Raw genomic sequence first — 144,179 nt, 5'->3', positions numbered from 1 at the left:
GTATTTAAGGTGATGGCTTGCACCATTTGGGGGAGTTACTTAGTTTTTCTGGGTATCTCCCATGTATACATAAAATATACATGTTGATAAACTTGTTTGTTTTCTCTTGTTAAACTGTGTTTTATTATAGGAGTCTAAGCCAAAAACTCAGAAGGGTAGAGGGAAAATTATTTTTCCTCCCCTACATTGCTCACAAGCTAATGAAGATTGAGGAAACTAAGATTATATTTAAGGTACAATAATATGCTTACGCATTAAAGGTGAAAGCCAGTAGAGTGGAAGAGCTTAAAGATACAGAAAAGAAAGGTTAAGATGATAGGTAAAGGTCCCTGAGGAGGCAAAGTTGGAAACAGTTGGAAAAATTACACTAGGACTAAAGACTGGTTGTTCCTTTCTATTAGAAGACATAGTAGTATGAATGGGTGGCAGAAATTATTGGGCCCTATACAAAACGGTAGAAGAGAGATGAGAAGAAAGTGTTAAATGGCAAAAGAACAGAGTTGTTAACTGGATGCACAAAGTGATTTAAATGTATATCTGTTGATTCCACAAAGCAGTGAGAAATACGGAGAGTAAATGCAGATAGATGAGTGTGGATAGTCAGCTTTCTTAAAGATAAAATCAGACAGTTGAACACCCTTACATGCTATTGGAAAAATATTCAGAAGATGCAGAGAAAAAGACATTGAGTAATGAAGCCAGACCCTGAGAACTTGAGAAAAAATAGACTCATGGGTTCCAGGAAGAAAGTCAAGACTTGGGTAGAGGGTGGCCTCAATTCTCTTGTAACAGGTTAAAAAAAAAAAAGATTATTATACAAGGGAAAGAAGAGAGTCTAAATTAAGGGAAGAGTAGAGGGAATTGGGAGAATAGACAGATTTTTGGAGCTATTTAGAAGTTCCATTGATAGGATATGGTGATTGATAGGATGTGGCATGTGAGGGAGAGGCAAGAGTTAATAAGTAAATGAAAATTTCTGTTTTGTGTCATTAGGTAGATGGGGATGCCATTAAGCACAAGAACATAGATGAAGGAGAAGGATTTTGGCAGTGAAAGTAATGGACTCACTTTGGATTGTGTAAAGCTAGAGATGTTTGTGAGTATCAATATGGAATTCTCTGTGAATATAGTTGTTTAAAACTCAGGAGACAGGTGTGGGTTGGGAACAGGATCTTTCTTATAAAGGGAAACTTCAAGGTCATGATCTTTCAGGGAGAACTTTGGTGAAAAGAAGAGTCATACAAAAATCTAGGGAAAGGGTTCCAAACCTTTTTGTACCTAAGGATCTCTTCTTAGAATAATGTTTTGAATGTATAAAATAACATACAGGAGATTGCAAAAGAAATAAATTATTTTGACATTCTGCTATCAAAATATTAAAGATAAAATTTAGAAACAGTAATATATGCAGGTTTTAATTAGCACATTAAATAACAAGATCTAGTAATGGGCCTAACAGCTCCTGAAATTTGAAATAGTGATGAGCATCTATCATATGGCAAGACATCTGCCACAACTGAATATGATTTTCAAGTATTTGTAATGCCTATTGGTGATACTGTTACAGATATTGCAAATTACTATTTTGGTTTATTGCTTACATTTGTAATTGAAGTAAATCCCAAATTTCAGTTATAAGTTAGTTAAAATAAAGATGCAGGGAGGGAGTGGCTAAGATGGTGAAGTAGAAAGGCCCTGAGTTCACCTCCTCTCATAGGAACATCAAAATTACAACTATTTACAGAACAACCATCAATGAGGACAACCTGAAGACTAGTAGTAAAGATCTTTTACAACTAAAGATATAAAGAAAGAACCAAAATGAGACAGGTTGGAGGGGTAGAGACACAATATAGTCAAGACCCATCCCCCTGGGTAGGTAACCCACAAATGAGAGAATATTACAATTGCAAGGGTTCTTCCCAAGGAATGAGTGGTCCAAGCCCCACGCTGGGCTCCCCGCCCAGGGGGCTTGCACCAAGAAGACAAGCCCCCAGAATGTTTGGCTTTGAAGGCCAGTGGGGCTTACTTTTGGGGAAGTTGAGGGCTGTAGGAAAAAGAGACTCCACTCTTGGCACACACAAAGCCTCACAAGCTCTGAGACCCAGGACAGAAGCAGTAATTTGAAAGGAGCCTGGATCATAACCACTTGCTATCTTAGCCTCCTGGAGAGGCAGGAGAAAACTGGGATCCACCCTGGGGACATACATGCTAGCAGCAGCCATTTTGGGGAGCTCATTCTACCATGAGGACACTGGCACTGGCAAGTGCCAATTTTAGCACCAGAGGGCACAGGACCCGGCCCTGCCCACCAACAGGCCAGCATTAGCCTCAGGAACCCCTGGACTGTGCCACCAGACATGACGGGACACAGCCCTGCCCACCAGCAGCCAGCAATCTTCACACTAGGCAGGGCCCAGCAACCAACCAGACTGGGGGCCAGCCTTACCTACAAGCATGCCTATAGTAGTCAGCCCACCACAAAAGAAGGGCCCATGCAGCTCACATAGATGACACCACTAGAGCATGTAGCTCTGGTGACCAGACGGGAGTGCACTGCTGAAAGGCATAGGAAGTCTCCTACATAAGGCCACTTCTCCAAGGTCAGGAAATGTAACCCACCTACCAGAAACATAGAAATAAAAACAGCAAATTAGGCAAAATGAGGCAGCAGAGAAATATGTGCCTAAAGGAGGAACAAGATAAAGCCCCAGAAGAACTAAATGGAGATAAACAATCTATCTGATAAAGAGTTCAAGGTAATGATCATGAAGGTGCTCAAATAACTCAGGAGAAGAATGGATAAACACAGTGAGACGTTAGAAGTTTTTAAACAAAGAGTTAGAAAATATAAATAAGAACCAAGCAAAGCTGAATAATACAATAACTGAAATAAAAAATAAACCAGAAGGAATCAACAGTAGATTAGATGATACAAAGGAACAGATCAGGGAACTGGAAAGCAGAGCAGTGGAAATCACTCAGGCTGAACAGAAAAAAAATTTTTTTTAAATATCAGGACAGTTTAAGAGACCTCTGGGACAACATCAAGCCTATGAACACTTGCATTATAGGGATCCCAGAAAGAGAAGAGAGAGAAAAAGGTGCAGGGAACTTATTTGAAGTCATAATAGCTGAAAACTTCTCTAACCTGGGAAAGGAAACAGACATCCAGGTCCAGGAATCACAGAGAGTCCCAAACAGGATAAACTCAAAGAGGAACAGGCCAAGACACATCGTAATTAAAATGGCAAAAATTAAAGATAAAAAGAGAATCTTAAAAGCACCAAAGGAAAAGCAACAAGTTATGTACAAGGGAACTCCCATGAGGCTATCAGTTGACTTTTCAGCAGAAACTCTGCAGGTCAAAAAGAGTGGCATGATACATTAAAAGTGATGAAAGGAAAAAACCTACTACCAAGAATACTCTACCTAACAGGGTTGTCATTCAGAATTAAAGGAGAGATCAAGAGTTTTGCAGACGAGCAAAAGCTAAAAGAATTCAGAACCATGAAATCAGTTTCAGAAGAAATATTAAAGGTACTACTCTAATTGGAAAAAAAGACCACAACTCTACAACCAGAAAAATGAAAATTACAAAAGGAGAAAATCTCATTGCTAAAGACAAATATATAGTAAAGGTAGTAGATCAATCACTTATGAAATTAGTAAGAAGCTTAAAAGACAAAAGTAGTAAAATCATCTATATCCACAGTAAGTAGTTAAGGGATACACAAAACAAAAAATTTGTAAAATATGATGTCCAAAACATTAAAAGTAGGAGGGGCATAAAAATTCAGGTTTGTTAAAATACATTTGAACTTAAGAGATAGCAACTTAAAATAATCATATATTTATATAGATATGTATAAAGCTCATTGTAACCACAAACAAAATCTATAATAGAAATACACACAAAAAGAGAAAGAAGTCCAAACATAACACTAAAGATAGTTATCGAATCAAAAGGGAAGAGAACAAAAGAAGTATAAATGAATAAAATAGAACTACAAAACAACCCCAAAACAATGAACAAAATGGCAATAAGTACATACCTATCAATAATTACTTAAATGTAAATGAATTAATGTTCCAATCAAAAGACATAGAGTGGCTGAACAGATACAAAAATAAGCCCCATCACTATGCTGCCTACAAGAGACTCACTTGAGATCTAAAGACAAGAGAATGAAACTGAGGGGATGGAAGAAGTTATTCCAGGCAAATAGAAATGAAAAGAAAGCCAGCACAGAAATACTTATACCACAAAAAAATAAACTTTAAAATGAAAACTGTTACAAGAGACAAAGAAGGACATTACATAAGGATCAAGGGATCAATCCAAAAGAAGATATAACAATTGTAAATATATATGCACCTGACATAGGAGCACCTAAATGTGTAAAGTGAATATTAACAGATAAAGGGAGGAATTGACAGGAACACAATAATAGTAGGGGATTTTAACACTCCACTTACATCAATGGACAGATCATCCAGACCAAAAATCAATAAGGAAACACTGGCCTTAAATGATACATTATACTGGATGGACCTAATAGATTTATATAGAACATTCCATCCAAAGCAGCAGAATACACATTCTTTTCAAGTGCACATGGAACATTCTCCAGGGTAGATCCCATGCTAAGCTACAAAACAAATCTTAGTAAATTGAAGAAGATTGAAATCATATTAAACATCACATTGAGATCATAAATCAACTGCAAGATAAAAACTGCAAAAATCATAAACACATGGAGGCTAAACAATATGCTGCTAAGTAACCAATAAGTCTCTGAAGAAATCAAAGAGGAGATCAAAAAATACCTGGAGACAAATGAAAATGAAAGCACAATGATCCAAAATCTATGTGATGCAGCAAAAGCAGTTCTAGAAGGGAAGTTTATAGTGATACAAGCCTGCCTCAGGAAACCAGAAAATCTCAAATATACAACCAAACCTTACACTAAATGAACTAGAAATAGAACAAAACCCCAAGTTAGTAGAAGGAAAGAAAGCATAAATATCAGAGTAGAAATAAATAAAATAGAGACTAAAAAAAAATAGAAAAGATAATAAAACTAAGAGCTTGTTCTTTAAAAAGATAAGCAAAATTGATGAACCTTTAGCCAGACTCATGAAGAAAAAAATGAGAGAGGGTTCAAAACTATAAATTCAGAAATGAAAAATGGGAAGTTAAGTCAACATCACAGAACTACAAAGGATCATAAAATATTACTATGAACAAGTCTATACCAATAAAATGGACAACTTAGAAGAAATGGACAAATTCCTAGAAACGTACCTCTCAAGACTGAATCAGGAAGAAATAGAAAATATGAACAGACCAATTTGAGTAATAAACTTGAGTCAGTAATAAAACAAAATTCCAGGAACAGATGGTGACAAAGGGGAATTCTACCAAATATTTAGAAAAGAGTTAATGTCTATCCTTCTCAGACTATTCCAAAAACTTGAAGAGGAAGGAATGTTTCCAAATTCATTCCAAAAGTCCAGCATCGTCCTGCTGCCAAAACCAGAAAAGGTATCACAATAAAAGAAAATTACAGACAAATAGAACTGATGAACATAGATACAAAAACATCCTTAACAAAATATTAGCAAGCTGAATTCAACAATACATTAAAAGAATAATAGACCATGCTGAAATGGGGTTTATCCCAGGGATGCAAGGATGGTTCAGTATTCAAACATCAAGCATGTCATATACCACATTAACAAATTGAAGAATAAAAATCATATGATCCTCTCAGTAGATACAGAAAAAGCTTTTGACAAAATTCAACATTGATTTATGATAAAAACTCTCCAGGAAGTGAGTATAGAGGGAACATAAGTCAACATAAAAGGCCATATATGACAAGCCCACAGCTAACAACATACTCAGTGGTTAAAAGCTAAAAGCACTTCCTCTAAGATCAGAAACAAAGAGAATGATGCCCCACTCTCACCACTTTTATTCAGCATAGTATTGGAATTCCTAGCCACAGCAATCAGGCAAGAAAAAAAATAAAAGGAATACAAATTGGAATGGAAAAGGTAAAACTGTCACTGTTTGCAGATGACATGATATGATATATAGATGCATAAAGATTTCTACAAAAACTACTAAAACTCATCAATGAATTTGGTAAAGTTGTGGGATACAAAATTAATATGCATAAATCTGTTGCATTTCTATACACTAACAGCAAACTATCAGAAAGAGAAATTAAGGAAACAATTCCATTTATAATAGCATCAAAAAGAATAAAATACCTAACATTAAGTCTAACTAAGGAGATAAAAGACCTGTATTGGAAAACTATAAGACACTGATGAAAGAAATTGAAGATGAAACAAACAGATGGAAAGATATACCGTGTTCATGAACTGGAAGAATTAATATTGTTAAAATGACCATACTACCCAAGGCAATCTACAGATTCAATGCAATCCCTATCAAAATACCAAAAGGCATTTCCTACAGAACTAGAACAAAAAATTTCCCAATTTGTATGGAAACACAAAAGACCCTGAATAGCCAAAACTATCTTGAGAAAAAAGAACAAAGCTGGTGGTATCATGCTCCCTGATTTCTAACTACACTACAAATCTACAGTAATCAAAATAGTATGGTACTGGCTCAAAAAACATACACTTAGGTCAACGGAAGAGAATAGAGAACCTAGGAATGAATTCACAGTTATATGGTCAATTTATCTATGATAGAGGAGTCAAGAATATACAATGGAGAAAAGACAGCCTCTTCAATAAATGGTGTCAGTAAAACTGGACAGCTACATGTGCAAGAATCAAACTGGACTACTTTCACACCTCGTATGAAAATAAACTCAAAATAGATTGAAGACTTAAATGTAAGACCTGAAACCATAAAGCTCCTAGAAGAAAATGTAGGCAGTGTGCTCCTTAACATTGGTCTTAGCAATATTTTTTTTGAATAAGTCTCCTCAGGCAAGGCCAACAAGGCAAAAATAAACAAATGGAACTACATCAAACTAAAAAGCTTTTGCAGAACAAAGGAAATTATCAACAAAGTGAAAAGGCTGCCTACTGAATGGGAGAAGATAAATGATGTAACTAATAAGGGGTTATCTGCAAAATATACAAAGAACTCACACAACTCACATAAAAAGTAAATAGCCCATTAAAATAATTGGCAGAGGACCTAAGCAGACATTTTTCCAAAGAAGATATACAGATGGCCAACAGGCACATGAAAAGTTCCTCAATATCACTAATCACTGGGGAAATGCAAGCCGAAACCACAATGAGATGCCACCTCACTCCTGTCAGAATGGCTGTTATCAAAATGACAACAAATAATCATTGTTGGTGAGGTTGTGAAGAAAAGGGAACAATTGTGTACTGTTGGTGGGAATGTAAATTGGTGCAGCCACTATGGAAAACAGTATGGAGATTTCTCAAGAAATTTAAAAATAGAACTACTGTACAATCCAGCAATTCTACCCCTGGGTATTTATTCAAAGAAAACAAAAACACTAATTTGAAAAGATATATGCCCTCCCGGTTCATGGCAGTGTTATTTATAATAGCCAAGATATGGAAGCAACCCAACTGCCCATCAATAAATGAAAGGATAAAGAAGATGTGGTGTATATATATATATATATATATATATATATATATATATATATATATATATATATACACACACACACACACATAATGGAACATTACTCAGCCATAAAAAGAATGAAATCTTGTCATTTATGACAACATGGATGGACATAGAGGGTATTTTGCTAAGTGAAATGTCAGAGAAAGACAAAATAATGTATGATTTCACTTATATGTGGAATCTAAAAAACAAAATGAACAAACATAGCAAAACAGAAACAGAGTCATAGATACAGAGACCAAACAGGTTGTTTCCAGAGGGGAGGGGGGTAGGGAAGGAGAGGATTGGTGAGGGAGATTAAGAGGTACAAACTTCCAGTTACAAAATAAATGAGTCATGAGTATAAAATGTACAGTGTGGTGTATATAGTCAATAATTAAGTAATATCTTTGTATGGTGACATACTGTAACTAGATTTCTCATGGTGACCAATTTGAAATGTATAGAAATATTGAATCACTATGTTGTGTACCAGGAACCAACATAGTGTTGTAGGTCAATTACACTTCAAAAACAAATAAACAAACTCATAGAAAAAGAGATCAGATTTGTGGTTACCAGAGGCGGGAGGTGGGAGGAGGGGGAATTGGATGAAGACAGTCAAAAGGTACAAACTTCCACTTATAAGACAAATAAGTACTAGGGGCACAATGTACAGCATGATAAATATAATTAACTCTGCTGTATGTTATATATGAAAGTTATTAAGAGAGTAAAGAGTTCACATCAAAAGGAAAAAAACTTTTATTTTTTAAATTTTATATCTATATGAGATGATGGATATCCACTAAACTTATTTTGGTAATCTTTTCATGGTGCATGTAAGTCAAACCATTATGCTGTACACCTTAAATTTATACAGTGCTGTACGTCAATTATATCTCAATAAAACTAGAAGAAAAAGTGCAAATTTTTTTGACCATCAAAATGTACAAACTCCCAGCTATAGTCATGATGCAGTAGCTGGTATCAGAGTCAGATTTAACTTCCTGCCACAAAAAACTATAAGAACTCGTAAGTAAATACTATCATTTTCTAATAATGGTGGAATAGTTTATAGAAGACTAGGTCTCCTGCTGACAACAATCAAAAGCCTGAACAAAATTTAAAACACCCAACATGCGAAGATACTTGAGAGTGAACAAAAAGCAGGTAGAAACTACAAGGGACTGCGCAATCAGAAAGAGGACAAGCTACAGGCAGGAGGGGGCTTAAAATTTCTATACAAACTTCCCTCACATTCTTGTTTGACACCTGAGTCCTTTATTTGTGACTCTCCAAGGAACTCATGGAGCAAGCAACATTTGAGAGGTTGAAAATATTTAATAGAGATCTCAACAGTTTTCTACTGAAAAGGAAACAGAGTTGGGAGTTTGCATCACCCCAAATTAGGAAAGCTTAGTAAACACCCTGGCCTTTTCATTTATACTCAGAAGGAGCATGCCTTAGGAAAAAAGCCAATTTCTTGAGAATAAAGGATTTGACCTAGGAATAAAAGCAAACCTGGAACCCACCATAAAAAAGCAAAAACAAGGCCTCCATAAGAGTATGTGTATAAAATTACTAAATATACAAAGAAACAGAAAAATGTGACCCATAATAAAGAAAAAAAATAACAATAGAAATAGATCCACACATGACCCAGATCTTGAAATTAACAGACAAGAGCTTTAACTATGATAAATATATTAAATCATCTACTAGAAAATGTAAACATATGGTTGTAGAGGTGGGAATTTCAGGATAGATGTGGAAACTAAAGAAAAGAGGAAAGCCTCTAAAACTGAAAAAATTCATTATTTAAAATTAAGAAAAATCATTGGATGGGATCAATAGAAGTAATGATCAATGAACTTGAAGAAAGTCAATACATATCACTCAAATTTAAGCAAAATGATGAAACAAACTTTTTTAAATTGGACTTATTTTTTTCAGCCATGACAGAGTCCTTGGCATCAGACTTGCCATCCTTCCAAACACAATGATAAAACTGGACAGAATATGTGAGACAACTCTTTTCAGGCATTTGGCAGTATTTAGTATAGAATTTTGCTTTTTAAGATAAGGGAAACACATGAGATAAGTCCTTTATTCATTCTACCCCTCTCTAACTGGAGACAATTTCTTGATTGTGACACAGGGAAATGGAGCCCAAAAAGGGATGGGCTCTCTTGCTGAAATAAGCAGGCAGAGATCAGAGTTCAGGGCTGCCAAAGCACCTGGGACTTTCTGGGAAAGATATAAGAGAAGAGGGAACCATGCAGAGGAGGAGACCAAGAAGTATTTGTGAGCATACCCTCCAGGAATTTGATTGAGGGCTCGGGTGCACATCTGCAAATGAGACTCCATAAGGCCTAGCAGAGAGTGGTAGCTATGGGGACAAGAGCATAACAAATATATAGAAGTTACACAGTCCTAGAAGTTAGAGTCTGGCCCAGCCAGAAGGGAGACACCACATTAACACATCACTAACATCTTGAGGATTCAGCTGAAACGAAGGAACAGCCATGCCTAGCAGTAAGGATCATGGCCTTAAAAGATGCACCATAATAAAGACTAAAACTGAACCTCAGCAGGATCAAGAACAGACAATAAATTAATAGCATGCCACCCCCAAATTGAACACTCTTTAAAAGAAACAACACATTCCAGACTCTTTGCAATGTATCATTTACAGTGCCCTGCATAAAATTACAAAAATATAGATAGGCTAAGAAATAAGAAATTAAGATATTAATTACACAAAAGAGCAGTCAATGAAAAAAGATTCCCTGTACCACTTAATATTGGAATGATCAGATAAGGAATTTATAGCAACTGTTATTAAGATGTTCAAGGACTTAAAGGCAAATGTGGTCCTAATGGGTTAAGGGATGCTAACTCTCAGCAGAGAAATGTAAATTGTAAAATGAATAGGATGGAAGTTTTGGAATTACAAGGTTAAATATTTGAATGAAAAATAAACTGCATAAGTTTAACAGACAAGTGGAGATGGCAGAAGAAAGGAACCATGAACTTGAAGATATTTATACAAATTAATCAGAAGAACAAAAAGAAAAAAAATTTAAAAATAGAGTTTCAGTGACCTGTGGGACAATATAAAGCACTCTGACACACACGTAAACTGGAGTCTAAGAAGAGGATAAATAATGGGGCAGGCAAATATTTGAAGAAATAGTGGTAAAAACTTCTCAAATTTGGTGAAAGGCATTAACCTACAGATCTATGAAGTTCAACAAATCTCTAGTAGAATAAACCCAAAGGAAACAAAACATAAGAATATTATAATCAAAGTACTTATAACCAATATAAATAAGAAATCTAAAAAGTAGCCAGAGAAAAATGACACATTTCATAGAGAAGATTAATATAGAAATATCCAAGAACTTTCACATCAGATTCCATAGAGAACGGAAGATAATAAAACTTTCTTTTAAGAGAATAAATATAAACAATACAAACTCACAGCTGTCAAACCAGAATTTTATGTTCAGTGAACAGATCCTTCAAAAATAAGGGTAAAATTAAGGCATTTTTCAGATAAACTAAAGCTGGAAGAATTTGTTGCTAATAGATCTTCATTAAAAGAAATGCTAAAGGAAGGTCTTTAGAGGTTGATGGAAATGATACCAGGTGGAATTTTAGATCTACTAAAGGAAAGAGGAGCATGTGAAATGGTAAATATATAAGTAAATGTGAAAGACTAACTTTTGTTTTATCCTAATTTCTTAGAATGTATAAATGAGGTTTTGAAGCAAAAATAATTTAAATTTAAGGTTATGTCAGTAATATATGTAGAAGTAGCATACATGAAAACAACAACAAAAAGAAAAGGCTTGGTAAATGAAATTATACTATTTTAAATTTCTTACATTTCTGAAGTCTGAAGTGGGAAAGTGGTATATTATTGAATTTAAGGATGGTTATGAGCTAAGAAAGCATGTGGTAATTCCTAGATTAACCTAGATCAACTAAATATAATTTAAAAGAGGTGTGGTTAAAAAAACAATAAAGGAACTGAAATGTAATGTTAATAATATTTGGTAAACAGAAGAGAAAGCAAGAAAAGAAGGACAGAGGAACAAAAATCAAATGAAATAAATAGAAAGCAAAGAAAAAGATGTCAGACTTAAATCCAGTCATATCAATAATTATATAAAATGTAATTGGACCAAATACTCCAGTTAGAAGGCAGCACTTTTTATAGTAGGATAAAAAAGCAAGACAATCACTGTCTAAAAGAGATGAACTTTAAATATGAAGACACATACAGTCATATCTTGCTAAATTTACTTACTTATATTAGTAGTTTTCTTTTTAGTATAATATATTCCTTAAGAGTTTCCACATAGACAATTGTTATCTTCAAGTTAAAATGTTTTAACTTTTCCCCCAATCTTTTTCTTTTTTTTATAAATTTATTTATTTATTAACCTAAACGACTATGTTACCCCTTGCTCTTTAATGTATGGTCTGTGGCCGGTGGCATTGGCATCACCTGGGAATATTTTATTTAATTTTATTTATTTTTGGTTGTGTTGGGTCTTTGTTGCTGCACGTGGGCTTTTTCTAGTTGTGGCGAGCGTGGGCTACTCTTCGTTGTGGTGCGTGGGCTTCTCACTGTGGTGGCTTCTCTTGTTGCAGAGCACAGGCTCTAGGAGTGCGGGCTTCAGCAGTTGTGGCACGTGGGCTCAGTAGTTGTGGCTCACAGGCCCTAGAGCACAGGCTCACTAGTTGTGGTGCACGGGCTTTGTTGCTCCGCAGCACGTGGGATCTTCCCGGACCAGGCTCAAACCTATGTCCCCTGCATTGGCAGGTGGATTTTTAACCACTGCACCACCATTCTCCCAATCTTTGTTATCTCTATTATTTATATTTGCCTTATTCACTGGCTATGAACTAAAGTGAGTCAAAATGGAAAGAAATAGAAAATTGAAATTTCTCTTCATCTATTAAAGTAATTGAACTAATATTTAAAAACTTCTCCAAATCCAAATGGCTTCATTGATTAATTCTTTCAAACATTTAAGAGAGAAACGTCAAATTTACACAAATGGAAAAGTAAGAAATACCCCCTCACTAATGTTATGAGGCCAGCATAACCCTGATATGAAAACCTGATGACTTTATCTGATAGGACTTTTATAGAACAATATCATTTATATACATAGATACAGAATTCCTCAATAACACCTGTAAATCTGTATATAAACTCGACCTCAATTGTTGACTGATCTTTAAACTACGCAGGCACAGAAGAAATATAGGAGGAATACACTAAAAAAGTAGGAGCTGGAAGCCAAGAAAACTGAGCAGAGGCATTAGATGCTGCATAATGTGAGGGACACAAGTTTTATAGTTTGAGTACAGAAAGGTAACTGCCTACTATAAGGCAAAAACAATAATCTTCACAAGAGAAAACAAACTCCAGAATATCACAAAGTATAAAAATGTCCAGTTTTAAATCAAAAGTTATTAGTTATCCAAAGGAACAGAAAGGTGGGAACCACAATCAGTGAAAAGAGAAGTCAATATAAGTAAACTATATTTATTGGTCGCAGATATTGGATTTAGAAGGGGAGGGTGGGATGAATTGGGAGATTAGGATTGACACATATACACTACTATGTATAAAATAGATAACTAATGAGAACCTCCTGTATAGCACAGGGAACTCTACTCAGTGCTCTGTGGTGACCTAAATGGGAAGGAAATCCAAAAAAGAGGGGAAAAAAAAGAAATCAGTTGCATTTCTATACACAAACAACAAAACATCTGAAAAAGGAATAAAGAAAACTATCCCATTCACAATAACTTCAAAAACTATAAAATACTTAGGAATAAATTTAATCAAGTAAGTGAAAGATCTGTTCAATATAAACTATAAGACCTTGATGAAAGAAATTTAAAAGGACACAAACAAATGGAAAGTTACCCCATGTTCATGGATTGGAAGAATTAATATTGCTAAAATGTCCATACTACTAAACCCATTTATAGATTCAATGCAATCCCTATAAAATTCCATTGGCATTTCTCACATAAATAGAAAAAGCAATCCTAAAATTTGTATGGATCCACAAAAGGCCCTAAATAGCCAAAGAATCATGAGAAAGAAGAACAGAACTGGAGACATCACACTTCAAAATATACTGCAAAGTAATTTAAATGGTATGGTACTGGCATAAAAATAGACACATAGACCAATGGAACAGAATAGAAAGCCCCCAAATTAACTCCTACATATATGGTCAACTAATATTTGATGTGGCGCCAAGAACACTCAATGGGGAAAGGATAGTCTCTTCAACAAATAGTGTTGGAAAAATTGCATAACCACATGCAAAAAAATAAAATTGCACCCCTATCTTACATCAATCAAAAAGTTAACTAGCAGTGAATTAAAGATTTAAACATAAGACCTGATGCCATAAAACTCCTAGAAGAAAAGGAGGAAGAAGCTCCTTGACATAGGACTGGGCAATAATTTTTTTGGTATGATACCAAAAGCACAAACAACAAAAGCTAAGATCAACAACTAGGATTACATCAAACTAAAAAAAGATTCTTCACAGCAAAAAATAAATCAAAAAATGAAAAGGCAACCTATGAAATGGGAGAGAATATTTGCAAACAATATATCAGATAAGGGGTTAATATTCAAAATATATAAAGAACTCATACAACTGAATTTTATAAAAACAAACAACACAATAAAAAATGGCCACAGGAACCAAGTAGACTTTTTTTTTCAAAAAAAGACATATAAATAGCCATTAGGTACATAAAAAGATGCTCAGCATTACTAATCATCAGGAAAATGTAAATCAAAACCACAATAAGAAGGACTTCCCTGGTGGCGCAGTGGATAACACTCCGTGCTCCCAATGCAGGGGGCCCGGGTTCAATCCCCGGTCAGGGAACTAGATCCCACATGCATGCTGCAACTAAGACTTCTCATGCCACAACCAGGGAGCTGGTGAGTCACAACTAAGGAGCCCTGGAGCCACAACTAAGGAGTCCACCTGCCACAACTAAGACCAGGTGCAACCTAATAAATAAATATATATTAAAAAAAACACAAAATAAGATATCACCTCGCACTTGTTAGAATGGCTATCATCAAGAAGACAATAGATAATGTGTTGGAGAGGATGTGGTGATAAGAGAACACTTGCACATTGTTGGAAGAAATGTAAATTGTTGCAGCCACTATGGAAAACAATATGGAAGTTGTTCAAATAATTCAAAATAGAACTGTCATGTGATCCAGCAATTCCCCTTCTGGGTATATATATCCAAGGGAAATGAAAACAGGATTTTAAAGAGATATATTCACTACAGTGTTTATTTTTGTATTATTCACAATAGCCAAGAAATGAGAACAACTTGTGTGTCCATCAATGGATGATATATATGATATAATGGAGTGTTATTAAGCCACGAGAAAGAAGGAAATCCTGCCATTTGCAACAACATGGATGGACCTTGAAGGCTTTAAGCTAAGTGAGGTAAGTAAGACAGAGAAAGACAAATATTATATCATTTCACTTATATGTGGGATCTAAGAAAGCCAAACCTGTAAAAACAGAGAGCAGAATGGTGGTTACCAGAGGCTGGTGGGTGAGGGAATTGGGGATATGTTTTTTAAAGGTACAGACTTGGAGCTAGTAGATACATATGTCCTGGAGAGCTAACACACAGCATTGTGATTATAGTCAACAATACTGTATTATAAACTTCAAAGTAGCTAAGAGACTAGATCTTAATTGTTCTTAACACAAAAAAAGTAATGGCTATTATATGATGTGATAGAGGTGTTAGCTAACACTACAGTGACAATCATATTGCAATATATAAATGTATCAAACCAACATGCTGTGCACCTTAAACAATTTTATACATCAATAATATTTCAATTTTAAAAAATGGATATTTTTTCAAATGCTATTTATACATATATTGAGATGATCATGTGGTTTTTGTTTTTTATTCTATTGATGTTAAACCAACCTTTCCTATCTGGGATAAATTCCACTTGATCATGGTATGTAATTTTTTTAAATGTTGCCACATTCAGTGTGCTATTATTTTGGTATTCAATTAAATTTCTATACACTAGCAATGAACAATCCAATAAATGAAATTAAGAAAACAATGCAACCAAGGGGGGAAAGCGGGCGGGGGGTGGTTGGTGGGATGAACTGGGAGACTGGGCTTGACATATATACACTAATGTGTATAAAATAGATAACTAATAAGAACCTGCTGTATAAAAAAAAATAAAATAAAATTCAAAAAAAAACCCAATGCAATTTACAATAGCACTGAAAAGAATAAAGTACTTAGGAATAAATTTAACAAAAGAAATCTAAAACTTTTAAATTGAAGAGTACAAAACTGTTGAATGAAAGTAAATAATTTAAATGAATGGAAAAAAGCTTATGTCTATGGATTAGAAGATTTAAAATTGTTGAGATGGCAATACTCTCCAAAGTGATCTAAAGAGTCAACGCAATTCCTTTCAGCATCCCAGCTGACTTCTTTGTATGTAGAAATTGACAAGCCAATTCTAAAATTCACATGGAATTGCAAAGGACCCAGAATAGCCAAAATAATCTTGAAATAGAACATAGTATGAGAACTCACACTTTCTGATTTTAAAACTTACTACAAAATAATGATAATCAAGACCATGAGGTACAGACGTAAAAATAGACATATAGATCACTGGAATAGAATTGAGAGTGCACAAGTAGACCTATGTATCTATAATCAGCTAATTTTCAACAAAGGTGCCAGGACCATTGCTATGGTCTGAATGATTGTGTCCCTCTCAAAATTCATATGTTGACATCCTAACCCCCAAGGTGCTATTAGGAGGTGGGGCTTTTGGGAAGTGATTAAGTCACTAAAGCAGAGTGCTCATGAATGATATTAGTGCCCTATAAAAGAGGCTAGAGAAAGCTCCCTTGCCTTTCTGCCATGTGAGGTTATAGTGAAAAGATGGCCATCTAGGAAGTGGGACTTCACCAGACACCCAATCTGTCAGTGCCATGATCTTGGACTTCCCAGCCTCCAGAACTGTGAGAAATAAATATTTTTTTGTTTATAAGCCACTTAGTTTATGGTATTTTGTTACAATAGCCTGTAAAAACTAAGACAACCATTCGATGGGGGAAAGAATAGTCTTTTTAAATGGTGCTGGGATAACTGATGTCAACATGCAAAAGGAGGAAGTTGGATCCTTACCTTTCACCATTTACAAAAATTAACTCAAAATGAATCAAAGACCTAAATGTAAGAGGTAAAAATTATACAACTTTTAGAAGAAAACATAGGGATACACCCTTATAATTCTAGCATTAAGAATGTTTTACTAAATGTGACACTAAGAGCACAAGCAACAAGAGAACAATAGATAAATTGAACTTCATCAAAATTAAAAACTTTTGTACTGCAAATGATGCCATCAAGAAAGTGAAAGGACAACTCACACAATGGTAGAAATACTTAGAAGTCATATGTCTTCTGTGTGTCTTTCATCCAGAACATATGAAAATGCTTACAATTCAATAGTAACAGATAGATAACCCAATTAAATTGGGCAAATGATATGAATATGTATCTTTCCGAAGAAGATATACAAATGACCAATATGTACATGAAAATATGCTCATCATCATTAGCTATTAAGGAAATGCAAATCAAAATCACAATGAGATACCACTTTATACATACTAGGACAGGTATAATCATATATATAAACAGCAAAAAATGTAGGTAACAATGTGAAGAAGTTGGAATCCTCCAATAAGGTTGATGGGAATTTAAAATGGTGCATCAGCTTTGGAAATAATTCAGCAGTTACAATATGATCAAGGAATTCCTTAGTTATATATGCAAGAGAATTGAAAACAGGTGTTCAAAGAAAAATTGCTCCATGAATGTTCACAGCAGCATTATTCATGATTAAAAAAGACTGGAAATAACCCATAATGCCCATCAGCGGAAGAGTGAAAAAATAAGTGGTGGTATACACATACAACAGAATCTTATTCACACTTAAAAGATTACTGAGTGAAAAAGCCAATCACATAAGACCACATATTATATGATCAGAACTACATGATATCCCATCTATTGCCAGAGTAGGCACACCTATAGAGACAGGTAATTGATTAGTTCTTGCCTAGGCATGGGGGATGGGTAGGTAGGGGTGGTGATACTTACAAGGTTTTTTTTTTTGTGGTGACAAAAATGTTTTAAAACTAACAGAGGTGATGGTTGCACACATCTATGAAATATTAAAAACCATTGAATTGTATACTTTAACTAGGTGAGTTATATCTGAATTATTTCTCAATCAACTGCTAAAAACTAACAAAGAAAGGAAAAAGGTAAATGAAGTACTAATGTATGCTACAACAAGGAAGAATTGAAAAACATGATATTTGAAAGAAGGCAGATAGAGAAGGTCACATATTGTATGACTCTATTCATAGAAAATGTCCAGAGTAGGCCACTCCATAGAAGTAAAAAGTAAATTAGTGATGTCTAAGGTCTGGGGAGAGAGGATTGGGGAATGACTCTTTTAAATACTTTTTTTTTTGGTGTCATGAAGATGCTCTATAATTAAATGATGGTGATGGTTGTACAACCTTGTGAATACACTAAAAACTATTGAGTTGTACACTTAAAATGGTAAATTTTAGGTATATTAACTATATCATGATAAGAAAAAAGTAAACAGGAAAGGTGGAATGGAGCAACAATAAAGATAAAAGATGAATAGAAAACAAATGTCAAAAACAATATCAATAATCACATTAAATGTAAATTGACTAAACCCTCTAATCAAAAGTTAAAGGTAATCAGATTGAATAAAAAGTTTTAAAAAGAAAACAGAGACTAAATTCTTTGCTGCTAACATGAGATATATTTTGATTATGAACATACATATAGGTTGAAAGTAAAGAATTGAAATATATACTACATGAAATGATATGCATAAAACACTATAGTACATATTAATTTCAGATAACATATACTTAATAGTATGATTAGTATTAGAGGCAAAGAGGGAGATTGCATAACTAAAAATGGGTTAATATAGCAGGATGATATAATAATTTTAAAATATATATGCACCTAATAACACAGTTCCAAAATACATGAAGCAAAATCAACAGAATTGAAAGGAGAAGTAGATAAATTAAGATTTTTATTTGGAGATTCAATATCAAACTCTCAAAAATTAATAGGATGAATAGACAGAAAAGTAGAAGGATATAGTAGACCTGAAAAGCACTATGAACCAATTCAACATAATTAAGATTTATACAACTTTCACACAACAGCAAGATACAAATTCTATTCAAGCGCCTATAGACTATAAACCAGGACACACTGGAACATATCCAGAGACATAAAACAAGACGCAAAAATTTCATGGTCTAAAGGTATTGAAATCATACAGAGTCTGTTCTCTTATTACTGTGGAATTTTGTTAGAAATCACTATCAAAAGGTATTTGGAAATAACCCACATATTTTCAAGTGCAATGTGACATTTACCAAGAGAGATCTTTGACTTAACTATTGAAAGCCTCAATAAAATTAAAAGACTGAAAAAAACACAGAGGGTGATTGCAGAGAAGAAAGCATTTAAATGAGAAATTAATATCAAAAGATACTTAAAAACCCCCATATATTTGGAAATTAAATGTCCACTTTTATATGATGGGTGTATCTAAGAAGCCATAACAAGGAAAATTAGAAAATATTTGGAACCGAATAAAAATGAAAAGAGAATTTATCAGAATTTGTTGGATGCAGCTGAAGCTGCTCAATGCAACTAAATATAATGTGGAATCCTGAATAAGGTATGAAAACAAATAATGGACACTAGCAGAAAATGTTGTGAAATTTGAACAAAATCTGTACTTTAGTTAATAATACTGTATGACATGTTGATTTCCTGTTTTTGGTCATTGTACTATGGGTATACAAAATGTTAATATTCAGTGAAGTAGGATGAGGGATGTAAGGGGACTCTCTGTGCTATTCTGCAGCTTTTCTGTAAGTCTACAATTAGCTAAAAAAATAATAAAAACTGGCATTACCAAGTGGCAATGAAATCATGGATCAACTAGAACTCACGTATGTTGCTGGTGGGAATACAGAATAGTACTGCCACTTTGAAAACTGGTTTGGTAGTTTGTTTGTTTATTTCTTTTAAATAAAGATAAACCTACAACTTTGTTTTGACCCAGCAATTCCATTCCTAAGTATTTACCCAAGAGAAATAAAAACAGAGAACCTAAAATAGACTTTGAAAAATAATTCTCATACCAATTTTATTCTTAATAGTCCCAAACTGAAAAGAATGTAAATATCCATCTGGAGATAATTGAATAAACAACTGGTAGTATATTCATGTGATGATAGTTACTTAGCAATAAAAAAGAGCAAGTTAATGATAAGTGCAACAAAATGGATGTATCTCAAAATCACTATATTGAAAAAAGATGATAGACACATAAAAGAATGCAATGTTTATTTTCATTTATTTGAATATCTGGGAAAGTTAAAACTAAATATTAGTAATAAAGATAAGAACAATGGTTGTCCCATGGGTGTATTGCCTGGAAAGTGAATGGGGACAATTATTGAGTGGTAGAATTACTTTAAATCTTGTTTTTTTCTGATGGTTACATAGAAATTATCATTTTTTCTTACTCATCAATCACTATACATAAAAATCTGTATATTTTATTGTATGTAAATTATATCTTGGCAACAAAAAGGAAAAAAACAAGGCTGCACCAAATACATTGTACAATTGTTTCTATTTACTGGATAAGCTAAAGTGAAAAGCTACAATCTTTAAGAGACAGAAAGCCCATGTTTGAGCTCCCATTCACACGAGCTTCCTCCTGATGAGCAATTTTGAAACTATGTTTTAAGGAAATAGAGCCCAGTCAAAGTGTAGCACTTTTGCTGGGAAGTTGAGACATAAATAACATTTCAGAGCTGAATGGAGACAAATTTGGGTGTTATGCCAGGAGAGAATGGACAGACACACAGGGGATTCTCTAAAACTTGCATAAAATTTCTTCTCATGATTTTGGCCAACTCCTGAGATGCAAATGACCTAGGTAAGCCTCTTGGGGTCCTAGCATATAACAGACACTGGAAGGCTGGAAAGCAAATCTGAGATTTTAGAGATCGTATACGCATAGTGGACCATCTTTGTAAAATACTCAGGGCCTTTAGTTGAGACTGAAGTAAGGCTATGCGCTAGGAATCTAATACAGTATACAGGTGATATGCTGATAATTTAACTTTCAGTTAGAATAAAATTTAACACTTACGAGAGAAAGATGACAAAATCAAGGACTTTTATAACATAATACCCACAATACTGGGCATACAATTAAAAGTACTAGATATGCAAAGAACATAGAAGCAGCAACTGCTGATCAGAAAATGAAAGAGTTAATAAAAGAGACCCTGAGGTGACTGAGTAATCAAATAAAATCCAAAGGCAAAGAGAATCTTGAAAGCAGCAAAAGAGAAGCAACGCATCACAGATGAGGAATCCCTAAGTTTTACTGATTTCCCACCAGAAACCATGGAGGCCAGGAGGCATTGGGATGACATATTCAAAGTCATGGAATAAAAATATTATTAACCAATAATATTATGTCCAGCAAAGCTACTCTTTAAAAATGAAAGAGAAGTTAAATGTTTCCAGTAAACAAAAGCTAAGAATTTGTTGCTAGCAAATGTGCCCTACAAGGAATATTATAACAGCACTTCCCTGGTGGTGCAGTGGTTAAGAATCCACCTGCCAATGCAGGGGACATGGGTTCGAACCCTGGTCAGGGAAGATCCCACATGCCACGGAGCAACTAAGCCCATGCGCCACAACAAGTGAGCCTGCGCTCTAGAGCCCGTGAGCCACAACTACTGAGCACACATGCCACAACTACTGAAGCTCCTGTGCCTAGAGCCTGTGCTCTGCAACAAGAGAAGCCACCGCAATAAGAAGCCCACACACCGCAGCGAAGAGTACCCCCGCTTGCCGCAACTAGAGAAAGCCCACACGCAGCAATGAAGACCCAACACAGCCAAAAATAAATAAATAAATAAACTTATAAAAGGAAAAAGAAATACTATAGGGAGTCTTCCAGGATGAAATAAAAAACAACAAAAGTTGATTTTGGGGGGAAAATTTCCAACATTTATAAAACTTTAACTAGACTTACCAGAATAAATAGCGACGATGCAAATTACTAAAAACATGAATAGAAGAGGATACATGACAGAAATAAAATGGATTATAGGGAAATACTATGAATAACTGCATGCCAACTAATCAGAAAATCTACATGAATTTTTAAAGTAATTTTTATTGGAGTATATTTGATTTACAATGTTGTGTTAGTTTCAGGTGTACAGCAAAGTGAATCAGTTATACATATACATATAGCCACTCTTTTTTAGATTCTTTTCCCATATAGATCATTACAGAGTACTGAGTAGAATTCCCTGTGCTGTACAGTAAGTCCTTATTTGTTACTTATTTTATATATATTGGTGTGTATATATCAATCCCAATCTCCCAATTTATCCCTCCCCCCCTTCCCCCCTGGTAACCATAAGTTTGTTTTCTACATCTGTGACTCTATTTCTGTTTTGTAAATAAGTACATTTGTACCATTTTTTTTAGAATCCACATATAAGTGATATCATATGATATTTGTCTTTCTCTGTCTGACTTACTTCACTCAGTAAGATAATCTCTAGGTCCAGCCATGTTGCTGCAAATGGCATTATTTCATTCTTTTTTATGGCTGAGTAATTTTCCATTGTATATATGTACCACATCTTCTTTATCCACTCCTCTGCCAATGGACATTTAGGTTGCTTCCATGTCTTGGCTATTGTAAATAGTGCTGTGATGAACATTGGGGTGCATGTATCCTTTTGAATTATAGTTTTCTCTGGATATATGCCCAAGAGTGGGATTGCTGGATCATATTGTAGCTCTATTTTTTGTATTTTAGGGAACCTCCATACTGTTCTCCATAATGGTTGTACCAATTTACATTCCCACCAACAGTGTAGGAAGGTTCCCTTTTCTCAACACCCTCTCCAGCATTTATTGTTTTTAGATTTTTTTATGATGGCCAGTCTGACTGGTGTAACATGATACCTCATTGTAGTTTTGATTTGCATTTCTCTAATAATTAGTGATGTTGAGCATCTTTTCATGTACTTTTTGGCCACCTGTATGTCTTTATTGGAGAAATGTCTATTTAGATCTTCCACCCATTTTTGGACTGGGTTGTTCGTGTTTTTGATATTGAGCTGCATGAGCTATTTGTATACTTTGGACATTAATCCCTTGTCGGTCGCTTCATTTGCAAATATCCTCTCCCATTCTATGGGTTGTGTTTTTGTTTTGTTTACAGTTTCCTTTTCTGTGCAAAAGCTTTTAAGTTTAATTAAGTCTCATTTATTTACTTTTGATTTTATTTTCTTTAGGAGATGGATCAAAAAAGATATTGCTGCAATTTATGTCAGAGAGTGTTCTGCCTATGCTAAGAGTTTTATAGTATCTGGCCTTACAGTTAGGCTTTTAATCCATTTTGAGTTTATTTTTGTGTATGGTGTTAGAGAATGTTCTAATTTCATTCTTTTACATGTAGCTCTCCAGTTTTCCCAGCACCACTTATTGAAGAGACTGTCTTTTCTCCATTGTATATTCTTACCTTCTTTGTCATAGATTAGTTGACCATAGGTGTGTGGGTTTATTTCTGGACTCTATTCTGTTCCATTGATCTGTATGTCTGTTTTTCTGCCAATACCATGCTGTTTTGATTACTGTAGATTTGTAGTATAGTCTGAAGTCAGGGAGCCTGATTCCTCCAGCTCCATTTTTCTTTCTCAAGATTGCTTTGGCTATTTGGGGTCGATGCAGAGATATACCACGTTCTTGGATTGGAAGAATCAAAATTGTCAAAATGACTATACTACCCAAAGCAATCTACAGATTCAATGCAATACCTATCAAATTACCAATGGCATTTTTCACAGAATTAGAACAAAAAATTTACAATTTGTATGGAAATACATGAATTTTAAAAAATACACAAGCTGTGAAGACTAATTCACAAAGAAAAAGAAAATCTGAATAGACCTGTTACAAGTAAAGAGATTCCATTTGACATTAAAAAACTCCACTAAGTACTGCTCAGGCCCAAATGGCTTCACTGGTGAATTCTATCAAATATCTAAAGAATTAACACCAATCATTCAAAAACTCTTCCAAAAAATAGAAAAAGAAAGAATATTTCCCATCTCATTTTATGAGGCTAGTATTACTCCTGATACCAAAAAATAGACAAAGACGTCATATAAAAAGAAAAACCACAGACCAGTACTTTTTCTTAATATAAGTACAAAAATCCTCAACAACATACTAGCCAACCAAATCCAGCAACATATAAAAATGAGTATACATCAAGACCCAGGGGAATTTATCCAAAGAATGCAAGGTTGTATCAGCATGTGAAAATCGATCAATGTAACGTGATATTAATAGAATAAAGGACAAAATCCAACGTGTTTTTATAACAAAATAGTGACCATACAAAAAGTAGAAGGGAACTTCCTCAACCTCATAGAGGACATCTGTAAAACACCTACAGCTAACATCTTACTTCATTATGAAAGACTGAAAGAGTTCCTCCTAAGATCAGAACAAACAAGTTTGCTTTTACCACTTCTATCCAACTTTGTACTGGAGGTTTTAAGCAGAGAATTTAGGCAAGAAAAAGAAATTAAAAGATATCTAGATTTTAAAGAAAGAAGTAAAACCATCTTTATTTGAAGATTACATGATCTTGTACTAGGAAGCAAGTTTAGCAAGTCTTCAGGCTACAAGAGTAATATAAAAGAATCAATTGTAGTAGTATATAATAGCAATGGACAATCTATAAATGAAATAAAACAATTCAAATTTCAATAGCATCAAAAAATAATAAAACATTTAGAAATAACTTTGACAAAAGAAGTGCAAGACTTGTACAATGAAAACTGCAAAAAATTTTTGAAAGAAATTTAAAAATATCTAAATACATGTAAAGATATCTCATGTTTATGGATTGGAAGACTTAACATTGTTAAGATGACAATACTGTATTAACTGATCTACAAATTCAATGCTTACTTATCAAAATCCTAGAAGTCTTATTTTTCAAAACTGAGAAACTGCTTAAAAATTTCATAGGGAGTTGCAAGGAACCCAGTAGCCAAAACAATATTGAGCAAGGAGAACAAATTTGGAGCACTCACACTTCCACATTTCAAAATATACTACAAAACTACAGTAATTAGGATTGTGTAGTACTGAAATAAGGAAAGTCTTGTAGATTAACAGAATAGAATTGAATATAATTTATATGCCAACAAATTAGATAACCTAGATTCATACAACCTACCAAGATAAATCATGAAAAAATAGAAAATCTGAACAGACCAATAATGAGTAAGGTGATTGAAGCAGTAATAAAAAAACTTCTCAAAAAAGAAAAGTCCAGTACCAGATGGTTTCATTGGTTAATTCTACCAAACATTTTACAAAGTAAGGCCAATCCTTCTCAAACTGTTCCAAAAAAATTGAAGAGGAAAGAACACTTCCAAACTCATGTTATGGGGTCGGCATTACCCTGATATCAAAGCCATATAAGGACACTACATAAAAGAAAACTACAGGCCAATAATACTACAGGCCCTAATGAATATAGATGCAGAAATCCTTAACTAAATAAAGTTGACTCTTGAACAACATGAGTTTGAACTGTGTGGGTCCACTTATATGTGGATTTTTTCAATAAATACAGTATAAAGATGGAGGAGTAAGAAGTCCCTGAGCTCACCTCCTCTCACAGGCACACCAAAATTACAACTGTTTACAGAGCAACTATTGATGGGAAATACTGAAATCCACCAGAAAAGATCTTCTACAACTAAAGGTATAAATAAGGAACCACAATGGGAGGAGGGGTGGAGTCATGGTATAGTCAAGACCTATAAATAGGAGAATAATTACAATTGCAGAGGTTTTCCCAAAGGAATGAGGGGTCTGATCACCACATTGTGCTCCCCAGCCCAGGGGTCCTGCACCAGGAAAATGAGTCCCCAGATCATTTGGCTTTGAAGGCCAGCAGGGCTTACTTTTGGGAGATCCAGAAGGCTGTGGGAAACAAAGACTCCACTCCTAAAGGGCGCACACAAAATCTCACACTCTTTTGGACCCAGGGAAGAAGCAGTAATTTGAAACTAGTCTGGGTCAGACCCACATGCTGATCTTGAGGAGTCTCTTGAAGAGGCAGGAGGCAACAGGAGCTCACCCTGGTGAAATAGGTACTGGCGGCAGCCATTTTTGAGAGCTCTATCACGTTCTACCATGTGGACACTGATGCTGGCAAGAACCATTTTGGAACCCTCCATGTAGCTTATTTGTCTTGGGACCCAGCAGGCCCATGCCCACCAGTACTGGGATGCCTCAGGCCAAGCAACTAGCTGAGTGGGGATACAGCCCCACCCACCAATAGGCAGGCTGCCTTAAGACCCCCTGAGCCCACAGCCACCCTTGGACATGGCCTTGTCCACCAGAGGTCCCAGGACCTGGCCTAACACACCAGTACACAGGCACTAGATCTGGGACCCCCAGGACCCTCTAGCCAGAGAATCCAGGACCCAGCTCTGCTCACTAGTGAACAAGCATAAGCCCCAGGACACCCTGGGTCCCAGCTCAGCCCACAAGCAAGCTGGCTCTAGTCTTGGGACCAGCCTGACCCACCAGTGGGCTGTCAGCTGCCCCAGGATTCTGGGTCCCAGACACCAGCCCCAGGACCACTATAATCCTGAAGCCTGGTGTGGCAGAACCCAGCCCACCCACCAGCAGGCTGGTACCAGCTCTAAGACACCATGAGCTCCATATCCAGCTGCCCTGGGATCAGGCCCCACTCACCAGTGAGCCGACACAAGCTTCAGGACACCCTGGACCCTTTGGCCAGCTGTGTCAGAAAATGGGCCCACCCACCAGTAGTCTGACAATAGCTCTAGGACCCGTGGGTGCTGTAGCCAGAGACCCCAGGACATATCTCTAATTGCCAGTGGGCTGGCACTAGTCCCAGGATATGGCTTCACCCACCAGTGGACAGGCACCTTCCCTAGGACCCCCCAGTCCCTGGTCCTAAACAGCAATAGGCCATCTCTAGCTGTGGGACACCTTGGGTTCCTCAGCCAGCAGCCCCTGGATCCATCCCCACCTGCAGCTGGCTGACACTAGCTTTGGGGTACCTTGGGTCCTCCATCCAGGGAGCCCAGGGCCCAGTTCCACACACCAGTGAGTCAGCACTAGCACTTGGACACTCTAGGCCCTGGCCTTGCCCACCAGCAGACTGATACCAACCTTGGAACCCCCTGGGACAAATCCCCATCCACCAGTAGGCCAACACCAGCTCTGAGATATCTTGGACCCCTCAGCCAAAATCTTTAGATGATATCAGTAAAGACATCTTGATCTTGTAAAGTTTATCAGAATCTTTTACAGAAACATAACTTTGAAGAGGGATTATTTAATGAGACACTAAATGTAAGTTCCAACTGGAGGAGAAAAAAAAGGAAAAAGTGGATTGTAAAATTCCTTATATTCCAACTGGTTAAATTTTGTGACTTGAATATTAGTATTGTTGAGCATGAGTATTTTAAATAAAAGCAGTAAGATGATCATTTCTCTCCCTTTAACCTCCCCCAAATCTTTAAAGAAACCAATAGATGTTTTTGTTTCTGTATAACCAGAATTCAAGGAGATATTTAAAAACGAAGGGGAAATAGTATATTTTAGGTTGATTAACAGCATAAATTTTGACATGTTTACTTTGTGAAGATTCGTATTGCACTATAAATTTTTCCACTGAAGATATAGAATTAGAATAAAAATATTAAGATTAATATTCTGGGATAGATTGATCTCTTCTAAGATTTAAAAGCTGCATTTTAAAAATTTAGATTTTACCATATATCTTTGTCATCTTCAAATAGTTTTAATTATCTCAAAGGTTATGTGTCTGTGTTGCAGAATTCATTGGCATTTTTGACACATAAAATAATTTAGCAGGATAAATGGAAACTTTACATTTGCATATTTATATAGTTTACATTTCTTACATTATTGTTAACCTAAATATCAGATAAATAGGTTAAGAATAATTATTAAATAGAAGAATCCCGATTAAACGCAAATGTTACCAGTCGACGTCTGTACGTTGTTCACAGTACATAATCCGAAAGTATTGAGCATAGCCGCTGCAATTCTACTGGCCAAGAAAGTTAATTACCTAAAGAAATTGCCCAAACAATAGCAATCTTCATGATGGCCTTAGTCCGTGAATTGAAACGGCTATGCTCAATAGGATTACGTATTGCTACATACCGATCCAGCGAAATAGCGCAGAGGTGCATGATGGACGCTGTAGAAAATAAAACATCTAAAGAAATCCAGACGGGGCACAAATATCTAGGTAATGGCCAGACATAATCTGAAAGAGAACAGAGAGAAGACAAGAACATATTATGTAAATTATACCAACTGTAGTTTTAAATTTAGTCTACTTAGTTTTTCTTCTCATAATCTAAGCTTATAAAAGAAAGTGAAATTTGGTAAACATTGTTTTCCATAGTAATGATATGACAATGATGATGATAATGCATTCAGTGTTACATACATTATTTTTTATTGAGGTAAAATTTACATATTATAAAATTAATCACTTTAAAGTGTACAATCTAGAGGCATTTAATCCATTCACAACATTATGCAACCATCACCTCTTTCTAGTTCCAAAACATTTCATCATTGCAAAAGGAAACCACTACCCATTAGGCAGTCATTCTCCATTTTCGCCGCCCCCCCCCCCCCCAGCCCCTGACAATTTCTTATCTGCTTTTTGTCTCTTGAATTTAGCTAATCTGGTTATTTTATATAAATGGAATCATACAATAGGCGATCTTTTGTGTCTGGCTTCTTTCTTTTTGAGGTTCATCCATTTTGTAGCTTCTATCAGTACTTCATTCTTTTCTATGGCTGATGCTCTTATCAGTTGAAATTTTTTTGCATGCTCTCATAAATGAAATTTTCTTAATTTCCTTTATGGATTGCTCATTGCTCTTGTTTAGAACTGTACCCAATTTTCATGTATTAATCTTGAATCCTTCAACTCTGCTGAATTCATTTATTAAATCTATATTTTTGTGTGTGGGTTCTTTAGGATATTCCATATGTAAGATCACGTCATCTGCAAAGAGAGGTAATTTTATTTTTTCTTTTCCAATTTTCCTCTGCCTTTTATTTTCCTTCACTTGATTTCTCTAGATAGAATTTCCAGTGCAATGTTGAGTATAAGTAGTGAAAGCAGGTATCTTGTCTTTCTCCTGATCTTAAAGAATAATCTTTCATTATTTCATTATTGAGTAAGATATGCAAGCTGTGGGTTTTTCATAAATGCTTTTTATCATGTTGAGGAAGTTTCCTTTTATTCCTAGTATGTTGTGTGTTTTTAATGATGAAAGAGAGAGAGATTTTGTTAAATGCTTTTCTACATCAATTGAGATGATTGCGTGGTTTTCTTACCTTCATTCTGTTAATGTGATGCATTACATTAATTGATTTTTTATATGCTGAACCACCTTTCATTCTTGGGATAAGTCACACTTGGTTACAGTGTATAATATGATGCTGAATTTAGTTTGCTAGTATTTTGTTGAGGATTTTTGCATCTATATTCATAAGTGATATTGGTCTATAATTGTATTTTCCTGTGATGTCATTATCTGGCTTTGGTATCTGGATAATGCTTGTCTCATAGAATGAGTTACAAATGTTCCCTAATCTTTTATTTTGTAGGAGTTTGAAAAGTATTGGTATTAGTTCTTCTTTAAATAATTGATAAAATTTGACCAGTGAAGCCATCTGGTCCAGGACTTGTCTTGTTGGAAGGTTTTTTGATTACTGATGCAATGCCTTTACTTGTTATAAAGTCTAATCAGAGTCTTTATTTCTTCTTGAGTCACTTTTTTAAAAAAATTAATTTATTTATTTAATTTATTTATTTTGGCTGTGTTGGGTCTTCATTGCTGCTCACAGGCTTTCTCTAGTTGCAGCGAGTGGGGGCTACTCTTCGTTGTGGAGCATGGGCTCTAGGCACGTGAACTTCAGTAGTTGTGGAACACAGGCTCAGTAGTTGTGGCTCATGGGCTCTAGAGCACAGGCTCAGTAGTTGTGGCGCATGGGTTTAGCTGCTCCGCGGCATGTGGGATCTTCCTGGACCAGGGCTCGAACCCAAGTCCCCTGTATTGGCAGGTGGATTCTTAACCACTGCACCACCAGGGAAGTACCTGGAGTCACTTTTAGTAGCTTGCATGTTTTTAGGAATTTGTCCATATTATTTAGGTTATGTGGTTTGTTGGAGTACAATTGTTCATTTATTCTTTTATAATCCTTTTAATTTCTGTAAGGTCAGTAATAATGCCCTTCCCCACTTTCATTTATAATTTTAGAAATTTGTGTCTTCTCTCTCTTTTTTTCTTAGTATTTCTAGCTAAAGGTTTATCAACTTTATTGACTTTATTGTGCCTTAAATCTCAATTTCTCCATTTTTTGAAGGATAGTTTAGAGTTTTGCCATATACAGAATTCTTGGTTGACAGAATTGTTGTTGTTGCTGTTGCTGTTGAGCACTTTAAATATGTCATCCCACGGCCTTCTGGCCTCCGTGGTTTCTAAAGAGAATTCATTATTAATTTTGTTAAAGATCCTTTGTAATTTTGACCATAATGTCTTGGTGTGGATCTCTTGGAGTAATATATGCTTAGTATTCATTGAGCTTAGTAAACTTGAGAGTGCCTTGTGTCTCTCAGGTGCTGTTCATTTTTCTTCATTTTTTTCTCTTTCTTCTTCTCAAACTGGATAATCTAAATTGACCTATCTCCAAGTTCCTTAATTCTTCCTTCTTTCTGCTCAATTCTGCAGTTGAATTGGTCTAGTAAATTTTTAATTGAATTTTTGTACTTTTCATCCCCCAAATTTCTATTTGATTTCTTTTTATAATTTATATCCCTTTATTGCTATTCTTGATTTGTTGAGACAAAATTCTCCTGGTTTCCTTTAGTTCTTTGTCCATGGTTTCCTTTGGCTATCTGAGCATTTTTGAGAGAGTTGATTTAAAGTCTTTGTCTAGTAAGTCTAATGCCTAGGCTTCCTCAGGATCATTTTCTATTAATTTTTTTTTTTCCTGTGAATGGGCCATACTTTCTAGTTTCTTTGCATTCCTCTTACCTTTGATGAAACTTGAATATTTTGAATTTTATAATTTGGCAACTCAGGAAATTTGATTTTGCCCCAGACATGTATGGTTCAGAGGTCAGCTAGAGATTTAAGCTGAGTTTATGGTTCCTCAGAGAGGAATCTATGGTTCCCTCTATCTCTACCCTTTCCTATATGCTTCCTCGACTTTCAGCTTTGAGATTTCCTCAAACTCTGTCCTCAGTTTCTTTGGGCTACAATAACTGCAGATTTTTTGGAGGTTTAGGCACTTGACCTGACATAGACTGCATCTTCCTCTTCGACTGTAAGTCATGAAATTTGGAAACTCAAGCAGTGCTGTTCTCTTCTTCCAAGTCTTGAGACCCTCCAGAATCTTTCTGTTTTAGGTTTTTCTCCAGTACCTTTAGACAGTTGTTTTTGTATTATGTTTAGAGTTGATAGTTTTTATCTGCAGGAAGGTTGGTTCAATACTTGGTCATACCAGAGGTGTAACTAACAACTATTGGAATTCAAGGAGCACAACAGAGAAATCAAAGACATTACTAAAAATTCTTCTAAACAAAAATGTTTATGAATGTTCATTTCTGTTCATCATTATCTTGTAACCTCCTCAGATTGTATCCACCCAGAAGTTGATTGTGTTGAGGGTTTGGGTATTCTCGAACTGTTTGACGTGCAAAAGTTATTTTTCAAATTGTGTTTCAAATACACAAGTATTACCTGACTGCCATTATGTGGAAAATTTTGCTGCCGTAACCACTGGAATATAAGATGCATTGGGTCAGTATTGTTATCTGTTTTATTTTTCTACTGTTTTATTCATAATGTTTATGTCAATGCATGGCACAAAGCAGGCACTAAATAAATATTTGTTAAATTTATAAAAGAATATACCCCCCTCAACAGATCATAACCTCACTCTAAACCCAACTTCACCATATGCCAATATATAGCCTCATGAGGATACATATCCACTCTGCAAAGTCAATACACTATCTGGTCAGTTCTCAGCAGTTACATATTTAATAATGGCAAAAATGGCAATAGCTATTGTACAGTACCTGTCATATACCAAACACAGTGTTAGTTAGGTACTTCATTTTTAGTTATATTCCATACAACACAAAAAATTCTGCAGTGTCAGTTCTGTTATCCTACAGTGTGAGGAAAATGTGTCTCAAAGTTTCAGACTTGTTCAAGTCTACAGTGTGAGTAAAGAATTTTGCTCCAAATCTGACACTTTTTCCTGAACACTAAGGTACCTCCTATCACCATACACTATTTCTTATTGAATAATAAATTCAATTGCTTTTATAATAGAGGACAATATTCCTTGTACAGGGTTTTCAAGAAGTCTACTTCCAAACATACAAGATGTACAATTATGGCTGATCACAATTATCCCCTAAGATTCTTATTAAATATATCCCTTCCTGGATTTCACTACAGACCTGTTAATTCAAAATATTTAGAATTTCAGTGAAAATTTAGTTTTCATATTTGTCTTTTTAAGAAGACAAATGGATTTTTCAAGTTGTATCAATGGAATTAAAGTGTATTTTCTTTAGATAAATTTATGTGATCAGGCATATTCCAGACAAGAAATATGTGAAAAGTTTTGTGGAGGTTGCATAGCAAAAAGGCCATATAGCATAATTTCCATGGGGGAGGTCAATTAGTTGAATGAGATTAAATCTTGTTTCCAGAGGTAAAAATTGTGTAGTGTTTCATAAGACATTTTCCTACATTCAGTCATTCATTTATTCATTCAAAGATTACGTCAGCCTTAGTAACTCCAAAAATCACAGGCATCCCCACCAATATTGACAATAATGGCAAAGACTGAAAAATAGACACTGTAAAATTTCAGTTCATTTGTGCAAATGAAAAAATACAAGGGCTTTATTTCTATGAAATAATGGAGACAAGCTTTGACTTGCACAAAGTAGGCACTCAATAAATATTTGTTAAGTGTATAAAGGAATATCACCACCCTGCAGATTATAATCCCATCACAGAAAAAATAATAATTTTCCAATATTCTGATAATATAATTAAGGAATGTGGAAATGTTGGGCTGTAAAGCAATCCCAAAGCTAGAATGGAAATAAAGAAGTTATAATTGATGCCTTTAAGTTAACATATATGAAAAGATGAATAACCACAAAAAAGTTTTAAAAATTCTCTAATTCATTTCATAAAATAATACAGTGTCAATATCAAAACTTACAAAATACTGAAAACATAAGACTAGAGACAAATAACATTCATTGATATAGATCCAAAATTACGAACAAAATGTTCACAAATAGAATCCAGCAAAGAGTAAAATGAATGAAAAATACATTACAGTAAAACAAAACTTATTCCAGGAATGCAATGGTAATTTAATATCATAAAAATCTGCCAATATAATCCCTTATATTAAAATCTGTAAAGAACTTTTATGATCTTTTAATAGATTTTTAAGAATCACTTGATAAAATACAGGAGCCATTCCTAACTAAAACTTTAATTATATAGAGATAAAGGGAATCCCCTTAAATTTGATAACTTACAAAAACCAACAGCAATTATTGTAAACAGTAATGCATTAAATACATTTCAATTACATTAAATTTAAAAATTGGACAGGACAGTCTTTACAACGCCCTTGAAGCAGCTACTATAACCATACTCAGTGAAGGAAGGGTGGATGTTGTTGAAATTAACAGAAAGAGGACTTCTCAAATAAGAAATAGAACTTATGAAAAGAACCAAATGAGGAGTTTAGAGCTGCAGAAAAAATCTGAAAGAAAAAAATCACCAGGTGGGCTCAATAGAAGAATGGATATGGTAGATGAAGAGTCATTAAAACTGAATGCAGATCAATAGAAATTATCCAAACTGAACAAGAATGAGAAAAAATTAAAAATAAATGAACATAGTAGGGACCTATGGGACATATGTATGCGTCTAACATTTGTGCCATTGAAATCTGAGGAGAGGAGAGATTGATACAGAAAAAAACTATTTGAAGAAATAACTAAAATATTCCATATTTGATGAAAAATAAATTTACAGATTTAAGAAGTTCTGCAAAACCCAAATGGTTAAACTCAAATAAAATCATGCCTAGACACATAATAATCTGGTGAAAACAAAAGATAAAGAAAAAACTTTTGAAGCAGCTGAGAAAAATGACTCTTTCATCAGAGGCCAGAAGGCAGTATAATCACAATTCAGAATTTTATATCCAGTGAAAATATCTTCAGAGAATGAATATGAAAGAAAGAGATTTTCATAGGAGGGGAAACTAAGAGATTGGTTGCTAGGAGACTTTAAAAATTTTTAAGGCTGATCTTCAGAAAGAAAGAAAACTTGTAAAAAATATACAAACAGCTCATGCAGCTCAATATCAATAAAACAAACAGCCCAATCAAAAAATGGGCAGAAGACCTTAACAGACATTTCTCCAGGGAGACATACAGATGGCCAAGAAACTCATGAAAAGATGCTCAACATAACTAATTATTAGAGAAATGCAAATGAAAACTACACACCGGTCAGAATGGCCATCATCAAAATGTCTACACATAATAAATGCTGGAGAGGATGTGGAGAAAAGGGAACTCTCCCACACTGTTGGTGGGAATGTAAGTTGGTACAACCACCATGGAGAACACTATGGAGGTTCCTCAAAAAACTAAAAATGGAACTACCATATGTTCCAGCAATCCCAATCCGGGGCATATCCCTGGAGAAAACCATAAATCAAAAAGATACGTGCACCCCTGAAGGCAGACAGCAGAAGCAAGAACTAAAATCCTGCAGCCTGTGGAATGAAAACCACATTCACAGAAAGATAGACAAAATGAAAAGGCAGAAGACTATGTACCAGATGAAAGAACAAGATAAAACCCCAGAAAAACAACTAAATGAAATGGAGATAGGCCACCTTCCAAAAAAAGAATTCAGAATAATGATAGTGAAGATGATCCAGGACCTTGGAAAAAAGAATGCAGGCAAAGATCGAGAAATGCAAGAAATGTTTAACAAAGACCTAGAAGAATTAAAGAACAAACACCTAGAAGAATTAAAGAAAAAACAAACAGAGATGAACAATAAAATAACTGAAATGAAAAATACCCTAGAAGGAATCAATAGCAGAATAACTGAGGCAGAAGAACAGTTAAGTGACCTGGAGAACAGAATGGTGGAATTCACTTCCATGGAACAGAATAAAGAAAAAAGAAAAGAAATGAAGATAGCTTAAGAGACCTCTGGGACAACAGTAAACGTACCAACATTCACATCATAGGGGTCCCAGAAGGAGAAGAGAGAGAGAAAGGACCTGAGAAAATATGTGAAGAGTTTACAGTTGAAAACTTCCCTAACATGGGAAAGGAAATAACCACCCAAGTCAAGGAAGCACAGAGAGTCCCAGGCAGGATAAACCCAAAGAGAAACATGCCAAGACACAAAGTAATCAAACTGACAAAAATAAAGACAAAGAAAAATTATTAAAAGCAGCAAGGGAAAAAAGACAAATAACGTATAAGGGAACTCCGATAAGGTTAACGCTGATTTCTCAGCAGAAACACTGCAAGCCAGAAGGGAGTGGCACTATATATGTAAAGTTATGAAAGGGAAGAAACTACAACCAAGATTAGTCTACCCAGCAAGGATCTCATTCAGATTCAACAGAGAAATCAATAGCTTTACAGACAAGCAAAAGCTAAGAGAATTCAGCACCACCAAACCAGCTCTCCAACAAATGCTAAAGGAACTTCTCTAAGTGGGAAACACAAGAGAAGAAAAGGACCTACAAAAACAAACCCAAAACAATTAAGAAAATGGTAATAGGAATATACATATTAATAATTACCTTAAATGTGAATGGATTAAATGCTCCAATCAAAAGACACAGATTTGCTGAATGGATACAAAAACAAGGCCCTTATATATGCTGTCTACGAGAGGCCCACTTCAGACCTACGGACACATACAGACTGAAAGTGAGGGGATGGAAAAAGATATTCCATGAAAATGGAAATCAAAAGAAAGCTGGAGTAGCAATACTCATATCAGACAAAATAGACTTTAAAATAAGGAATGTTACAAGAGACAAGGAAGGACACTAAATAACAATCAAGGGATCAATCCAAGAAGAAGACATAACAATTATAAATATATATGCACCCAGTGTAGGAGCACCACAATACATAAGGCAAATGCTAACAGCTATAAAAGAGGAAATCGACAGTAACACAATAATAGTGGGCAACTTTAACACCTCACTTACACCAATGGACAGATCATCCAGACAGAAAATTAATAAGGAAACACAAGCTTTATGACACAATAGACTAGATAGATTTAATTGATATTTATAGGACATTCCATCCAAAAACAGCAGATTACACTTTCTTCTCAAGTGCACACAGAACATTCTCCAGGATAGATCACATCTTGGGTCACACATCAAGCCTCAGTAAATTTAAGAAAATTGAATTCATATCAAGCATCTTTTCTGACCACAGTGCTATGAGATTAGAAATCAATTACAGGGAAAAAATGTAAAAAAAACTCACACACGGAAGCTAAACAATACGTTACTAAATATGCAAGAGATCACTGAAAAAATCAAAGAGGAAATCAAAAATACCTAGAGACAAATGACAATGAAAACAATCCAAAACCTATGGGATGCAGCAAAAGCAGTTCTAAGAGGGAAGTTAATGGCAATAAAATCCTACCTCAAGAAACAAGAAAAATCTCAAATAAACAATCTAACCTTGCACCTAAAGGTACTAGAGAAAGGAGAACAAACAAAACCCAAAATTAGTAGAAGGAAAGAAATCATAAAGATCAGAGTAGAAATAAAGGGAATAGAAACAAAGAAAACAATAGCAAAGATCAATAAAACTAAAAGCTGGTTCTTTGAGAAGATAAACAAAATTGATAAACCTTTAGCCAGACTCATCAAGAAAAAGAGGGAGAGGACTCAAACCAGTAAAATTAGAAGTGAAAAAGGAGAAGTTACAACGAACAGCGCAGAAATACAAAGCATCATAAGAGTCTACTACAAGCAACTCTATGCCAAAAAAATGGACAACCTGGAAGAAATGGACAAATTCTTAGAAAGGTATAACCTCCAAGACTGAAACAGGAAGAAATAGAAAATATGAACAGACCAATCACAAGTAATGAAACTGAAACTGTGATTAAAATCTTCCAACAAACAAAAGTCCAGGACCAGATGGCTTCACAGGTGAATTTTATCAAACATTTAGAGAAGAGCTAACACCCATCCTTCTCAAACTCTTCCAAAAAATTGCAGATGAAGAAACATTCCCAAACTCATTCTGCAAGGCCACCATCGCCCTGACACTAAAACCAGACAAAAAAAGAAAATTACACACCAATATCACTGATGAATATAGATGCAAAAATCCTCAACATAATACTAGCAAACAGAATTCAAAAACACATTAAAAGGATCATACACCATGATCAAGTGGGATTTATCCCAGGGATGCAAGGATTCTTCAATATACGCAAATCAATCAATGTGATACACCATATTAACAAATTGAAGAATAAAAACAATATGATCATCTCAATAGATGCAGAAAAGATTTTGACAAAATTCAACACCCATTTATGATAAAAACTCTCCAGAAAGTGGGCATAGATGGAAGCTTCATCAACATAATAAAGGCCATATATGACAAACCCACAGCAAACATCATTCTCAATGGTGAAAAACTGAAAGCATTTCCTCTAAGATCAGGAAGAAGACAAGGATGTCCACTCTGGCCACTATTATTCAACATAGTTCTGGAAGTCCTAGCCACGGCAATCAGAGAAGAAAAAGAAATAAAAGGAATACAAATTGGAAAAGAAGAAGTAAAACTGTCACTGTTTACAGATGGTATGATACTATACATAGATAATCCTAAAGATGCCACCAGAAAACTACTAGAGCTAATCAATGAATTTGGTAATGTTGCAGGATACAAAATTAATGCACAGAAATCTCTTGCATCCCTATACACTAACAATGAAAGATCAGAAAGAGAAATTAAGGAAACAATCCCATTTACCATTGCAACAAAAAGAATAAAATACCTAGGAATAAACCTACCTAAGGAGGTAAAAGATCTGTACTCAGAAAACTATAAGACACTGATGAAAGAAAGCAAATATGACACAAAGAGCTGGAGAGATATACCATGTTCTTGGATTGGAAGAATCAATATTGTGAAAATGACTGTACTACCCAAAGCAATCTACAGATTTAATGCACTCCCTATCAAATAACCAATGGCATTTTTTACAGAACTAGAACAAAAAATCTTAGAATTTGTATGGAGACACAAAAGACCCCAAATAGCCAAAGCAATCTTGAGGGAAAAAAAACAGAGCTGGTGGAATCAGACTTCCTGACTTTACAGTATACTACAAGTCTACAGTAATTAAGACAATATGGTACTGGCACAAAAACAGAAATATAGATCAATGGAACAGGATAGAAAGCCCAGAGATAAACCCACGCACCTATGGTCAACTAATCTATGACAAAGGAGGCAAGGATATGCAATGGCGAAAAGACAGTCTCTTCAGTAAGTGGTGCTGGGAAAATTGGACAGCTACATGTAAAGAATGAAGTTGACACACTCCATAACACCATACACAAAAATAAACTCAAAATGGATTAAAGACCTAAATGTAAGACTGGACACTATAAAACTCTTAGAGGAAAACATAGGAAGAACACTCTTTGACATAAATCACAGCAAGATCTTTTTTGACCCACCTCCTAGAGTAATGGCAATAAAAACAAAAATAAACAAATGGGACCTAATGAAACTTAAAAGCTTTTGCACAGCAAAGGAAACTATAAACAAGATGAAAAGACAACCCTCAGATGCTGATGAGGGTGTGGAGAAAAGGGAACCCTCTTACACTGTTGGTGGGAATGTAAATTGATACAGCCACTATGGGGAACAGTATGGAGGTTCCTTAAAAAACTAAAATAGAATTACCATATGACCCCGCAATCCCACTACTGGGCATATACCCAGAGAAAACTATAATTCATAAAGACACCTGCACCCCAATGTTCACTGCAGCACTATTTACAATAGCTAGGTCATGGAAGTAACCTAAATGCCCATCGACAGATGAATGGATAAAGAAGAAGTGGTACATATATACAATGGACTACTACTCAGCCATAAAAAGGAACGAAATTGGGTCATTTGTAGAGACGTGTATGGACCTAGAGACTGTCATATAGAGTGAAGTAAGTCAGAAAGACAAAAACAAATATTGTATATTAACGCATATATGTGAAATGTAGAAAAATGGTACAGATGAACCGGTTTGCAAGGCAGAAATAGAGACACAGATTTAGAGAACAAAAGTATGGACACCAAGGGGGGAAAGCTGGGTGGAGGGTGGTGATGGAATGAATTGGGAGATTGGGATTGACATATATACACTAATATGTAAAAATAGATAAGTAATAAGAACCTGCTATATAAAAATATAATAAAATAATGTTTTTAAAAAAAGAAGAAAAAATATTTCAGACGTGGAAAACACAATATACTAGCTTCAAAATTTTTAAAAAGGCAAAATTAAAATGAATAAACATTTAATCAAAAAAAAATACATGCACCCCAATGTTCATTGCAGCACTATTTACAATAGCCAAGACATGGAAGCAACCTAAAAGTCCATCAAGAGAGGAATGGATAAAGAAGATGTGGGACGTATATACAATGGAATATTACTCAGCCATAAAAAGGAACGAAATAGTGCCATTTGCAGAGATGTGGATAGACCTAGAGACTGTCATACAGAGTGAACTAAGTCAGAAAGAGAAAAACAAATGTTGTATAATATCACTTATATGTGGAATCTAGAAAAATGGTACAGCTGAACTTATTTTCAAAGCAGAAATAGAGACACAGATGTAGAGAAGAAATTTATGGATACCAAGGGGAGAAGGGGGGATGGGATGAATTGGGAGATTGGGACTGACATATATACACTACTATGAATAAAATAGATGACTAATGAGAACCTACTGTATAGCACAGGGAACTCTACTCAGTGCTCTGTGGTGACCTTAATGGGAAGGAAATCTAAATAAGAGGGGATATATGTATACGTGTAACTGATTCACTTTGCTGTACAGTAGAAACTAACACAACATTGTAAAGCAACTATACTCCAATAAAAATTAATAAAAAATGAAGTTTCCTGTTTTAAAAAGAAAGAATAAGTGAGGAACAACAGAAATGGTAAAAAATCTGGGAAAATATAATAATTATTTTTCTTTTCTTAAATCTTTAAAATATATGTGACTGTCAAAAAGAAAAATTATAAAACCATCTGAAGGTTCTCAATGTATATAGATGTACTCCATGTTGCAATTAAAACAAAAAGGGGGAGGGCCAAGGGGACTATATGGTTGTAAGTTTTTTATATTCACTTGAAGTGAATAAAATACTAATTATAAGGAAATTTTGACAGATTAGGTATGTATATGTCAATCTAAGAGGCAATCACTAAAAAATTGTACAGAGAAATATAGTAAAAATTCAACAGATCAATAAAAATGGAATACTAAAATGAAATGCGGAACCCACCAAATTATTCAGAAATAGAAAAAAAGGAATGAAAAAGTGAAGGGATAAATAGAAAATAATAAAATAGCAGACATAATTACAAACAAATTAATAATTGCATTAAATGTAAATGGTATAAGGTGTAATTTGTATCAATTTAAAGAGATAGCCACATTGGATTAAAAAGAAGAACAATAATACTATATGCTGTCTATGAGAAACCTACAAGTTTAAATATAATGTAGATAGATATATAGTAAGAGAATGGAAAAAGATAAACTATGCAAACACTAATCAAAGAATGCTGGAGTTGCTATATTAATATTAGACAAAGTAAATTTCAGATCAAAGAATATTACTAGGGATAACAGAAACCATTTTATAGTGATAAAAGTGTCAATTCCTCAAGGGAATATAACCATAGTAAAGATTTATGCACCTAATAACAGAGATTCAAATTTCATGAAGCAAAAAAAAAAAAAAAGAAAAGAAAGAAAACAAAAGTACAATCATTATATATATATATATATACACACACACATATATATATGTACAATGGACCATTGTTTCATCTTCAAAAGAATGAAATTAGGATACATACTACAACATGGAGGAACCTTGAAGACATTATTCTTAGTGAAATAAGCCAGACACAGAATGATGACTCCACTTATATAAGGTTCGTAAAATAGTCAAATTCACAGAGACAGAAAGTAGAATGGTAGTTACCAGGGGCTGGGGGAAGGGAGCAAGAGGAGTTATTGTTTAATGGGTACAGAGTTTCAGTTTGGAATGATAAATTCCGGAAATGGATAGTGGTAATGGCTTCACAACAGTGTGAATATACTTAATGTTACTGAACTGTATGCTTAAAAATGGTTAACATGATGAATTTTATGATATGTATCTTTTACCAAAAAAAGGAAATAGCACTTTTCCAGCCACCTTAGAAGCCCTTCCATGTGCTCTGACCCAATTGTAAACCCTTCTCCCCCCAAAATTAACCACAGTCCTGACATTTACAGTAACCAGTAACTTAACATTTTTTTATAGCTCTATCAATAAAGTGTGCATTCCCTAGGGGAAAAAAAGTACAATCACAATTATACTTTGAGATTTCAACATCTTTTCCTCAGTAGTTAACATAACAAGTAGACAGAAAATTACCAATGATATGAAAGAACTGAACAGCACTAAACAAACTACAACAAATTGGCATTTACAAAACACTCTACCCAACAATAGGAGTATACACATTCTTTTCAAGAGCTCATGGAAATCGATTGGGAAACAACATATCCTGAGCCATAAATTAAATCTTGAGGAATTAAAATAATTGATATCATACAATGTATATTCTCTGACCATAACAGAATTAACCTAAAAATCAGTAACAAAAAGATATCTTGAAAAAGTCAAAGCATCTGGCAATTAACACAGGTCTACACAATCCATGTTTCAAAAAGGAAGATAAATTAACTTAGAAAATAATTTGAACTAAATGAAAATTAAAACATCAAAATTTGTGTGACGGTGTTAAAGCAGTACTCAGAGGGAAATTACTAACATTAATGGTTTATTTTGGAAAAGAAAAAATATCTCAGATCCATGATCTAAGCTTCCATATTAAATGGACAAAGAAGGGTAAAAATTAAATCCAAAGTATCAGAAGAAAGGAGGTAATAAATACAAAAGCAGAAATCAATGAAATTGAGGAAAGACAATAACAGGCAAAATTCAATGAAATGAAATGTTGGTTATTTGAAAAGATTGATAAAATTGATAAACTTCCAGACAGACTGAGAGAGAAAAATAAAACTAGAAGACACAAATTATCAATATCAGTGATGAAAGAAGGAATACCTCTATAGACTCCATAGACAGGTATAAGGGAATTATAATTATAAACAATGGTTTGCCCATAAATTTTGTGGGATTTTGGGGTCCTTAGACATGAAATCACAAATTTCCTGAACCATGCACCGAGGCCAGAATTTCAGTGGAGAGTGTGCTGCTGAGAATAAAATAAAATAAAACAAAATAAAATAAAATAAAATAATAAAATAAAAAGGATACAAGAGCTCTGAATCCCCAAAGCTGAGTCAGCCTTTTCCTTAGCCTAACATTGGCCCACTTGCACTCTTTGAAGACTGCCAAAGCCAGGGCAGTTTACTGGAAACTTAACCCAGATTTGAATGCATAGTGAATAAAGCCTTTTTAGAACTCCAAAGTCTTTTGAGATGGCCAGGTTATCGTGGACTCTAGCTTAAAGTCTGGAAAACTCAATGGCATCCTAGGCTGTCACTCAGGTTGATGCTATTGACAGAATTGATTATCAGCAGCATCTCCTATAGATCAGTAATTTCCATATACAGGTCCATAGTGAAATTTTCAGTCTACGGAGAAAATTGAGAAAGTAAGTATGACAGTGTATTTTTAATAAAGCTATATTTATTCCATTTAAATATATTTTATTTAATAAATAAATTAGTCCAATAAATATATGGACTTATTTTTATTCTGAGATTATCCTCCCTAGAGAATCCAGAAGTAGAAGAGTCTAGCCCATAAAATCCAGTAAAGCTGGATTTTGCTTTACTATTTTATTCCTTATCCCATGTTTTTGAAGGGCTCAGCCCTGTTCTTGGTGTTTCCTATCACCTTGCCTTTGATGGAGTCTCCTGGATATCATTGGATACTGCATCTTACATCAATTATTTCTTCTAAATGCTTTTGGGGAATGCCACTAACTTTCTCCCTTGGAATCACCCCCACTCCCTTGCAACTTGATTCTTCCCTGATACTAGACTGTGTTTGCACCCACTTGAACTTGATTTAGAATTACTGGATCTTCTCTGGGCCACTGCACCCAAATCTCCTGCTTCTGAAGTTGAGACATTTAAAAAAGTATTACCTTGACACTCAGACCTGAAATTCTGGGCTGCTTTTTAGGCTATAACCTTTGCTTCTCTCTGCAGTAGGAATTAAATTCTCTCTCCCTCTATCTACTCTGTCTCTGAGCACCCTAAGTAAATATGTCCAACTACTAAACTCACCTACCTTGGTGTAGTGCTGAGAGGAGGAGGTGCAATTCTGGAGGCATTACCTGTATGGCTAGTGGAGTTGCTGGGAACTCTGCAGGTCCTTCATCTGGCTACTATTGTTCAATAATTTCCTACTGGCCCTGAGTTTACAGATCCACTCATACACCCACTGTCTCTTATGAGCCAAGGTCATAGAAAACAGTACTCTATTCTCTAATGAAGATTTGTCAGAATGCCTTTCTAGTGATGTAGCTCAGCATCTGTACTTCCTTGACACGTAGATTTTATGGTTCTTCAGTGAGGCAGAGTGGTGTTTCTGGTATATGTCCTGATGATGTGGGCGGTCTGGTATGTCTCGACGATGTGGGCGGGGAGATGGGACATCCTACATATGCAACCAGCCAGCCCCTCTTAGTATAAAATAGGGATTTCCTGGCAGCACTATGCAGGATGTTCAACCTCCCCGCCCATGTGACTGTTAACTGCTGCATCATGAAGTTCCTTCCAGTTTCTGTCAAAGGACTTGTCGCTTGATGTGTCTTTGTGTGAACCATTTCTGGGTGACCTCTTCCAAGCTGGTCTTCTGTTCCCGATGAACTGGCTGTGATTATTAATGGCCTACATGATCTAGAAGCCTGGTAACTAATAACCCACCTCTTACTCAAATTTAAACCCCTTATCTCTAACAATATACTTTTCCATCAACTTAAATAAAAAGAGAAAATTCTCTTGACATGGATGCCAAGATATATCATGGATTACAAACACTCTCCAGTTCCACTTCCAATTTTGTCGACCCTTACTAAATAAATACATAAACCTCTAAATTATATAAGCCACTCTAAATAATATAAACACAGACTTCTTATATTACAGTAGAGGCAATTCTATTGCTAGAAGAACCTAGATGGGCTGCATACACTTATCCCAGTTATCCCAGGTTATCCCAGTTGAAATTAACCATCTTATATGTATCACAAGTTATTTGCCAAAAACATAGGTCTAGAAGCATCATCCTGAGACTCGCTGCTCTGTGGCTATGCAGTCTGACTACCACATCCTGAAATAAATAAGAAACTTAGCTAGAGACAGATTCTGTCGGCCTCGTTCTTTCAGCTGAATAAATTTTGCATTATGTACTTTCTTATCTCAAGCGTCTCAGCTCTGAGAACTTTTCTACCTGTAAAAATTCGTGAACCTGAAGTTCCACCAGGACCAGACACCTGAAAGGCTCAATATGATGTATAATACCTTTTTGAATAACACCCTGGATTTGCTTCCCTGAAATAGTCCCACAACCCACCCACCCTGGAGCTTTCCTTATGATTTGCAGTTGAGCTAGTTCCTTTCAAGTTGGCTTCAAGTCTTTCCCTATGGGAATATGGCAATGATTTCCATGTCTCTGTTTATATTTTCTCCAGAGAATGGAAGACTCAGCAATTTTATGGATCTTGGGTGGGAAAGGGAGAAGGACAAAGAAGAAATGAGTGTTTTCCTGGTGCTTTCTACCTAACCAAGTATACATTAATGAAAAATTCTGCTGTTTGTACTATGTGGCTCTACACTAGCACAGTAGTGCGGGAAAAAGAAAAGATACAGGTAAGAGAATAAGATATTATTGTGGCTTTAAATTTATGCCTCTAGATTTTTTGGTTTTGGTTTTGGCTTCATTTTAATACATTAGGCACACCCATAATCTGGTACTTTATATTCAAAAGAAAAAAAAAAGCCTATTTGACAGTGTCATTTATGTAAGGTGATTGCTAACTCAACAGGAGAAAATATATTTAAAAAAAAGTATCTGATTCATAATTTATCAAGTCTTGATGATACTAGCAGGATTAAATTTTGGTAATTCTCCTAAGTACTTGAATGATAAATACGATGACCACCCCATCATTCTAATGTTCACTAAAGACCAAAGTAAACCTAAAATGTTCTTTTGAATAATGCTTTTTTATAATAATCCTTTAAATCTTAATAACATATTCATAAATACTAAAATGCACATTTTCTTAAAGATTAGTATTCCAAGTAATGAATAACTTATCCCTAACTGAACAATTTATCATTTGAAATTTTTAGATCAATGTTTCTAACTTTTTTGGTGGCTACTGGTTAATTTACTATTTGGGGGGATACATTTTCTACAATATATTTAAACTAAAGATATAGGACAAAACCTGTAAAATCAATTTACTTTTATCTTAAATTTATATACTAATATTTACTAAAAATCTAGTCAAGTCTAAATTAATAGCTACTGATACTAGTGTCAACAACATGCTGCCAGGTATCAGGCAGATTTCTTAAAGCATTGAGTAGCAATCATGATTTTAGAACACTCAAAGTAGCTACGTCAAAGAGACACCATCTACAGCCTTAATTAGAGCACCCTAGTAACTGCTGTTTGTGAATTTGTAACCCATACTCATATCTGCTTTCTCTAGTTAGTGATCCTTTTGATTACTTGCAGTAAATACCCAAGGCTTAAAAATATTCAATACATCTCCAAGTGAACTCCAGGTATTAACCTTGAATGCCCCCATGACCTCCCTTCTTTTACATCATAGGTTGAAACCAATACTTATTCACTGCCTTTCATATGCCCAATTTTCAAATATCCCCACATCCTAAGTTTTAGCAAAGCTTTTTGGTTTTTATTTATTCTCTGTTCAAACAGTTTACTCTGCAGAATAATGAGAATAGATTAAAAGTTACTGTGAAATTTTAATTAACAGAAAACGGAAACTCCTTCTAAAGCTTCTTAAAGGGGAAAAGAAAGCAATATTGACATACAATTTCATAGATAAAAACAAACTATATTTTACATATATATGACATATAAAGTTGTGGTTTACAATCAAAATATTGCCATTTAAAAAATTTCCCTAAAACGTTCACAAATTTGCTTTAAAATAACACAAAACCGCGCCTCGTTGACGCCACTGCCGCCAGCACAGCCGGAGACCTGAGCTGACACTGGGGGCTGTCCGTGGGCCCCGCACTCCCTCGATGAGTCGGAGAAGTCCCGTTGTATCAGAGTAAGATGGACGGTAGGTTTGATCGTGATTGTGGTGAGCTGGAGCCAGCTGGTCACTAACAAAAGACATCTTGTTAACCAACCGCCCCCAGGGCTTCCTGTTGAAATATACAGCAACAAAGGAAGAAAAGAAGCAAAACGGAAATAGTGCTTACCAGCACCTTAGAAGGATGCCGCTCAGGCCCAGTCCAACGCTGAATGTATCTGCACTGTGAGTAGAATGTTCATAGAAGCCTGTTGTGTGCATATTTATTCACATTTCTGTTAAATGTTAAATCCTTCAGCACAGTAAATCTGAGTGCATAGTATGTCATTTCATTCCGTTTGAGTTTCTTGAGTGTTTTCTTTAAATGTCTGCGGAGTTGCTGCCCCTTTCTTCACCTATGAGTACTGCAATCTCTTTAATTCTCAGTATGAGCAGAGCTTTTTGAGCTTTAAATCTAAGGGGAACTCAACAGGCCTGGTTGGCATATGCAATGAAACCACCTTGCTGTGGAAGCAAAATTATTATTTTTTCTACCTTTTTGAAAGATCTTTCCTTTTGATGCCAGTTTTCTTCCCTATTTACACAAGTTCAACAATTTGAAAGGAAGAGGCAATAGTAAGGGTTTCAAAATGGCAGAGAAATTTGAAAGTCTCATGAAATCTGGGCTCTAGGTATATGGACTTAAAACCATTGGGTTGTGGAGGCAATGGCTTGGTTTTCTCTGCTGTAGACAATGACTGTGACAAAAGAGTAGCCACCAAGAAAACTGTCCTTACTGATCCCCAGAGTGTCAAACATGCTCTACGGGAAATCAAAATTATTGGAAGACTTGACCATGATAACATTGTGAAGGTGTTTGAAATTCTTGGTCCTAGTGGAAGCCCGTTAACAGGTGATGTGGGCTCTCTTGCCAAACTGAACAGTGTTTACATTGTTCAGGAGTACATGGAGGCAGACTTGACTAATGTCCTGGAGCAGGGCCCGTTACTGGAAGAGCATGCCAGGCTTTTCATGTATCAGCTGCTACGTGGGCTCAAATATATTCACTCAGCAAACGTACTGCACAGAGATCTCAAACCAGCTAATCTTTTCATTAATACTGAAGACTTGGTGCTGAAGATAGGTGACTTTGGTCTTGCACGGATCATGGATCGCCATTATTCCCATAAAGGTCATCTTTCTGAAGGACTGGTTCCTAAATGGTACAGATCCCCACCTCTTTTACTTTCTCCTAATAATTATACTAAAGCCATTGACATGTGGGCTGCAGGCTGCATGCTGAAATGCTGCCTGGTAAAACCCTCTTTGCAGGTACACATGAACTTGAACAGATGCAGCTGATTTTAGAGTCTATTCCTGTTGTACATGAGGAAGATTGACAGGAGCTTCTCAGCATAATTCCAGTTTACATTAGAAATGACATGACTGAGCCACACAAACCCTTAACTCAGCTGCTTCCCGGAATCAGTTGAGAAGCACTAGATTTCCTGGAACAAATTTTGACATTTAGCCCCATGGATCGGTTGACAGCAGAAGAAGTGCTTTCTCATCCTTACATGAGCATTTATTCTTTTCCAATGGATGAGCCAATTTCAGGTCATCCTTTTCATATTAAAGATGAAGTTGATGATATTTTGCTTATGGATGAAACTCATAGTCACATTTATAACTGGGAAGGGTACCATGATTGTCAGTTTTCAGAGCATGATTGGCCTATACGTAACAACTTTGATATTGATGAAGTTCAGCTTGACCCAAGAGCTCTGTCCGATGTCACTGATGAAGAAGAAGTACAAGTTGATCTCGAAAATATTTGGATGGAGATAGTGAAAAGTATTTGGAGGATCCTGCTTTTGACACCAATTACTCTACTGAGCCTTGTTGGCAATACCCAGATCATCATGAAAACAAATATTGTGATCTGGAGTGTAGCCATACTGGTAACTACAAAACGAGGTCATCATCATTCTTAGATAACTTAGCTTGGAGAGAGAGTGAAGTTAATCATTACTATGAACCCACGCTTATCAGAAAGAACAAAGCAAAGAAAAATCTGATAAGAAAGGCAAGTCAAAATGTGAAAGGAATGGATTGGTTAAAGTCCAATAGCATCACAGCAAGTAGCTGAAAAAGAAAGGGAAAAGAATCAGGGATTTGATTTTGATTCCTTTATTGCAGGAACTATTCAACTTAGTTCACAACATGAGCCTACTGCTGTTGATGACAAATTAAATGACTTGAATAGCTCAGTGTCCCAACTAGAATTGAAAAGTTTGATATCAAAGTCAGTAAGCCGAGAAAAACAGGAAAAAGGAATGGCCAATTTGGCTCAGTTAGAAGGCTTGTACCAGTCTTCTTGGGATAGCCAGTTTGTGGGTGATGGGGAGGACTGTTTTCTCATAAGTCAGTTTTGTTGTGAGGTAAGGAAGGATGAGCAAATTGAAAAGGAAAACACTTACCCCAGTTACCTGGACAAGTTCTTTAGCAAGGAAGAAGATATTGAAATGCTAGAAACTGAGCTGGTAGAGGATGGGAAGCTTGAGGAGAGAGGAAGTGAGGAAGGATTTCTGAACAACAGTGGGAAGTTCCTCTTTAACAAGCAGCTTGAACCCATAGGCATCCCACAGTTTCACAGTCCAGTCGGGTCACCACTTAAGTCAATACAGGCCACATTAACATCTCCTGCTATGAAATCTTCCCCTCAGATTTCTCATAAAACATACAGCAGCATTCTGAAGCATCTGAACTAAAACACTCAGCAGACATTTCTTTTTGTATTCTTCATGAAATGTGTTTTGTCTTTGTTATTACTAATGTTTAAGTCATTTTTTTACTTGAATCAGATGGTGTCATTTAGAAAGGATTTTTTTCTTGGTTTTTAAAATCCAGACTTTTTTCCACATGTGAGATGGTTTTCATTTTAACTGGCATGTCATTTGCACACAAAAATAAAGAATAGAGCAAAATAATGCAATGCGGGAGGAGACAAAAGAAATGCACTAAGACAAGTAAAAAACATTCTCTCATAGAACAATGATCTGCTTTACAGGAAACAAAAATCTTGCCTTGAAATTTACACAGTGAGACTGTACATAATTGCATGAAAATATCTATTTTTTTCTTAAAATATTTTTCATTCTTGAGTATTTTCAAATTTTTCATACTGTACACATTTCTTAAAAACACATGATACCAGCAGCAACTGAAAATGAATGCCGAATTTGGTACACATGTGTTATCTACCTCTATCTATCCTACCAAGGTAACAGAAGTATGTGGCAAAACATATACCACCCATAGTGCTTCACAATATGCACTTCTATTTAGCCAGTGTTTATTGCAGTAAACTATTCTTAATAAGATTCACTCACCGTTTATAACTGTTCTGGTATGCATTCTTTATAGTGAAGTGTTACTACATCACATCTTATTTATTTTAGCAAATCAATATATTTTCTGTATTTAATTCTAAAAAGTTAACTTAGTTTTTGAAATTTATTTGCAAATACACTTTTTCCATTTGGCACTATGGTTTGTTGTCTACTTAGCTGAATATATGTCAGTTTATCCTAAGGCTGTCCATGTACTTAATTTACTTAAGTATTCATTTTAAGTAAAGCGCTCACTGTGTATAGGAATTTGTATTTTGGAGGTACTTGATCTATCTACAAAGAAAAATTAGGAATTACTTTATTATAAAATGCTCCTAGAAGTCTTAATTGTGTTTATTTAAAAAGAAAACTGTAATGTTAGACGTGTGTGCATTGAAGTAATTAAGGTACATAATTATTGTAGTTTAAAAGTTGTACATGATAAGACATATTTTGTTTCTACTGTATGTTTTTACTGAATGACCTATTCCCCATCCCAAGGCAAGCATGAATAAAATTAGGTTAAATGTAAAAATAAAACAAAAAACCCCACAAAACCAGTGACAATATGTTTCAGGAGCCAAGTATTGAAGTAACTACTACATTGTATAATAGGCATGTTCTTTTCAGAGTAATACATTACTGAAATTATTAGTATGAATTGTTAATATGGTAGAAATATATTGAAATGAATTTTAGGAGAACTGGTATATTTTATTAATTTATGGATTTATTCTCTTCCCTGTTCCAAAATAAGTTTAAGGTGTTTTACTGATGTGGCATTGATTTATGTATTTAATAAATATTAAGTTCTTAATATATAGTAGGTAGATGGAGATAATGATACAGAAGGCAAACTTTATACTTGTTCTCATGATTTTATAGTATAGTGAGAAATATTATAAGATGAAAAACTAATTAAATAAATAAACTGGACAAAAGAAAAGCACACATGGAGTAGAAGGGCATTTTATTTTTTTTCACATACAGCAATTAAGAGAGAAGAAAGCCAATGGAAAAACAAAACAAAACCAAAAAACGAACAAGGAAAGACTTGGGATTTTCAAACGGCATCTTAAACCAGAGAATGGCAAACATTTTCTGTAAAGGGCTAAGTAATATATATTTTAGTCTTCGCAGCTACTCAACTCTACTTTTGTAGGTTGAAAGCAGCCATAGGCGATCCTTGAAAGAATGGGTGTGACTGTATTCCGGGAAAACTTTATTTATCAATACCAGTAGTCAGCAGGATTTGGCACATGGATGTAGTTAGCCAACACCTGACCTTGAGGGCTAGGAAGGGGGAACTGAGGTGTGGTTGAGGATTGATGGAGATGATTCAGTATTTTTTTTTTTTTTTTAGTAATACAACTTTATTCTTAAAATATCTTTTTTTTTTTGCTTCAGAGCTAAATACTTTTTTTTGAATTTTATTTTATTTTTTTATACAGCAGGTTCTTATTAGTTATGTATTTTATACATGTTAGTGTATATATGTCAACTCCAATCTCCCAATTCATCCCACCAACCCTCCCCCCCCCTCCAGCTTTCCCCCCTTGGTGTCCATACATTTGTTCTCTACATCTGTGTCTCTATTTCTGCCTTGCAGAAATAACCGGTTCATATAAACCGGTTCATCTGTACCATTTTTTTAGATTCCACATATATGCGTTAATATATGATATTTGTTTTTCTCTTTCTGACTTACTTCACTCTGTATGACAGTCTCTAGGTCCATCCACGTCTCTACAAATGACCCAATTTCATTCCTTTTTATGGCTGAGTAATAGTTCATTGTATATATGTACCATATCTTCTTTATCCATTCATCTGTCGATGGGCATTTATGTTGTTTCCATGACCTGGCTATTGTAAAGATGATTCAGTATTATATTCAATGTTGCTGCTTGGAATTATCAGGAATAGAGCTAATTCTCTATATATTAGGGTCAGGCTGGGAATTGAAAAATAATCCAGGCACTCGAAAAAGGTTTCTGCTTTGCTGCATCAGATAAGCAGAAACCTTTAGTAAGGATAGTTATTAGATTTTTGAAGGACATTAGTATTCAAAAGAGAAAGGAATTTAAACAGCATTTCACCCAAGCCACTAAGAAAATTTCATGGTGAATTTGAACATTTGAAGTTTCATTTCATTAGGTACTGAGATCCTCTATTTTCAATAGGAATCAAAGCTCTGTAATTCAAATGAACACAACAAACTCATATTCATGTATCCTTCACTTTTACACAAAGTTCTTGATCAGGCTGAGGAAGTTCCCTTCTATTTCTAGTTTGCTGTTTTTATCACAAAACGGGGTTGGATTTTGTCAAATGCTTTTTTGAGTCTATTAAGGTAATCAGGTAGTGCTTTTCCCTTTATTCTGTTAATAAGGGGCATTATATTGATTGATTTTCACAGGTTGAACCAACTTTGCTTTTTTTTTTTTTTTTTTTAGCTGCAAAAAGCTTTATTGTTTCCATTTGGTCCAAGGCTTGGGAGAGCGCTCCAGGGTGGTTAAAAAGCTGCCTAGTGGCTGCAGAGAGGGGCTTCAGGCAGAAGCCCTGACACCAGGGGGGCTCCTCAAAGGCTTCTGGGCTCTGGAGGCTCCTAGTTGTGCTTCAGGGTGAGCTTTTCAATGAGATACTGGCCGAGCCCAGCCTGGGACCAGCCAGCCTGCGGAGGTTAGTCAGGTGGTCGCCATCTTCTTGATGAGTTTCAGCTGCTCCTGCAGGAAGCGGCTCTCCAGGAAGTCACAGGGGTGCGTGTCTGCGCCGGCAGAACCCAGGGTCTGCGGGTCCGCAAGGGCCTGGCTCAGGTTCTTCTCCATGAGAATGGCGACTTCCATAGCGTCCCGAGTGTTACCCCAGTCATCTTGGGACGGCTTCTGCACGTCCTGGAAGAGGGTGCGGCTGCTGCGCTGGTTTTGCATTTTCAAGAGACGCGTGCCCTCGTGCTTCTCCTCGGCCAATTCGCAGAAAAAGTGGCCCACGCTCTCCAGAGCCACATCCTCGTGGTGGAAATAGAAGCCCAGAGAGAGGTAGGTGTAGGAGGGCCCAGATGCAGGTCAACTGGGCGGTTGATGGCAGCCTCCACCTCAGTGGAATAATTCTGAGGAATCTGGGAGCTTGTGGTTAATCGGTAATACGGAGTTAAGCTCAAAAAATGGCGTTGGCTGGTTCCGAAAGCTGCGGATGGCTGAGTGGCTGATTCCAAAAGTTGCGACTGGAAAAAAGGTTGGAGGGTGGTTGGAGGGTGGTTGGAAGCTGGAGCAAGGGGCGTCCCTGGGTCTGTTCTGCCCAAACACTGTTGAAGCAAAAGACAGACCCGGGGGACGGCTGAGCGCCCTGCCCCAACTTTGCATTTCTGGGATAATACCCATTTTATTATTTTTATTATTATTATTTTTTAAAATTTATTCATTTATTTATTTTTGGCTGTGTTGGGTCTTCGTTTCTGTGCGAGGGCTTTCTCTAGTTGCGGCGAGCGGGGGCCACTCTTCATCGCGGTGCGCGGGCCTCTCACTATCGCGGCCTCTCCCGTTGCGGAGCACAGGCTCCAGATGCGCAGGCTCAGTAATTGTGGCACACGGGCTTAGTTGCTCCGTGGCATGTGGGATCTTCCCAGACCAGGGCTCAAACCCGTGTCCCCTGCATTGGCAGGCAGATTCTCAACCACTGCGCCACCAGGGAAGCCCAATACCCATTTTATTGGTGTCCAACCTTTTTCATATATTTGCTAGTATTTCGTTGAGGATGTTTGCATCTATATTCATACAGGATATTGATTTATATAGTTTTTTCCCTTATGCTATTTTTGTCTGGGTTTGGTATCAGGATATTATCTGTCTCATAAAAAGAGTAGGGAAGAATTCCTCTTTTTTAAAAAATTTTGAAAAAAGTTTTTGAAGAATTGGTAATTCTTCCAGGGGACCACCAGACATGTCAAATAATGACAATTCTCTGGAAATGAGGCTCTGAAGGAGTGTGCTAGCTCTGTTCCCTCTGGTAGGTATTGGGCTGCTAGTTTGCACTGAGATTGCAGGCTCTTGATTTTCAAGGCTACCCCGGAGCCTGAGAGGGGTAATGAAATAGGGCAAGTTAAAATGCTACAGACTGTTGTTCTTACCAAAATTCAGTCATTTTTTTTGAATAAACACTCCCTGGATTGCTTTGAGCTTTTAAATAACTTCCAGAGTCCTGAATTAGTTGATTCTGACAATTTTTGTAAAATTTCTTGTTGCTTTTAAGGAAGAGAGAATTTTGGAAGGACTAAAGACTGATATCCACATATAATCTTTGTGTTATAAACACATCTTAAAATTTTATAATCTCACACAGTTTAGAAATTGTAGAAAATTTTGCACACTGAGATCATATTACTAATACACAGAATGGAAATGGTGATTTTGAATAGAAGTATGAATGAGAATATGGAAACATCATGTTCATATTCATTTCCCAGTATCTAAGGGATGCATTATACACTGTTCTTCTAAGTAAACCTATAGGTGTATTTTATAATATAGTATTTTAACACAATTGTTAAATATTTGAGACAAATATTTTATGTCAGTCGTTGCTTTATCTTGTAATTTTGGTTATGTTTGTTTCTTGCTGCAATTATTTTATCCCAGTCTACTTTATGTTTTTTAAAAAATTTTATTGGAGTATAGTTGATTTACAATGTTGTGTTTCAAATGTACAGCAAAGTGATTCAGTTATACATATGCATATATTTATTCTTTTTCATATTCTTTTCTCATATAGGTTATCACAGAATATTGAGTAGAGTTCCCTGTGCTATACAGTAGGGCCTTGTTGGTTATCTATCTTATATATAGTGGTGTGTGTATGTTAATCCCAAGCTCCTGATTTATCCCTCCCCACGATGTTTCTCCCTTTTGGTAACCATAAGTTTGTTTTCGATATCTGTAAGTATGTTTCTCTTTTGTAAATAAGTTCATTTGTATCATTTTTAGAATTAGATTCCACATATGAGTGATATATATTTGTCATTCTCTGTCTGACTTCACTTAATATGATAATCTCTAGGTCTATGTTGCTGCAAATGGCATTATTCTGTTCTTTTTTTATGGCTGAGGAATATTCAATTGTATATATATATATATATATATATATATATACCACATCTTTATCCGTTCCTCTGGCAAAGGACATTTAGTTTGCTACCATGTCTTGGCTATTGTAAATAGTGCTGCAGTGAACATTGGGGTGCATGTATCTTTTCGATTTATGGTTTCTCCGGATATCTGCCCAGGATTGGGATTGCTGGATCATATGGTATTTCTATTTTTAGTTTTTAAAGGAACCTCCATACTGTTCTCCCTAGTGGTTGTACCAATTTACATTCCCAGCAACAGTGCAAGAGGGTTCCCTTTTCTCCACACCCTCTCCAGCATTTATTGTTTGTAGTCTTTTTGATGATAGCCATTCTGACCAGTGTGAGGCAATACCTGATTGTAGTTTTGATTTGCATTTCTCTGATAATTAGTTATGTTCTACTTTACATTTTAAAAAAATGTTGCCATAGTCAGAAATGTTATATTTTTATGTAGCCAAATCTCTCAGTCTTCTCATTTGTGTAATCACCTATGGTTTCCTTGTCTTAGATGTTAGGTAAAAATATCCAATAGTTGGCTAAATATCCTTTTCAATTTCTTCTTGTGTTTACTTGGATAGGTTTTAAATAGTCAACTTTTTAATCTTCCTAGAATTTATTTTCTTGTGTGAAATGAGGCGAGAATCTAAATTTATCTAACATGTTTTCTTTTATCATTGATTTTGATGTCTCATCTATCATAAATAGTATGACCTATTGCTGTACTTTTAACTTTTTAAAAAATGTTTTTATATGTTTAATCCTACATCCACACATTATTATTATACTGGCTGTTGACTTAGAATATATTAAGAAATGACTTTTCTATTTCCATCTTTGAAAAATGTTTATTAGAAATATGCATTGAAGTTTATTAAATGATTTTCAGGCTCTACCAGAATTAATTATAGTTTACTGTGTTTAACCTATTGCAATGCCATATTTATATATTTCATAATATGTTTAAAAATCCTTAAATTCATTATATAAAAAGAAACTAGCATTAGTTAGGTATATTTTTTTTCCAGAAAACTTTACAGATTATATCATTTATGCATCACAATAACCTTATAAATTAGTTACAGATCAAAGCCAAAAACCCCTGAGGTTTGGTGATATTAACACTGAAAGTGATGCAGTTGATAATTTGGATTTGAATATACATATTAAAAGCCATGACTTCACCCTGTTAATTCAATTTGTATTGTGTTTCATTGAGAATTTTTCTATGTTAATAACTAGGGATTCACTGTATAATGGAGAGACAAACATGCAAACAAAAATTTCACTACAGTGAGTTAAGTGCCATGACAGAGGCAGTGCACATGATATTCTGGAAATACTGAGTATGATAAACTTAACTCTCCCCAGGTTTATAAGGTATGTCTTCTCAGAGAAGGCTGGAAAGGGAAGAAAGTGAAGTTTGGAGGAAGCAAGAGAGTTGGACAAAAAGTCAAGGAGATCTGCAATGATGTCATAGAACACAATATTTGTGAATGAAGGAGTTACAGAGCTGGAAGGAAGAACTTTATATTGAGATGTAGGAAGTTGATTACAGTAGACCCGCGCTTAATTTTTGTCAAATTATAAGAGTAGCTATAAAAATCATGTGGCTCTGTGAATTTACAGTAATGTGCTTTAAAAAATGTTTATTCCCACATTTGGCATATATACGCCAACGATATAGTATTCTGTACTTTCTCTACTGCCAGTTTTTTAGATTAATGCAGATTTTCTAGTCTTCCAGCTTCCCTTGTCATATCAGGAAGTTGGAAAGCAAGATTGAGAGTGAGTCAAGATCTCCTTTTACCACTTTTCCATCTTAACCGAGGAGATAGAACTTAGGTTGAACATGTGAAAGGAGCAAGGTCAGGAATGACTGAGACGTGACCCGAGGACCTCCATGTTCACTGCTTATGCTGAACTTTTGCAGAACAGTCTAAATAAAACTGCTGAATAGTTGCTGAGCTGCCAAAAGGAAAGAAAAATGCTGAGAACTGTACTTTTTCTGAACTAGAGAAAACATACCTTTCCGTAGTAATAGATGAGATATGCTCAATAACCCAATTGTATTTATAGAACAAATTTATCCTCCAATCCACATTCTTGGGAAACAACTTGTGTAAGCCTGCATGAGCTTCCCGCTTTTTCCCGTAAAAACCCCTATCCATTTCCTCTGATGGGACACTATTCTGTGTTCCTCTGGAATCTGTGATCCCAGAATAGCAATTCTAAGACCCCAAATAAACTGCCTTTTGGCCTCTTTATAGTTTGTGGTCCTTTGGGTTGACAAACTTTAGTATTGTTTCTCATTCTAGTCACATCATTGTAGTTTTTATAAACATTTAAAAGTTCTACCATGCATCCAATACTCTTTATTAATTTCTGGTAGGGTTTTAGATTTCTTTTTGTTTGATTTTATAGGACTTGTGTGAAATGCTAAGACCAGTTTCCAGCATTTTTACATATTCTGATACTTTAAGGTGCTTTAAGGTAAAAGTTATTCTTTTAGTTTTAGCTTAGGGTTGAGGAAAAGTATCAAGGAGAAAGGTGGGCCTGATTGCCTGATGTAGAATATCTTTTTCAAGTCATCATCCGAATATCTCTTTAGCCCTCCTAAACATTACAAATTGATTTTGAAAGGAGACAGAATGGAAATTTATGGTCAAATAGCTCAAAATAGGGCAGTGCTATTAAGTAGAAGCAGATAAAAATGAAAGACTTATAGAAAAAGCACTCTACTAGTTAACACAGTCATTCCTCGGTATTGGGGGTGGGATTCAGATTGGTTCCAGGACTCTGGGCAGATGCTCAAGTCCCTTACATAAAATGGTGTAGTATTTGCATATAATCCTCCCGAATGCATAAATCATATCTAGTTTAGTTATAATACCTAATACAACGTAAATGCTATGTAAATAGTTATAAATACAATGTAATTGCTATGTAACTAGTTGCAGTTGTGTGGCAAATTCAAGTTTTGCTTTTTGGAATTTTCTGGAATTTTTTTTTTTTTTTTTTTTTTTGACCTGTGGTTGGTTGAATCTGCAGATGAAGAACCCGCAGATACAAAGGGCTGACTGTATTCTTTGGAAAACCTGGCAAGGATAAGTAAAACTTTATTTTAGTTAGGGAAAGGACTGTTTACAAAACAGAATACTATTTATTATATAATTTTCTTTGTGGAACTTGATGAACACAAGATTTCTTTCAGCCAGTAATTTGAACAATGCATGGCTCCATTTTGGATGAGGAGAATTTATGTTTTGTTATTATATTGTCGTGGTATTAACACCTGCATAACATTTTAGATGTTGATTACCTAATATTACTGTATATTCTTAGTACTCAAGTCATATTTTAACTTCCTGCTAATTAATCATATAAAATGGTCTGTTGTCCTACAAATTTGTAGCACTGACTAGGTATAGTTTTAGGTTCCACGACTTCGCAGGAAAGTCACTAAGAATACTACATGCATTATAAAAATAAATCTATAGGATTTCATTAAATAGTTAATTTTGCTTAGCTTTCTAAGAAATACAACATTAGTTATGGTTTACAAGTGTTCTTGCCCAGATATTTCCTCATCCCATCAAGTATAAAACCTAAGTAAAGAGGTCATACCTATGTCATGAAGAATTACTTCTCTGAGATCTAATATTTTGCTTTTTACTCCAATCCCATCTCTAGCCATTTTTCCACTTTCATTTTCCCATACCTTTGTACATTTTGAATGTATATCTGGAAAACCTGGCAAGGATAAGTAAAACTTTATTTTAGTTAGGGAAAGGACTGGAATGCCTAGAATGGCATCTGTAAATACCCCTTCTTCAGGTCCTTTTCCTGGTCCACTAGACAAACTCCTACACATAATTAAAGACCCAGCTGCGACAGTACTTCATTTGGGAAGCCCTTTGTAAAACTGCAGAGTTTAGTAGTTTAGTTTAGTTTTAGTAATTAACATACAGAGTTAATTATTCCTTCCTATATCTTCCCATGGTACCCTGAGTACATCTGTATCTTAATATCTATATTTTGCTGTATTTTTCTTTGTATCTCTTCTGGTATACTGTAAACTTCTTGAAGTTACAGTCTGCCTTAGTAATGTTTGTTTGTAATGTAATGTTTCACATAGCTCAGTTAATAACACAGATGTCAGTCTCTACGTGTTCTATGGTGTCACAATTCCCGATTATTGACATGATAAGCCCCACCCAGATTCTGGACCAATGTGAGACAGACCTAGTAGTGTACTAGGAGCTTCTAACAACCAGCTCTTGCCCTCTGTGGCCGAGCTGCTTAGCAGCTGGTCTCACTGCATAGGTTCCAACATTCTTGCTACAGAAAAAGATCTTTGGTAGAGATATAACTTGTCATTCTGGAATGACATAGGTTGTGTGGAAGCAGAATATCTACTTTTGGTGTTCCATATCTCATCTCAGGTCTAGATTCCTCTGCATTAAAATCTTCTCCTGTGGTATCTTCTCTCGAGAGTGAATATCAAGACTAGCAAAAACACCTGAAGTTACGTCACTACCAGCACAAAAAGCTTCCTTGGACTGTCCAGATACTCCATGTTTGAACTGTTATTTGGTACTTCAGATTTGTGAATTTGGGTTCAATCCGATGAACCAGTCTCCAGGATGGGGATAGCGTTTTTTGCTCGACTATTTTATCCTATCCTGGAAGAAATTTATGACAGTATTAATGGGCCTCCTCCACCAACTTGTCTTCAAGAGTTTCCAAATCCTTATTTCTTTTTTTTTTTAAAAGGAGAGGGTGTATTTGGAACAACATCTTCAAGTTGAGAAATATGATTACAAACGAAATCCTTACCCCACGTGCTCTGACACTGAAAGAAAAGCCTGGAATAGACCTGAAATGGGGTGAAGCTGAGGAATTCCTCCTTGTGAGCCTTATCATGCAGGAAAGTGTTAAATAGTCAGAAGCGACAGACACACGGAGAACAAGATGGGATGCAAATCGAGTCTGTCTTGTAAAGGGAATCAGCAAGTACTTTCCACGTCTGTGGACCATTCTATTCGCATTCACAGCCTACTGGAGCATTTATATCCTTTCCCCCTCATCTTTTTCCTGAAGCTGGACCAGAGGCAAAGAGTGAGGAATATCACTACAGCAAAATCACCAGGATTCGTACCACCACCTCGTGCATGAGCCCAAGATAACTTCTTGAAGGAATGACTGTGTTTCATGGATGTTTTTGTGTCAAAAGGGGCAAATACCCTGAAATGTGTCACTGCCTCGTCTGGGAGTTTATGCCTGCAGAAAGAAGTGTGTGGGAGCCTTTATAGACATAGGATGAAGCGGATTTGAAAATGTGATGTGCTGTGGAACTTAAGGGCTCCTCTCAAATTAAGCAGTGGGGGATCCCTGGAGCTAGTCAGAATGCCTCATACATCAGTTCATCCTAAACCTCCTAGAGAAATGGCTCAGTGGACAGACGTGGATTATTATGTCTATTCTAAAATGTGAAACCTGTGTTTACTTTCTTCACCAGATCTTTAGTGAGTGGAGGGAAGGAAAGAATTCTGTTTGGGATTTCTTTGCTTTCATGCAGTTTTTGTTTGTTTGTTTGTTTGTTTGTTTTGCTTTGTTTTTGTTTTTCCTTAAAGCTGAGTTAAGATGGTTTAAGCTCTTTCATGGAACCAAGTGCTAATTTAGACTTTTATTTGAATTGCTTTTGCTGCAGCAACGATATATATATGTATATATATATCAGTATACTAATACCAGGAATTAGTATAATATATATATATTATACTGTATAATAATATATATTATTATATATATATACTGATATATATATATCAGTATAATAATCCCAGGAATAACCTAGCTAGCATTTCCCACAAAACTGGAAGAGGCATTTGTTAAGTTATAGAACATCTACTTCCTAGCAGCTTTCTTTTTACCTCCTAGTTTCAAGCGACTATTTTCCATGCTTCCCCTAGGTTTATGCTATTGTGTGCTGCTCTAAAGTGTCAGCCCCGGGAGAGAGTGGTAAGAAAGGAACAAAGCAATAGCTCAAGGCTATCAGGAATCCTATATTTGAAAATACTCAGGGGATGAGTCAGAGCGAACAATGATGATGAGTTAGGGTAATGGGCTTCCTGTGGGGGGAAAATTAGCACACAACAAACCTCTCTTGTTCCTTTTAAAGTGCCACTGACACAAACCAGGCCCTAGCATCTTCTTTTGGTACCCTGAGCTCCCTGGTCGGGGTGGACATGAAATGGGGGAGGGTGTTGAGGATGACTGTTTCATGCCGAAGTCACAGAGCTCAGGTTCAAGGTAAGCCTGCAAGACTGAATGGTTGCAGAACTGAAGGCTGCACTTAGAAAGTGGAAATACGGAACTGAATATGGACATGTGCACACATGTGTCTCTTCCTTGTCTAAAGTAATCAGTCTCTTGAACGATCGTTTTCACCATGATAAGTTTGTCACAGAGGAAGGCCGTGGCCATAGCTGCCTGGTATTCTGGGCTGGTTCGAGGGGATAGATGCTGTGGTGAATGCAGGTGTGTTCCAAAAATAAAAGGAAAACAGGGAAAGAGAATGACCAAAATGAAAAAATAGGAGAAAGAGGAGAAGGAGAAACCAAAAATGAACAACAAAGAAAGAGTATGAGGTGGCCCTGCAGTTTTTCAGATGAAATATTCCTGCTTACACTCGCTCACTGTGTTTTGAAAATCAGTGTCATTTCTAAAGGAACTGTCCAAATTTTCCGGATATTCCTTCTCCTTCATCTGGTTGGTACGATGTGACTGCTTATGCTGGTAAAGGAAGCGGCTCATGGTGCCGATGATGGAGAAGATGATGAATATCACCACTGCTATTACTCCTCCGATGAGAGCCGAGTCACTTTGCACTGCGTTGGTGAGTGGTTCCCTCTCATCTGTCTTCTCAAAAAGATCTGATGAAGAATGCACCGTGGTCACTGCATTCACATCCGAATCCATCATCGAGCCACAGCTGGATTCTGTCAAGATCCCTTGGATGGTTACAGGTGCGGTGGCGGCGTGGCGCAGGGCTGCCTTCAGTGGTGCTATGTTCTTGTATTGGACTGAAGCCAGACAGCCAACAAAACCCAGGGTGTTTGCTTTAGCAACTTCAGAATCCAATCCAAGATTCTCTGTGACTTCGCCCAAGGTGAGGGACCTGACAGCCCTGAACTCAGCCTCTGAGGAGAAGTTATAACTGAGTCAGAGTTACTGATCCATCTGAATGGTAAGCCCTCTGCCCTCTCGGTTAATCTTCAGGTGATGCAGTCTTCTGTTGGCAAAGTTCTCTGTATCAATGGTGAATACATGGGTTTCTTCCTTGCTTAGCTGGTAGCGAACTTGTAAGCTTCCTGCTAGTGTTGGAGGGTCTCCTGCAGGGGCGGGGGGTGGCTGTGTCCCACCGCGAGGGCAAGGACACTAGCAGCAGAAGCTCTGGGAAGCACCCCCTGGCGCGAGCCCTCTCGAAATCCTTATTTCTTGAGTCTGTTTCTGACATTATTTAATCATCGAGGTTGTAGTTTTAATGTTTGCATGCATTAATAAAGGAGATTGTGAAATATATTTTGGATGTGTATGATGGATTTTGGGTAGATTTTCATCTATGGGGTGACATGACTTTTTATGAGTGCAAAGAATTTAATTAGATGAAACTATAAAGACCTTTTTGACTTCCTAAGTCTGCAGTATGTTTAAAAAAGTTAATCATAAACTTAAATATCAAAGGACATTTTGTCTGGTAAAAATATTCAAATACTTATTATACTATTTGTTGTTTTTTACTTTTACTTAACAAAATATCCACTCTTTAGCATAATAATTCAATTTATAAGCCGGTATTACTGGGGAGGATTGGAAATTAGTATCAGCTACTTCAATTCGCTAACAGTTTATTTGGGCTTAAGATGGCATTTTCATCATTCTCTTTAAACATTCTGGATCTGTCTTAGCTACTAGACAATGTCTTCATAGAATATGGCCCGGTTTTCATAATGTAGGTTTGTTAAGTGTATAACCCATATAAGGGATGGGGAACAAAATTGGGGTAACCAAGGAAGGAGTCATAGAGTTTTGGGATGGCTACCACTCTAGATAATGATTTCTACAGAAAAGCAGTTTAGGTGAGTAAATATCCATTCACAGAATACTAAGGGACATAAGAGAAGGTAGTGGGACTAAAAATATCTCAAAAATTGTGGCTGCATAGAGACAGTAGGGAAAAAAGTGACCCTAGGAAGAAATGGTTGTTTTGCCACGAGGAACCTTGAATGTTTGGAGCATGAACCGGTGGTTGTTAATAAATAGATTCCATGTAAATGACTAACAAAGGCTCATGCTGGGAGCAAATAGTAGCTTTCCAGAAAGCAAAAATGTTCCCATGAAGAAGCTTCCTGCAATAACTCCTCTCCTATCTTCTATTCAGACTATGCATTTAGAAATATAGTGACATAAAACATTTAGCCTTGATAGACAAACTGTAGATTTAATATGATAATATATTTCTCAGTGAATTAAATCTTCGTAATGAATGCCTGCAATGGGAATATTATCATGACTTTTTTTTCCATAAGGCAGATATTGTCATGATTAAAGTGATGAGAAATGTCATGTAAAGGTAAAGAGGAAATATGTAAGGGTTTTCCCAATATGAGTATTCCATATTTATATGTGACATCTGTATGTTCTTTGGATATTTTGCTATATTTCTATTGTCATTGTACTACTTAAATATCTTTCATTATCCAAAGACTTTAAAGGATTCTATAAACATTAGCATATTAATCCTCTAAAAAATATGTAGGGGGGGGTCTGGGGAAAATTATGAAAAGATGAAATTGGTCCTTGGGCACTTTCATTACTTTCAAACCTCTTTTTCCCATTTATAGTACCTATATTTTAATTAAGCAATTTGAATATAAATTAGATTTCTATGATTGGAATTGTAGGGAAGGCAAAGTGACAGGGAACAATTTTGGCTGGCGTGGGAGGACAAAGCAACTTTCGCAGTGTCCCTCAAATTACACCTGATAAGAGGCTTACTCTGAAGTTCTAAGAATCCCAAGAACACACTTAGCCATTCTATCTATGACATAAGCAGTTTGTTAGTCTAACTGTGTCACATTTTGCCTGTTATTGATTAATATTCAATATAATATAATATAAAATATTTTTATAAATTGGTTTTAAAAACAGAAACTATACATTTTAGCTGAACCATCACTATCATATAATCACTTTGGGGTAAAGTATAAGAATTTTTCTTTTTTTGTGTGTGTGATGAAAGTCTTGGTTCAAACTTGAAACTGAAGACATGAAATGGCAAAAGAAAAGGTGTTGAGACAGGTACAGGGATGAAAATAGTGGATGGATGGTGAAACCGTATTACAAGAGAAGGCCCTGAGCCCTGGTTAAGGAGGCAACAAAGGTTAATCAAGAAATGAAGCTGTTATGTCTACACCTTGAGGAACAGATGAATCATATGTTAAAGTATGAAAATCAGATAGGCAGCGGGAAAAAAAGGGAAAAAAGGCAAGAAGAAATGGCTGGAAAGTAAAATGGAGCAATCGCGGCACCCCATGGGACTCAGCAGGATAAACAGGGAAAAGTCTCCTTTAACCCATTGGTGAATCCCAGGTCTTGTCCTGCCTGTTTCCCTCAGATTAAATGTACTATCTGGCTACATTCCTAACTTTCAACCTTTATGTTTTGTTCCCTGGATTCTGCTCAGCTTCCTTTTTCTTTGGCATGCCTTTTTCACAAACAAATAAGCTTTCCTCTTGGCATAAAAATATTCATAAGATCTGAAGATAAAAAGCTCAAAGTGGTGAAGAAGCTTGCAGCCTGGATTTTAGATTTGGGTGTCATTGGCAGATGGTAGCTGAGAATATGAAAGTAGATGTGTTGTCCAGGGAAAGACTGTAGGGGAAGTAGACACCGGACCAAAGACTTTGATAGCTTTTTGAATTACTTTTTACCTGAAATTATGGTACTGCAACAAGTCCCTAGAAATACCAGTTGAAGGCTGATTTTCTCCTTCTAAAATGTAGATTACAAAAGCTTACTCCAGAATCCATATACTAAAGCTGAAGGCTTCTAAATTTTTATTTTATTCCTTTTGATCACTTTAATGTCTCTTGGATATTGCAAAGTTTTACAAAATCAGAAAGTAATTATATACAATTTTAACATTACATCATTTTGGCAGCAATTATTTCTTAATGATTTTTATTCTTCTTATCTGAACAACCTTATATAAAATAAAAGCATGCTATTCTTAGATTCAGCAACATTTAATTGCTAGTTCAGCATTGTACAACCTCTACTCTTACACTATCGTGAAATGAACACAGACTTTGAAACTAGACAAACCTGAGTGTGCGACACAATTTCACTAGCTTAGGTGTCACCAGCTCCATGAAGCCATTAGCTAGTTTCTTTTTGTCTTCTCAAGAAACTGACATAAATCTAACTTGACAATTATACCACTGTGTATTAAAATTATCAGCTACTGTCAGTTTCCTTCATTACAACTCCTATCAGGCAAAGGAATATGTTTATTCAACACAGAGCCCAGCACGTGTAGGTGCTCCTTTTAATGTTTGAAAAGACAGATGAATAGACAATACTCAAGTGGCTTGATTTATCTTTTTCTTACAGGAAGAAGGAAAAGAGAAGGATGGTAACCTTTTTTCAGCTATGTAGATAAAAAGAACCTAAGCACACTGTGTCAGTAAAATAAGCCCAGAAAATGTAAAGCTAAAAGGCATTATCCTGAGCAAAACTCGATGAAGTAGAGACCCTTATCAATGAAATCTCTGATTGTCATCATGGGCTACATAATAATTGTCATCTGGTTAGGGAGACAGAGGAGTTTCTAGAAATTAATTTGGCTCTTTGGAAATAATGGAGCATATTTCTGAGAAAAAGGTAAATTGTGAAACTCGATGGCACATTCTAAGATGACTGCCCCCCTTTTGTATTTAATTAGCTCATATTCCTAATGGAAGTGTCAGGAAATAGCACAGAAACTCCGTGCAAAAGCTCCTGACCTCATGCTATGATTTCCCATCTCTGTGTTTAATAGTATCATTAGACCAGACTTTGAAGCTGGCTTCCATAGAGCCTCCTATTTGCTCAAGTAAAAGAGATAGATGAGAAAGCTCATTATCTTGTATTTGGAACTTTTTGCAGCTCCATAAAATCGTATATGAATACCTCATAGCTAGTGCTAAATATTCACTAGATAGCTCCCATAATTCTACTGCAGAATCCCTGATTGCTGATTCCAAAATTACAATGCCTCAATTTAAAATAAGTGATTAGGCTCTCAGGAATATGGTATAAGTTTCAAAAATGGACCTTTTTGGAATAGGGGAAATTCTTTATTGTCTCTATACCTCATTGCACTACTACTTTCATCAAAGACGCTTTGTGACTTAGAAAATGCATCCAAATTTAGGGAAACTGCAGTAGTCTTTTAAAATTAAGATCATTCATTTGAATAAATTTATATATATATATATATATATATATATATATATATATATATGTACGTACACAACCAGGTTTTCCTGATGATAAAGTTCTTTGCACAGTTAGAGCTTGTCAAAGTGGTTATAGTTGTCCATAAATGCTCAGATTCTATCAGAGAGTGGATGTTTAACTTGGTAGGAACTAACTCATAAAATTAGGCAAATCTAAGTAAAGTATGCCTTGCTAGCATGGAGGCAAATATGTCACCATGATGGTAAAGAACAGGGCAGAAAAGCCAATCTTGATTGGAGCTCATTTTACTACATCTAGGCACCACATCTATCCATAGCAACAAATGATCTTGCATTCCTTTCTATCCTAGATTCCATGTAAATTGCTTTTTCTTGGATGTATTGATGATGAACTTTGGGGAGAGCCTGTATGATTCTGAGTGGAATCTCTACTGTGATCTAGGCAGATGTCTTCAAATGCTTATTGGTTAATGTTGTATGTCTGGGCAACATAGGAAAGCCAGAGGAAAAAATTAACACTGGAAATGACACTTGAGGGAAAAAAATCATAAATTAGGGCTTGGTATCTGTGTTAATGTGTAGGTTGGCTCTTCTCTTCTTCACTGCCTAATAAAGACAGCTGAACATTCTCAACTACCTAATAGGGGCTCCCTATGTTCTTTACTGTTGCATTATGTTCCCCACTGCTTGAAAGGCTGCCTTGAGTCCCTCTGTGACTAGCATGAGCTGACACACACACAGAAAGGCTTATTGAGCCATATCTTATAATGAAGTGAGAGTTGCCTCACTCATAAGAGGGCTAAATAAACAGCCACAAAAACTTGTTCCTATGGAATGGGTGCTTTTCTAGCTTACTCTAATGTTGACACACCCAGTATTCTTACCACACAGGGTTAATTTCCCTGATCACATCATGTATTCTTATTTACCACTCATTTTTATGTCATTCCCACTACTTACAACGTCAAGCCCTACTCCTTCTCTGCCTGTCAGAATCCTATATTTTAAGAACTCTCTTGGCCAGCATATGGAATAGTGCTTCATACGCAGTAGATCCTAAGTGAATACTAGTCATTGAATAAATGAATGAATTAGTGAATGAAACTTCTGAGCTGATATATTCCTATCGGAAGTTTGTATATACTTCTAATTTAGCATCTATCAAATATTATCATAGTGGAATGTATATAAACATATGGATATATTTATAAATATATAAATATATACTTTTCCTAGTATTTGTGTATTTCAACATGTTCTTCAATGACTAAAAACTTCATTGCATATTATAATTTTATTAAATGGGAATGTGAACAGGAGGATGCATAACTTAAGGGATTTGACTGATGTGTCAGAACAGTAGTATGTTGCCTACACAGAAAAAACTTTCACCTAGTGCATATATAAATATGTCCAGGTGTGTGTGTGTGTGTGTGTGTGTGTGTATGTGTGTGTGTGTGTGTGTGTATATATATATAAATATATAAAATACAAAATAAGTGTCGTACTTGGTATTAACCTGTTTAATGACTGATAAATTCAAGTCTATAATACTTGTTATATCTTTTCATTTAATGATTTTTTTGTAGTCTATTTTTAGATATTGAAGAGTTAATTTTTCTGCCCATTGTGGGAAAGAATATGTACTAAAATTTCCAAATATCCCTCAAAAAAAGAAGAAAGAATCTTTGTAATTAAAATAAATCTTTTTATTCTTCAGGGAGGAGGGATTTTGAGTGACTATTGACCTTATGGCTCCTGCCAACCATTTGTAACTCACAAGTGGTGATATGAATCATGCTAATAAATGCCAAAGAATGCATAATATTTCAATTTGCCTTATTGTCACTTTATTATTCTGAGTGGCATTCCTTACTAGAGAGCTGTGCAGAGACTGTTTACCTGAAAAATATCATCTTTTTTTATTGAAGTATAGTTGATTTACAATGTTGTATTAGTTTCTGGTGTACAGCAAAGTGACTGAGATATATATATATAACTGAATAATATATATATTCTTTTTCAGATTCTTTTGCATTATAGGTTATTACAAGATATTGAGTATAGTTCTCTGTGCTATACAGTAGGACCTTGTTGTTTATTTTATATATAGTATTTTGTATCTGATAATCCCAAACTCCTACTTTATCCCTCTCCCCCTCTCCTCCCCGATTCCCCGTTGGTAACCATAAGTTTGTTTTCTTTATCTGTTTTGTAAGTAAGTTTCTGTTTTGTAAATAAGTTCATTTGTATCATTTTTTAGATTCCACATATAAGTGATATCATATGATATTTGTCTTTGTCTGGCTTACTTCACTTGGTATGATAATCTCTAGATTCATCCATGTTGCTGCAAATGGCATTATTTCATTCTTTTTTTATAGCTGAGTAATATTCCATTGTATATATATACCACATCTTCTTTATCCAAGAATATCATCTTGGAGAAGTTAACACATTGAAACTAAAGTTTTCTAGCCCTTGAAATTCACTAATAGTAACTTTGAGGTTCAAGAAAATATCATTTGAGTTTGATATTGTCTCAATGAGTCCCTCTCTGACTGTTAATCCTTAGTCACCCCTCCCTTTTCTCACCTCACATGACACATTGTGTATGTGTCACTTGGTCTAAACTGCTTTGCATTGTTTTTTATCTCTTTCTATAAACATCAAGGGTAGGGATCATGTCTTGTATCTCTGTGTCACTTGAGCCTAGGTACCTAAACATTTGAAGGGGAGGAGAATGAAAGTAATTGGGGAACTCTCTCTCTGTCTCTCTGTTGTGTTTTTAATAGCAAGGAAATAGTCATAAACTGGTATGGTCAAAGTTTAAGTAAAATTTAGACTATATAGACAATATTGAAATTTAGAATGGAGAGATAATTTTAAATATAATTAATTCAATGCTATATAGTGCTGAAGACTTGAGCAATGCTCTCCTTTTGTGGGGAGAAATACATATATACTGTATATAATATATATATTTGCACACTACTATGGGCTATTTAATTTTATGTAAATAACTCTCAAAATAGTTTGTTCAATAATTAACTATGGAACTCACAGGAGATGTTTCTTAATGTTTTCAGAGTCAAGGATTTAGAAATAAAAGGTAAATATGTACAGTAAGAAAGTTATTTTTAGTACTATGATAATACACTGTCTTTACTATGACCAACAACAGCATATTACAGTTAAGCAGTGTTTTTATGTGATAACTAACACCACAACATATTTAACTTCATATAGAAAATATGATGGGTTTTAATTGTAATCTGAAGAATATAAGCACTACTTGAAAGTTCTTTGTGTGTAGGCAACATACTACTGTTCTGACACATCAGTCAAATCCCTTAAGTTATACATCCTTCTGTTCACATTCCCATTTAATAAAATTATAATATGCAATGAAGTTTTTAGTCATTGAAGAGCATGTTGAAATACACAAATACTAGGAAAAGTAAAGAATTATGTCATTGCCTGACATTAAAACCCCAAGCACTGTGACTGGGTCAGATTAATCAGTTCCTGGTGTAATCAAGGCCAGGTATGCTTGGGAAGCTCTAAGTGCCTAGGGCTCTCTTGGTTTTAAAGGACTGCAGTCTGGTTCAATAGACTCTACTACTGGCTCTGAAACTACTTACCTTTGTGTCTAGAGTAATCAGTTAACCACACTGAACCTTAGTTTCCAAGTCAGTAAAAGGAGGGAAGCTGAGATGTTTGAAGTTTAAGGTCTCTTTTAGTCCTCAGACTCTGGGTATAAACTAGTAGGTTGTCTTCCTAATTATCTGGGGAATATAGAGATGGCCAAGCCATTCTTTCAGGCTTTTGAAATCATATTAACAGGACAATGTTAATACTAATATAATTAATTTACAGCAAGATTAACACTCAGAGCTGTGTGAAATCACATGAAGGAAGCAAATATTCTTACTGAAATTTGGCCATTTCATATATGTGATTTCCAAAGACCCCTATCTTAGCACATGCATACCATAACATCTCGTATAGGTGACAAGTACAAGGTTAATCTTACTACTGTGTCTCAATGGGACATTGCTTGTTCCCTTTCTCTAACTGATGATGATTCAGTCCCCATATCCCAGAAATAAATCCCTTTTCATATATACTGTTCTGGGCTACAGCCAGATGTTCCATTTATGAGAACAGACCTCATCCAGTCTGACTAGGGGTATTTCAGTTACACACTGTCGTCTTGGCAAAATTTTCTTTAGTTTGATTAAGCCTTATTGCCAACTTCCCAAGTGAGAACACTTATGGAACAATGTGATCTTTTATAGCCACTAACACTACTTAATCCTGGTAGCACAACAATTAATTGATTCTTTAATTAATTTAAGGGTAAGAAGTAAAATCTGTAGGCACTTTAATGCCCATGGATGGTTAACTTATATATACTGTAGCTTAGGTTAAAAACTCAAAACACAGTGTTGCCTAATCAGTGAAACTGAACTCTTAATAATTAGAAAACCTTACACTAAATGGCCTTCACCAGAATTTACCTTAGGCCAACTACAGGTGGATTGGAGTTAAGAGGGCCACAGTGTGGCAGAAAGAATGGTATAGTGGAAAGAGAACAGGGTCAAGGGTGACACATGATTTGTGGTTCCAGTGTTAACAATTACTGTCATAAGCATATCACCCTCTCTGGTTGTCAATAGAATGAAAAAAAAACAAAACACTTGGTTGCAGATGTGGCACTCAATTCTCCACCATATCTTGATACATGAGAATAATGATAGTGCTTCAACCATCTACCTCTTTGTGTCACTGTGCTTATTAAATGGTGTAAAGAGCTCAAGCTTTGGAGTCAGACAGAGCTGAGCTCTGTAGTACAGCCAGACCTGGAACCTAAATCTCCTGACTTTCAATCCTGTACTCTCTTTATTATACCATGCTTGAGGCTGATCAATGGAAGAGAAAGATAACTATGAAAATCCATAATGTCCCCTTACAGAAAGGTGAACATGGGTAGTACAGGTAATGTATGTAATGAAAAGATTATTCTTTGAAGATTATTTGAAGACTATTGATTTATAAAGTAACTTTTCCTATCGAACGTTAATTGTCCTAAGTCCAAAGGACAATGAGAAGCCAGTGATACCTAGCTTCAATATTTGGAAGTATAAAGATTAGATCAGTTAAACATCACTATCTTCCTAAGAGACTCACTGTTAAATAATAAGTTTTCTTAAAGATTGTGCAAATACTCTCTCTCCCTCTGCATTGGCTGAGATCAATATATTATTGTATGGGACTTTGGTCAAGAAGATAAAAAGGCAGAATGACCCTTAGAAAATTATTGTGCTGCTGCTCTCATATGTCTGGACAATAATGGGTGGACCACAGGGCTTAGTAGCAGAAACTGTCTTTCTGAAAGAAAGTTCTTGATAAAGAACAGTGAGAGAGATCTTTTTTTTTTGGTTGAGTTGGGTGTTCGTTGCTGTGCACAGGCTTTCTCTAGTTGCGGCGAGCGTGGGCTACTCTTTGTTGCGGTGAGGAGGCTTCTCATTGCGGTGGCTTCTCTTGTTGCAAAGCACGGGCTCTAGGTGCGCGGGCTTCAGTAGTTGTGGTGCGTGGGCTCAGTAGTTGTGGCTCGTGGGCTCTAGAGCACAGGCTCAGTAGTTGTGGTGCACGGGCTTAGTTGCTCTGCGGCAAGTGGAATCTTCCCAGACCAGGGCTTGAACCCGTGTCCCCTGCATTGGCAGGCAGATTCTTAACCACTGCGCCGCTGGGGAAGTCCCGAGAACAGTGAGATCTTGATAGAGAATATATTTGTGGGAAGGTAAGCAGTGCTATATTCTAAGTTGGAGAAAGGAAAGGGTTATCATTTTCTACTCTGTATCTCTAATAAAAATGTATATTGGTTTGAGTGCTTATTTTTCAACTTAGCTGTTAAAATGAAATTTTATAAGTATAGTGGAATATCTATCTATCTGTCTTTCATATATCTTATCACAATGAATTCCCATAAAATAGAAAATTATTTTTTCTATAAAGAACTGATATTGCCTAACCTAAGTGGTTCATTGGCTGGGATTCAGAAATCATTTTGTTTTTGTAAAACATTTCAGCATAATGGTACTTTTGGACTTTATTTCCCTCAAACATTTAATTCAGTACTTATGGAGATTCATGCCACTAAACATATCCATTTGATAGGAAAGCAATTGCATCTCAAATAGATTATTAAGACAGTAGAACCAGTGGAAAAAATAAGGCCTTGAAAAGACATAGAAGTAAATATTCACACTTACACCTATTGTGGAATTTTTTTTTGAATATCATGAGGGCTTTGATTATCCTGAAAAAGAACAGTAGGATCTTTGTTCCTAGATATCTTGAAGAATGGGACAGACATCTAACTACATGTGCTATATAGATATTTTTAGATATTTTTTTAAACATGACTAAAGAACAAAAAAAATGCAGTAATATCCTTCACAGACCAACCAATCTGTTATTGTCTATTTAGAATAAACAAAGCAATTTATTTTATGCAAAATGTAGCCAAAATATAAGTACTTAGATGCACAAACATAACTCAGCATTGTTCAAAAGATACTCTAAGGGCCTATAGATAATATAAAAACCTGGTAGGAAACAAAATCCTTAGAATACTAAACATATTATTTACAGCAATAGTAGGTAATATATGTTGCTTACTATGCGCCAGGCACTATTCTAGGAGTTTTATTTATTACCTTGCTTAGTCCTCAAATCATGTAAAGCACTTACTATTATCATCCCCATTTTACGGATAAGGAATCTGGAGTGTATCTGAGCCATTTTCTCATCCTCCAAACTCTCGTCTAAACATAAGAGAAGACTTTCTTCCTTTCTCCCCTTCTTATCAATATTGTCCTTGGTTGTGCATGTGTTAACAGTATTTCCCATTTGTGGCCTCCATGCTTTTCCTAAGCTCAAAGCTCACTTTTCAAGTTATTAGAGGTCCTTGGCAACTTTCTTTTTACCTTAGTATTTAGGATAACTTCTAATTAAGATCACTAGTAATTATAATTACTGGTAATTATTTTCTTTCTGAGAAAGGCCTATAAAAGGTTAGCTTACTTTCAGGAATCAACTGAGAAAGAATTAAATGACATTTGTAAAGGCTTTAATTTCCAATGAGAAGCTGCAGCCCTGGGAGGATTTGACTCAACGTTGTATAGCGTGTATGCCTGCAGTTAATGAGAAATGCTGGGGTCTTTGGTTCCTTGTAAGTGTAAAGTAAGATAAAGCATGAATCATAATTCTCTTGTACAGTAACAAAATAATGACTACACCAAAATATTTGGCATTCTGCGGCACAATTAGAATCTCAAACAGTTTTCCATTCTGACTACCACAAAAGGGTAATTTAACTGTTTCAAAATCTTTCCTTCAAAACTCTCCCTGGGCCAAAAGTTTGAAGCAAATTATTTTCTTCTTGAGATGGTATCACTAAGGGTGGGGGGGGGGAGGTCTCAGCTTTCTTGAGAACTGCAGTTTTTCTAATGCTTCTTCTAAGAATAGACCAGAGCAAGTGTACTTTGAGGAGACTGACATTAATAAAGTCATTTCCTCCCCAGACATAAGTTAAAGTAGGAAGACAAAAACTTGAATTTGAGATATAACAACAAATTTCCCAAAATGTCCCTGACACTGTCCTAATTTCTGAACCTGATTTCATCTGAATTGGGAAGGTTATATTGATGAAGCAAAAAACCTCATTAGAATCTGAAATTTATCTAGTTAATAAAGACTTACAGCTAGTCTGGAGGTAGGAGCAAGGGGACGGAAGGGCAGAGACAGGGAATTCCTTAGTTTTTCCTAGTTTTATTAATACTGTTGGATGAATAATGCAGGACTAATCCCTGAACTTCAACAGAGTGTTCTCATCCTCCTAAACACAAAATATATATAAAAATGAATTTCCTCATTATTGTAGGGAATATTTGGGGATTTTAAAACTTAGCTTTGATGTGTTTATTTCTGCATGAAAAGAAAACCCCAGCTTTGAATCATTAGAAAAAGGTCCACCTTTTAGGCCAAAATTACATTGTCATTTTATAGCTTTCTTTTTCCAGATTATTTAATTTAATTCAATCTCTTATACTTCAGACAAGTTGTCTCAAGCATTTGTGAATTTTAATTCATTTTTTCCATAACCAACAAATAGATATTTCTGGTCTGTGAAATCATAAAGACTTTCTTGTGACCAAATTTTTCATGACTTACTTGTCATCTTCCTTTATCTTCTGCTGTCTTCTTAAAACCTTGAACTATAATTCTGAGAGAAATTTCTCTGTGTGTATAAATTGATGCATTATGTTTTCTTATTTGCTTCCATGAAATTTTGGAAGGATATTTCAAACTTGGTGGGTTTGTGTTGTATAGACTCCTCTGGGGGACGAGGTGCAGGGACAGATGGTTTACCCTCATTCTGTGTATAGGGTGGCCCAGAAAAAGAGTCTTATGGGTTTTTAAATTAGGAAAGACTCTGTTGCCCAGAAGTGGATGACTAGTACAAATGTATGCCAAAGACTGTTTTTCTTGGCAGATGTTGACAGTTGTTATTGCTTTCATCATTTCCATCCCCCCATGGTTAGTCAGATTGTTTTGCCCCACGGTCACTTAACAAAATGAGAACTGGAAGAAAGAATCAACCACAGCCCTTTAGCAATGAAGGCTTTTAGAGGAAAAGAGCCAAGGAAACTGTTTTCACTGATAAACGACAGCTTAGAAAGTCATTTTGAGTGACAGAGCTAAGGAGAAGTAGGCTGATACACTGAGCAAGGTGATTTCAGGCCAACTGGGCTTAGAATTTAGGAGAACTATTAGGCTGAACCATATGAATTTGCTAATACTCAACTCTTGACTTGCAAAAATGTCAGTTTCATATAGTTCAACCTAATAGTATTCATTTCCTGCAAAACAAATTTAACAGAGGCAGCATAGTATAATAGCTAAAGACTTTAGGGTTAGATTGCGTGGAGGCAAACCCCAACTCTGTCACTTAAAATTCGTGTGATTTGGGGTAAATAGCCGCACCTCTCTGTGCCTAAGCTTCCTCATCTGTAGAGTATTTGGTTATATTACCAAAGGCAGCAACTTAAGCATCCATTTTACTATTGCTTATACAATTTCGTTCCTTTTATTTTGGGGTAATTACAAGCAATGCTGCTACAAATAATTCTTTTACACATATCTTGGTGCTCAGGAGTAAGCCTCTCTCTATACTGTATACCCAGCAATGGAACTTCTGGATCATAGGGTACACACTTTTCTAGTATTGCTATATAATGCTCTATTGTTTTTCATTATAGTTGTGTCAATTTACATTCCCATCACAAGTGTATGACTTCCTGTTGTTCCATATGCTTGCCAACACAAGGTATAGTCACACTTTAATTTTTGCCGAGCTGGTGAGTATTTACTGGTATTTAGTTGTAGTTTTAATTTCCCTGATTACTGATAAGTTTGAGCATCTTTACATATGTTTATTGGCCATTTGGATTTCTTTTGTGAAGTACCTCCTCAATTTTATCTTCTTGTCAATTGCACTGTTTGCTATTTCCTTATTGATGCACAGGGGCACTATATTCCAAGAACATTATCAGCTAAATTTATAGCTTGAATTTTTTGGACCACTGAAAATGTGAGTTCTGGCTTATGGTTAAAAATTATCAGGGACAGGTTCCCTCTGCCCCTCAATTCCAAGTCACTTTTCCTGGCAGACCGTAGGGGTGAGTCACTTTTCCTGGTTTACCTCTGGATCACCCTTATATTAAGGTATAGTCATTTAGGGTGCCAGCTTAAAATGGGAATGATCTTCTGCTTGAGTTCTTGTCTGCATACTCTCAAGCTCCCTATTTAAGCAAATTTCTGCAGAATAAACGTCCTGAGCCTATGTCTGGGTTCCACTCTTGACTAAAATTTTGCCTTGATAATTCCTTACTTATATTTGCTTGGTAGTGTTGTTCAAACAAACTTAGACTGCCATATTTCAGAAAACAGAACTCATTGCTAAATAACCGTATAAAGTCTTGTACCTAATGCCTCCACTTCCCCCACAAATAAGTTGAGGTCCCACAAAGGGAAACTAAGCTCTGAACTAGAGAGATTTTCATCGAAATGTAGAGTTATCATTTGAGATAGCTGCTAATCTTTGAGTATGACACCCCCGCCCCTCCAGTGGCTTTCCAGAGTAGTGCAGTGTGAGTCTGAAAGAGCTCAGGGCCCCACTGTCCATGTGAAGCAGTGATCCTGCTTGAGTTTAAAGGATTTTTGCCTAAAATAAGAAACTGCATTGGAGATTTTATGCATTACTGTTAACAGGTGCTTAACTCTCCTTCCAACCTGCAGGGCACAGGAGAAAACATTCTATGGTTCTAATGAGTATGGTTCTAATGAGGAAGGGAGGAAGAAGATTTGCTTTGTCACATACTATCTATATGTGTGTATCCACTTTGGGATTTAGTTGGGTTTTTTTCCCTTCTGAAAGCTCAAGAAAATTACCTGTTTTATCTACTTTATAAGTTGTTTGAGAATAAATAAAAATAATGTGTATGAATGGGTTAAATATTTAAGATAACAACTATAGTCTTCCACCCAAGATAACATACCTCTGCTGCTAATGCTTCAACTGTCCTCATAAGTTACCCAGTGCACTGAACCAGTGTTGGGCCTATGCACTCTTACTTACCTCAAAGGCCTATGTAGACAACTGGAAATTAATGCTGCAACAGGAGGCAATTTTATCTTCTATCAAATGTCTTTGGAAATGGAATCCTGTGGAGGTTAGTCAGTCTGTGATTAAGGATATAGGATTTATACACAAAACTTTTAATATTCTCTTTGATTATTTAGCCCTATATATTTTTTATTCTCCATTTTTCTTTTTCTTGTTTATGCGGAGTTTGAAGAGATAGTAAAGAGAATCAGGATGGGAACTGGATGACCAGCCTGGAAGTTAAAGTTTTCCATGCCTGACCTGGGAGAGCAAAGATTCCTTATTATACAGCAAACCCTCCATCTATGTCCCAGGTGGTCCATCACTGTCTCTTATATAGGAAGCTTCATCTAGGTGGCTCTGTTTTCATAATGACAGATACAAACATTTTTTTTTTAAACATGGAAATGGCAACAAAGATATATACATGAATGGGAAAACAAAGTATGTATGATCATTTCCCACTCCACCAAGACATATATGCTGCACACAAAAATGCTAATCAAATCCTATTCACAAAGCTGTAGGGCACTTCCACTTGTAAGCTGACTTGTGAGATATTGTATTCTTAACCAAAGGCACAGAACTAACCTAAAAGACATTCATTCAAAAACAACCTACTTAAATTTGGTAAGAACAGTGGCATCTGTGTTTCCCTTGAGGTTGCTCCTATTCTCCTCCCAGCTCAACAGTGGAGCACAGTAGCCATGAAGAGCAGCTGCCAGTGGAATGGGGCCTGACTTGTTTTGGAGTTCCTTGTAAATTTCCATCCCCATAGCACTGTATGTATTTTTATAATATTTACAGTAGTTTCCTTGAAACACTCTATTCCCAGGGCATGTGGCGATTTGATATGACTCTGAATTCAGTCCCTCAGAAAAAGTCCTATACCTCGGGTATTATTGAAACAATAGCAATAAGTTGGATTCAGTAACACTGTAGTTGTGTAAGGCTGTGAATTCAGTTGGAACAAATAAGAACCTGGCTAAAAGTTTAGAAGGAATGCCTTTGTAATAGGAATATGACAAATATAAAGGACTTTAAAAAGCTCCAACATATTCTAGGAGACCTAAAGGGGCTGCATACATGCATGGCTGTGCATATGCCCAAGAAAGCCTGGAGAGGACCCCTGCTAGTTCATCTCTTGCTTTCCTTGATTCTCTTCTCAAGTAAGAAGTAAAAGTAAAAGTCTTAACTGACTTGTAACCCCCCAGAAATTTGAAGGTATGACTTCACACACAAAAAATCCCCATGGAAAAGGGTGGAAGAATAACTGGCTTAAAACATTTAATGAAATATTCTGACCAATCATTGACTGATCAGACACTATGCAGATTCAGGGGTGACTCCTAAGAAGCCAGGCTTAAAAATAACAAAAAGAATTAAAAACAAAAAAACACACCAGAAAAAATAGCAACCACACATTGCAAGGAATATAGAATCTATAAGATTAATCTAGGAAAGTCACTAAAGCAAGCAGGAATGAGGAAAAAAACAGCAACAACAGAAAACACTGGAAGGCAAGGGGTCTAATTCCAAAGTTGTTACAATATATTATTTAAAATGTCCAGTTTTCAACAAGAAAATACAAGATAGCAAAGAAACAGGAAGGTATGGCCCATAGGCAGTAATAAAAGCAGTCATTTTCTAGTGTCCAGGAGGGGGTTCAGTTGTTGGACTTATTGGACAAAGTGTTTAAATCAACTATAAAAATATATGTAAAGAAGTAAAGGAAACTATACTTAAAGAATTAAAGGAAACTATGATGATAATGTCTCACCAAATAGAGAAAATCAATAGAGGGATACAAATTAGTCTAATATTTAAAACAAAACCAAAAACAAATAGAAATTCTGGAGTTGAAAGGTGTAATAACTGAAAGTGTAAATTCATTAGATGGATTTAACAGCAAATTTTAGCAGGTAGAAGAAAAGATTAGTGGACTTGAAGATAGGTCAAAAGAGATTATCCAGTCTGAAGAACAGAAAGAAAAAAGAATAAGAAAAATGAACAGAGCCTGTGGAATACCATCAAATGTATGCATAATGGGAGTATGTATGCAGAAGGAGAGGAGGGAGAGAAAGAGGCAGAAAAAAATTTTGAAGAAATAATGGCTGAAAATTTGATGGAAAACATTAATTTACACATTTAAGAAGCTCAAGGAACACCAATTAGGATAAACTTAGGGAAAGACTTCTAGACACTTCATAGTCAAAGTCAAAAGACAAAGACAAGGAGCAAATTCTAAATACAGCAAGAAGTAAATGATTCAACATATGTAAAATGACCCAAAAAAGATAAACAGCTGACTTCTCATTGGAAACCAACAAGTCCAGAAGGCATTGGGATGACATATTCAAAGTGTTGACAGAAAAAGACTGTCAACCAAGAATTCTATATCCAGTAAAACTATCCTTCAAATATGAAGGAAAAATAAAGACATTTCTAGATAAACAGAAATTGAATTTGTCATCAGCATATTTGACCTACAATACCTATTAAAGTGAATCCTCCAGGTGAATTGAAAGGCTAGATGGTAACTTGAATTCATATGAATTAAAACACTTTTCTCCTAAATGTGAAAGACATGAAAAATTATATAAAAGACAACTACATAAAACAATAACTACAAAACTATTTTGATGTGTTATAATGTGTAAGATGCAATATGTATGACAATAATAGCACAAAGAAGGGGGAAGGAATGGAAGTATATTGGCACAAAGTTTCTATATACTATTGAAATTCAATATTAATCTTAACAAGATTGCTTTGAGCTAAAATGCATATTATAGGGAGTGACTGCTAATTTGTATGGGGCATCTTTTTGAGGTGATGAAAATATTCTGGAATTAGATAATGATGAATGCCCAATTTTGTGAATATACTGAATACCACTGAATTGTATACTTTAAAAAGGTGAATTTTATGGCGTATGAATTATATCTCAATTTTTTAAGAGGAATGAAAATAAAGAGATGCATATTATAAGACCTGGAGCAACCTCTAAGAAAATTCAAAAAACAGTAGAAAAATTCAACAAAGTAATTTAAATGATACAATAGAAAATACCTCTATCATTTCCATTTAGTTGACAAGGGTAAAAGATAATTAAGAATCTTTTGTGACTAGCAGTAGTTGGTCTTTCAAAATCCAGAAAAGTATTGTCATAGTGGTAAGAAATAGAGCAGAAAAATAATGACCTGGATTTTTTTCCATATGTGTCATTCCTTATGTGGTATATGTGAGGGGGTTGGCTTCTTCTTTAAGGGAAAAAATGATTAAACCACTTGTATAATTTTTACTTATTAGCATACTGTTTTGAAATCACTACATATTCATTATTTTTCTCTCCAGCTTTAAGTATAGATAATGATACCTGTAACAAAAGACTGTTTTGATGTTTTAGTGAATAATATAAGTAGAAATATTAAATCTGAGAAACTACTATTATTTGTGTGACACAGCAAAGCAGACTGAAAAGAGCATAAACTTTGAGGTTGAATCAATACTTTCCTGTTGTTCAACCTGAACCTAGATTTCCTAATCTGTAAAAGATGAATTGTAACACCTACATTATGTAATATTTTTAGGTTAAATCATAAGATTTGAGTAAAGTGCTTGGCATATAGCTGGGCCCCAATATAGACATAGCTATCACTATTATTGGTCTTATTTGTGTTGTTGTTTTGTTAGCATATAATAATTTCCTTAGGCCATAGCTCTGCCCTATTAGGCATGAATAAAAAAAAGCAATAGGTAAGAAAGCAACGTGAGTCTACCTACCACTTTTACTTTCTGTATTCTTTTATTTTTTCTACTATCACCTTTGTGTACTGTTTAAATTGTCTTTTTTTTTTTTCAAGTAATCCTAACACGTCTGAAAAACAAATTCTAAGAGAACATCAGGTAGGGCTACAAGTGTCATATTTTTACTCATTTTTTGTTTGTTTCACAGTAAAATTAGGGTAGTTCTTAATTACAGTGTTGCAATATTTTACATCGGAATTAAATACAGTCAGATCCTCTCACTATATTTCCCCTCTTTTGTTCAGTCATTTATATAACTAATTTAATTAGAGTTCACTAATCATGTGTCAAATAATATTGTGACTAACCTAAAATTAAACTTTTAGGTGAATAAGCCATGGTAAAAGTTAATTGAGTAATTTGTCATAGTATTACATGCTAAAAAATTATTTATGAAATATTGGTCTTCAAAAATTGCCATGTATTTTTTAATGAAGTAAGTTTTGGCTAACTGGTCCTTTAATTTTCCTACTCTAGTTAAACTACAAGAAGCTTACTTACTTCATTATAATTAAACAGAAAATTTATATTATATTTTATATTATATTATATTTAAACCAAGAAAATACTTCCAGAACATTTGTTTTGGTAGATGTGGAAATACATAGTTTATATTTTCATATGCACATTATATTTAAATTTAGATAGAGGCTTGGTTTAATGTAATACTAAAAATAGTAATATCTTAAAATCGTGTAGAGGCTTACAGTCCACTAAATAATTTCACTTTCAGTCTTTAATAGTCATAAGTACCTGTAAAGTATATGCTAAGTGAGGTAGTGTAGGTTAAAATACTTAGCATGATAGGTACACAATAAAAACTAATCATTCATAAAGGAGAATCTAATTCTTAGAGATATCCACTGATTTGCTCATAGTCCCAATATTAATATGGCATTATTGGAGTCATTTGATCAAAAAGATATAGTTAAAACACAGTATTTCTTAGGCAGAATTGGAGCTAAGGACATAAAACTATCAAAATTCAAATATGTATATATGATTAACTTATATTCATGTTCAGCTTTTGTATAATTTTTCTATTAAACTGTTTCCTTTTTATTGGTAACTAAGCAAAATACAATTCAAATCTTTGAAACAATTATCTTTATTTTTCACTCCAATTTCCCTCTTAGAGAACACCCTGGTTGATTACAGTGGTTTATATGCCACCCACTGGTGAAATTCATGTATATACAGAGATTATAATCCTAGGTTTCTGAGGAATTGAAAATTAGAGACTTCATTCTCTCCCATCACGAGAAATACTTCAAAGAACATAAGGATTTTACTTTTCATTATTTATCTGTGCTCTTTTTTGAGTATATTTCCCGTTTGAAATGAAATACATGAAAGTTAGCTTCATCTGTTAGTCCAATAGCACATATTTAGCTTCCTCTTCTGTACTTGTTCCTAAAATAGGAAACCCAGAAAAGTCCTTTCTGCCTACAAATATGGAAATTTTAAGCTGAGAGTATATAAGATGGGGTTAAAGTAAAATAGAAAAATGAATAAGTGCTTAATAAATATTAAATGCCTTTCCTTTAGTTCCCCTTCAAGGTTTTTGCTACATAATTTTGAGGAGAAACTTTTTTTTTTTTTACCAGCTAGTGAATTCTTTTGGGCTCCAAAATGATCTTGATCTAGAATAAGGAATACTTTTGCTCTACAGAAGGTGTCCTGATGTAGTTATCTCATGTGTACCTACTAATTCAGAATACTTCCTTTCCTGCTTCATTCTGAATAGAGTTAAAAATCCACAGTAGCTTTGATCTTATAATTACATAGTAAACAGTGATAAATAATCTACAATGGTTTGGGCTCACTTGAAATTGTACACACTTCCATAAAGACCCTCAAATATCTCTTGCCATGTAATTAAAGAATAAAAATAAAGATACATAGGCTGGTAATTAAAATTCTGCTTTCACTACCTATTTTATGAAATATTTCTCAGTGAGAAGATCCACACTAGAAAAAAATCTCATTTAACCTTGACTGTCTTGGTGATATTCTTATTAAAAAGAAACGATGGCATCAAGTCATGGAAAAACAATTTATGAAGTGTATTTTTGGAACTTAGTGTTGTGTGAATAATGGGTGAGTAGCTTGCATTTGCTATATTTTGAATGCAGAAAAATTAGAGTGCAAAGATTTTAGATTTCTGATATCTTTTACTTGGAACATGAAACAAATTTTAGCACTTGCAGAATATAGAAATTTAATTTGACTAAGGAGGAAAAAAGAGAAATCAACTTTTAACAATTAGTCCAAGAACCCGGATACTACACAGTTCAGGCACTGTGTTAGGAATACATAGATATAAATGAGAACAATTCATATTCATCGTTGTAAGCGATTCTATTTAGCATATGAAAGACAGCTTTCAAGATTGAATTACTGCCCTTTGAGATAAAGGCTAAGTAGGCTATTCTTATTCATCTCATAATGTTTAAGAGTGAGGGTTTTGGATATACAGTCCATTTATTCTAAGCAAATTTTCTTTTATGTTCACTTAGATGGCAACAAGAGATAAAATGTCTTCTGAGTTGTTAAAATAATATATAATTAATGAGTAGGTTTTTCATCCAGGGTCTCTTAAAAGCACCTGTGAAATGTAACCCTGTTGTATGAAATAGTAATTCTTCTTTTCATCTCCCTGTCATTCCTTCTACTTCTGTAATGGTAATTTCAGACTCCAAGTAACTTGTTCAAAGTGACATCAGTAGGAAACTTAATGATACAATCTGAAAACATAGGAGGAAACACAGAAAATATCTAGTGCAACTTCCTATTCAAAGCAGAAGTTCCTTATATAACCTCCGGTAATGGAGTGGTTCCTCTCTTTGAAAGATAGAACTTTTCATTGATAAAGAACATTTTAATGAACCCTAATCTGCTTCTTTCTGTATCTTTTACCATTTATTTTGGTTTTACCTTTTGGAGCCATGAAGAGCCTTCAACTATTTGAAGATATATTATGCCCCTCCCCCACACCCCCTTAATTCTATTTTCTAATCACATGGCAACAAAGGCATTGAAACCTGGGCCTTCAAACTCTGTGTCTGAAGGGGATGTTAATAGAGTCTAAAATGTACTGAAAAGAAATTACTTTGAGCAAAGCTATGTTTCTAAAAGAGTGTCTATCGGCTAAGATGGTGTATAGCACTGATGTGTAAAAGAACTGTGAACTATTGTTATCATTGTAGGGCTTAGAGAAATTACTCCTTTGATATACAAGAGATTATTTTCTTAGTTATGGTACTCTGTGTGTCTAAAGCTGTATCAAGACAGAAGCAAGAATCAGCATTTGGTTTTTCAGGAAAATATAGCAAGTTCCACATTTCCATGGATGAGTGGCAAAAATATCAGTCTGAGTAGCAGGGGGAATGGGGCCCTTAATGTCATTGATCTAAGTGAGAATGGATATTAACCTTTTGTGGCCCTAAAATCAGGTAAATTGTGTGTTTTAGCTTTCCTCATCTGTAAAATGGGGAAAATGTAAAGTTCTACCTATACCATCCCTCAAATATGCCACTTTGGCATATGGATTATTTTGAGCTGAAGACAAATGAGAAACAGCCAATATAGGAAAAGCTCCTGACCCTCCCCGTTTCTGCCTAAAGTCAGGTTATAAATTGCCCTTTGTGAAGGTGTCCACATCCCCACTTGTACCAGGAAGAGGAGAATGACTCAATCACTGGAGACACACTTATCACCCCATACTACACAAGATTGAGGCTTCATAACAAACCTAACGTTACCCTTATCTTCCATTAGTTTTCCACATATATTTACCTTCCCACAATTTACCACCCCTAGAAGCCCAAACTGCTTTTCCTTTGTCTTGTCACTTCTCCACAATTTATTGCTCTTTGTTAAAATGATACATACACCCCTGGGGTCTAACTGCTTCTTTGGGTTTTCACTTCTTTTCTATGAAGAACTCAGTATGCATAAGTAATAAACCCTTTCTCCTGTTAAACTGTCTTTTGTCAATTTAATTTGCAGGACCCCAGACAAGTTTTCCTTCCCATATAGTGCTCAATTAAAGTTAGCTATTATAATTATTGTTATCATCATCTTCTTTAACATCATCATGGAACCAAGTTAAAAGGCTCTTGGATTACACATACCGGCTTAGGGGAAAGAGTCTTTGGAAATAAGAGCTGAGAATTTAGCTTTCTAAGAATTGGTGCATCATAACATGATATAAAACCAGTGAACGTTTCCATGAAAAAAAAATGAGATTTTCCGAACTCAAAAAATACCTATATCAGGAATTGTGTTTGGGATTAGCCAAATAGAAGTAAAGGATAAAATGAAGTGAATCTTCAGAACATCAGCAATGGGTACTCTACCAGGAAATCCAAACCCAACTTGAGAAGATAGAAGAGAGTTTCCTGTTAATGTAGAAAATGTAGGGGGATTTCTCCCAACTTGGCAATAGATCATTGGTAGTGCTTAAATTCTTGGTGCGTTGATTTCCCTACCTGTTAAATGGGGATAGTAAATGTATAGCACTTAGAATAGGGTCCAACACTGAGCCAGCGCTCAGGTGTTAGTTATCAGTGAGCTTAGACAGTGCTGCCTATCTGCCTGTAGTGAAATGATTTTTGCAAGTAGAACTGGAATGTTAACTAAAACTACATTATGAATTTGTTGGAGAATAAAAGAAGTAATTAATCTGCAAAAGTTGTTCTAAGGAGGAAAAAAGAAAGTACAAAGAATTACTAGAGATAGCAGACTCTAGAGGTAAGAACAACAATCAGGACCTCTGGACTGTGTTCTTTAATATATGTCACTGTAATTTTCTGTAAATATACTGAATGCCATTCTTCCTTTTTACACTTGGAATTAAAATTTACTTGGTAAAGAAAATTTTCGCCCCAGGATAAAGAGCCTGTAGTGAAATGACTATGTGGATTGGGACAGGGGATATTGGGAGTAGACATTTAAACCAAAAAGTAAAGATTCACAGTTGTAGATGTGTGGGGCTGGGCCATCCCAAGTATCTAACCTCATGAATTGATTTGCAAGAGGGAAAGAAGCCTTCATTTATTCATTAAAAAATACCAGATACAGGGATAAATGCTGGGTTACAAGATTGACAAGGTCACTGCTTAGACTTTCAGGGAGAAGTTTTTATGTGGATGCCTGAGGACAGAAATTAAGGCATCAGCAAATATACTCTAGATCAGCCCTATAGAATGTAAGCCCTGAGTAAACTACAGTAACTAAAAAAGAAAAAAAAAAAAAAAGAGTTGTTTTACAAAGGGATTTTGTGAAGAGGGCAAGGACAAGCATTGCTTTTTCCATGTTTAGATAACAAAGCATGCTACATAGTCCTAATTTTTGCAAGGAACACTAAATAAAATAAGTACTGAAGCAAATGCAGCACCATGTGGTATCTTGAGGGTTTGTAGGTTTGGCTATACAAGATGACAGCACCCAAGACAGGTAAAGCAGCATTCTCATGGAAGGCACGGGTGGTGAAATGGCAGAGCATCAGCAGAGACCACAATGCCTGGTGGGAGATTGTGGATTCCCAACAGACAGGGCGGTACTCAGCAGATGCCCAGCAAATGATGATGGATGCCCAGTGGGCGATGATGGATGACCAGTGAGAGATGATGGATTATCAGCAGATATAGTGAATGGTGGCAGGTGATGGTGGATACATACGTGCTCGATGAAAGCCCAGAACGGTTGCAACAGTGAGTGATGCAAGTTGATTTATTCATGATCACATGTGAGATAACTCCTGGGGACTTCTAGAAGTATTTGGAGGGAAGGTGTGTATCTTTCTAGGGGATTGGAGTAACTTTGTTAGCACATGGGGAGAACAAGCCAGTGAATTTAGGGTATTGATATCAAGGTTGTTTCTTTTGTGCCCACAAGCTGTGAGTCCTGTCACAAACTTAAATGCTTTTAGGGACCAGGCAGGTTTATAATCAGTGAGTAAGGCAGCGAGGTGTAAGAAAATGGGGAGTAGTAGAAACACAGCAAAGTTGGAACCCATACACAATTGAATAAAAGATATTCAATTTACAAAGTTTAAAAATCATTGGTTAGGGTAAAACAAAACTCACCTGCAGGCAGAAGTCAGATAAAGAGCTGCAAGATAATGACATCTGGTTTTGGTGAACACTAAGTACCAATGTCCTAGAGCTTAATACATCATGTATCTAGGAATGTGGTACCACCTTTACACAAATAAGAAAATTGTTTCATTTTGAGAATGAACTCTAGGTATTCAAATTTTGGAGATATGTTAGGTACATGAGAAGATTATCTTCTACTATTTGTTAACCAATTCAAAGAAATCAGAAAGATTCTATTTATCACATGTTTATTTCCATTAACTCTAGCTTTTCTAGAATGTTTAGGATAAAGGCTTTTTCACTCAACATCTTTAGAGCTAAATCACATACTTTAAAAATTATATTTTAATGTTAATGTTATAAATATAATGCTGTGTTAATATTATAATTGTATCAATATTGATAATATTTTTAGCTTTAACTATTAATAAATATTAATTATTAATAATGTTGATATTATATATTAATATGTTTTATTAAGGGATTCCCTAATATTGGGCCAACATAGTGTTACTGGAATTAATCCCAGTTCATTGTATAATATTTTTTAATATGACATTGGATTCTGTTTGCCAATTGTTTATAAAGAATTTTTGTCATAAGTGATGTTAGTCTATGATATTCCTTCTTTGTGCTTTGTCTTTATTTGGTTTATGTGTTAAACCTATGCTTGCTTCGTATAAGAATTAGGAAGATTTTTAAAAAATTTTTCAATGGTCTTAAACAATTTATGGAATATTACAACTATCTGGTCTTCAAACGTTTTAAAGAATTCCCCAGTGAAACTATCTGTATCTGATGATTTTTTTGTGTGGTAGGTCCTTGATAACTTTATTTCTTCTACTGAAATTTCTCTTTCTTTCTATATCTAATGAGGTCAATTTTGCTAACCTGATTTTCCCTGGGAAACTACCTGGTTTTTTTTAATGTTCTCAATTGATTTGCATATAAACCTACAAAGTAATCTAATTTTAAAAATTTACTTTGCTTCAATGGTTATTTTCCTTGTTATTTCTTATTTTGAATATTTATGTTTCTTCCTTTTTCCTTGTTTCAGTTAGCTAGTGTTTTTATTTTGTTTAAAAGTTGCTTTTTAAAAAAACAGGATTTTGATTTATTAATTAGGTATATTGTTTTTCTATTCTCTACCTAATTAATTTCTGCTTTTATCTTTAGTTTGTTTCTTTGTGCTTTCTTTAGAGTTACTTTGCACTTCTTTTTCAAGGTTGCTTTCTAGGAATTTAATTCATTTGTATACCTTCATTTTTACTTATAAAGGTGATGAGGGCTATGAATTTTCCTTTGATCATTGCTTAAGTGTATTCTATGGATTTTGATATGTAGTGTGTATTCTATCATATTTCTAAAGTAGTCTGTAATTTCAGTTTGCATTTGTCCTTTTGACCAACAGTTGTTTAAAATTTGTTACAACTTCAAGATCAGATGGTCTTTAAACTTTTGTTGTTAATACTTTCTAGTGTTATTGTGTTCTTATCAGAAAGTATTTTTCATAATAGTTTTACTTTTCTAATATTTTCTTTGTGGCCTAATGGATAATTTTTGTGAGTGTTCCATGAACTTGTGAAGAACATATACTTTCTATGATAAGCGTATAAAGTTTAATATACATCCATAAGACCTACATGTCCAATTTTTTTGTACTGAGTGTGATATGTTAAAGTCTCCCATTAGTAGAATGTATCCGTAAATGTATCCTTCCATGTTCTTTAGTTTTTGCTTTTAAAAGAGCATTGCTGTGTTATTGGGGGCATAGATATTCTTAACTGCTATATACTTGTTAATTGCAGCTTTTTATCTTAAATAAGCATCCTTTTTGGGGAAAAAAAAAGCATCATTTTTTTTTTTTTTTTTTACTCTACTGGTTTTTTAATTTTTCATTTAAAATTTACTTTGTCAGATATCAACATCACAATTTCTGTTTTCTTAGTGTTTCTATTTGCTTAGTATACCTTTGCCCATCCCTTTATTTTAACCATTATGATTCACTGGGTTATGAGTTCCTCTAAATATAGAGAGTATAGTTGGGTAACTTGTTGTAAGCCAACTTGAAAATCTTTTATTTTTAATGGTAAGTTAGGTTCATACAAGTGTATTGCTATTACTGGTATGTTTGTTTTCAACTCTGTCATTGTATCATGGTATAATGTTGAGAGCATTGTTTTATTTTATTGTGTTTATTCCTCTACTTGACTCTTTTTTTTTTTTTTTTTTACTCTTCTATTAATTGCATTTCTTTTAGTTTTAGATAGGTTTGTCTTTTTTGTTCTAGTGGTTAATCTTATATCATGTTTATATCATGTTTTCTTTATATCCTGTTTAATACTCTTAGACCTCTGTTTTCTTATGAAATCTAGTTTTTCTGGTTTGCCATTTTTTGGAGTCATATAAATTAACACCCATCTTTTGTTTATAGAAAAATCAATGAAATTAGTCTACTTTCTTCTTTCTCTTTCCCTTTCTCTTTTCTTCCCAATTTTTAGTTGCATTGCTTCTAAGTTGTTAGAGTATATAACAAATAATATATATCATATAAGATATGACAGTATTCTTACGCCCTTATACCACCTTTATTTCTGTCTTAGCTCTAAAATTAAATATATTAAACACTCATGATCCATCTTTTTGAGGAAAAGTTTCCAATCATCCCTTTGTTAGATGAATCTTATCCATTATTCAGTTTCTTAAGAAGGACCTATGGGTTCAGAATTCTCTGGGTTTAAAAAATATTAAACTTTTTACAGCCTTGATGGCCAACTTGTCTGGATACAAAGTCTTAGTTTGAAACTTTATTTGAGTATTTTTCTTTTTTAAATTTCAGGTATAACTTACGTACAGTAAAATTCACCCTTTTAAAACTACATACTAGAATATATAGTTTTTCAAATTTTGAGAAATATATATACAACCACTACCACAATCAAGATATAGAACACTTTCATACTACCAAAGTAAATGCCCCTTTGGAGTCAGTATCGCATGTTCAGGCCCTGGAAACTAATGATCTGTTTTCTGTCTTTATAGATTTACTTTTGAAAGAATATCCTATAAGTGGTTGACTTTTATAAAAATATTGCTTCAGTGTTGCTTTGTTTTGTTATTTTTTTAAATTATGAAGCCAGTCTAATTCTCTTGCTTTTGTAAATTATTTCTTATTTTTGCCTGAAGATTTTTCTTTCTATTTAAAACCTAATGTCTCAGATATATCTCAAAGTTGATTGTTCCAGGTCAAATTTTTGGTACTGGGTTGGCCCTATCAATATGTACATTTATACCCTCCTTTATTTCTGGAAAACTTTCCAGGATTATAGTTCTAAATATTAATTCTGTTCCATTATATTTTTTTCTTTTCAAGGATTCTCATTATACACACATTGGATCTTTTATTTGCTGGTCTTCCATCTCAAACACTTTCTTTTTGACCTGTTTTACTTCTTTCTTCATCTCATTTTCATTCTTTCTGTTGTTTCCCTGTTTTTCTTTAGTGTCCCTTATTAACTTTTCATATTAATCTATTCTTCTTTAGGCACTTTTAATTTAATGTTCATTCCAATATGATTTTATCTTTTTCTCCTATTTTATTCTCCTGGGTTCAATCAACTTTTGCTTTATGTTGACCAATTTTTTTATCCATTTCTTTTCTTAGTTTTTAGATTTCTACTTCAAGGTTTTTTTTTTTATGTATATATCTTTAAATGTTTGAGAAATTTTAGTTTATCTTGAAGTATTTTGTTACAGCTTTCTTGTTTTTTGATCATTCTTTATTTGTGGGAACTTTCATCAAATGGCTTTTTTTATTCTCATGTTCTGCTTTCTTTTTATAGTAGCTTGGTATAGATGAAAGTTGGTTGCATCTTTGAATTTGTATGAACATGGCTAGCAGTTTGTGGGTGGTTTCCAAGATTCCAAGCTCTGGAGCACCCTTTTCTCTTCATGTAACAAAGTATGATTTCTTTATTGGAGGACTTTTGGGGTACAGTGGAGGGCAGTGGGGGGAGGGTTGATGGGTTCTTACATGTTGACATTTTTCTGTCTTGTAAGATGATGAAATTTCCCCTCTTGTTTCTTTTTCCCTTCACTGTGCATTTTTTTTTCAAAAGTCACCTCTCCCTTTTAACCCTTTTCTACCTCCAAAAAGTTCCTCTCCAACACAGCTTTCTTGAGTCCTATGTACACTTCTAAGTCAATTCTCTAAAGGATGAGCTTCCAGAGAAGTTTCTCAGAATTTTCATACTTGGGGTAGACTTTCTTTCTTATGATGATTTTAGATCAATCTTAGGCTTCCTACTAGCTTTCCTCCTCTCTCTTTCATCTAGTATTTACTGGACTGCCCTTCCTCTTCACAACAGCACATGGTGGGAGCCTAATAGAGAGCTCATTGTGATCTCTTATTTATTTTCTGCTTACAGATAATTTGGAATTTGGACATTCTCCAAATTAGGTGGTGGTATTGTGTAGTTTTATTTGTTTTTGTTGTTCTTTATTGCTTGGGGGTGTGGTGATGGATGTGTTAGGATATTTGGATTCAGGCTGATGCCATTTTTTGACCACCCATATATTTTTAAGGGAGAAACTGGCAAAATGAAACAGACACCACAAGACAAAGTATACCTTCTAAAGCACATTCATTCCAGTGACCTTTTCTTACATAATTTGGAGCTATAGTGTGGCAGAATGCTCACAGAGAAGGTAAAATACTTATACTTTGAGATTAATGCATCATTGAAACTCAGTAAATATAAGAAAAGCATATTTCCTGAGAACACTATTTATAAAATGCCTACTGAGACAATCTATTACCATTGTGTATTTAGAACAGGATAATTAATTTGTAAGTTCCATGAGAGATTATTTTCTAGATGCAGTAATCTTCTTTTAGGACTTGAGAACTAGATACGCTTTCAGTATTAGTCCTTCCAGTCTAATTCCATTATACACTCCAGGGAAAAGGGAGTCTATTTCACTCCCTTGTGAGATGAGCATATCGGCAATGAAATTCAAACGGGGTTCTCCAACTCCCTAGGAAAGAAACTTTGCAGTATACTATAAGTGGTTTTGATTGTTCTTAATAAATATTAGAAACAAAAGTTAGGTTAAAACGAATAGGGCAAAGATATGGCAGAAAATCAAAAGAAAAATTAAAAGCTCTCTAAAATCATATATCAAAACTTTTAATGCTTGAATTTTTATTGTGATAATATGACCTTGAACTTATATAATTAGTAGTTAATTTTTATCACTGTCTCCTTTTGAAAACATGAATTATAGACTCTAGGAAGACGAATAGCTGTTATTGAGTGCTTATTATGTGCCAAGTACTTAGTTTGTCAACATTTAAGAAGATTACTTAAAATATGTTTTTAAAGATGATGAGCCTTGGGGACCTTCAAGATAGCAGAAGAGTAAGATGAGGAGATCACCTTCCTCCCCAAAAATACATCAAAAATACATCTACATGTGGAACATCTCCTACAGAACACCTACTGAATGCTGGCAGAAGACCTCAGACTTCCCAAAAGGCAAGAAACTCCCCACGTACCTGGGTAGGGCAAAAGAAAAAAGAAAAAAACAGAGATAAAAGAATAGGGATGGAACCTGCACGTCTGGGAGGGAGCTGTGAAGGAGGAAAAGCTTCCACACACTAGGAAGCCCCTTCACTGGCAGACACAGGGGGTGGGCGTGGGGAAGCTTTGGAGCCATGGAGGAGAGCACAGCAACAGGGGTGCAGAGGGCAAAGCAGAGAGATTCCTGCACAGAGAATTGGTGCTGACCAACATGCACCAGCCTGAGAGGCTTGTCTGCTCACCCGCTGGGGCAGGTGGGGGCTGGGAGCTGAGGCTCAGGTTTCGGAGGTCAGATCCCAGGGAGAGGACGGAGGTTTGCTGCATGAAGACAGCCTGAAGGGGGCTAGTGCCCCACAGCTAGCCGGGAGGGAGTCCGGGAAAAAGTCTGGACCTGCCTAAGAGGCAAGAGACCATTGTTTTGGGGTGTGTGAGGAGAGGGGATTCCTTCCCTGTCTGCCCACAGAAGGCAGAGCACCACCTAAACGAGTTCCAGAGACGGGCACAAGCCGTGGGTATCAGCTTGGACCCCAGAGATGGGCAAGAAACGTTAATGCTGCTGCTGCAGCCACCAAGAATCCTGTGTAGAAGCACAGGTCATTATCCACAACGCCCTGGGAGCCTGTGCAGCCTGCCACTGCCAGGGTCCTCTGATCCAAGGAGAACTTCCCTGGGAGAACACACAGTGTGCCTCAAGCTGTTGCAATGTCATGCCAGCCTCAGCCGCCGCACATTCCAATTATAACTACAGTACCCCTCCCTCCCCCCGGCATGAGTGAGCCAGAGCCCCCTAATTCGCTGATGCTTTAACCCCGTCCTGTCTGGGCCAGAACAGATGCTGAGGGTGACCTACATGCAAAGGTGGGGCCAAAACCAAAGCTGAACCCCAGGAGCTGTGCAAACAAAGAAGAGAAAGGGAAATTTCTCCGTACAACCTCAGGAGCAGTGGATTAAATCTCCACAATCGACTTGATGTACCCTGCATCTGTGGAACACCTGAATAGACAGTGAATCATCCCAAAATTGAGGCGGTGGACTTTGGGAGCAACTGCAGACTTGGGGTTTGCTGTCTGCGACTGATTTGTTTCTGATTTCTTATGTTTATCTTAGTATAGTTCTCAGCGCTTGTTATCATTGGTGGATTTGTTTATTGGTTTGGTTGCTCTCTTTTTTAAAATTATTATTTTATTTTAATATTTATTTATTTATTTATTATTAGTATTTTTCTTTCTTTTTTTCTCCCTTTTCTTCTGAGCTGTGTGACTGACAGGGTCTTGGTGGTTCGGCCTGGTGTCAGGCTTGAGCCTCTGAGGTGGGACAGCCGAGTTCAGGACATTGGACCACCAGAGACGTCCCAGCCCCACGTAATATCAATTGGCAAGAGCTCTCCCAGAGATCTCCATCTCAACACTAAGACCCAGCTCACCCCAATGGCCAGCAAGCTCCAGTGCTGGACGCCCCATGCCAAACAACTAGCAAGATAGGAACACAACCACACCCATTAGCAGAGAGGCTGCCTAAAACCTTAGTAAGTTCACAGACACCCCAAAACACACCACGAGACGTGGCCCTGACCAACAGAAAGACAAGATCCAGCCCAACCCACCAGAACACAGGCACCAGTCCCCTCCACCAGGAAACGTGCACAAGCCACTGAACCAACCTCACCCACTGGGGGCAGACACCAAAAACAATGGGAACTACGAACCTGCAGCCTGCCAAAAGGAGACCCCAAACACAGTATTTTAAACAAAATGAGAAGACAGAGAAATATGCAGCATGAAGGAGCAACGTAAAAACCCAATAGAACAAACAAATGAAGAGGAAATAGGCAGTCTACCTGAAAAAGAATTCAGAGTAATGATAGTAAATATGATCCAAAATCTTGGAAATAGAATGGAGAAAATACAAAAAACGTTTAATAAGGACCTAGAAGAACTAAAGAGCAAACAATGATGAACAACACAATAAATGAAATTTAAAATTCTCTAGAAGGAATCAATAGCAGAATAACTGAGGCAGAAGAACCGATAAGTGACCTGGAAGATAAAATAGGGGAAATAACTAATGCAGAGCAGAATAAAGAAAAAAGAATGAAAAGAATTGAGGACAGTCTCAGAGACCACTGCGACAATATTAAAGGCAACAACATTTGAATTATAGGGGTCCCAGAAGAAGAAGAGAAAAAAAAATGGACTGAGAAAATATTTGAAGACATTATAGTTGAAAACTTCCCTAACATGAGAAAGGAAACAGTCAATCAAGTCCAGGAAGCACAGAGAGTCCCATACAGGATAAATCCAAGGAGAAACATGCCAAGACACATATTAATCAAACTATCAGAAATTAAGTACAAAGAAAAAATTTTAAAAGCAGCAAGGGAAAAGAAACAAATAATATACAAGAGAATCCCCATAAGGTTAACAGCTGAACTTTCAGCAGAAACTCTGCAAGCCAGAAGGGAGTGGCAGGACATAGTTAAAGTGATGAAAGGGAAAAACCTACAACCAAGATTACTCTACCCACCAAGGATCTCATTCAGATTCGACAGAGAAATTAAAATCGTTAAAGACCAGCAAAAGTTAAGAGAATTCAGCACCACCAAACCAGCTTTACAACAAATGCTAAAGGAATTTCTCTAGGCAGGAAACACAAGAGAAGGAAAAGACCTACAAAAACAAACCCAAAACAATTAAGAAAATGGTAATAGGAACATACATATCGATAATTACCTTAAATGTAGATGGATTAAATGCTCTAATCAAAAGACATAGACTGGCTGAATGGATACAAAACAAGACCCGTATATAAGCTGTCTACAAGAGACCCACTTCAGACTTAGGGACACATACAGACTGAAAGTGAGGGGATGGAAAAAGATATTCCATGGAAATGGAAATAAAAAGAAGGCTGGAGTAGCAATTCTTATATCAGACAAAATAAACTTTAAAATAAAGACTATTACAAGAGACAAAGAAGGACACTACATAATGATCAAGGGATCAATCCAACAATAAGATATAAGAATTGTAAATATTTATGCACCCAACATAGGAGCACCTCAATGCATAAGGCAATGCTAACAGCCATAAAATGGGAAATCGACAGTAACACAATAGTAGTAGGGGACTTTAACACCCCACTTTCATCAATGGACAGATTGTCCAAAATGAAAATAAATAAGGAAACACAAGCTTTAAATGACACATTAAACAAGATAGACTTAATTGATATTTATAGGACATTCCATCCAAAAATAACAGAATATACTTTCTTCTCAAGTGCTCATGGAACATTCTCCAGGATAGATCATATCTTGGGTCACAAATCGAGCCTTGGTAAATTTAAGAAAATTGAAATCGTATCAAGTGTCTTTTCCGACCACAACGCTATGAGACTAGGTATCAATTACAGGAAAAAATCTGTAAAAAATACAAACACGTGGAGTCTAAACAGTATGCTTCTAAATAACCAAGAGATCACTGAAGAAATCAAAGAGGAAATCAAAAAATACCTAGAAACAAATGACAATGAAAACACGATGAGCCAAAACCTATGGGGTGCAGCAAAAGCAGTTCTCAGAGGGAAGTTTATAGCAATGCAATCCTACCTAAAGATACAAGAAACATCTCAAATAAGCAACCTAACCTTACACCTAAAGCAATTAGAGAAAGAAGAACAAAAAAACTCCAAAGTTAGCAGAAGGAAAGAAATCATAAAGATCAGATCAGAAATAAATGAAAAAGAAATGAAGGAAACAATAGCAAAGATCAATAAAACCAAAAGCTGGTTGTTTGAGAAGATGAACAAAATTGATAAACAATTAACCAGACTCATCAAGAAAAAATGGGAGAAGACTCAAATCAATAGAATTAGAAATGAAAAAGGAGAAGTAACAACTGACACTGCAGAAATAAAAAGGATCATGAGAGATTACTACAAGCAACTATATGCCAAAAAAATGGACAACCTGGAAGAAATGGACAAATTCTTAGAAAAGCACAACATTCTGAGACTGAACCAGGAAGAAATAGAAAATATAAACAGACCAATCACAAGCACTGAAATTGAGACTGTGGTTAAAAATCTTCCAACAAACAAAAGCCCAGGACCAGATGGCTTCACAGGAGAAGTCTATCAAACATTTAGAGAAGAGTGAACACCTATCCTTCTCAAACTCTTCCAAAAAATTGCGGAGGAAGGAACACTCCCAAACTCATTCTATGAGACCACCATCACCCTGATAGCAAAACCAGACAAAGATGCCGTAAAAAATGAAAACTACAGGCCAACACCACTGATGAACATAGATGCAAAAATCCTCAACAAAATACTAGCAAACAGAATCCAACAGCTCATTAAAAGGATCATACACCATGATCAAGTGGAGTTTATCCCAGGAATGCAAGGATTCTTCATTATACACAATTCAATCAATGTGATACACCATATTAACAAATTGAAGGATAAAAACCATATGATAATCTCAGTAGATGCAGAAAAAGCTTTTGACAAAATTCAACACCCATTTATGATAAAAACTCTCCAGAAAGTAGACATAAAGGGAACCTACCTTAACATAATAAAGGCCATATATGGCAAACCTACAGCCAACATCATTGTTCTCAAAGGTGAAAAACTGAAACCATTTCCTCTAAGATCAGGAACAAGACAAGGTTGCCCACTCTCACTGCTATTATTCACCATAGTTTTGGAAGTTTTAGCCACAACACTCAGAGAGGAAAAAGAAATAAAAGGAATCCAAATTGGAAAAGAAGTAAAACTGTCACTGTTTGCAGTTTACATGATACTATACATAGAGAATCCTAAAATGCTACCAGAAAACTACTAGAGCTAATCAATGAATTTGGTAAAGTAGCAGGATACAAAATGACTGCACAGAAATCTCTTGCATTCCTATACACTAATGATGAAAAATCTAAAAGAGCAATGAAGGAAACACTCACATTTACTCTTGCAACAAAAAGAATAAAATACCTAGAAATAAACCTACCTAAGGAGGCAAAAGACCTGTATGCAGAAAAGTATAAGACACTGATGAAAAAATCAAAGATGATACAAACAAATGGAGAGATATACCATGATCTTGGATGGGAAGAATGAACATTGTGAAAATGACCATACTACCCAAAGCAATCTACAGATTCAATGCAATCCCTATGAAACTACCAATGGCATTTTTCACAGAACTGGAAGAAAAATTTTGCAATTTGTATGGAAACACAAAAGACCCCAAATAGCCAAAGCAATCTTGGGAAAGAAAAACGGAGCTGCAGGAATCAGGCTCCCTGACTTCAGACTATACTACAAAGCCACAGTAATCAAGACATTATGCTACTGGCACAAAAACAGAAATATAGATCAATGGAACAGGATAGAAAGCCCAGAGATAAACCCACGCACATATGGCCACCTTATCTTTGTTAAAGGAGGCAAGAATATATAATGGAGAAAAGACAGCATCTTCAGTAAGTGGTGCTGGGAAAAATGGACAGCTACATGTTAAAGAATGAAATTAGAACACTTCCTAACACTGTGTACAAAAATAAACTCAAAATGGATTAAAGACCTAAATGTAAGGACAGACACTATAAAACTCTTAGAGGAAAACATTAGCAGAACACTCTATGACATAAATCACAGCAAGATCTGTTTTGACCCACCTCCCAGAGAAATGGAAATAAAAACAAAAATATACTAATGGGACCTAAGGAAACCTAAAAGCTTTTGCACAGCAAAGGAAACCATAAACAAGACGAAAAGACAACTGTCAGAATGGGAGAAAATATTTGCAAGTGAAGCAAATGACAAAGGATTAATCTCAAAAATATACAGGCAGCTCATGCAGCTCAATATCAAAAAACAAACAACCCAATCCAAAAATGGCAGAAGACCTAAATAGACATTTCTTCAAAGAAGATATACAGATTGCCAACAAACACATGAAAGGATGCTCAGCATCACTAATCATTAGAGAAATGCAAATCCAAACTACAATGAGGTATCACCTCACACCAGTCAGAATGGCCATCATCAAAAAACCTGCGAACAATAAATGCTGGAGAGGGTGTGGAGAAAAGGGAACCCTCTTGCACTGTTGGTGGGAATGTAAATTGATACAGCCACTATGGAGAACAGTATGGAGGTTCCTTAAAAAACTAAAAATAGAACTACCATATAACCCAGCAATCTCACTACTGGGCATATACCCTGAGAAAACCATAGTTCAAAAACAGTCATGTACCAAAATGTTCATTGCAGCTCTATTTACAATAGCCAGGACATGGAAGCAACCTAAGTGTCCATCATCGGATGAAAGGATAAAGAAGATGTGGCACATATATACAATGGAATATTACTCAGCCATAAAAAGAAATGAAATGGAGGTATTTGTAGTGAGGTGGATGGAGTTAGAGTCTGTCATACAGAGTGAAGTAAGTCAGAAAGAGAAAAACAAATACCGTATCCTAACACATATATATGGAATCTAAAAAAAAAAAAGGTTCTGATGAACCTAGGGGCAGGACAGGAACAAAGACACAGACATAGTGAATGGACTTGAGGACACAGTGAGGGAGAAGGGTAAGCTGGGATGAAGTGAGAGTAGCACTGACATATATACACTACCACATGTAAAATAGATAGCTAGTGGGAAGCAGCTGCATAGCACAGGGAGATCAGCTCTGTGAGCTCTGTGCTTTGTGACCACCTAGAGGGGTGGGATAGGGAGGGTGGGAGAGAGACACAAGAGGGAGGGGATATGGGGATATATTATACATATAGCTGATTCACTTTGTTATACAGTAGAAACTAACACACCATTGTAAAGCAATTATACTCCAATAAAGATGTTTTAAAAAAAATGAAGATGATGAGCTTCTTTCATCTTCTTTGTATAAAAGCTGGTACTAGGTATGTGTACTGCCCAGAACATAGGGGTAGGCACATGTTTCTTTCACTGTCACATTCTGTATATTGGAAGGCAATTGTCATTGTTTACAAATGACACTGAGCAATAGAGTATCTATATATGATTTTAATATATTATAAAACATTTGTTTTGCTTTTTCAAGAGCGTGCTACTGATTTATTTAATAAATATGATACATCCAATTTCTTCTGTCACACAATTTTCTTTTTTCTTTATTCTCCAAATGATATGAGTAGAATAATTAACTTTCTGATTTTTTATGATAGCTGCCACAGATTTATAACATGATCTGAGATCAAAAAACTAATAAATTTGTACTTACCATAAAGGATTGCAAGCAGAGACAGTGGCATGACAAGTAGTCCCACTAGCATATCAGCAATGGCTAGGGACATTAAGAAATAATTGGTGGCATTGTGCAGTTTCTTTTCCAAGCTTACTGCCATGATAACGAGAATGTTGCCACCTATTGTCAAGATTATTATTATGACGATTGAAAGTGCTGGCCAGTTTTGTACCCCGTCTGGGAATTTGAAGCGTCCACCATCGGAGGTATTGAAAATGTCAGTTACTATGGCTGCTACTGGGCTCACAGAAATATCACATTGCCAAACCAATAGGCCAATCAGGTGCACACTGAAAATTAAGAAAAAAATAATCAGGTATATATTATATTGCTTATACCTAATAAATTACTTGTATAAAACAACTGCTTTTCCTTTAACAATCATTATTATCATCATCATCATTTCTACTCTCAATTAAACCTCAGTATCTCTTCTTTCTCTCCCCCAAATACTTTTATTGAATGCTTAATATGAGTCAGGCACTTAGCTTACTGAAATATATATATGTATAATCTCATTTGATCTCATACAACATCCTCATGAAGTCAGTACTGATTTATATCTATTATGTATAAGGAGAGACTGAGGTTCAGAGAAGTTAAGTAACTTTCTCAAGGAAATACAGCCAGTAAGTAGCAGGGGCAGGGTCCGTACTCAAGTCCCGTTGAATTCAAAGCTTGTGTTTTAGACTTTTACTCTCTACAATCAATCTGAAACCACAGTATTGTTTGACTTGCTGAGTGACTTTATGCTGGCCCATAATTTCTTAATATCTGTCCTGTAAATTTTCCTTCTACCTGACACTCTCCCCATTTCTGTCCTATGTTTTCTTGTGTTGTTCTAGGTTAGAAAATGATTTGTGGTGATAATTAACTCCTATGAGTTTGCTGCTTTCCTATGCTGGAAAAGAAATCTCTTAAGTCATTTAAAATGTACACCTCTCATGATGGTACTTATGTAGATTTTTACTGGTAGGAATTTCAGGCCAAGTGGCAGACTAATGCAAGAGAGACAGACGTGGTTATGTTTTGTACATTCCAAATTAATTTCCCCTGATGGTGATATGAGATTTATTCAGGTTTCATACATTAATGTAAGTCCCTAAAGTGTCTAATGAAACTAATATTTATTTTCCTTAATAAGATAAACAAGAAAGATAAGTATATTCAATATTTCCTGCTTAAAAGCAAGAATTATCTGTAAATGACTGTCTTATGTGTATTCTATGTTCAGTAATAGTTATTTAATGAATACTAAGCAACAACTACACTATATGTACTAGTTGTTAAACCCTGATATTATTTATGGAGAAGAAAATTTCCTCTACTGGTACAATATGTGCTAACCAATTCTCTATGCAAGAAAATTGCATGGGGGATGGAACACATGACATTACAAAATCCAGAGTCTATGAGTTCTCCACGTAAAAGTTTTGATTTCATTATCTCATTCACTTGTTCTTTGAGCTAAAAATATTATTTCTGCAGGGAAAATATATGTGTGATTAGATTGACTAACTTATTATCAATCAACAGAGAAACTTGCAGTAGTAACACTAGATGATTATGATTATCATAATTGTATCTATAATATTATACACACACACACACACACACACATATACACACACCATACTTTCTGAACCAAAACTGGAACACTGAACCTGAAAAATTATTGGCCTTATTTAAACTTAAGTAAAATATTATAATAATTTTCTACCATGTTTAAAAATTATTTCTCTTAATATCTTGTTAATATACTTTATGTATTTTAACATAATGAAGAAATCATGAAAATATTTTGACTTTCTCATTCTACAAGGGGTGAAAACTAGTACTTCAGACATTTAGCTTAAAACTACTTCCTCATTAGTCAAAGCTACCTGATATCCTAAGCATCATGTCGGCGGGAGACATACATAGTAATTTTTTTCAAATAATGAGAAGTAATCATTAAATTCTTTCCAATGCTGGATGTATTCTTTTTTCCTGGGACATAAAAAATAAGCTAAAATAATATGTGATTCAAAAAATCTATATCATAATTAATTTGTGATTAAAGTGAATAGAAATTATTGAAATAAAGGACCAAATAAATAGAAGCAAGGTATTTGCTTTCAGCTTTGATTATTCTGTCACTGTATTTGTTGCATTTGGCATGTGACCGATGTCCAGGCTACATGACCTAAATGATTTTTTTTGACTTAACCTCTCAGAAGATCAGTTTCCTCATCTTTACAATGAGGATGATCTTTATCACATTATTGTTGTGAAAATTAAATGATATATGTAAAGTCTAAAAATAATACCTTTGTCGTAATAGGCCCTCAGTAAATGTTGGAGCTTACCTTCTTTCTGCCTTCAAAGTTAAACAAAAGTATTTTGTGGTAGCTATACCCTAACTCAATGTACTTCAAAATTTGTCAAGAATTTAAGTCCTGGTTTTATTTTAAGAAGATACTTATTTATGCAGAACTGGCTCAGATAGTAATTTTAAATCCAAGGTCTTTTCTGGCCTAGCTGTTGAAAAACATGTTCTTCTGAAATTAAAAAAAAAAATTCTGGTTTAAATTAGTTGATGATCATTTCAAGTAGTCCCACAAGACTTTACGCTCACAATAATATGCTGCATCTTCAATCGTCAGTTGCAGAATCACAAATATATTTATTCTTAAGCCTAGATAATATGGTCCTAACAGGATATGCAGTGCAACTTCAAATTTTCTCAGTAAATTGTGAAAACATCTAAATCCTTTCACATTTCTGTAAAAATGGTAGAAGAATGCAAACTAAAATTGTATATAACAAAAGTACATGAAAAACTATGTCCAATTATGAATTTTACAATTTGAGTATCTTAGAACTTTGGGGTAGAAAACCACTTAAAACATTCATCTTGCCTACCTCTGCTGGTCAAATATATTTTTACTTTTTATTAAAGAGTCCATGAGACAAATACTGAATTATTGAGGAAGCTTGTAGAATCTAAATATATCTTTTGTGAATTATTAAATAAAGTAATGGTGTTGGGAAAAATCCTGACAGATTTTTTACTTCAGTTTCCTGGTTTCAATTCAATTCAATTTAATAAATTCTTATTGAGCACTACTTATGAGCAAATTATTATGATTTTTACTGCAGTCAATCCTATTTTCTACAGTATTGTAATCAAGAATTGGCTGTATTCTAATTAAACCTAATTTCTAACATTTACCTGCTCAGTGAAAAACATACAGTCCTTTTACAAAAGAGGAGTAATTTAGGTCTTGTTTCTAAAGCTTATGTTGATTGCTCTTAAGCCCACAGAAGTCTCATAAAATATGTACACAAAAGTCACAACTTCTATCTGAACAATTCAAATAGCTTATTCATTGCTAAGTTTTGAATGAAAATATCTGACATTCTTAGTAGATAAACAAAATTATAATTTGATTTAAAGGTCTGAGTACATTTTAAACCTACTGAGTTTTTGCATGGCATATGACAATGGGCGTTATTAGAAGAGATGAATGATCCCTTGTTTCTCTTAATGGAAAAAATTCTATGTGAATTCTTTAATTCCATAGCAGAATAATTTGGTGCCCTTTAAGGTAGCCCTGCATTTGGTATATGGATCAAGGACTATATACTAAGTTGGCACAGGCACATGGAGTAGGAACATTTGTCCTTTCATTTTCCCAAACCTGGCTCTTCTTTTCCCTTCTTTATCACTGTCCTTCACGCTTTCCTTTTCCTGTCTGCTCTAGTTTTCTTGGAACCACGTATCCTTGAGACTATCATCACTACAATGTACAGTGACATCCAAGATGGGCTATAATGGTGCATATTGCAGAGGATCCAGTGTTGATGGACTTTATATCTACACTGCTCTGTAAACTTTTTCCTCAGTGAGCACTTTTATAGAAATCAGAGGAGATTGTACAGGAGCAAGGCGATTCAAGGCTTCTCAGTTGTACTGATCAGAGTTTACAGAGCCCTGGATCTTGGTTTCCATGCCCCCATTCCTCAAAGAGTAGGTTTAGAAGAAAGCAACCCAACCTTTTACTAAGTTAAAAAGAAGATATACCTGGATTAGATCATGTTTTGAATTGCTCAGTGCTTGAATTCAATGCTTTCCTTATCACTTTTATGTTATGTTCTATTGACTTTAACTACTGGTTCATTGTTTCAAGGCTACATCCTGTCCAGCTACATCCTCCAACCCCTATTCCCTGACTTCTCGCTCATTCTTTTGCAACCTTAACTATTTTTCATAAAACCAGAGACTTGTAAAGACATTTATTCTCTTGGCTGTTTAGTTCATGCAGTAAGGAAAAGGAAAGAACCTTTCTCATTTCTACATTTTAACCATACAGAAAGCAACCACAAGTATCAGAATTATTTTTGAATGATATTACTTGTTTGAACATATGAGTGGTTGTGTTTAATTGGAGTTCAAGTTATTGGTTTTTTTTCCCATTTATTGTTTTTGAATAGAAAACACCAGTAATATTAGTCTATTGGAATGCAAGTCATTTATACAGATTGAGGCAAATATAGCTGAATAATCATATAAAAACCTTTTTAACATTTTTGAGCAAACTACTCTGAAAAGTTATTTAAAAAAAATAATAGGTAGTAACATCCTTACAGGAACGAGTGCACTGCCTTCCTCAGGTTCACCATAATTGCTTCAGTCTTAAGCAACCAAAGTTTAAAATTGAGAAGAGGAAATTTAACAGACTGGATTCACTATGCCATCCTTTCTGGGGAGAGAAAAAAGAAAAAGAGAGTTAGTTAAAAGTTTAAATAACTTTAACAACCTTCGATTAAATAAAAGTAAATATATTTATTAAGTGATAAGAAATAATCAATACTAAATTTAGCAAACAAGCAAGCATATTATATCATATAAGTGATAAAAATGGCAAAGAGAATAGATTTTTCATTTATTTACCAATATATAACCATCATAATTTTTCTAAAATTTCTTGTATACACTTTCTTTATATGGGGCTTCTACTAAATCTCCCCCTGCTGGAGTACAAAGCAGTGTTTTGAAAAAGAAATTAAGAATATATGCTTCTTAATTTGCAAACTATTGGGGGAAAGTTTGTGATCTAATAATTAAGTAGCATGTATAAAGTAAAAAGGTTTCATCTTATAGAACAATGAAAAACTAAAACAAGTTTTAAGCATTTTTATAAAGTGAACATATTTTGTACAACATTTCTAACTTTTTTTTTCCGTGAAGCAATCTGCTTTTTCATAGATAGCTTTCTTTATACTTTTGCATTAACCAACAATATTATCCAGAGGGTGGCCACAGGTTTATACCAAAATAAATGAGTTGATTAAGTTTACCTAATTAAATATAGCAACAACCCTATGAACCAACTAGTTAGTATCCAACAGATAATATGCTGCAGTCAGGGCACATGGGATAATGTTGAAAATTGCAAACAAAAGGTCAGTTGCACTCGATGATTGAAAAAATAATTTAGTTTCATTTATTGATTAAGAACTGACAGTGCATCTTCAAAGGAATTAGGAAGGAAACATGAACACTCTACAAACATCAAAGAATTTCAGAGTGAGTACCTTTGATTTCTGTAGGCTATTTTTGAAGGAGTTATTGGTTGCAATGCAAAACCCCACCAAATATTTACATAAGAGATTATTCACCACTTAGCCCTCACTATATTCAGTGTGCTAAAATGTTGGCCAAGAGTAGACTGGATGCAAATTTGCTGAGGATCTCTGCTGTGCTCCTTGTGGAAATAATATCTTTACACGGAGTAAAACGTGTCACTATGAATTTTTACATTGATATTGAAGAAATACCCAGCGTGAATTCTAATGATTAACATAGAGACCCCTTGGTTTTTCTGCATAGCAATTCTTAACTGGGAATAGAGTAGGTAAACCTCTCTGTTTTTCATGTTGCCTTCTCTATATCTTCTTTTTTTGGATTTTGATTATACTCTCTTCTCATACCAAACATGTAACTGTATTCTTTTTGGGGATCACAAGCTATTATAAGAGTCAAGATTGTGATGTTAAGTTTGCATGTAATGGGCTGTCAATGAGAAAAATTTACTTGTGTGTGTGTGTGTGTGTGCGGGTGGGGAGAGAGAGAAAGGCAGAGAGAAAGGGAGAAAGAGAGTTGAATAGCTTGAGAACATGGAATATTGAAAGGTCATTGCTTTTGTTTAATTTGTAAATATTTTCAAGGAATATGATAAAAATTTGTCAGTAATCTTTTTTAGTATTTTCTAGTTCCTTTTAGAAATTTGGAAATAAAATTTTACCAGAAAAAATTGCACCTCCCTATGTTTCCCATCTTATTCAACAACACTCTTATTCTAGTCAGTCAAGCTACAAATTTAATTTATTCTCACTTCTTATCCCTCAACTCTCACTTGTGAGTTCTCTTAGTGCTACCTACACAAAAATTTATCCCCAAATCATCCCCTTAACTACAGTATGAGAAATGTTCTGTGAGTAATTCTACAAAAAGAGGAGGGGATGCAAAATCTCTTAAAGCCTTGGATAAGAAATTAATAAGGGAAACAAACAAACAAAAAACAACTCTAATTGAACACTGATCTGCAGACCTCTCAGATTCCACCAATCTTTCATAATGGAATTCTCATGATTGTGTGAACACACACACAAAAATATGTGTGAGTTCAAGTATTCAAATTTGGGAGGACTTGTGTTTTATAAAATAAATTAAAAAATCACATGGGCTAACTGACAGAGTAATTGATTAATTTTTAATGAGAATTTATGATTCTTATAGAAACTATGTTTGATCATGTAGCAACATAATAAGAATATATATACACATTTATATGTGTGTACGTATGTATATATGCATTTGTGTGTGTGTATATATATATAAATATATATATAAAATTTTGTGTAGAGAAAAGCATTGATTAACCTGAAATTGTCTCAAGCATGAAGAGAAAATTACAGATTAAGTCACAGAAATAAGTTCAGTAAATACACATTCAGACCAATCTCTCATTTCTTTCTGCAACATAAATCACAAATCTTTTCATGCTCTCTCTAAAGCTCTGTAAGATCTTCAGGCATCACTAACAGTAACTACGTTTGCTAAGGCAAAAAAGGGGACAAATATTAGTTTTCATATAGTTCTTAATAATACACAAGATATTGCAGAATAACTTCAGTTAATGTGGAATTTCAACTAAGCAAAACTCATACCCTGAGCATTATATTTAATTGATGCCTATGAAATCTATGCCCATATGTCAACATATGTCATCTGTCATATAGCATACATCATCAAAAATAGTGTGAACACTTGAAAATAATTGGCCCTAAATAGGATCTCCACTCTATATTCAGAACTAAATTTCAAACTATCAGAATCAGTATCACTCATAGAAATACTTAAAAGCCATTATTAATAATCATCTTGGAAGTGAAATTTTTTTTTAAAAAGCAAAAAAACATTGTGGGGAAGAAAGGCTGGCATGAATTAAAAAGAACAAAAACTATTTTTGACTCTTCCAACATGGTTGCAGGCTAGACTTGGGAATTTGTTAGTTTCATAGCTAATTGGTATGATTCCCATTTAGCTCTAAATTTAAGAATGACTATGATGGGACCTGGCTAAGATTTCTTCAGCACACAGCTTTGATTTTGACTTCTTCTTAGTGACCTTATAAGGGTTTTGCGTGGGCATGAGTTTAGTCATGCTACGCCTCTTGCCTTCATTGGGCAATAATGTGATGATTCACTTGGAAGACCAGTACCATGCTCTCTGTAAGAGATACCTAGTTTTCCATGCCAATTTGCCATCCAAGTGGTGGGAGATATATGACCATCCTTGTGGTCCATAGAATACTTAATAAATTCATTTGTGAAAACTACAAAGATGAGGAAGGGAAATCAGTTTTGCACATTATCTCAGTTTTACACATATTAAATTTAGCTGATAAAAGAACATCTACATTGCTCTCTTTTCGAAGTAATAACAAGAACAAGAACAACAACAACAAGGGGAAAAAAACCCCATGATTTTGGACTCCAGTAAAGTCATAATTGAGGATTAGGTTTAAGAGTCAACAGTTAAACCAGTAGAGAGTAGACATTAGAGAAAAAAAATAAAGGGAGAGGGCAGCAAATAAAATGGAAAGAATAGGCAAAAGGGAAAATGTCAAGGGAATGTATTTTGAGAAGGAACAGAGTGCATACGGTGTGATTTGTCTTAAAGGAGATTGATTGCCGGTGAGCTTAGCACCATTTCAATAAAGTAGTGTAGAAAGGATCTAGAATGTAGCTGGATGAAGGGAAGAGAAGAGGACTAGCCAGATGAGAGGACGTGGTTGGTGAGGAAATGGAAAATGTTCAAAGGGTTTTGTCCAATGCAGCAGAGGCAGATGTGTACTAAATGTGTACTAAAGACAACTTTTTGAGAGGAAGAACCATCTAAGTGTACTTTCCAGGTAACTCCCACATTCCTTAGTGAAGTGCTGGGTACAAAGTAATTGGCTGATTGAAGGAAAGGGAAAGGGAGAAAATTGAAGTGATTTAAGGTGTGACATCAAAATATCCTAAGAATAAAGGGAGAGTTGTGGTTTTGTCCAAATTGTGTTTGGAGAGGATTAAAGTCTACAACTTTATTGAAAACCCTGGACATTTCCTTGCACCTTCTAAGCTAACCATTTATAGTTCATTTTTACCATTACCTTTTCCACCTTTGACACTGAAGAAAGATTGTTCATGTTTCAATCACATTTTCTGTCCTCAAACTGTTTCTTATTCTTTCTTTCCCAGACAAGGTCAAACATAATATTGATGAGGCTAAAAGGAAAATGCCAGTGTTTCTACTTGATGTTTTAAGAAAATTTGGGGGGTATACAGTAACCCATAAAAAGACATAGTTTACATTAGATTTCTGGAAATTCTATGAGCTCATCATGGTGATGCAGCAGATTGGTTTCTCTCATACCGAAGAGCCTACATCTGACACTAAATGTTGTTAAAAATTATTGAATAGACAGTTAACTGAGATCATTCTTGTCTGATTTTTTATAATAAAGCATTTAAGAATTGAATGATAATATACGAAGAGGTTTAATTTTTGTCAGTTTTCTCTGTTCAGAAATTATGGACTCATAATCTTAAAATATAAATCTTCCTTCTGGTTACTGTAGCCTCTGAGCTTTCAGCAGATGGCTAGATCAAAAGTGAATTAGTCACAAATGTTTTAATTAGTCCCGGGAAGACTATATTAATGTGGCACAGATTTATAACATTTTGAGGGGAAACCTTTTAATTCAAAAATTGTCCTTAGGACTAATGAATGTTGTAGGAATTTTTCCTTCAACTTCAAATGTACTGTAGAGACTTTCTAATAAAATATACAGTTGTCATACGAAAAATTCACCTTTGCTAACTACAGTCAAATCAGATAATAACTATTTATGGTTTTAATAAAAATTGCTAAGTTATCCAGTTATAATCAATGTGATTAAAAACTCTTCTACAATAAAGAAAAAAAACCCCTGCTCTTCCATCAGTCAATCCAGGATTTTCAAGCATGTTAGGCTCACTTAGAAATTTATTCTAGGAAGTTAAATAAATTCAAAACTTCTATATTCAAGTAAGGTCTTAATTTCTTCTACAATTATGAATTCACAGAACTCCTAGGGCTGAAAAAATTATGAGTGATCACATAATCCAGTCCTCTGCCTTCAGACAGGCCTATATTTAATCTACTTTAAGAAATTTGATAATTGATGTTCTTTAGAACAACCTTTGGGAAAGGGAATTTCATGACCTTCGAATGTTTAGCAATCTGCTTTGCCAGAAGATGTTACTTTATATTAGGCAAAAAGCCTCAAGCTAACAGTCTTCAGTGGGAATGATTAGTTCCTTACTAAATTGAGTATCTGTATCACAGGATAATATGATACTAGCAACTTGCTTACTGCATCTTTCTTTGGTTTGCCTGAGAATGCAGCCCTTCAGACACAGAAATGGACATTTCCTCATAAAGTGCCATCAAGAAATCTAACTTTTCTGAATATGCAGTTATATATGTTGGGTGATTTTATAATCTCTTCTCCAAACTGAGATACTTTTGTAAGTGAAGGTTGGGGGCCGGGAGCATTAACTGGATGAGACTCTGGGTCTCTCTTGGGCATTTCATTAGATCTGGTAATAAGGTGATTATTCTATTTGAATGCAGATCTAGTGTCATTGCTGTCGTTTCCTTCCCCCACCCCCTCAAGATAATGTAAGTGGTTGTTTAAGCAAATTCAACTGTTCCTCTTGTACTTGAAATTAAAATGAAACATGAAATAGTTTCTCCTTATTTGTATTTACTAAATGCTTCTGCTTGCATTTTACATATTTCATGAGAGTGATTACTGTTTAATTTAGTGAGACATTACAAGATAGTTAACTCCTAAAATCTACAGTATATAAAATCCTGTTTTTCACAGCTAGACCTATTCTATTTACCTAAAATAATACTTCAAAAGCAAAATAGCCTCCAAATTGATAGAGTTAAAATAGCTATCAAAATCACTCTGTGATAGTAGTGTTGGGTCCCAGGTCAGGCTGCCCCCAAACATGCTTCAATGGCATATTGATTATTTTCAATTAAAATTAAGAAATAGCCAATGCAAGAGGGACACTCTGACCCTCCTTTCTGTCTCCCTGAAAGCAGGAAATAAATATCATATGCACTCCTTGCATTTGGAAGTAGGACATTCTTATTGCCAGAGATAGGGAATTTGGGACCAAGAAGTCTGTATAAACAAACCTTGTTTCTTTAATTTACTATCTCAAGCTCAAACTCTGTTTAGATTCCTCACTAGTTAAGCACCCAAAGCCTAAGTTTCTTTGTCCTGTCAACTCCTCACAAATTTATTGTTTCCTTGTCTAAAAATTATAAAAGCTGCCTGCTTTAGCCACTTCTTAGGTCCTATTTCTATGAGTGCTTCATATGCATGAATTAAAATTTGTTTCTTTTTCTCCTGTTAGTCTGTCTTGTGGCAATTTTATTAGTCCAGCCACAAGAACTCAAGAAGGGTAGAAGGGTAAATTTCCCCCTTCCCGACAGTAGTAACAGACATTGAGAGAATCTGGCTTTGTGGGCAGTGTGCTCAGCGATTTGAAGCTGCTTTCTCCACAGGTGGCAGCAGAACTATCCCTGAATTATCTCAACTAAGTATCCACATAGCAGAGTAAATTGAAGGCTTTTAAACAGGGGAGCTCGCGGAGCAAACCATATGCTAAATCTCTGTGTTGGAGACCAATTCCGACTGATTTGCAGGACTGAAAACTCTGTATAACAGCACTTTCATGAATTCAAATATTTATTGATTGCCTATTATATGGTAGGCACTCTGCCAGGTGCTGTAGCAAACAAAGTAGAACAGGTCCCTGCTCTCCAGGAGCTTATATTCTAGTAGGAGATACAGACAATAAACATTTAAACAAATAAGTAGGATAATTTCAGATAATAAGAATTGATATGAGTAAAATGGAGTGGCATAATGGGATAAAGAGTGACTGGGGGAAATACTTTAGATGGACTTGGGTATGTAGCCATAGTTTGAGGTTAGATATTTTTAAAATATTATAATATACTAATAATATGAGCCAGCATTTGCTGGGCCTTCTCAATCACAATAAAAAATCCAGTCCTTTTATACTGGTGAGTTAAGCACAAAAGTGTCATTGGTGGGAACAGTTCAACATTTTCTGTTAGTTTGATTTTAATTTTGCAAACTAGGGTGGGAAACTCTCCTTCATCTTTTGCTAAGATACTTAAAATTCAGTTGAGCTGTAAACTAAAACGTTTTCCCACTTATATTTACATTGTTGTCTCCTCCCCAATAAGCAACTCCCACTTCTGATATCATTAGGTTAAGAGATCACAAACTTTTGGCTATATAACAGGCCCTTCTGGCTGTAGAGGATTCCAGTTGAGTGGTGAAAAGCGAAAAATTCAATCAGTTGCCCAGATGTATTTATTGCCAAATATCGGGGTACTTGGATACATCTGGACAGCCGAATGAACTCTTAACTTCTCGTCTTTCCAATAGCTCTTCATTTCACAGCTTCAGAATCACCTATGTAGAGGGAAGAGAAACAAACAAACAAAAAGCCGCTTTGGAGTGGAAGGATCCATCTAGCGCTGGTTCTGCTGCCCCATCTAAAAAAAGCAACTCCTACTATTGTTTTATATGTTATTATTATACAATGCATATAAATCACTAAAATTGAGCAATACTATTAAATAACAAATTAATAATGTGAAAATAAAATATATCACAAATTCAAAAAATTGAGCCAAAATTGAAATTAATTGTATAACTGATAAGCTATATCATGTATACATCATTCTAGTACTATTCAGTCCCCTAGGTGTTAAATATGTGAGGTATAGCAAAAAGGACACGAGGCTGAGAGGTGGGAGACCTCGGTTCTAGTCTTGATTTTATCACTTAGTTGATGTGTGATTTAGGATAAGTCACTGGACCAGTTTGGGCCTCAGCTTTTTCAACCATGACATGAAAGGCTTGTGATAAAGGATCTCTATCCCTTCTGACTCCAAAAGGCTGTGATTCCGGTTTTCTTCATAAATGTTGAACATTATTCTATGCTATTTTACAAGTAAGATGCTTCTAAATAGCTAAGTTTGGTTACAATTAGATTCTACTTCTATTTATTGCCAATGAAATGTAGGACATGACATTCATCTGAGAAAGCCTCTTGATTTGAAAGGAACGTGAAAGTGGTTTTTACCTTGATTATTCTCATGATGCAGCCTGCAAATTAATGTGCATGTATTCTGTCCCATCTCTTCTTTCTGCTTCCTTAAATGATTCTTAAATATGTATTTCATTCTCAAGGAATTAGGAGACTACCCAGATGCACACAAATTTTTAAAACAAAATTATTTGTGATTTTCTGATTTTAAAAAGTCTTTATGCCTAGGATACTTTACAGAAAAGTGAAGTATAAGAAGTACTGGCCAGTTTCGTGGTTATCTAAAGTTTCACTTCTGCTTTAGTGGTCTAATGCTCAACTAAAACCTGTTTACTGCTTTGTGTACTCTTCTTCCTTTTTATTTATTTATGGAGAAAAATGGTACTGCAACTCGACAACTTTGAAAATACTGTTTCTTGCACCAATTCTGTGAACTTTATATCAGATGGTGTTAATATTTAGAGAAACGGAGCTGCCTATTTTATAACTCCTCTCGGTGACATTAAAGCTAAAGTATCAGACCACAAATGACATGTGATATATTTTCACTTTTTTCCTAACTAGACGCATGAAGAATTCTGCTAATTGCCCTCCCAGAGTACATCCTGTACGACTCAGTTTACAAAAGTACAATCTGTCAAGAAGTTCAAACCAACATACATCCTCAAACCCTTTCGCTCATGATTTCAAAGTGTGTACGTGTGTGTGTGTGTGTGTGTGTGTGTGTGTGTGTGTATTTTGGGGCTGGGGAATGAAAAGAAAGGTGCTATGAATATACAAATTTTATCATCCTGCATAACACCATAATCTCATAAGTTGAAATCATTTCATGATGATTCAAAGCCCCTTTGAGTGGTTGAATATTTTCATTCATGTTTTTCAAGCAGGAGAATTAACTTACCTAATTTTAAAAGTCTGTGAAATATTGATCACTGCACATTTGGCAGAAATAAGCAATTTGTGAAATAACAGGTGCTTCATAACAGCAACACCGGTTTTTACATCTCACTGAAAGATTATTCTATATATAGGCAGTCACGACTGTTCCACCCACTCATGTACAATAGAGACAGTTTTCTATCACATAGATTCATAGTATAAAATAGACCAACTGTAGGCAACTTTGGTAAAATATCACCATGTTATTCTACAGTTTCATCCAAAGTTAAAATAATTTAAGAAGAAAAATATAAAAAGGTATTTCTGAGACAATTGAGAAAATGTGAATATGGACTGGAATAGTAGATGGTACCAATGGATTATTCTTAAAATTGTTAGGTATGGTAATTACATCATGGTTACGTAAGAATATACCCACAATTTTGGAAATGCATGCTGAAGGAAAGCAAAATGATTTAAAATAATTCAACAAAGAGAGTGGGAGAGAAAGAAAAAGGGATAGATGAATCAAGCATTGAAAAACCTTATTAATTATTAAATCTGGGTGATGGGTACATGAAGGATCATTATACTCTTGTCTCTACTACTGTGTATGTTTGAAAGTTTTTCAAAAGAAATTGTAACTACAAATGAGATATGCTTTCAGGTTATATAGCATGAAAAATATTTAGTTTTCTCAAAGATGGCAGAATTCATTGTTTTATGCCCAACCCAGTTTTTATTTTTAGCACCGTAATATGCCACCAGTTCAGTTGTTAAAAAGAAAAACAAAACACAAAACGTTATTTTAGCCATCTCTAATATGATGAAGACAATGTATTTTCTCTAGAAAAAAATTGATCTTTCTAGATACTGTAAACTTATCTAGGCCTCTTTCTTCTTTGATAGCTTTCTTCCCAGTGGATATTATGACAGTGTATTTTGAGAAAAGTAGTCTCCTTGAGTGAACCACATTTCAAATACCAATTCATTAAAGTCTTTTCATCAGTATACCCTCTCCACTTTAACAACAGCTTACAACAACTTGAACTCTCTCATTTAAGCTATCGAGGGAGACACAGTCATGGTGATTCATTAAATACAGGGCATGGCTCTAAATTGGTAAAGGTCTTAAAAATCTTGCAGGACAACAATGTGATCATTTAGAGGAAGGTGACTGACTGTAAATAAGGTTTTCTGACAGCTTCACATGCAGTATGCATATATTACAATATTTAAATTTGCTATGAATTTCTCTAGTAGCTGTAAATTCAAAAGTGGTTCCATCGTGCATGACTGGGCATAATTTTTAACAGTGACTAAATATATTGAAAATTTGCATTGATTAAGTGTATTAATTTCTCATTGGAAACCTCTGTTCACTCAGCAAATTTATAAAGGAAAATGTATTTTGTGCTAATCCTCACTGAGGTACGGTGTGACCCCTTTGCCTCATATGTGATTTTATAGACCTTTGAAATTATGCTGGGAAATAGGTTAATGAGAGTACTTTATTCTTTTTTCTCATTTCAGGGGCTCAGTATTTCATGATATCACAGAAATGGCATTTAAATAATGCTTTACTTTTCCAAACGGCATATGATGCTGACTAAATTATGCATTCGTTTAACAAAAATATATGCATCAACATGGATATTTGTTCTTCTTAAGTAGTAAATCATAGGCGGTGTTGTTACTTCTATTGTTACATTCAAAAACTGTCACAGGAGTCCTATTTTCTTATTTTACAAATAACAATTTCTAGGTTAAAGTTCTAGGGGCCTATTTTTTTCAAAATGCAGGTACAGTGCTAATAAAACAAAATCCACAAACATTTAATGACCACCTACTGTGTGCCAGGCACTATGACAATTAGTTTCACCTAATTTGAAGTTCCACAACTCATTTTACAGAAAAAGAAATTGCTAGATTCAAAGAGGTTAAGCAGTTTTTCCTAGTGAATAACAAGTCAAGATTCTAAAAGAACATTTTAGGGATTAAAAAACCAACACATTTAGAAAGACAATATAAGCAGAGAGCTTAAGTGCTCATCAGGGCATTGTTCAGTTATTCAACACATTTATTTAATGCCTAGTATGTGCTCGACAATATTCTAGACACTTGGAATACAACAATAAATAAAGCAAAGACCCCTGCCCGTGTAGAGATTACATTCTTGTTCTTTCCACTGATTATCAATTATTTCTTAATGGAGAATATATGATAAAATAAATTGGTATAATTTTTAAATGTTTTCAAGATTTTACTCATCTCTTCTACAAATAAAAGAATAAAAATTCTGCAAGCTACTTTTGCCAAATTACCTCAATCCTTAAGGTTACTGAATAACATATTTGTGATTTTATATTCACTGCTGTTCTCTATTGAAACAATTTTTTCCCACCATCTGCTGGTATTGGAGTTCTGAAATAAAATCAGTTGTCACCACATTACTTGTTATTGAAAGAAAGATTCCTTGAGTTTTACAATCTTATTTTAAATTACTAAAATATTTTGGTCCAAATTAAATCCATCTGTATAGAAAAGCAACTTAAAAAAATAAAAGCCAAAGAGAGAAGAGTTGGCAATATAGTGCCTCCATAGCCGATCATATTACATCACATATATATATAGGTTTGAAAAATTCTACAGATTCCACAGAACACCTGCTACTCAGAGAAAGCCAGAAATTATCTAAATGGTCATTGCAATTAACTTGCCAAAAACTGAGAATTTACATTCATAAAACAAGTACTCAGCTCTTGCCAATATTTGTGGAAATTTATTCATCAGCTTCCCACATACCTTTTGGCTTGATATTTTGCATCTGGCAGTAGAGAAAATCTCAGTACAGGACTTTATAAAGTTCATGCCACTGAATCTGTCATTGTGGTATACCCTGGGAAATGTTAATATCTAAGCCACCATCTGTCACCCTAAGATATGTAGAGAGAATAAAGGATCTTCCTGATGGAGTAATCCCTGCAGAAATTTCTCAACATGAAAAGAATATGAGGGACTTTCCTGGTGGCGCAGTGGTTCAGAATCTGCCTGACAACGCAGGGGACACGGGTTAGATCCTTGGACTGGGAAGATCCCACATGCCACGGAGCATCTAAGCCCATGCGCCACAACTACTGAGCCCACGTGCCACAACTACTGAAGGCCGCGTGCCTAGAGCCCATGCTCCTCAACAAGAGAATCCACCGCAATGAGAAGCACGCGCATCACAATGAAAAGTAGCCCTCGCTCCCAGCAACTAGAGAAAGCCCACGTGCAGCAACAGACCCAAAGCAGCCAAAAATAAGTAAATAAAATATAAATAAATTTATAAAAAAAGAATATGAAAAGGGGATGCATAATAATTGTTTCCATTTACTAATTTATTATTATATGCCAAATGCTGTGAGAAATACTTCATATAGTTTTTCTCACTTAATCTTGGTCATGACAACAATGTAATACCAAATTAAAAAATAAATTGAGATGTTAAAATATCACATATAGATAGTAAGTGGTAGAGCTGGATTCAATTTCAAAATTGTTCATTCCAATGTCTATACTCTTTCACTTTGTACCACCAACCCTTACAGTGGTTCTTTGACTCCTATAAGAAACTATAACATTCTCCAAGTTGAACATCGTACCTGTCAATTTCTATGTCTAATAAGTACACTCTCAGGAAAGGTATTGAAGGGAACACTCAAAGACCGTCCAATTTCCTGTTTTGACAGTTGAAGCAACTGATCCAGAAGAGATAAATGACTTAGCCAATGTCCTTATGTTAATTTTTGTTGGTGCCAAGATTAGAAGCAAGTCTATTCTCTTTCCAGTCCTTTGATGCTGAGCCTTACCAAGAGCAAAGGGCCTCTAAAAGTCACAGATGTTTAACGTCTCACTAGTTTATGCATAACGTTTAGTACCAATGTCTCATATCCTCCCTTTAAATAAAAGAAGTGAAGGAGGGCTTCCCTGGTGGCGCAGTGGTTGGGGGTCTGCCTGCCGGTGCGGGGGGCGCGGGTTCGGGCCCTGGTCTGGGAGGATCCCGCGTGCCGCGGAGCGGCTGGGCCCGTGGGCCACAGTTGCTGGGCCTGCGCGTCTGGAGCCTGTGCTCCGCGGCGGGGGGGGGGGGGGGGGGGCCGCGGTGGTGAGGGGCCCGCGCGCCACGGTGGGGAGCGGCCCCCGCTTGCCGCGGCTGGAGAAAGCCCTCGCACAGAAGCGAAGACCCAGCGCAGCCATGGATAAATAAATAAATTAATTAAAAAAAAAAAAAAAAAAGAAGAAGTGAAGGAAATGTCATAGACTACACAATTAAATGCAGTAGAAAGCTACTTTGGAATGCATTCCTGAACACCTCACTCTTTAAATATTCAAAAAAAGGAAGTCAGGCAGAAAGGCAGAAAGAAAAAAGGAAGAAAGGAAGGAGAGGAAGAAAAAGAGAAGGGAGAAAGGGAAGGAGGGAGAGAGGAAGAGAGAGAGGAAGGGAACAGAAGGAAGAAGGGGAAAGCAAATTGTTTTCAAATCTGTATTAATTCCTGGATGTCTGGAAGCCCCACATGGTTGTGTTATGCATACTGTTCCAGGGACTAACTCTGGCAGGAATAGCTGGCAAGGCTATTCTCAAACATAAGTTGTTTATGCAAAACTTTGTTAAATCTCACAGTTGCTTTCTTGATCATTTAATTTACTGACAACAATAGCAAGGGGACAAAGTGATTTTTAGATACAAGTAACACTTCCATGACTAGAGTGAAAATGTAAAGAAAGCGATTTTGTTCTGTTGGAAAACACACTAGTTTATGTATTCAAACAAGTAGTATGGAGATAATCCCACCAACCAACAGTCCTAGATTATTAGTTTAATACAGTTTGTGAATTTAGCATAACTGACACAATTATATGCAAAATAAAACTCCACTAGGAAGGTTTTAAATAGCAAGAAAGATAGCTTTTAGCTTTGGTGCACTAGGATTAACCCAAGTGATTCACATGATGACACTGCCTTTCATCTTGATAAAACTAATTGCACTAGTAGTTCTGAAAGCAGAGACTCCTTTCAAGCAATAAAGTGTTCTATTATAGTTTAAGAGTTGCCAAATAATGCCTTCTCCCTCTGGGTCACATAGTTAAGTACGCATAGAAAGTCTTTTGTCCATTTCACGTGAAGCTGAATAATACTAAAATTTTTGAGTCAGGTAACCAACTTTTGGAGGACATTATGTCTCTAAACCTTTAAGATAAGGTGCGTAAAATACTGGGATAAGCTGACTTTAACTGTTATTAAAGGAAGACAGAAGTATGCTGCATTTGAATGAGCATTGAGTTTTGCGGCCCAAAGATAGAAAGTTGAGTACAACTTTTACTTCTGAACTTTATAACTTTGGGCAACTCATTTAATCCTTCTGTGCCTTTTTAAATCTAGTGTGTAGCCAAAAAGCTGATAAATGTGAAATTGCTCTGTAAAAAGCTAAATGATTGGCAGATATTAAAATAAAGAGGTATGTTGATTTAGTGAGTAAGTGCATTTTCTGAAATTAGTCAATAGAATCATCTAATTATTTTAAAATCATGGTCAGAGTAACATGATTAGGTACCAAACTATTTTAGTTAGCATTGATTGATTTCCTAATATGCAACTCTAATACAATATATTCGTAATGAAACAACTCACAATAAACATTTATTTCATCTAGAGTTTTTTCTTTGTCTTCAAAGATTGGGAGGCAAGCCAGTTAGAAATGGTTATAATACATTTATGTATAAGTAGTCTTACTTTCAAAAAAAGGGCAAAGTTGACAGACTGAATTGACTGTATTCAAGCCTGACTAGAACTGAAATCAACAGGGTTTCCATGATACTCAAATGAGGAGATACACAAACACTCTGAGAATTTACACGGGTAGGGAAAGCAAGTCACTCACATAAGCCATGAACTGAAATATGGGAATAAATGGACCGTCAAAAGGAGAAATTATTTCTGATAGTGAAAAAAAATCACTCTTTAGTAGCAGGTTCAGCATAAATACGCTCTCCAGTCAGCTTCATCTTCTTTATAATCCTCTGGATTATAGTACCATCCTGAGCTGAAATCGTTAGCTTTTGGCAATCCATTCAAGGGAAAGTGGTAACTGAACAATCATGATGGTTTACTATAAAAGCACATGCTTTCAAACTGATGGGCCTTTTCTGCAGGGTTTTAAAGTGATGTTTAGATCTTTAGGTTTATAGTCCCATTGAAACAATGCTCTATTAATACATCTTTATAAAATATGATAGATATATGTTTTTAATCTAAATGTCTGTGATAATATTTTGAGTAAAAATTCCTTTAAGAAGTTTCTATCACTTCATCATTTTTTAAGCATACGTATAATAAGCACTCAAAAATAGTCTTGAGCTTTTTGAGTTGAAGTTTTAAGGATAATGAGTTCTTGGAGATTTTTTTCTGAGTTAAGTTAGGGTGGCTGGCTGGTATTCATTGACAGTTTGTATTTTCTCTCTCTAAACAACAGCAGTGGAAATCTTTTTTGTTTGGTTTGGTAGTTTTTAATAAATTCTAGAAAAAAACAGCCTGGACAAATCTTAAAATCTTATTTTTTTAAAGCACTGATCGATTACATTTCAATTTATTACCATACAATAATTTTTGAAATAAATTATACGTGATCATTTGGTTACTACTTTTCTTTTGACTGGATTACCAAAAACTATAGATTTCAGCATAAGATGGTACTATAATCCAGTCTATTTTAAGGAGGATTAAGCCAACTGGAGAGTGTATTTATGCAAACCGATTTTAACAGATCGCAATTCTTTTTTGCTCTTAAATCTTGAAATGAGCATAAAAGAGTCAAATAACTGGGTTATTTTTACTTTCAAGTTCAAAAAAATCAGGGCAAGCAGGTGTAGAAAAAATGAGCATGTCCAATCTATTTGAAGTCTTTATATGGATTCAAAGCTCATCAGCAAAACATTCTTGAGGCCTCTATTTCAGCAGGGCATTTGTTATTCTAATAAAACAACAATAATAAATTGAAGAGCCAGTGAATTAGGGAAGGTGTATTATGTCCATCAAACTTTAAAATATGACAGAATGTATTTTTTTATTGAGAAAGGCAGGTACAATCACATGCCTTCACATCTATTCGTAATGATTTAGAGTAGCATGTCAGTCCTATTTACACTCAGCATAATTCATATTCCACTCCAAGGAATAATTCAATGCTTCATTATATTACTTACGTTATTATAAAAGAAAAAAGAATTATGAATGAGTACAAAATCACCTGCCAGTATAAACTGCTAGAGTGAAATGAAGAGAAACATTTATTATGCTTATATTATATATACTTTCAAATCTGTAGACTCATGCTTTCCTTGCCAAGAAATTCATATTGAATCATAAGAAATGCAATAGACCAATATCTGTGGCAGTAACCTTTGATGTTAATGAGGGAACTGGCAGTCATATAAAATCAGATTGATCACAGAAAATACAGTTTCAAGAAAGTACATGTTGGCTAGCAGTTTGATATTTCTTCTCTTCCTCCATGAAAATTATATGCATGAAAGGATTTTTTAAAAAATCAACATTTTAATTAAAAAGTTGCACAGGCAGACTTTGAAACTATACCTTAAAGTAGTTGCCTTCTTTTTGCAATGACAGTAAAGGTGATTCACTTTAGCCTTGGTACTCCCTGAGAAAAAGCAAGGTCTCTAACAAAAAAGCACTTCATGAGGAAAAAAGAAAAGAATCCACATTCATATCCATCATTAATTTATTACATAAGCCTTAATTGAGGGCCTTTTATGTGTCAGGCACTATGCTAGGTGCTGGTGACATGGTGACAGGCAAAATAGACATCCTTTTTTTGTATGAGAAGAAAGTCCATTGCGTATAACAGACTTTGTATGAAAAATCACACCAATTCCATATCATTGGAGGTTGTGATTGGTGCTAAGAAAGGAAAGGATAGGGTGCTAGGAGCCAGTTTAATTTATATTGGTTGGTCAAATATGCCTTTTTAAAGAAGTGACAATTAACTGTGATCTGAAGGATTCATGCTATGCCAGTTTTTCATTTGGTTACAAGGTTATTGGAAAAAAATTGTATGTCAGTCTCAAGTTTAGCAGATCCAAATCCATTTATAGTGCTGGGGTTGTAAGATGAGTATATTAAAAAGCCATAACTTAAAATAAAAGAAAAAGCTATTATAAATATTTCTCAAAGAAAACTGGAGGACATTAAATTATACCATCTTTGGGCTTGCTTTATTGTTGAGCAATCTCAAGATTCCATAGAATGTCTGAGGTAGAATTCTAATACTTAATAAATAGACTCCCTTCTGTGGGCACCTTTTATTTTGGGCAATACACATCTGCCACCTAGTGACTACCACAATAACTACTAAAAAAGTCATTTATATTGGTAGGCCGTACGGTGGTTTTTACACAGAATAAAATGCTCCTACCTAAATACAGCAATCTACATATTGAATTCCTAATCCTCTTTCTTTACATGAAAAGTAATTCCATGTGCACCTGGCAAAGATACTAATATAAAAGGAGAATAGGATAAGTTACTATTAAAAATAAAAGAGCTCACTTCAAATGTTATCTCATCCCAATTTTCATAGATCAATTTTGCAGATCACCAAAATTACAAATGGGCTTCCAAAAAAGGAAACAAAAGTGACTGTTTTCCCCAATTTGGCTAAAAAAAGTTTTGCCCTAAATTTAGTAGGTTAAAGCATCTTTTCTTTTTATGAAATAGAAAATAACATCATTTATTACACACAGTAAGAATACTCTTTTGTGGAACTGTGTATGTGTGTGTTCCGAGTTGCACACTACAATGTATTTCAATATTGTGGATATCAATCAAAAATTTTTGAAAGGTACTAGAAGGCTTTCCATGATAATGGGTTAGCATGGTAGGCAAATCTTCTAGAATGACCTCAGTGACACTCACCCTTGCATAATCCCCTCCTTTTAAGTGTGGCTGGAACATGTAAATATGAGATATCACTTCCATGAGTTTGTTGCTTTATATAGCAAGAGATATTATCCAGGTGGACCTAATCTCATCCTATTAGTGCTTTATAAGTTGATAATTTTCTCTAGTTTGTAAGTGAAGAGAACTGAAGCATGAAAAGGATTCTATATGCAGTTGCTGGCTTTGAAGATAGAGAGGGCCATGTGAAAAGGAATGTGGGTTTCCTCGAGGAGCAGAGAGTAGCTTCCAGCTGGCAGCCAGCAAGAAAATAGGGACTACAGTCATATAGCCCTAAGGAACTGGATTCCGCCAACAACCTGAATGAGCCTGGAAGCAGATTCTTCTCCAGAGCTTCCAGATAAGAGCTCAACCCAGCAGACACATGGACTTCAGCCTTTTGAGAACTTAAGCAGAGAATCCAGGGGAGGTCCCTGGACTTCTGCCCTACAAAGCTGTGAACTAATAAATGGGTATGGTTTTAAACCACTAGGTTTTTGGTAATTTGTTACACAGCAATAGAAAACATACAATTAGTCAATACAGTTAATATAAGAGGCATGGGGAAAATGCTCAGTTATTATAGGGGCAGAGACATGAGCAAATAGAATCAAAGTGTGAGGAGTAGGAATGATTGTGATATGTCAGGAAAGGTAGAAGAGTGAGGGTGATGGCATGGGCAAAAAGTAGAGTCTCAGAAAAATGACTAGAAGAGACTAGAGGCAAGGAACAGAAGAATCACAAGATGTAGCAGGCGAAGTCTTGTTCTCCTTGTTAGGTAAATGGGTTTAAAACCTTTACATTTTAATTTATTTAACTCATTTTTTTCTGGCATTCTCCTTGATAGAAATGGGAAAATCAGGCTCAAAATGGGAAAAAATTAGAAGTTGTACATTGTCACAATCCATCTTAATAGAGAAGCTTTATTGGATTTGAACAAGCATGAATAAGAATTGAATTAAATTTATGCCAAAAAAAGCAGAAGGCACTTTATTTGGATTGATGTGGACTAAGAAATCAAGTGATCAAGTCAGTACATTGTTAGATTAGTGGCACAAAAGGAAATGGAAACATTGAAAAGCTTTGCTTGCTTAATATACAGAATCAGGTAAAAGACTGATGGCTCCAAAGCAAGTAAATGGGAAATTGATCGCATATTGCACAGAGTGATATTCCTCTGAGACTTTGGATAACAAATATAACCTACTTTAGGAAAGATTCCCAGAATTTAAAACGCAGAGCTGTCAGATCATGAAAAGAAAAATTCTGAATAGGCTGTAATTGTTATTGAAACACTGAGGTAATTAAAATCTTAAATGTGAGGAAAGGCAAAGAGATGATGGCTTCCCAGGAGAATGCCATAAAACTTTAAATATCTCCTGTGCTCTAAACTGCTCAGAGAACTAGGAGGATTATTCAGTTTTTAATTCCTTTCCCCGCAGTGAAACCTCATAGAAAGCCATTAATAAGCAACTACTATGAACAAGACATTATTTTCTTCTCCTTAGGGTTTATATAGTAAGAGGGCAAATGCTAAGCCCACAGAGAATTCATGCTCTAAGGAAACAGAAGAACGATGAACAAGAAGAGTAATCAACACTGTATATAGTTTTATCAGTAATCATCAAATCCTTTTCCTCTTGTGTCACAAATCTTTAACAGAGTCCAAAACAATGAAAATAAAACCACTCTCAACTTGAAATTAAGATAAATGAAAAACAAAAACCTGTTATGAATGTACTTTCATTCAGTTTTGCACCTGTAACTGCTATTACAGTCCATCTTTATGGATTCTTGGCATTGTATCAGAGTTTCTAAACTTATTTTCCACCCCCAAATGGTATAGGTAAATGCTACACTTAATTTCATGATTTTCAGTAGCATACGTAAGACTTCTTTTTTCTTCTCCAAATACTTACTGGTTTCTCAGTAAATTAGAAACATCATCTTAGTAGGTGCTATTGATTAGATACAGATTTTATTTCCAAGTACGGGTGAAAAGAAGAAGGGTAAAGCAGATACAGGTATACCCTAGAAGTCACTATATTGCAAGTGATGATGAGTGACCTGACTGTTGTAGTTAACAAGAGGTACCAGTGAATCATATTTTATCTCAGCTTTTAGAAAATGGATGTATTTCAGTTTTTTTCTAGTGAGCTTAGGGTGTGGTCTTACTTGAAGTCAGGGAGAAGGACTAATGCTTATATAATCTTGTTCAAAACTGTATGAAATATGCTCCATTATATGCCTTTGAAGAATTGACTTGAAAGCATGCTACTTGAACAAAATTGTTTTGTTAGTGACATTCGTTTGTTTCCTAGTGTGAATATATGATTCCTGATGTTAATGAAAAGAGGAAAGTTTGCTAAATCAACTTTTAAGATATAATTAAATGACACTAAGCTTCACTGCAGCTCATCATTATTATTATCGTGGTGCATTTATCTGGCACTTCTTATTTGCAACGTGCAAGACAAATGCACTCATATTAACTCTCCTACTGAGTTTGGGGAGTCAGGGTGAGCACATAACTCTATTGTTCAATTAACCAAGTTGAAAAGTTTACAAAACCTCGGAGGAATTATTTGTTCACTGTAGCTACTATTTGCATAGCACTGGTGGTTCCCGGCTAGTGTTTACTATTGACTGGGAAAAAACTTAATTTTTGTAATTCTGCTATTAAAAATTCATAGCTCTTCAAAATTTTTCAGTGAATAAAGATCATGGTGCTAGGAATTATATAATACAATATTTTAAAATGACTTCCTTGTGTTTATTACAATGAACTTGTGGAGGTAAAGGGAGAGAAACATGATGAGGCTGAAGATAATTGATTTTGAGATAGAGCAGTAGGAGAGTGAGCTGATAATTTAGGAAACATAGATATTCAGCATTAGGAAAGTTAAAGAGCTTTCCTTCTCTGTTGTCTCTTGTCCCCACTCACACACAAACATATTTTAAAACTCCCAATCCTAACCTCACCTAAGGAATCTGAGTCTATAGTATCAAAAACAAAATAAAACCCAGAACTAGGCCTGTGTTCCCATCATACAATTATTGGCATATTTTCTTTTTCGTGGTTCACTTTAGGAGTTTCTAATGCAACTAAAAGATAGTTTCTATTTAAAATTTCCCCATCAAATAATCGTTTTCATTGTTAAAAACATATGAAATTTCTAAGGGCATTAATAAATCAAATAATTGCTTTGTATGACAAACTTCCCTTAGGGGATGATATTGCAGACAGGAAACTCTTATTTTTAAAAGGCCAAAAGATACAATCTTCTAGATAACAAGCCTAAAGAGAGGCAAGGTATCAATAATCCTTGCCTTTTAACTTTAAAGCTTTAGTGGGAAGCTGTGAAATTAACTGAAAATAAGAAATACTTCAAGCTTTTCTATCCCTCTGCAACCCCTCATTCCCAGGATCCAGCAGTAATTTCTAAATTATTGGTTAGAAATACAGAGGACGTTGTGCTACTAGTGAGGTTTGAAAGAGAGTCTGTAAAGCAAAGGAGAGCAAAAACATTTCTTTGAACACAGTATAATCCTAGCAGTCCTAGAAAGCATAAACATAACAGATATTGCAGAATATGTTTGAGAAAAATCAAATTAATAGATAGTTCTAGCTAGAATAAGTATTCCTTGTTTTAGTGTGCTAGGGATAATTAAAGGAAACCCTCCCAGCAGCCATAAGGTCTCAGGTAAAGGAATATTTTGTCTCTGCACTGAGTTTATGCAATATTTAATCAATCATTAAAAATATGCTTAAATTATGTTGCCTTATTAGCTTAAAATTTTTATTTTGCCTTCCTGGTGCTCTAAGTGTTCTCTGGGAAGGCACCATAATCTTTTCAGTGCTTAGAGTCTTTAAAATCTTACTTTGGCTTGACCTGGATGTAACTGGAGTTGTGGAGGACACTGATGTCTACTGTTGGTACCAGGAATTTGGAGATTCTTGCAAGTAATTTAACAATGATTTTCTCACTGAAACTTTGTGGTTGCACCCATAGGGTCACTTTCCATATTGGGTTTTATGGTTATTATCTCAAAAAATAAAAGGAGAGTAAAAAAGAAGCAGGTCATGGTCTAAGAATTGCTGATGACTTGGGACAGTATTTAAAAAAGTCAACTCTCATTGAATTCCCTTAGATTTCTTTGGGAAATTCTGTCTCCAGTTTGATGAATTTTCTCTTTGTTTTGTTTCATTTTTTAACCTTCCATTTCAGCCAACTTTTATTACAAAGATGGGAGAGCATAATCCAAGAAGATAGGCGATGTTGGTTTTAAACCGACCATGGGAATGAATACGGAATAATATGACTACTACTACTATTACTACTAAGATGTTCTTGAATACTAGGAATATAATATATTTTCAGACAAATTTATAAGTGCCCCATATTTTTCCTCCATACTGAATATGAATTTTTAACGAAAAATCATGATTACGACTTGGAAGAGAAAGTCTGATTTCCAAAGTTCTCAGGAAATATATGAGCAGACTTCTATGAAGTCACTGTATTGATTACTTATTTTTATTTTTATATTTATTTATTTATTTATGTATTTTTGGCTGCATTGGGTCTTCGTTGCTGTGCACGGGCTTTCTCTAGTTGCGGCGAGCGGGGGCTACGTTTTGTTGTGGTGCGTGCGCTTCTCATTGCATGGCTTCTCTTGTTGCGGAGCACGGGCTCTAGGCGCGCGGGCTTCAGTAGTTGTAGCACGTGGGCTCAGTAGTTGTGGCACATGGGCTTTGTCGCTCCGGGGCATGTGGAATCTTCCCGGACCAGGGATCGAACCCATGTCCCCTGCATTGACAGGCGGATTCTTAACCACTGTGCCACCAGGGAAGTCCTTGATTACTTATTTTTAATCTACCGTATTGATTTAAGAATGAGGAGTCCAAATATGAATAAAAAATTAGTTTGGGAAGCTGCATTTTTCTTATCTGGAATTATTGATTATCTTACTAGTACAAAGCACCCTGATAAATCACCTTAAATTAACTGGTGACATTAAGTAATCTGAAGCACATGTGCAAGTATTTTGACTGCATCCTTATTCAAATACATAATTTAACAAAAAATATGTTTGGTGAAGAATACTGACATTGAACTGTAATGCCAGCTTTAGGTAGACTAGAGAAACTATTTAAGCTTGTTCTAACATTACTTTACTAGATATATAAAATAATACTCTCAAAAGCACACAGATAACAATGTCTGATACTTTCTGCTCATCTTTTCCAGGAACACTTTTCAAAGGCTTGTTTTCAAAAATCATAATGTTATTAGAGGAAGTTTAAAAGGCTACTTAGAGAATACCATGTTAGCATTCAACACAATGAAGCACTGGCTGACAACAGATGATCTTATCATTCCTCATTGTATCCTCTGTCAAGTGCCTTGATTTGCCCAATATATGAAACATAGATAATACCTATTTTGTCCAAAGATTAAAAGCTGGAAAAACAATTTCAAGAAGCCATTTTTAACATTACAAATACCAATTCTTAATATTGCAGAAAATAATTAATATAATTTTGTAAAGGAAACAAATTATTCACAAAAATGTTCATACCAACAAGGTCACTCAATTCATTGTTTGCTATGTGCCAGGCACATGATGGCAGACTTCTCGGGACCAACAAATAAACAAAACACGGTCCTTATCAACAAAGGGTTCATAATCTTGTATGAAATATTCATAGCAAAGATCGCTTATCTTTGCTGATACTGCTCAGCTGAATTATTTTCTCCACAAATTTAAGACCTTTTGAGTGTCCTCAGAAAACACAGAGCTTAGAAAAGTGAATGTTGAATACACTCAGGGCAAATAACCTGAGGGGAGGAAGTCACTGGATTGCTGCCTAGAAGATGCGCTGAGTTCAGAATATGTTATTCATCATGGCTAAGCAAGTTAGAATGGGGATGAGAAAGTAAAGAAATGAAGTAATAGACAAAGCACCTGGCAGAGTCCATAGCAGAGATATGATTCTCAAAATATTCAGCGTAAAGTGACAATTGTAGAAGACTACATTGTTAGTTAAACCAGGGGGTCAAGAACAACCTAAGATTATTCCTCAACTAGAACTTTGCGACTCATTAAGGCTTTGCAAATAATCTAAGGACTCAACATTCAGAGATATAAAACTATTTCTTACAAACGAAACAGTTAAAATGGTAACTGTATTTTTTTTCATTTGTTCCTACAAAAAGTCGTCCATAAAGAAAATTCTCTTAATAGCTTAAAATTAAGCCTGCAGTCGACTGAATGCACCAATTTTCAGAAAATATGTAATGATATACATAAATCACAGATGCTATCATTTTGAATGCATTACTTCCCAGGAAGCTGCTCAAGGAAAAGTAATAAATGTGACTATTACTGAATATTAGTCTCATAAAAACACATAAAATTATAAAAAATAATTTTTTGTATTAAGAAGTGTTCTGCTCTGATAATGTTCATTTATTTGTATGCTTACAAAAAAAATCTCCCATTAGTTAATGCTGACATCAGAGCTTATATGATACATGTGTTTGAATTATTCTGCAAAGCACACACATTTTTCTCCTTCAAATGAGAGTCTACTATCTTTGTTTTGGAAACATGTTAGAGGTCAGCACTATCTTAATAGGGGGAGAGTTCCTTAACTACATCCTGGAGGAAAATCCAAAATCTAGATCCTGAGTTGAAACATTGACCATTTTATTAATATCAAATATGCTCCTGATTTCATCATAAAACTGCACAGCATTCCTTCCAGGATCAATCAGAAGTCCACTTATACAAGGAAAGACATTATCATTTGTACAAGGGACATTTTGGAAATGATTACAATTTCATAAGTATTGAGATAATGCAAAAATCTGAGCATATACATTAGATACATATATCTAAAGATATATTTGGATAATTGAAATAAATTTTGTTTATTCAGTGTGCCAAATAAATACTCCACCTATATAGAAAGCAACTCATAATAAGAAGAAAAATCTCCCAAAGTAGCATGAATAATCCAAATAATTGTGATTTTATTTCATGATGGAAAAATTTAGATCCTTGGTAAACATAGCAAGAGAGATATGTTGAATTGGATCAAAAGTGACAGAGAAAGAAAACTACATTTGTTGAGAAAATGAATTATTTCAAGAAGTAGCAAATTATTACATCCAAAAATTAATCACCTTGCCAACTACACGATTCCCTATCTGTGTATTTCTCATAAATCATCTTGAGTTGGCTATGATTTCTAAAGTGACTAATTTGGAAGATGGCCTAAAAAGAATGAAAAAGGGATGGAAGTAAATTAAAAATGACTGGGCTAGACTAGGTTTATGAAAAAACAGAATAGATGGGGTAGTTAAGCATGCAAAATTGTGTTCAGTAGGCAATAATATGTTCCTCTGATCTGTCTGTATATTTTTTGTTGGACATTTCTACCCTAAAACTGTCCAGTGAATATTTAGTCATGGAACAAAATGAACAGAGCTTGGAACACATGTAATCCATGGTTTTATAAAACCCAAGCAGATGGAATTTATTTTTGGTGTCCACAATAATAAAGAAATTCTATGTAAAACACCTGGATTTCACCATGTGGAAATTGCTAACAAATGGAAGCCAAGAAAAAATTATAGAATAAAATAAATTCTTCCTCAAGCTTTCAAGAGTGAAGGAAAATAAATAATTTCATGAATTATCTTATTATTTTTTTCTTTAGATGAGCAACATGAGGTTGCCAAGGAAAAGGTAGGTGGAGTAATTCCAAAATCTGAGACAGAGAGAACCAAAGATATTCCTTGTTAAAACTTTCAGAAAAAAAATGCAGTAAATTTTGATTGCTAATTACAACCATGTTTTGACACAAAATAACATTTTCTTTTTTTCTAGCATTTTGCTTGGTCATACTATTATTTGCCTACTTTTTCATAGGTAGAAAACAATGACTAAGCTTCAGACATAAGGCATTTCAAACTGTACCAAAGAATAATATGTTCTCATTATGAGTCTCTTTTCTCCCTGTTTTTATTTTTAATAAAGGGTAACACTGTCTACCCTTATTGCCAACCTCAAACATTCATCTTAATATCTCATGGTGGGGGAAAAATGGCTAATTGATAACAGTGAATAACTAAAGCATGAAAAATGTTTACATTTGTCAAATTATAACTAAATATTTTGATGAATTCATCCCAATTTCTTCTGGCACTTTCATCCGCATTAGTCAGGATGGCACTAACAAAAGACTTCACTTGGGGCTAGAATGAATGGAAAGTTGCTGGCCTTGATGGCTTCTGTTTTTATTACTCATAGACACCAAAAGTAGCTCTTTTCTTCAAAAAGAAGGAGGCCCAAGCAAGTCCATCAGAGATGCTTTTAAATAATCCATGGATGTCATTTTAAATAAGGGAGAGTTGCATATCTCTAGATTAGGTAATAATTTCTGTTCTTCCATAATATTTATTTTGTGGCTATCTTTGGGGTAGTGGTTATTCTTCCTTTTCTAAACTTCTCCTTCACTCCAGTGGAAATAGTTAGGGTCTAAGTCAGTAGTTTTTGACTGAGAGTGATTTTGCACCTCAGGAGACTTCTGGCAATGTCTAGTCATTTTTGATTGTCATAATTGGAAGAATGTTGCCACTGGCATCTAGTGGAGAAAGGCTGGGGATACTGCAAAACTACGTGCAATGCATAGGACAGCTCCCACAACAAAGAATTATTTGGTCCAAAATGTCAATAATGCCGAGGTTGGGGAACTCTGGTCTAGCTGTACCTTGCCAGGGATTTAGTCCTTTTTTATTTATAGTAATTCTTTAGCAAGAGACTTCAGGCTTCTGTATTCAGTGATATATATTTCACATATATCAGCTCTTTATAATCTATTTGCCATTATCATCTTTTAAGAAGCAGGAAGTCCTGAGACATTGTACATAGAAGTCTCATACTAGCCATCTAAAGCTAATTTATATTTCTCAATATGGATGTGCTTCTCTTTCGTGACTCATATATGCCTCTAATTATTCTTCAAATGATGCCATTTTATTCCCAACATTCATCATGAACACTAGATTAAATACAACGTTCTGTTAGCCCACTAGCGTTTCAAAATATGGTGGCCAATGCACTAATCTCTTGATTATCTTTAACAACATAGAGCAATCTAGCAGACAGTCATCTACTGAAGCCTTCTCACCCAAGCAAAATCATTTATTTTTTTAAAAATCCATTATCACATTTTTTAATTCAATTTTTATTCTTCATTTTATTTAAGACATAGAACAAAATATAGCCTTTAAAGCACGTTGTTTCTTCAAATTAATTTTTCGAATTATAACGTCAGTGCTGCATTAAGCAATTTAAAAGCAAATTACAGTGGATAGTAACTAAAGTTTCAATTAAGGTACTAGTCTCCAAATTAAACACTATTAGGTATATTTTAATCTGAATTCTAATATGCTAAGTCGAGCAATTATGACAGTGATATGAGTGAGGTAGGACCCCATCCCTTGTTAATCTTATCTTGGATAACAGTGCCTTAGCTGCCATTAGGACAGATTCTGTCTTTAATACAGATGCAAAAGCTGAAAGGGGTTGATACTTTGCTATCGTGATAGTACATTCAGTAAATCTAACTTTCTTTACCATTTAGTCTTTAGTGGAGAGAATAAAGTCCCCTTAGGTATAATGGGCTCCAGGGATCTTAAACCACAGTTTAGCTTTAACAATTGTGATTCATGATTCAACCATATTTTAAAAAATGACTATTTTCTTCATGTGTTTTTTTCTTGTAGTCAGGTTAATTCACTGATCTTAAGTGAACATTAAGTGGATAATATCAAATTAGGTTTTTCACAGCCAGTAGCATTGGAAAACTTCAACTTCAATATTCTGTGTAGAATTATAGAAACTGAGAATTTTGAAACGTAAGAGAGTTCCTTGGATATAGAGGCAGTCTCAAGAAATATTTGTTGAATAAGTTTTCTGTAAACCACTGGCTTTCAAAAAAAGCAAGTTATGTATTTTAAGATTGAAATGGACTAACATTGGTGTGCTAATTAAGTTTTCAAGTTTATCTTCTAGGCAGCATTTCTGCTGATGATCTTCTTTTGTCGCAACACTTGTAATACCTATATTATTTAGCACTTCGAAAGCTATTTTAAATTTGAAAGAAAAGTTTCACTGAAGGTTTATAGCATATGCAAAACATGCCATATAGTAGTTGAGTGACAAAAGCGGAGGCAGGAAGTTTAAAGAATATACCAACTCAGTTTATGATGCCCAAGCCACACACCTCTAGTTAATAAATGCATACAGACAAAAGATCTTGCACTAAATTCTTAAATCTTTTAACCATATGTGATAACAAAAACTACTTAATTTTTGAAGAGAAAAAGTTAAGCATGCTTATCCCCTCTGGAAAAGTCCATAAGAACTGACATTTTCTGTCTAGCTGGCTATAAGAATGCACTAATTGTTTTATAATGGACAGTGACTTACTTGAAGTCTTGCTATGAAATAAGTACATAGAAATAAATACTTCTAAAATGTTCTACTTTCTTTTTGGCTGAAAAATGATAGTCTTCAGGAATGGTGCCTGATGAATATTAACATTATATTCTTTTTTTTTTTTAATTAATTAATTTATTTATTTTTGGGTATGTTGGGTCTTCGTTTCTGTGCGAGGGCTTTCTCTAGTTGCAGCAAGCGGGGGCCACTCTTCATCGCGGTGCACGGGCCTCTCACCATCGCGGCCTCTCTTGTTGCGGAGCACAGGCTCCAGAGGCGCAGGCTCAGTAGTTGTGACTCACGGGCCTAGTTGCTCCGCGGCATGTGGGATCTTCCCAGACCAGGGCTCGAACCTGTGTCCCCTGAATTAGCAGGCAGATTCTCAACCACTGCGCCACCAGGGAAGCCCAACATTATATTCTTGAAATAAAATGTATAACCTATAATTTACCAAACTTTTAGATCTGAGTGAAATGCTTTTCCTGGGATTACCTAATGTTGGAAGCAAAAACTATATTATTGGAAACAATTATTGCCAATCAATTCTTCCTCCAAGAACAAATGTTTCAGTACAGTAATATGGAAATATAGGTCAATATTTTCTTTGGCTTTATGCTGTAATAAAGGAGACGCTAAAGTGAGGCAAAACACCTAGCCAAACTATAAATTAAAAAAAAAAATCACAGTTCAGTTACCTGAGTTCATTCTTCTGTTTTAAAATGAGAATTATTCAATTCTTTAACGCTTTCTGGTTAACCTAAACATCCTGAACTCAAAGAACTTTTTTCACCAGAAGAGACCTAAACATTTTTAACTCATTGTTGCAATCATGCCCATGAGATAATTAAACAGACAGGCTTGGGAATTCAATGAAGAGATTTGAAAAATGACAGTACGAAGATCCTCCATACATGAGTGGATCATTCCTGTACCATATCCCCAAACTCCTAGCACCCCTAGAGTCGCATTAGTGTACACCTGCAGTCCTCCAGTTCCTTCTCTCTAGCTAATTCCTTCCTACTTCATTTGTGTACCTGCAGCACTAGGGATCCCTACGCTAAGCAGGAAAAGGAATCAGAAAGCAAACTATCAGGCTCAGAATCCTGTTTTCTTTTCTAAACTGACATTCTGGGATTCTGGACCCTTACTTCCGCTGAATACTGTGGTCAGGTTTCTCCCATCCAATTCTACTTCTATTATCAAATGGCCCCAAACCTGATTTGCTCCTGACAATGGATGCCTCCGATTCTTTAACTCCACCTGCATTTCCCAGTTTTAAGACTTTTGTACAGATTGGGACTACAGATGCATTAGCTCCCTAGGCACAACTTTGATTTCTTGGCTCTCAAGTGCTTGATAAGCTTTTGATCTTTGGCATTATATGGGAAAGAAAGTTCTTATTTGCCGCTTGTGTCCAACTCTTTCCCTTCCTACTTGTCTAACTAGAACATATTACTGCCTGTAGAGCCAACAGTAGGAACCCCAATTTCTTAACTCCTGTTTCATTTCTTCTTACGTGAAAGGCACAAATACTGAAAAATTGATAGTCACTTCTCCTGAACGAGTTCTTTCTGTAAAAGATAGTAATTTACGAAAAATGTAGTACTTCTCTTTTAGTGAAGATTGAGTCTTCCCTTAGCAGATAAAGCCTCAACATTTTTCTGTTGTTGCATTTTTTTTACTCCTAATGTTTCAAGAATTCCAAGCTAGCAGTGATGATATCAACAAGATATATAGATGCTATTTTTTGCTAACAAGTAGTAGCCATCTGGGACAAACACATTTTATGAAACAACCTATTTATTTGTACCAGTACATTTGGAAGTAATTTGGTTTTTTTTTTTAATTAATTAATTAATTTATTTATTTATGGCTGTGTTGGGTCTTCGCCTCTGTGTGAGGGCTTTCTCTAGTTGCGGCAAGCGGGGGCCACTCTTCATCGCGGTGCGTGGGCCTCTCACTATCGCGGCCTCTCTTGTTGTGGAGCACAGGCTCCAGACGCGCAGGCTCCAGACGCGCAGGCTCAGTAGTTGTGGCTCACGGGCCTAGTTGCTCCGCGGCATGTGGGATCTTCCCAGACCAGGGCTCGAACCCATGTCCCCTGCATTGGCAGGCAGATTCTCAACCACTGCGCCGCCAGGGAAGCCCAAGTAATTTGTTTTTAACGCGCAAAAATGCCAAAGTGAATCCAAACCATGTCTCAGATTATCAATGTAGATATTTGACATTTGACATTAAATTCCTTAAGACAGAACCTGGCATAGAGTAGGAGTTTAGTAAATATCTGTTCAATGAAGAAACTATTGAAATTTCTCAAACTAGTTGAGATTTTCTCAAGAATGTATACAGAATTAAGGAGGCATGCAAGATAGAGAAAATACTTTAAAAAGAAAGAAATTTCAAATAATTGCTCAAAAATATGCCTTGTCAAAGATACAGAGCTAACAAAAAAGCAAAGGGTTATATGATATATGTGTAAGTTTTGGTTTTATACAGAAATGCTTTCTAACTCACATTTCTCATCAGTCTGTGCTGAAGCAAAATAAACTTAGTTTCAATGTTAAGTAGGCTATGTCACCACTATTGTTTTGTCACTTCTAACGTTCAGCATGGGGCATTTGCTGGTGTGATTTCTATGTTACCACAGTCCTGTGTATAAGACTGAAGAGCATATGCCTATTTCTAGTTCACACACACTGGTTTGCCATTGATTTCCATGTAATTATAATTGATTTTCATATAATAATTTACAAGGAGAACAAAGAAGGAAGTGTTCTAATATTTCTTTTAAAGAAAATTCCTTTCTTTCTCACTGTGTGGCCTTGTTCTACAAGGTACTTAATCACTTGTAGCCTCAATTTCCTCTTCTATAATATGGAGGTAATAATAGCATCAATCTCATTGGGTTGTTATGAGGATTGAGAATGATAGAAATTAAGATGATTATTGTTGTTAATATGATTGTGATGATAAAACATAAATAGTGATACCCATTCAAGGGATACCTGTTTAATGAGACAACTCGTGTCTATAAATAGGATGCAGTGTAGTGTCAAAAGGGGTCTCAGTCTAGGGTTCAGGCTATATGTTTTTCATAACACGGTAAACTTGCTAAATAATTTTAGACATTTTTTTCCAGTATTGTATTAAAGTATTAATGTTTTCATCACAGAGGATAAGTAAAACATTGCATGCTTATTGTTTTTAATCTCTATTAACTGAGTTTTATTTTTATAATGCTCATCTCAAGCTAACCATCAAATAATATACAAAAGAGCACTTGCTCTATTATCCCAGAATCAATGACTGCCTTTTTAGTTACTAATTTACTCAGTATTGCATAAAGGAATCCTCTATGGTTCATCTATTTTTGTTTGTGAGTTGTTTCCTATAATGTAGTCTTTTAATTAAAGTTCTTTCATTGTATTCCATTTTTTATATAGAATTCTTTTGTTAGATCAGAAGAAAATGATACAGAAAAAAAGAAAAACATCTTACAGATATTGAAGCAGATGGAAAAAAGTCAAGCAATCAAAATCATGTAGTGCTAGTTTTCATTTCTTTTAGGTATATTCTGGAGGGGAAAAGAAAAATGGAAAGGAAAACTGTCATGTACTACTGAATACCAGGCACTATGCTAGGAATGTCCACATGTCAAGATATTTAATTCTTGCCTTCAATTTGTAGAGGAAGAAATGGCTGAGTTGCAAATTGGAAATTCTTAACCAGATCTACATCTGTATCTCATAGAGTCAAGAAGTGTCATGGTCATCTTTAGTGCTCTGAGGAAAAAAGGCTGCCTTTCTAGGGTGCTGCTAAGATATGCTGACCAAAATAATTCCTCACCCAGGAAACAGACTTTTCAAAATAGTGATAGACACAACAGATGCTTTAGTTGGAAATTACGCAGAGAGTTGCAGCATTGCTGTTCTTATTATTTGAATAAAAAAATATGAAGTGCTGTCAAATTGATAACTTTTATAAATAGTGATTTTTTAAAAAAAAATGAGAGCTGAGTTATCTTACAAGTGACAGGAAATGTTCCCAGTAATAACTGTAAACTTAATTTCACTTTAAAATGTTACTGCATCACAAACCAAACCATATTGTACTTCACTTGAACTGTTAAGTTACTAGTATCAGGACTAGTGTTGTATTGAAATTCCAGTGAAATCTAGTTTATAGTCTAATGTCTTTGCATTGTTTTGGTTATAATGAATCATCTGATGTGTTACAAATCCTGAGGTCTCTTCCATTTTGGAGAAAATGTCTTTGCAGCCACATTTTTTGGAAAAAATGTCTTTGCAATTGGGAACACCACAGTTACACAAGTGTTCCCAGTTTTCCATTTATTAATAAGCCTCTGGCCAGCGAAATTGTACTGACAAATGCAACTGAGTCAGAATTGTCCAACAAAAAGCCTATTTTACTAAATTAAAGTAAGGAAATATACTCATATCTCCTTATTTCAAGGAACTGAGACACTTTGGAAGCCAAGTTGATGTGACATTAACGAAAATAGAACCAGAATGACACTGCGTTAGCCTCAAAATGAACTTTCTATCCAGATTAAGTAGACCTTCTTGGATCACAGTCACACCCTAGAGGATAAATTTGTATGGCAAGGTACTATTGGGGAATATGAGACATTTGCTACCAAAAATCTTGCTTTTTAAAAATTGAACTCTCTCTCTTTCTCAGTGGCCAGACGTTTTTAAAAGTGCAGTTGTCTGAATTTTCCAAGCTTTTTAGAAAGGAAGCATTTGTAGAGATTTTCTCCTTTTAAATCCATTATTAAAAAATAATTGTCAGAAATACCATTTGCCTCTGGTCTAGACTGAACCATTCTAATGCAAAGTAGACCTGGTTCAAACAAAATGCTACTAGGTTTGCTCTGATTCTACAAGGCTGTGGTCCTTTCCCTCTTCAGTATCTAGCTTTCTTGTGAATTTTTATCAGGACAGAAAACAAAGGTATCATTTTTTTTCTATTTTCAATCACTTGAATAAAAAAATCCATTGCTTCAGAAGAAGAGCTGATTAACGCTCTAATGACTGATGTAATCTTTATCCAAGTTGTAGTTTCCTCAAAGACTCCGCATTACCTTATGAAGAAGCACCATCCCCTTAAGATACTAATAGAAACTGGGCAAGTTCAGCAAACGTGGTTTGTGAGGACAGTATGGTGCCCACAACACATTAATAAAAGCTATCATTTAAGCCCTTTATGGCTGTTTTATAGATTTTGTACAATAAAATCTGGTTATTGGAAATTAATAGTTATGTACCATTTTTTATAAGTGCTTACTTTAACTTCTGAAGATACAAGATTAAATCATCCTGCTTGAGAGAAATGTCTAGTAGGAGAAACAGAAAAATAAGTGGCCCATTGCAGGTCAGTGACTTACATACTATGATGGAGGTACCTACAAGGTGTTATGAGAGCCAAGAAGAAACACATCTCATCAAGACAGGAATTTTTAAAACTTCCTTATAGTAAGTGAGTTTTGAAACATAAAACAAGAGTTGGCTAGAAAAAGGGACTTAGGATATGGGTGAAGAGTGTTATCTGAAAATTTGGTTCTTCCCTTTTTCTCTTCTGCTCTTTCAGTATTGTATCTTCCCACATACTAAGTACGTAGATCTGAAGACGAAATTCTCATCTGCGCTTCTATGACCAGGAATAAAAATCTGCTCAAATTAGAATTCTCCTCATCTGTCTATTATTCAATTTCCTTATTTCAGTGAGGCTTTCATCAAAGAATGAATGATAAAATAGCTTTCTATTCCCAGGTAGCAACAGCTAAATTAAGTGTACTACTTATTAAACTTGACTGTTAAATTATAAGACAGCTTTTTTTACTATGTCACAGTACATTATGTATATTTATCATTAATTGGTAATCATAATTCATTTTCTAGCCAGCTGTGTGCACTGTAAGCCAATTACTATGGTGTTGATATAGTACTTTCCCCAAATGCTAATGTGAATTTCATTTCCAGATTTTTAAAACAGATCTGTGCTTCATAAAACAATTGGAACTGAGCTTAGTATTTATGACTAGTTTAACATTTATTACAATCTAACAGATGACTTTAGTGAAGATCAGAAGCATAGTACAAAAGGAAGGGCCTGAGACATTAAAAATTGACAAAGAATGGAATTGTAATTTATAAAGGAAATCTAATAAAATAAATTTTGCATTAAAAGACCATAAGGTTAAGAATCTCCAATGCACTTTACATTTATAAATATGAATCATCTATACCAGTATTTTGTTGACTAAAAAATAATACTTTTCAAAACTTAAAATAAATTACTCTGAAATTATGCTACTAAGCTTCATAGATCATACCAGGTTTGTCTTGAGGTTAGATAAACCTAATCTTAATTGTTAGCTATACAAAATTCATAATAAAGTAAAAACAGATTTTAAGCATTTGTTTACTCTCTGCTAAAGGAATTATAAATGCTTTTATAGAAAATATACAACACACATGACATTTTATAAGCAATGCACTGCTAATTGCTAGGGTTTAGGATACCTTGAGATGATGTTGAAAGACACTCAAATTCCCAAATCAGTGCAAGTACACAAAACATATAAAACATGGATACATTATTAAATGATGAAAAGTGCACAAAATAATGTATTGTGAAAGTACAAATATAATTGTGTCTATCAGCTAGCAGAAACCTAATTACTTTCTGAACAATGTAAGTTTTCAGAATATTGTTTTTCATATGTATTTTCCACTTTATCTCATAATATATACCAAGTAACTGTTCTGCATACCATTTTCCAAAACAAGTTTTAAATGCTTACTGGAAGAAAATATAACTGGTGTAAATGATAGAAATAATCTTTTTAATTCACAAAATCTCTTCTGAACCTCAGCATAATTAAGTCAGTGCCATGAATTCCACTGTGGCTGTATTTTCAAAATGATATTTCAGGCACTGACTTTACATATAAATTTTATTTCTCCTAAGAAAAACTTCAGCTATATAAGATATATCAAATATTAAAATAAAGTAATTTTAAAAATTTCTCACTCTTCTTTCAAAAAGAAAATAAAATGCAATTCATAAGGTTTTAAATTTATTTTGTTCTTATCTGAAATATTATATTATGAAGGTATTGTTATTTTTATTTATGGTAAGTTTGTATCTATAACGTATTCGCACAATGGCTATTTAATATATTTATTTTAGTTATGTTCCTTTATATGTATCATAAATCTGCTTTTATAATCTTCTTTAAATGTTATTTTGTTTTAATAAAAATATAATTATTCTGGATAGAAGTAATGCAGGTAAATTTTTCCTTCCTTTCTACCTTTGCCTACTTTCCAAATTAAACATTTTAAATTGTGAACACTTTAACAAACTTATATTTTAAAATAATTCACAAGATGTTAAATTAGAAATAACAACCTCGCTCTTCCCCCAATAGACCTATTGCCCTCTCAGAAATAAGTTCCTAACACATTCTTACATTGAAACTTCAGCCTCAACTGAAGACGAATATTCTAGCAATAAATCATCAAGAGTTACCACTGGAAATGCCTTTTCAAAGTACTTTTCAAAGTTAGTACTTTCTGACTGGAGAAAAATAGTTCCAAAATTTGTACGCGCTCAGTAGCATCGGAAGTGCTGACATTCCTTGTTTCTCTTTTTATTTGCCCATGGAGGAAGGGCTCTGAGGAATGTGGAACCACTGGAGAATTGTTTCTGAAACATGCTGTAAAGTAGAGTAGCTAAAAATTCTTCCTTCTGCTAGAGGATTCTCATATCCTAATCTGGTCAAAAGTTTTAGATAACAAAGTTATTTTTTTAAATGAAAGATGCATTTTAATCATGTCCGAGGACAGTAAAATATTTAGAGTAAATGGTAAATACTAACAGGGAAAGGCTGTCAGAGAATTACCAAAATGACCTTAATTTATATTGTTGATTTTAAAAGGATTTGCTTTATATCAACTGTCCCTTATTGAAGGCTAAATATTGTTGCACTTCATTGACTTGCATAGCAACATTTTTAATGGGGAAAAGGTAGGGGCTAGGTAGAAACACTTAACTGAATCCTCATTTGTAAAATAAAACAATTGGGCTACGTTCCTTCTTGTTATAAAGTCCTAGGAATCTATGCTAATCTACTGTTATAACCTGTCTCAGATAAATGTGTGGCTCTGACAGACCATCCAGGGACTGACAATTCCCTGGTAATGGGTTCCTTTAATTTCAGTTTTGTTTTAGGCAAAGAAATCAACTCCTGAAAGCTGTATCAGCACATATAATCACACATAGTACTAATAAAAATTATGTCAGTTCCAGTAATAGATTACTACTTCATTGATGAATTCAGAATTCATGAGATCGGTTCAATGAAGTGGCACCAATGCAAAGTGATAGTTTTATTGACAGGGTCTCCATGATTAAAGGATATAAAGAACTATGCTGCATTCATCTTATGGCTTTTGAAGGTACTAAAGTGCCAAAGTACCACTGAATATGTGAAACAAGAATACTCTATTAATATCTTGCTGATAAGCTGTATAGTCAGGATAATTAAACATTGTTCTGGTGGGATGAGAAGATTTAATTAGTCCAGGGCATTTAGAAACCATTAATAAAAGTTTAAGTATTCATCAGTCTTACAGCTATTGTTAACTGGTTCACTAATACATTATCATGCTGTTTATTAATGACACAAATTAATGGCATTTATAATATAAACGGTGAAATTAATAAAACAATAATTACAAAAAACATGAATATCGCCTTTAGAAAAAAAATAGCCACCAAATTTTAGTTTACTAAAGTGTTTTGACTGCGGTACACAGTCTATTATTGCTCTTCTAGTTTTCTTTCCAGTGCATCAAATTACACCTCATTATTGTTGAAAGATTTTACTCTTTTGACCTATTGTGTCTAAAATATTTGTATAAACCTATCACCTGCCTGGACTTAGAGATAAAAGTTTTACAGTAGAGGTTTTTGATTTTAAAAGGAGCTTTTTTTTTTTTTAATTTTTATTTATTTATTTATTTTTTATTTATTTATGACTGTGTTGGGTCTTCGTTTCTGTGCGAGGGCTTTCTCTAGTTGTGGCAAGTGGGGACCACTCTTCATCACGGTGCGCAGGCCTCTCACTATCGCGGCCTCTCTTGTTGCGGAGCACAGGCTCCAGACGCGCAGGCTCAGTAATTGTGGCTCACGGGCCTAGTTGCTCTGCGGCATGTGGGATCTTCCCAGACCAGGGCTCGAACCCGTGTCCCCTGCATTGGCAGGCAGATTCTCAACCACTGCGCCACCAGGGAAGCCCAAAAGGAGCTATTTTTGATTAAACTTTTAAAATAGCAAATTCATTTATATCATGGTGATGTTTTAAAAGGTATCTTGTGTTAGTCCTTTTCTATAAAAGTATATTTTTAAAGTATATGAGGAGAAATAAAATCCTCCCACTTTCATTCCCATTTTCATAAATTTGATATTTTGCAAAAAACCTGCAATACTTTATATGCCAAAAAAGCTTTTGTACTTAGTGTGTTTTTAAATAGTATCAAGAAAGTGGAAATTGTCTGTCTTTCTTTAGAAAAATATCTCCCCCTTCCACGAAATAAGCAAGGGAACCAGGGTAACTACTAAACAAAACTAGATTTTACAAATTTCAAGACTGTGAAATAAGAGAGGTATTTTCTGTTATTAAACACCTGGCTTGGAAGAAGGAAATGAAAACACTTTCCAAAGCATAATTTTTCTTGATAAAGAATATTTAATTTTAGTATAATCAATGCTTCTAAGTGTAATCTTTGGATTCTTGTCCAGCTACATTTATGCTTGGCCACAAGTTCTTAGAGCAATATCTTTACTTAAGGTCAGTGAATAATGTCCTCTTATTGCATTCTTCAGTCTTGGTAAGCAAATCATTTTGTAAAATGTGAGAAGCAGTCATGATACAAAGTATGTTAGAATACTTCAGTGGAATTCTAAGGTAAAACTGATGCAAAAATATAAAAATACTAAATTGGTAAGTAGTTAATAATAACCAAGTGGGTTATCAATATAACTTGGTATCTTAAAGGGTTCTCAATATAAAGCTGCTTTCTTATGTCATAAAAATATATTTATATTAATTAAATATATTCACTGCTGCCAAGGGTTATTATTTTTTTCAGGGGAAGAGATGTACCTTAGCAGTTGGATGAACTTGTAAAGAGAATATTGTTATTTTAAAAGGTAATTCTCATAACAAAAATTTTGAGTGCAAAAAATACAGTTCTCAGAAGTCAAGCATTTTGAATATAGAGTATCTGGGATTCCTAAAGGCTTATTCTTCTTTGCCAGTGTACAAATTTTATGAATGATGAATGCCCCCCCCAACCCATACTTCAGTGAAACTTCAGCTTACATTTACTAGGAATGCAAAATTTGGAAGTGCAAATATGACATTCAGGGACATTTTGTGTATGAAAGTGTTTTGTATGGCTAAGTGATATACTAGCGTAGGTGAACAGCAGTATAAAGATAAGTTATCTCTTTCTTCAGCTCGATGCTTTGTGACGACCTAGAGGGGTGGAATAAGGAGGGTGGGAGGGAGGCTCAAGAGGGAGGGGATATGGGTATATATGTATACATATAGCTGATTCACTTTGATGTACAGCAGAAACTAACAACATTGTAAAGCAATTCTACTCCAATAAAGATGTAAAAAAAAATAAGTTATCTCTTTCTATCC

General features: G+C 35.1%; 1 protein-coding gene and 2 pseudogenes across 1 annotated transcript; 1 reads left to right on the top strand and 2 right to left on the bottom strand.

Annotated features, from left to right (window-relative positions):
- Positions 1 to 28,017: 28,017 nt before the first annotated feature.
- HTR2C (5-hydroxytryptamine receptor 2C) lies at positions 28,018 to 104,973 on the bottom strand. The gene is given in 3 exon segments (XM_036839310.1): positions 28,018 to 28,286; positions 100,285 to 100,598; positions 104,939 to 104,973. Coding segments are annotated over 3 exon segments (618 nt in total).
- On the top strand, positions 47,394 to 49,609 carry LOC118888180 (annotated as a pseudogene).
- Positions 52,744 to 62,073, bottom strand: LOC118888914 (annotated as a pseudogene).
- Positions 104,974 to 144,179: the final 39,206 nt, after the last annotated feature.

Source organism: Balaenoptera musculus, chromosome X, assembly GCF_009873245.2.
Source record: "Balaenoptera musculus isolate JJ_BM4_2016_0621 chromosome X, mBalMus1.pri.v3, whole genome shotgun sequence".
Classification (NCBI taxonomy): Eukaryota; Metazoa; Chordata; class Mammalia; order Artiodactyla; family Balaenopteridae; genus Balaenoptera; species Balaenoptera musculus.
Note: the sequence above shows the minus strand (reverse complement) of the source record. Positions and strands in the feature narration are given on the sequence as shown.